At 42.7% G+C, this 121,649-nt stretch overlaps 1 protein-coding gene and 1 long non-coding RNA gene across 3 annotated transcripts; one reads left to right on the plus strand and one right to left on the minus strand.

Moving 5' to 3' along the window:
- Window positions 1-4,157: 4,157 nt before the first annotated feature.
- Window positions 4,158-104,337, minus strand: DPY19L3 (dpy-19 like C-mannosyltransferase 3). 2 transcript variants are annotated; one of them, XM_075536265.1, is made up of 19 exons: window positions 104,186-104,337; window positions 101,648-101,786; window positions 97,861-97,994; window positions 61,318-61,408; window positions 56,272-56,393; window positions 55,557-55,702; window positions 53,723-53,846; window positions 53,057-53,191; window positions 42,062-42,193; window positions 34,665-34,766; window positions 32,615-32,688; window positions 32,303-32,461; window positions 27,005-27,127; window positions 26,511-26,622; window positions 25,895-25,951; window positions 21,273-21,355; window positions 12,765-12,897; window positions 9,480-9,638; window positions 4,158-8,030 (listed from the first exon to the last, which is right to left on the minus strand). In XM_075536265.1, the coding sequence occupies exons 2-19, from the start codon at window positions 101,748-101,750 to the stop codon at window positions 7,869-7,871; spliced, it is 2,151 nt and encodes a 716-aa protein (XP_075392380.1). In that variant the 5' UTR covers window positions 101,751-101,786; window positions 104,186-104,337; the 3' UTR covers window positions 4,158-7,868. The 2 variants fall into 2 exon arrangements, with proteins under 2 accessions (XP_075392380.1, XP_075392381.1); XM_075536266.1 differs by lacking the exon at window positions 32,303-32,461.
- A 112-nt stretch (window positions 104,338-104,449) lies between these two features.
- On the plus strand, window positions 104,450-120,622 carry LOC142432499 (uncharacterized). Its single transcript, XR_012780900.1, has 3 exons — window positions 104,450-104,958; window positions 109,905-110,013; window positions 119,313-120,622. It is a non-coding gene; the product is annotated as an uncharacterized LOC142432499 (long non-coding RNA).
- Window positions 120,623-121,649: the final 1,027 nt, after the last annotated feature.

Raw genomic sequence — 121,649 nt, forward strand, 5'->3', positions numbered from 1 at the left:
AAGGAAGGTCAATACATGAGTAGGTGTGCTACGGAGGTGTTATATCTTATCCAGGTTATTGTCATGCCAATGACAGTCTTGAGCATTCTGGGAGGCAAGACGGATAGATGTGAGTCTTGGAGGACTTGTGGACAGCAAGTCCTTGTTGCGTGGGCTAGCTCTGGAGAACCAGCTGGTCATCTTTCAGAAAGGCAGTTGTCAGCACGCTGACTCCGCATTGCTAGCTCACGGCTTTGGTTTATGGGACAAAAATCTGATCCTCCTGCAGACAATGGCCTACCTCTCCTCCTGGCATCTGTCCATTCTGCTCTTGATTGTGAAATAAAGCCAGACGTCAGCCATCTTGCTCTTCTGCCACAGATCAGTATTCAACCCGATGCTTCCTGCAATGTCTGTTCTCAGCTTTTATATCAAAAAGCAAATATCAGATACTTTTTTGAGATGTGTGCTCTGTAATTAAATAGTCACTTGGAAAGTGCCTGTGGGGGAAATGTCAATGGTCCACCAGACAGTGTAATAAAGCTCATGCAATAAATCAGCCGCTTTGACTGTCGCTCTGATTTCTGTCTTGGTGAACACAGGAGTCATTTCAACAGCGACTCAGTTGAGTTCCGGCATGCCTGGTCCTAGAGGCACTGTTGGAACGTTAGTCTTGTGGCTCTTAAAAATAACTGCCTGCATCGCCACTCACAGCCCTGGTCCTGAAGGGGTCCTCCGCCCTGGTGGGAGGGTGGAGGGAGGGCAGGTGGGAGAGGGGGAATATATTACAAGGATCCACATGTGACCTCCTCCCTGCGAGACGGACAACAGACAAGGGGGTGAAGGGAGACGCCGGACAGGGCAAGATATGATGAAATAATAATTTATAAATTATCAAAGGCTCATGAGGGAGGGGCAGTGGGGAGGGGAAAAAAAGAGGACCTGATGCCAAGGGCTTAAGTGGAGAGCAAATGCTTTGAAAATGATGAGGGCAATGAATGTACAAATGTGCTTTACACAATTGATGTATGTATGGATTGTGATAAGAGTTGTATGAACCCCTAATAAAATGTTTTAAAAAAATGCCTGCAGGGCCGGTCCCATTCCCAGCCACTTGGACCCCCTCCCCAGAAGAATGCACTACAGAAGAAAGCACTGAAGCTGCAGCTCAGGGAGAGGGGCATGTCTGTTCAGAGTACACAGGAGCAAATGAACGGGGAGGTAGAGAGAAAGAGAGACTGGAACACACCCTGGCTCACAAAGCCCCAAGGACGATATTCCTGCTCAGAGCAGCCAATGCACAAAGAGGACCCATCTCTAACTTAACCACAGTACTACAGTGGACAACACGGGAGACACAGAGTGGGAAAAGTGCCCAAACTGACCCCACCACACCAGGGCAAAACACAAAGGGCATACAACAAAGCAGCAAGGGGAGCAAAGCAACGAAGACCCCGAGGAATCCCAAAAACAGACTTTGGGGACAGTGTGGCACACCATCAAACTTGACTGGGAAACATGCATAAATGTCAACAGACCTGAAAGTATTTATATGCTTTTATTTTGTTGTTGTTTTGATGTTTGTTATTTTTTTCGCATATCTATTTTGATAAGATAGGCAGGATAGACAACCTGAGGAGAAAATAACAGGACCGACTGTTCCGGGGGACATGGGAGAGGGAGACGGGGGAAAGGAAAAGGGAAGTCAACAAACCCAGGGACAAGGGAGCAAGTGATCTAAACTTGATGGGAAGGAGGACGCAGGATGCCTGGTGGGGCTTGATCAAGTGCAATGTAGTCAAGAGGAATTAGAGGCCAAACATGATGGTGGGACCAGAGGATAGTAAAAGGAAATAGAGGAAAGAACTAGGAGGCACGGGACATTTATAGAAGTCTAAATACAGGCATGTACATATGTTAAGTATTAAGGTAGCAGAGAGACATTGGGCCTCTACTCAAGTACTCCCTCAATGCAAGAACACTTTGTTCCAATAACCTGGCATTCTGTGATGCTCACCTTCCTAACATGATCACTGAAGACAAAATGGGTGCATAAGCAAATGTGGTGAAAAAAGCTGATGGTTCCCATCTATCAAAAGATATCGTATCTGGGGTTTTAAAGACTTGAGGATAAATAAGTGGCCATCTAACTGAGAAGCAAAAAGTCCACATGGGGCTACCTACACACCCTCACTCCAAACACTAACAACCTCACCCCACACATTAACACCAAACGAGGGGGGAGGGAGGGGAAGCCCACATGGAAGAAACACACCAGTTGGTGTGATTATGAGGTATCAATGGGATCAAGGTACCAGGCATCAGACTCAAAACAATCATATCAATGTGAACATGAGGGAGGGCAGGATGGAGACCCAAAGCCCATCTGTAGACAATTGGACATCCCTTCACAAAAGAGTCAACAAGGAAGAAACTAGCCAATCAGGATGCAGTATAGCACCAATTAAACATACAACTTTCCTCTAGTTCTTTAATGCTTCCTCACCTGATCATGATCCCAATTCTACCTTACAAATCCAGTTAGACCAGAGCATGTACACTGGTATAGATAAGAGCACAAAACACAGGGAATCCAAGACAGATAAACCCATCAGAGCCAATAATGAAAGTAGTGATACCAGGAGGGTTATTGAAAGGTGTGGGGAGAAGGGGAACCGATCACAATGATCGATGTATTAAACCCCACCCCCACACTCACATCAGGGGATGAACAACAGAAAAGTGGGTGAAGGGAGACAGTGGTCAGTGTGAGACATGGAAAAAATAATAATTTATAAATTATGAAGAGTTCGGGGAGGGAGGGGAAAAAAAGAGGACCTGATGCAAAGGGCTTAAGTGGAGAGCAAATGCTTTGAGAATGATTGGGGCAGGGAATGTACGGATGTGCTTCATACAATTGATGTACGTATATGTATGGATTGTGGTAAGAGTTGTATGAGCCCCTAATAAAATGTAAAAAAAAAAATCATCAAGAGTTCATGAGGGAGTATGGGAAAGGAAGGGAAAAATAAGAAGCTGATACCAAGTAGAAAGAAAGTGTTTCAAAAATGATGCTGGCAACATAATGTACAAATGTGCTTGACACAAGGGATGGATGGATGGATTGTGTAAGAGCCTCAAATAAAATGATTACTAAATAAAATAACTAAAAAAATCACAAAGGGAGAAACAGCAAACTCAATTTTAATCTTTGGAGACATGGATGGATGGATCCACAAGAACTAAAAGGTTTGGACGATGACAAAGTGGCAACAAAGTGGCCACGTGCAATCACATTCTTCTCCAGTACAGATGGGACCTTCGCTCAGATATACTACACACACACACACACACACACACACACACTTCACAAAGCAACACCTTCCTTCCTCTTCATCCCCACCCCTTTCTAGAAATGTGGCCTGCAACCACTACATTGATTTCACAACCCATTCCTTTTGCTGCATTTTGAAAATCAACCTTATAAACATTTAAATACCAAATTAACAGAAAAGAATTATGAATTGAATGTGATACTGCCTCAGAAAGGAAGGGCAGAGGGAAACAAACAGTTCATCTGCCAACAGTCTGGTGTCACATAACCAGCCGACCGTACATACAGTTCACTTACATCCCAAATCTCACTGTCCTACCCTGTGTTGCTAGGCGGCACCTGCCAGTCCCTAGCAGCTGGGACCTTGCCGTGGGGCTCCTTGACTTGGAAGTCTATCGGTCTCTCCAACCATGTCTGCCTGGCATTTCAAGAACCATGCACACTGGTTTCCTACACCCTGCTACCAACAAGAGGGGCTACCACCATCTTCCTGAATTACTAAGGTTTAAGAATAGAATTGAGAAAGTAGAAACTATTTCAAAGGTCAAAACACAAAGCATTGCTCTCTCCCAGGGTAAATTTGGCCGATAGCAGCCTTCTCTTCAGAAACAGAAAAGATATCCTTGAGGTGGAAAGGAAACTAGTAAAGCAGCATTTAAAGCAACATTCCTGTGATGAGCTCCACCCCCACGTTAACAAGCACAATCAAGACTTCGCCACATCCGCCACCGCCCATGACTCTTCATCTGTCTGTACTGCGTGCTCTTCCATAATCTGGCTTCTTGGTTTCCAACTTTCACGAACATGAAAGACACTTCTCATTTTATGATTTAAAAGAGTTTTATTTAGCATTTAATCTCCATAGATCTTGGTACAACAGATTATAACAGCTCTCTGTAAGATTTCCTCTACAGAAAGTTAAAAACAAAATCGATTGCCCAAGAAAGGAAACCACTCTCTTAAAGCCTTTTAAACGAACAGACAAGCACTCTCCTGCAGGCCCAAAGGGTGGCACGTATACAGCATTTGCAAGCAGATCCAATGAGACACATGATTTACGGACATCCTTATATCTTCCTATGAGGTTGCCGGGAGTCGGAACTGAACCCCAAAACACATTAATTCAAAGGTTTCAATTCCATTTTAAAAACAGTACTTCTATGTTAACTCAGGTAGGTTTTGGCCAAAGTGGGGCTAAAATTCCCACATCTCAAATTAACTGCAAAATGCAGCTGCAGACCCAATATCTACATATGCCTTTGCTACCAGCAGCACCCTCACCAAACACAAATACACGCCCCCCCTCAAAAAACAGTTTTGACCTCACAAAGGTCGGGGTCAACCCTCTGTAAATGGACAGCAAGTGGCCTAGAGGACACTGAGTCATATTCCCGCAAATCTCCTGGAAATGAATCCCGCCCTTTCTCAGTGCCTGATCTGGTGGGATTAGCCACTGTGACCAGTATCAGTAGTGGGTCAAGTGTGCAGTGAGGGTCCAAGTAAGGAATTGAAACTTAAAATACATAGCTCTACCTTCACTTCTAGTCACTTGATGTAAAGCCAATCGTTTCCTCTCCATAAGGGTCCATGCGGGAGTGGCTGTGGCACTGCTTCTGACATGAGTCACACAGGATGTTTGGGAACCAGCCCTCTGAGTTTAGAAACTTACAAAGTGGAATGAGTCCTTCAACCTCTGAAGCCGTTTCAGTTCACAACTTTGCTTGATTTTCTTCACTGTTTTAAAACTTGCCCAACCACACCTAATTGGAAGTAATTGATTACCAAATATATTGTTATCCAATCTTACCAAAGTATTCAACTGGATTTTCATTTAAATAAGACTTTCCACACCCATTTTCCTCCCCCCAAAGCCCACACTGCTGGTGAGGTGATCCTGACTCACAGCGACCCTAGAGGACAGAGTAGAGCTGCTCCCGTGGGTTTCTGAGACTGGAACTTTTTACGGGAGTAGAAAGCCTCCTCTTTTTTCCTATAGAGCGGCTGGTGGTTTTGAATCACTGACCTTGTAGTTAGCAAGACAACTCGTAACCACTACCAGGGCTCCCAGATCCCTTGGTTTATGCAAATCTGTACTTCACTTGTGTGCTTGCAATGTTCAGTACGACAATCACTGAGCACGTTGGTGTTGGCACATGGCTCAACCACAGGTGAGGGCGCAAGAGCACCTGAGGAGGGCAGGGTGTGGGCTCCCAGCTCTGCAGGGAGCTGTGACCAGCAGGAAGGAGCACTCCCAGTCTTCTGCTGAGTTCAGCAGAGGAGAGCTCGTCGCTGTCTTCAGAGGTTCTGACAGCTAAATCTGAGCGAAGTCAAGTGGCTTTGCTAACCACCAAACCTAGAGCCTTAATTTGCAGCAATTGCCAAATGTGAGCATAGTTGCAAAGGCGAGCGTGCACGAAATGCAAGCTGACACTCTCTTGGTACAGGGACTGGAAACCGGGCCGGGCCTCCGATGGTTTCTCATGGATTCTGTGCCTGCCCACAGCAGGGCCCTCAGAGACGGCCACGGAGCACTCAGCCTCTCACGGGTTTCCTGAGCGAGCGAGTGAGAGAGCTGGTCATCAGGAAATCAGAGCTTGGACTGTACGTGTTCACAGTGTCTTGGAAAGAGGATATGAATTTTGTCTTACAAGATTTTTGGCACTTTATATCTTTTTCACTAAAGACTACATGCTTTGGAGACAATGGCACCCAAACCACTGGGTGGGAGGGTGGGGGTGGGGGTGGCATCACTGAATGACCACAATAAAAGAGAAAAAAAATCTCCGTATGTCATCACAAAATTTAAGTACATTTCCATGTGATCAAGACTTCAAATACCCGAAGTGCTTAGGCTGACACACCCAGGAATATGCAAACCACAGTTCAAAATATCTGGAAGGTAACAGAGAATTTTAAAACGCAGCCGCACTGGTGGACACACCTTACATGTGCTGTGTCAACTAGAGAAAGGCACTCGGAGCGTGCTCGGACCCATGCTGTCAGCTGCAACAGGCAGGCATCGTTACAGGTTTACTCAGAGTTGCTAGACGGATTACATGCCTTATTTCTGTGTCATCCAAACCTGCAGTGGCCGCCCATCTGCTTAAGGAATATAAGAAAAATGTAACTCAGGTGTTTCGGCTGCATAATTTCATAATGCAGCTACTGTCGATTTCCTATTTAAACACATTTTGAGAGAAGCCAAATATGCTTGTGTTCAAAATGACCGCGTAGAAAACGTTTTGACAGCTGCTTAGGAAGTAGTAACTGGATAGAAAACGATCTGCACGTGTTACCTGGCTTCACTCAACGGCAAGGAGAAGCATTTGCATCTGGCAAGATCAAGGGCGGAAGTTCATCACACTTGCCATCGTGACTTAAGTCAATGCATGATATGGTTTTATCAGCAACTTCTACACGCCCCCATCATGAAAATTTAATTAGAAAAGCAATCATCAGAACTTTGGGGGCAGGTACCCTCCATCTGCTCAGAGTTTCTTCGTAGGCAGGACTTGGAGGCACTTTTGAGTCAGGAAAAGAGTCGCACTAGCAGGACCTCACAGTAGACTGGAGACACAAAGCCCACCTGGTATGAAAATGCTGTCTGCTAAAAATACCGCAGCAGCAAATTAGGCAAGCCCCCACGTTTTAAAAATATTCAGACTTTGCAAGGTTGTAGGCTGTAAAAAAATACAAAGGCTAAAAACACAAACAGTTTACAAAAGTTTGCAAACTCAGTCCATTTAAATGAGTAAGAAGTAAAGCAAAGCTCTCTTGTATGAAGGCGGGGTTCAATAGTTACCAACAGGTTTTAAAGTCAGAACACAAGTTCTACTGGCTACAGACAATATGGATCTAGAACACCTGTTAGCAATACTTTTCAGCATTAAAACACACACACACACACACACACAGAATACATTATACATATTACTGAAGTCCTACTACACACTACAATTCAGAGTTCAACCAAAAAGTTTCATATACATACAAAAACTTAACATGATTTTTTCCTAATTTTTTTTCATGAAAATTGAAATCAATAAAAATAAAAACAAACCAAAAATCTCCAAAATACAGGATACGGAATACTAAAGAGCTCTTTAAAAAGCTAAAGAATGATTGGTCTTCATAAGTGAAATAAAAGCAAGTAACTTAATCACACATCCCCTCAATTCAATCTAACCATCAATGTCTCAAGACAGCTGAAGACTACACGTATTTCAAATCCTGAACAGGCTCACGATTCCCAGCAGAGTGGGTGACTGACTGCTGAGGCTACCAGTGAACACAGGTTGATCTCCCCAACAACATGCTAGGCCATGCTGAGAAACATTTATGCTGAAGAACATTAATGGAAAAGAGACAAGATGAAAAGAGTTTGGACTTGCGTAAGATGCTTCCAAAGATGGCTAACACTTGTGTAAACATCTGTAGAACTTACTCATCACAGCTTTAGGGTGCAGGGTACCTAATTACATAGGAGGTGATCAATTGAGTTTCTTTATGGTGGAGTTTCACTGTATCAAAAATAGGGATTGAGGAGGACGCTGTGTTACTTGTTTCTGGTTAGCTTGTAAACGTGAAACGTCTTGTTCTGAAACACTCTGGTGAAGTGAGCCGTGTAAGGAGGCAGGTTCCTCTTGATCTCTTCACAGAAGCGAGGGTGGCCTGCAGCCTGCAGATCAGGTTCATTCTCTCCTGGGCCATCCATCATCTATAAGCAAAACAAACCCCCAAACAAGAAACTCATACTTAAAAGTGATAGCACATGTAAGAATAGGTATTGTGGAGGAGTAGTTATGTGGTTTCTTTAAGACTGGCTAAATCAAATCTAATCATTTTATTTAAATTTCAGTGGCAACTTGGAGAACATCTGGTACATCTCTTTCACCTTTCAGATGTCCAAATCAAGGCTGAGAAGGCAAGTTCAGGGTCACACAAGGATTAGCATCAATGGTAAAGGTTCTTGGTGAAGTACTGTATTGTCCCTTGGATGATAACAAACGGAAGAATTACAAGGACCAAAGAAAGTTCTTTTCAATAGTTATGTAGCCTAGTTAGAAAAAGTTATAGAGAAGGCAAAATTTAAGTGCACTTTTGTGGTCCTCTGAATATAACATAGCTCCGGGGCATTACTTTCCTTGGGTAAAAAATCTGAATCTACTGTAGAAAAATCTAATAAAAAGGGGAAAAAGTAAAACATAATTTCAAATTCTTATGGAATCTAGATTTCTGGAACCAAGGATACTGGACGAACTCCTGAACTTACTGGGCAAAGACAACTTTAAACCATAAATAGGTCTTCTTAAAACTAATCAGTTAGTTTAACCCTATCACAACTAGATTATTTTCTGCTTTCAATTTTTGTTGACACCACATGTTTTTTAAGTAATGAAATTGAGGGGAAAACTTTTTATGAGCCACTATGGATTTTGATACAATTGTGTAGAACACATATGTCCCAAGTGGATACTGGTAGAAGAATGGTTGAGATGAGGGTAATTTCTACAGATTCACACAGCTACACAGGTCATACATTTACAGACAATGTTGGGATAGGAGTGTCCCAAGAAACCTGAGAGGCTGAAAACATTGGTAGGTGAGATATGTCCCACAGGTCACAAAAACTGTAACTAGTAAAGATTGCATGCCTTAAGCTTTCTGTTCTTTTACGATCTATGTACATATGGCATCAAACTATCAAAAGCAACTTGACGGATTTAATAGCAATGTTACGGAGCAGTTGGGAAAAGGTTTGTACAACTAGGATATAGTCAATGTCACTGAGCCGCTGGGCTAACTGAACCTGTTTGAGTGCCGGCTCTAAACAAGCTTGGGTTGGCACGTTGCTGCTTTTAAGCAGTGACTATTAAGTAGATGTTATACCGACCTCCAGGGCACAAAAGAGCAAGCGGAGGAGCTGCTGGCTGCTGTGAAGCTGGGGATCCAGGGCCCGCCCTACCCTTGCCCCGGCTCCTGTGGCAGCCCCCAAGTATGGCGGTAGAGTTCTGCAGGATGCAAGAGAAGAGTGGATGTGTGCTGCCTCTTGCAAAATGTAACCTAATTTGCAGGACTTGGGATGCTTAGGCCTTGACTTGGACAAACTCCCCCCCACACCACACCACCCCGAGCCACGCCATCCATGAAACGGGAATATGCTCACATGTCCGTTGGCGACGTCCAGCAGGTCCCTCAGTCGGCAGCCCCGGCGGTGCCTGCGCTCGTAGCAGATGCTGTCCTCCAAGATGACGTAGTCGGTGCCAAAGGACCTGAGCAGCGCATGGACATCCTCCGGAGACCTCTTGGCATAAATCTGATAAACCTTTCAGAATGAGATTAAAACGGAGTGAGGACACCATCGCGCTCTACAGCCAGAGTCTGTGGAAGGCATGGATCTGAGGCCCGGCCCGGCCTCTTGCTCTCCATTTCCTCTCCCTTACCCGCCCAGGCCAGTCACCTGCAGTCCTGGAGTGTGTAGGAACAGTAATGTAGACTTGAGCCGAGGAACCTGAGTCTTGTGGAATACATCAAGATTTGGCATGCAAATTCACAGTGGATGCTATTTCGGAGACCATTTTACCAAAGTCTATAATGTGGTGGAGTAGATACGACCTTAAAGGGGGCCTACATACAAGAGTGTTGAAAAGCAGGGAGGTTACTTTGAGCACTAAGGTGCGCCTTATCCAAGCCATGGTATTTTCAGTTAATCTCATAAATGCACGTGAGAGTTGGACATTGCATAAGGAGGACTTTAGAACTGATACATTGATTAAGGTGCTGGCGAAGAATATTTAAAGTACCACAGACTTCTAAGAGAACAGACAAATCTGTCTCAGAAGAAGTTTGGCCAGAATGATACTTAGAGGCCGGGGGCTAAGACTTCATCTCATGTACTTTGGAGAGCAGTCCCTGGAGAAGGACATCCTGCTTGGTAGAGGGGCCGTGAAAGAGAGGAAGGCCCTCACAGAGATGGACGGACACACGGCTAGAGCAATGGGCTCAAACATAGCAGTGTTTCCTTGTGTTGTGCTTGGAGTCACAAGAGGTCGGAATCAACTCGATGGCACCTAACAATGGCACAGTGCCCGCTCGGTCTCTAGGGGCTTGCGGTCTGGTGATGGAAGCTGGGGGAAGGGCCCTGGCCAAAGGCACAGGCTTTACATCTGTGTTGCACCTCACTTGGTCACAATGAGACCAAGCCCATCTCCACACTGACGGGTGCTAGGCAGCACAGTGACTCGTAGCAGCCAGTGGGAGCTCGCGAGGGAGAGGTCTTCCCAGCCTTCCTGGGCGTCATCAGGCACGGGAAGGGAACACACCCAGCCCAGGTGGGGCTTCCATCCTAGGCGGTGGTGGATTGGGACAATTCGTGGGGGTGGGGCAGGAGAGGATGGAAAGGGGTACGGTTTCCTTGCTTGCCTTCCGTTACTAGGGTTCTGACTCCAGGGAGTGCATTCTGAAGGCCTAATTCACGGTGTCCGCCGACTGGATGTGATGAGAGGAGGCTACTGTGAAGCTGTCCTATAGTCCGGCCGGGCCTGAGACTAAAGGTGTCCAAGGATGAGAAGAACCTGGGGGCTTTCAGGACGCTAGGCTTTGCTACCAGGGCAGGAACTGGAACTTAGAGAAGGCAGGCCCCAGACTCCCCAGCACAGTCTGCTTGCCTTCTCCGCAGCACAGTGAGTCAGGCACCCCTGCTTGGGCTGTCTGGGATATTCCCACAGCTGGATCCGAGTCAAGGAAAAGGTACCCCTGTGGCACAGTGTTTAAGTGCCGGCTGCTAAGCAAAAGCTCAGGGTTCACACTGGCATCCTTGGAAATGCTACTCTGGTTAAGGAGACCCTACTTTGTCCTGTACCGTCACCCTGAGTTTGAATGGGCAATTGGTAAGTAAAGACAATTCTCATTTTAAAAAAGAGAGAAAATTTACTTTAAACTAGCCAAATATCACCCCAAGACAACAACAACAAACCCTTCTTTTTCTGAGTTTCAATTCAACCTAATTTATTTAATTACGTAGCTTTCACTGGGAGTTGGGTAAAGGTTTACAGAGATTCTGTTTTACATTCAACATTTCATGCACATTTTGTTTCAACTCATCCATTTCAATCCCCACATGGTAACATCGCTTATCCCACTTGCTCCCAGAATTTCCTGTTTCCATTCCACCTTCTTTCCTAGCCCTCTATCCTTGAGTAAATGCTGTCCTTTGGATCCTTAAATGGCTGTTTCTTTTAACAAGGTGGTGAGCTCCATTCTGGACCTGAAGCACCACTTGGGAGACTCCACTTGTCTCCAGCCAACCACTAAGCCTGGTCTCTTTCTGGACTTTAGTTGTGAAGGTGTTTTTCTCCTACTCTATCCAGGACTTTCCAAGGTGGTCTTTTCAGAGCTCTTGGTAGTGGTAGTGGGCACCATCTACTTCTTCAGATCTCAGGGATATGGAGACCGACAACTAATCCTTTGAACAACTTTCAAATACCAAGGTCAAGGAATGACCAACATGAAGCATCAGAACAGTGTGACACTGTACTGCCACAGTTTTGGGAATCAGGCACTTCCACCGCTGGTGCCCACTTTATCTGACCCCTCAATGCCAGGCCAGGGAATCTGAACTACAGATCTTCCACGACAGTATAGGGAATAACCAAATGGTTAAAAAAAGTTTGGTTATTTACATAAGGTAATATTATGGGGTTTTAAAACTATAAGGTGTTTATATACTGCTATGGAATGAGTTAAAAAATATAGAAAGTGCCCCAAAAAAGCATGACGTGGCAAAGGGAGAAAAGAATATGAATGTGTACATGTATGTTTGTATGTGCACACAATACACTGGAGGGGCTACATAAGAAACTGGTAACAGTACTGCCTCCTGGGAGGGGAACCAGTGGCTGAGAGAGAGGGGTAGGAGATCTGACACTACAGCCCTTTTATTTTTAAAATCGTTTTATTGGGGGCTCATACAACTTTACCAGAATCCATCCATCCATCGTGTCAAGCACATTTGTACATTGTTGCCTTCATCACTCTCAAACCATGTTCTTTCTATTTGAGCCCTTGGTATCAGCTCATTTTCCCCTCCCTGAGTCCCTTCTCTAGGTCTTGACTTTCTGACTCTGTGGCTATGCTATGTGTTGGAGATAAAGTGCCACGAAGCATAACAAATGGGCCACCCACACTAAGACCAGCACACCCTGCCCTCCTAGTCAGTGGTTCCGAGGCTTAGTTCCCCAATGCCATCTTCTCAGTTACTCTAGCCAAGATGAGCATGGGCTCAGCAGCAACATGGCTGGGACAGGCAGCAAGGGGGCTGAGGAGATGCATCTCGCGCCCTGTGGCTTTCCTCCGGATTACTGCTCCCTACCCACTAGCTGTAGGCGTGCATTGGGCACCACACATCTTATCTTGACCAGGAACAGGAAGCCCACACTGGCGGGGCCCTTACCGCTTTGGTCCGCTCCCTCAGGCTTTTGTCTTCGTAGTGTGGGTGGTTGGTCAGGATCCTCCCGGTGCACAGCTTGACTCCAGCCAGCAGCTGCATGCTTCCAGCAAACACAGCCTTCCTGGGCGTGTGTGAGCTGAAAGGGGTCAAAGTCTGAGTCAACCCAAAGTTAGATGTCCGAGAAGACAACAGACACTCAGACCACCAAGCCTTCTAAGGAAGTGCTAAGAGTTGGGAAAACAGAGGCGCCTGCTTGGGTTTCTGATTTGCATTCCAAATATTATAGGAAACTTTCCACACCTACTTATGGCGGTTGGCGAGTACACAAGTTCACTAGGAAGCTTGCAATGCCCTATTTTGATGGATTCACTATTATAAACCCATAAGCCTCTCTGACTGCTCCAGAGGGGCAGAGGCTAACAAGAATTCAAAAGATTGCTATTGCTTTTTGCTGAACATGTTACACATGTTAAATTTCCATTAAACTAAAGATACAATCAATTATCCATCAAGAAAACACAACTGATCATGAGGAAATGATAAGGTTTTTGCTTAAAATGAAACCAAGATTGCACACATTACCATAAATTATTTTTAAGAAAAGCAGAATTAATAAAAATGAAGGAACACATGAAGGAGAGTCCAAAGGAGCAAATGGTATCTTATTTCCATGGAAATGTACAAGGTGTCTAATGTAGATGCACAAGAATTATAGCTTTCCTTCTGTGCATTTCTTTCAGATGATGGAAAACTTAGAGGCATCTTAAAGAACGCAATACTAAACGAGGATCTCACTTTCTAATTACTGCAGGCTCTGATTCTGTCTTCCCGTTGGACGCGAGGGACGATGACAGAAGACCAAGGAGAGACATCCTGAAGGTCAACTCCTTGAAGTACTTGACTTCATTCTTCTCCACTTTGGCAAACCTAGCCCATCACTTGGTGATGTTGGGCGGGGTTCGGATCACCACCAAAACCCAACAGCTCTTCCCGGCATTCTTTCCCGCAGAGTCAGAGAAGCCACCAGAGGCCCAGGGGGAGTACCCTGAGACGCACACACCCACCTGTGCTGAGTAAGAGGAGTCTGCTCGACTGCGGTCAAACGGAGTCCATTTTAAGAAGAAAGGAGTCTCAGGAATTGACTGAAAGTGACCACCCTCGGCTCTCATTAGCCTGCAGAGAACCCACAGGGAAACTCGCTCTGGGGCTGGATTTCTAAGAGCTGCCCTGTCAGATTCACAGCTCTCTGAACGGTATCCTCTATCCCAACCCCACACTGAGATCATGGCACCCAGCAACGGGGTAAGAAGTGAGCAGGATGTGACTGTTTGCGCGGCGACATTTACTTTTGAAGCTTCTCTCTGCCCATCACCTTCGCATCCACTCCCATTCCAGGCATCGTCACTGACGGTGGAACCATGGGTGGGACAGAAGGATGGCCCACGAGCTGCGTCCTGCCGTACCCAGGCCACAGCCCAACACATAGGTCATGTCAACGTGGCTGGACTTGAAAATCAGGGACACAGGGACAAGTAAGTGCTTGTCATTCATGGGGAAGCTCAGACATCGTCCCACATGGTTAGAAGATGCTGGTTTCAATAAAAATATGTAAAGGTTCCTTTGTGAAGAGGTTTTACAGACGCTGTTTTATTCTAGTGACCACTTAAGTCAGTGCCTCATCTACTGACGACCTCATTTGTAAGGTGCCAAAATGGCTAACGAGATGGACAAACAGAAATTACAGAAGATCTTTACCGCCCCCTCCCCTCACCCCCCAAGCACGTGTTCTCTCTTGGTATAATGCCAGCTGGCTTGAACCTGTCCACTACAGGATGTGCCACAGGCCTGTCACACTGCGGCCGTCTTTGGGGCTGTGGATCTAGGATGCAGGAGCAGACGAGCCTGGGCTTCACGTCGCGCAGAGCAGGAGTGTGAGGTGAGAACTCACAGGGGTGAGTTACCTCAGTCTGCGGTGCTTTCCTGTAGCGTGGCTCACGGGTCTTTCTGCACCAGTGACAAACCCAGCAGCCGAGCCTGTCCTACTCATAAATATAACACATGCCAGACCATCTCAGCATCCCTGGTTTGAATATGTAACAGGAACCAGCACTGGGAGGCACACAGCGCTGTTTATGCTGCTTTATAATTATGGTCCCCGTTAGCATGTGATGTTTTTCTAAAGGGAAAAGCACATCTGGAAAAGAGGGCTGGCTGGTTTCATTATTCAGGCACGGCCCATCACCAACTCTTTGGCCAGTGTCCTGGGTTATCATTGTGAACGCTTCAATGACTTACGCGGTCCACAGAGGGGTAAGTCGAATGTCAAAAGCCCTGTCTGTTCACCAAGGGGTTACACAGTCACTCTCTTTATTCACGACACACTACTCAGGGCCTACAGTGTCCTGGGCTGGCAAACACAGACAGTACGCCTGACCTCACGAAGCTTATATGCTGACAGAGCTAGGCTCAGCTCCTGTTACAGGCAAACTCTTCAAGATAAATTAGTAATTCATCTATCACATATCCATAAAATGGAACCTTTTGCCCAGTGGGTTAAGTGTGGAGTTGCTAACTGCAAGGTCAGTTGTTCAAATCCACAAGTTGCTCTGAGGAGAAGGATGAGGCTGCCGGACCTTCGGGAGCCTGAAGGAGCAGTTCTACTCTGTTCCACAAGGTTGAAACGGACTCCATGTCGGTTGGGTTTACTTTGTTTCTCTCCTCAGAATGTTCTACAAGCATTTGCTTCACTCTCTTGCCCCATAGCCAGTGATGCTGAAGAAAACAACGCCCCCACTGGGAGGAGCCAGGCGAGGTGCCATGTAAGTGAGTGGGGGCTGAGGCAGTTCAGCTGGTTCCCGTGGCGCTCTGGCCTTCTTAGCAAAAGCGTGGCGGGTTTCTAGCGTGCTCTGTCGGACCTGCTGGAGAGGCACACTTGGGCCTGCTCCCTCCTTTCAACGCCACGGTTCTTCACCGCAGCAAAACGCAAACACTCGGACATCTGCGAAGTGAACCTGAGCTAGGATTCTGTACGAAGACTGACTTCTCATGGCAGGAGGTGCCCTTTCTTTATTCAAGCTCTTCTGTTTGACTTGGCCATGTAAGTACTACCCCCCCACCCCCCCACAGAAAACTTGGAAGATGGCCTTTCTATTTTAAGTATTTAATTTTCTCCTTAGAAAGTAAAAGCAGCATGGAAAATAGGGGAAAAAAGGAAAGTCCATCATCCGTTCCCTAAACGTGAGATAGCCACACTCATGCTTCTCTCTGCTTCCTGCGGTAGCGTGGCAGACGAAGGGGAGGGCCTCTTTGCCCTGCACTTGAGAGCTGCAGTAGGACAGAGAGCCCGATGGCAGTCTTCCCTCAGACATTCTGCCTGGCATAGTCTGTGGTCTGTATCTACAAGAGCTAATGTGCTTTTAACCACGGAAAGACACGTCTCCATTATAGAAAAACAAAGCAATTTTTACAAATGCTTGAATAAATGATGTATAAAATGAAAGGATAATTTATTTTTATAGCTCTCTGCCAAGCTCCATAGCAGGCTGTCCAACCTGCAAACAATTTACTCTGTAAAAAATGTCACTAAACAGTGACAAGGACTCACAGGTCAAATGGATTTACATCAAGTAATTTAAATGTCATTCCAGGAAGACCTGATGACATTTTGAACAAATCATCTCCTCTATTTTTCAAGCTCTAAGCTTCAACACGTTAATTACTTTTGAACTAATGGGTAAACTGAGCCTTACAATATAATGTGGGAGCATCTGAACTATCTACACTTCGGAAATTTATAGAATGGTGCAAATACTACAAAATGATTCATTAGATATAAGAGGTTTATAAGGCATTTAAGGACTGAATTCAACCCGTGTCTTATTTAAAATATGCAGTAAATTCCTTCTGCTTTGATTAAGTGTATAGGCAATCTGGTACCTTTTTTAAAGTTCCATTGAGAAAATACTGTACATGTAGGCTTCATTACTGGAAAGAGACTATTTCTAGTGAAATTCACCTAAAGCCAAGTAGTTAAAAGTCATGCCTCAGAATATTCACATCTCCTGAGTCATCCATCTTAATTGCACAACGTTCACAAGGAATTTTCAGGACTCAAAAATGAAACACTCAAGGACACAAGGGACTGAGGTACAAACAAACACTCACTCTGGCAAGCGGCCTGTGGGAAATAAGGGTACATTCTAATCACACAGTAAACCCATAACCATGCTGCCTGGGGTTTGCTGAAACAGATACCAGAACTGAAAAAGAACAGGACCCACCTGATCAGGAAAGAGAAGTACACATGATCTGAGTGACCACAGCGCATGCAGCCTCTCGGACTAGCATGGAGGCAGCCCGTCCGTCACAGGGCTTGGGGTGTGCGAGCAAAGGGCCAACCTGACTCCTGGTTCTCCCAGGAAAGGCGGGTGGGCCTTCACACCTTGGGAACTTGATTTCAACACAGCGTCCTTGTACATTAGCAAGAAATTTAACGTCTAAGCTTTGTATTTAAACCACTACTCCTCTAGAAGACTAAAGAAAATTATAAACTATGTTCTATTACTGAAAATAACAACTAGATTCTTCCAAAAACACTGGTGAAGTACAAGGGGTTACGCCCTCCCCCAAAAATAACACCACCAGAAAAAAGCTCCCCTGGCGGAACTTCCACTGCAGCAGCATCAAACAACTCGCTCTAAGTCAGAGCAGTAAGGGCCACCACCTTGGAAGGTTCTCTCTGGACAGCCGATTCTTTTGTGAAAGTTTCACTCGAACTTCATTTTTGGTGATGGCCAATTTAAGAGAACAGCATGCAACTGTGAAATTTTGTTTCCTGCTTGGGAAAAATGCCACCGAAACTGTTGTGATGTTGAACGCAGCGTACGACAGTGCTATGAGGAACATTCAAGTGTGCAAGTGTTTTAAAAAGGCAAAATGTTGACTGACAACAAATGTCCTTCTGGACATCCGTCAACATCCCAAAGGGGCAAACATGTGGACTCCTAGTGTATTTGGAGTTTGTTCCACCAAGTCAGGCTTTTACTCAAGCTTTCTAGTCAGAGGTTCTGAAAGACTGGGTAACAGTGTGCTACAAGAATGGCCTGATTTGTAGCAGATGGGGGACTGGCTTTACCACCATGACAATGCACCTGCTCATGCAGTCATCTCAGTGCCAGTTTTTGGCAAAAAAAAGCATGTCTCTCTTGCCCCACACATGACTCACTTGGCTTCACTTCGTGAGACTTCTTTTTGTTCTCGCAAATGAAGAGGAACAAGAAATGACAGCGATTTGATGACACAGAGGAAGATAAGAAAAAAAACGAGAGCGGTGCTGTCAGCCATCCAAACAGATGAGTTTGAAAAATGCTTCCAAGAATGGAATCGCAGATTTGACCAATGCATTAAGTGTCATGGAGAGCACTTAAGTGTCATGGAGAGCACTTTGAAGGTGCTAAAGTGGTTTTGTAAAAAAAAAAAAAAATTAAATACATAGGTTTGAAAAAAATCGCAGTGTTTGTTGGGGCCCCCCTTCTACATGTGAACATGTGAAACGAGAGTTGAGGTACGGATCGGAGTCCCTGGTGGTGCAAAGGGGCAACACTCCCGGCTGCTGGCCAGCACGCTATGCGGTTCCTGGGCTGGCCTAGCAACCGGCCTCTGCAGCACCCGGGGAGCGCGCCTCCACGCGTAGGTCCTCCAAGGTGGACCAATCCAGCACCAACTGGTTTGGGTTTTAAAGAAAAGGCCTGGAAGAAAATAATGAGGCTCCATGTTCCCCTGATGGAAGTGGCGATCATAAGGGACTGCTACCACAGCTCCACTGGATCGTATACATAGCCAGTGCCCGATACACACTTACTAAATTATATTAATAACCACAGACTTCATATATGAAATGCCCATGTATGAAAGCTTTAAATATACTCACAACCACCAGAATCATCTTTCTCATATTAATATCATCGTCAATGAATGCCCTTTCTTTTCCCTTTAGGCTATAAAAAGGATGCAGAGTCAACAAAATCACCTATAAAAGATCTGAGCCTCTCGCGATGTACAAGAAAAGAACTAACTTCTGCTAGGGGTGGTGGTGTAGGAGCTCTCAATTTCCCCACAAATAGAGAAGTCCTCAGCAGAGACTTGGAGAGATCTATGCCCCAAATGGAAGCCCAAATGCAAAGCCTGCTGCATCTGTGCTGACCACAACAGCATCAAGCACACGGAGTACTTTGATGGAGGTGATGGATAAGCTTCTTCCCAACCTTTTCAGAGAATGGCCCCCAAAGAAGGGTTGCATGGTGCTTCTGCAGATCATGGTTTCTTCACACCCAACCAGCCATGGCGGCTGCACCGTTCCTGTTCCTCCCAGGATAGATGGTGTCCTGATTGGACTGCGGAAGGACAGGCAGCAAATGGAGTGCTTCCACTGGACTGGTGAAGGACAGCCTGGCTTCTCTCCAGCACATTCATACCTCGAGCACATCAACCCTGTGTGACTCACTGCAGCAGCAGAGTGATGGTGGAAGGTCAAATTTTATGTTTCAGAAGCAAAAGAAATCACTTGTGCTTGGCATCTGAGCTTACAGACCAGAGCTGATTTAAATGTTGATATAAACAAACATACTTTGTGTCTAAATAGACTCTGTTTTGGCATACATTCATTCTCACTTCAGCTTATTCCACAAACATGCCTAGCAGCTCTTCTTTTCACAACTGATAACTTAGATTTGAGGGATTTTCAGGGAAACCAGGTGCTATTAGATCACAATGGAACCAGTTTTTGTGAACAATCTGAATCCTTCCGTTGTGCAGAATTAAATAAATAACAATAACAAGGCAAAGGAGGATGACGACAAAGGCACGACGCACCCAGGGAGAGGAGCTACTAGTGGGCGAATCAAAGGAACCCAGAGCACAGCCCTGAAGGAGAGAAGTCAGTAGCAAGAGACCACTATGCCGTCTTTGCCCAGAATTATCTCTTACCTACAGTTTTTCAGAGTCAGAGAAGTTACTTGGGTTTTAAGTAATTTCTGTGAGGAAAGGCATGAAAATAAAGGCACTACAAATAAATGCATCCAGGGTCAGACAGCCAAAGATACTCCAGGGCTCCGGTGGAATGAATTTTTAATGGCTCTGTGATGACTTCCTGCAAGGGGAGTGGAGGAGGGCCAAGGTCGGTCTAGGAGACCCAGTACCTTCAGGACAGGAGCGGGTGCCCTGTGGCTTCTGTTTCCACAGTGTCATTTTAAAAACAGAAACAGCAGCCTCACCTTCCTACATACAAGTCATATGCTTCCAGTTGACTCTAGTTAATATTAAATTAATTAGCTTTTCCTTATATGAATAATTCTCTTTCCCTATATACAATAAATACCAAAGGAAATGTTTACTCCATAATTATCTGCCATGACTTAAAATTAAATTAATAAACAAAGACAAAATATGGCTTAGCACTCTCAGCCCTAGAAGTATGTGAAAAATTACACTCATTGCATCTAGTCAAATCCGGACCGACTCTGGGACCAAAGGCACACAGATATTCCCGACATAAATCTCTACAAAATCCATGCATTGCACTCGAGAGACCCAAGCGATCAAACATTTACCATCGTTTGATACACAAGTGGTGCTAAATGTACTGGTTAGTCAGCATCAGTCACGACCAAGTGCCAATAAGGCTACTAACACGCTAAGTGATGGAGACCACACAGCCCGCGGTCCCGAGTGTATCACAGAAGATCTGCAACGTCCATTGATGCGTGCATCATCACGCTGCTGCTTTGGGGCTAGACTGCAGAGAAACAGCACCACAGGGCATCGGGATGCTGCTGGGGTGGGACAGTTTATTTTTGCTGGTGGGGGGAAAGGTTGCATTAACAAAGCGGGGAAACAGGTGGCTCTCGCTGAGAGGCTGAATGCGCTGGCAAAGTAAAGTGGAGGTAGACATAAGAGCCAAATATAATGCTCAAGCCTCATGATGCTCAAGACAGGAGAAGCTCTAGCATTTGTCTTTTACACTTTCTCGGACAATCTGCTTAGCAGTCATTGCTTGGGCAGGATGAGTGAAAACACAGTCTGAACTGTTCTGACTTGCATGCACTGTGCTTCATACTACAGGTTGACAAGCAAACACACGAATGTCAGCAGCAGCAATGAACATTCTGTATGGTAGTAAAGTGATTGCAGACAATGAGGACAGGCAAGCTTTATGTCTGAACTTAGATAAGTAGAAAGTTTTCCTTCCATTTCTATCAGTGGCTTGAGATGTATAGCGACCTGCCCCACCCCACCCGACCCATTTCCCTTTCCAGAGTACCTTCCCTTCTTCATGAGACCGTGGCTGGGAGAGAACAGTCCTTGAATGGAAAGAAATGATGTCCAACCACAGACTTTCAAGGGGAAAAAAGGTTTATGAAAAAACAACTAATGAGGTCTATAGTGACTCTTAAAAGACACTTGAAATTTTAAGAAGTTAAATTAAAAGCAACAACAACAAAAAACCCCTCTTACTTAATCCAGTTCATCAGCTCCACTGTATCTGGATCATAGAATTCTCTCAACTCGGAGAGTTCATCCATCATTCCTGGCCAGAACTGAAATTAAAAACAAAACAAAACAAAACTCCACCACAGCCCACAACCATGATGAAGAACAAATTAATAAAAACAGGGTCTGCATATAATTTAGGATCTACTTGTAAGAGTAAAAGGTAGTCTCCAAAATAAAAGGGCGCTGCCCGTGGATGTGGGGGAGCTACCCCCATCCCAGAGCTTCGGAATGGCTTTCACACACGGATCGCATGCCCTCCTCATGGAGCCCGAGCCAGGTATCTCCAGCCTTCCTCTGCAGTCTTCTTTCTACCAGCAAGGAGTTGGCAGTTCAGAGGCGGGACCTGCCTCCAAGCCCAATCCCCTCCTCACCGTGGGCCTTTTTTGAACTAGACATGTAGTCTCCATCTGGAAAGATGGTTCGATGCGTATTAACTACAGGTGCCATGGGAGAGAAGGACATCCGTCAGGAGGGCTTTCCCAGAGAAACTGGTCAATTGAATATTATAACTATACCTTGACAGTAGCTTCAGCTACATCACATTATACAAAACATGTAAAATTATACCTTGAATTTGCTGCTACTATAACTTTAATTTAACAATTAGTCCAAGTTTTACTATTTGATCAACTGATGGTTGGCCAAAAAGACTGGATCATTTATCTATAGATGAAGAGACTTCATAAAGTTTGTGGAAAAATAGAAAGGACAATGTTCCCATGAACTTATTTGAAGTCCACCCCTCCCCCGCCCCCGTCCCCCTTCCACCCGATACCTCCTTCTCTGGTTAAAAGTAGAATTAAATTGGAATCTGGTCCCAGAAGACCACGTGGATGTGTGTTTCAGTGATATGAAAAGCGCTAACTAGAACTAACGCAGCAGCTGGCTGGTCCACGCTCTTCTTTCCCTCTCACATTCTTAACCTGCCAGCTCATCCTTGGTCAGGCGCATCTTATCTCCTGTTTATGCTGTTCATCATTCACATCTTATTTCCTAAGTGGGTGAATCAGGAAAATTGCTGGAGCTGAGAAATCAGGTGTCAGCACTTCTGGTTCTAGTTTTTGGAAAAGATATAGTGAAAACTATAGATTAAATTAGATCCTTGTAATATTTCTACTATAAATTATCGATTTTGATAATTAACAGAATACATACTTTTAATCATATGCACTAAGGCAGTGTTTCTCAAAGTGAGTGATACTACTGTGTGTGTGTGTGTGTGCGCGCGCGCGCTGGGACGATCCAAGGGAGCGGCAAAAGCAGATACCTTCACTTGACCCTGGACTCTGGGTGGTAGGACTAAGTTGTTCATTGCCACTGGAGGGTACTGAGTAATAGATATATTTTTTCCTGGGGTTGGTAAACCAAATAAGTTTGGGAACCATTGCTCTAAATCATACTTTAAAATCTGTGAACGTACTGGACATGATTTGAAAGCTGGGAGCATTAATCCTGAGAACATAGAAAGCCTAAAACATATTCTCAAGGCAGGCTCCTTATGTGAAAACCCCAAAGAGCACCCTGTGAAGCTGATTCTGACTCCTGGCAACCCTATGGGTGGAGCTCAGCGGCCAGGGGTTGCCAAGGCTCCCTAGCCAACGGCCACATCTTGCTCCCATGGTTTGCAGTCAAGTGCTTTGGCCACTGCACCACTGTGAAGGTCCATGGTAAATTGTTTCAAGACTGCTTTGAGACCCTCGGCAATGGCTTATAGAAAATTACAGACATAAAACAGTCTACTGAGACTCCAGGCACCTAAGTCAGTTACTGAAGACTAGAGCAGAAATTGTACAGAAACTCTAGATTTCAATGTGGAGACAAGTACATGCTTCCCCTTAGCACTGTGTTCAAGCAATTCTGAACTCCCCTTTCAGATGGTTCTATAAAACTCAAATCCGGCTTTAGAAGACATATATTCACATTCCTTCAGAAAATCTGTTCACAGTAGTTGAAAAGCAGATTCAGATTCACAGTAGTCCTAATTAGATAGAACAGGAGTCCTAGCGGGCGGTGGTTAAGGAGCCAGCTGCTGACCGGCCGGACTGGGGTCTGAGGCCGCCAGCTGCTCTGCAAGACAGCGGTGTGGCCGTCCGTCTGCTTCCACACAGCTGGCGGCTTGGCAACCTACTCTGTCTTACAGGACTGCTGCCAGTCAGAATCCACTCAATGGCCGTGTTTAAATAGACATTTCTTTTTGTGGTTTCCTAGTTTAAATGGGAAGACACAGTTAGCTGACCCATCTGACATGAAGGAACCAGGCTGTGTCAGCAGTCCCCTGGCAAGGAGAGGCACTGGCCCCACGCTTTTGTGGAGGGTCTTTGGAATACCAACTCGCTTAGTCAGGAGAAATGGGCCATGACTAGTTGGAAATGATGGCTTTCCAGTGCGACCACTGTGTGCCAGAGCAGCAGTGGCTGTAACTGGGCATGGAGGGCTGGTTGGATTCCCGCCCCTTCCCCCGCCAGAAGGCACTTGTTAGTGCTCGGTAACATTTTTGATCATCACAGGGAAAGTGAGGTATTATGGCATCTAGTGGCTACGTATTGAGGCCAGGGATGCTGTTGAACATCTTAAACAGTGCCCAGGACAGCTCTAGATAACAAAGAACTACAGGCCCAAAAGTCTACAGCAATGCTTCTCACCCTGTGGGTCGCGACCCCTTTGGGGTTTGAACGACCCTTTCACAGGGGTTACCTGATTCATAACAATAGCAAAATTACAGTGATGAAGTAACAACAAACATAATTTTATGATTGGGGGGTCACCACAAAATGAGGAATGGAATGAGGGAGGTTGAGAACCACTATCTACAGTGTTGCTGCTCTCTGTACAGCCAGCAGCCACTTCTCCAGCCTGACAGTTCACACGCATCACCTGCAGAGCTGAGTGACACACACGAGGGGGCTTTCCAAAAGTTGATGGGCAAGTCCATTATATTTAATTCCACTTTTCCACAAACTTTCCAAAGCCCTCGCATAGTACACTTTCCAGAGTCCTGGCTCAGTCAGTAGGTCTGAGGTGAAACTTAGGAATCTGAATTTCTAACATGGATTTCTAATATGCTGTCTGGGGACCATACTGTGCAAGCCAAGTGCTCTGCAGCATTTCTTCTGCAATGCACTCCCTCATTTCAGCAGGACCAAGAGACCTCAGACAGCTTTTAAAATAACCAGTAAACATTTAAAAAAATAGCTGAGACGTCAGTGAACTCGGCCTCCATAAACAGAGGCCAGGGGAACCTGTCGCTTTTTGTGAAGAGGTTGTTTTACCCCAGGATTCAGGTGTAAAGGAAAATTTGCCTGATCAGCAATTTAACCTGTGTTGTAATTCCTTAGCTGTGACTTTCCAGAAGCTTTAAGTACATTTTCCTTCTTTACATGAAAGTAGTACAACTCCCAGGTGTATGTCTAGACGTCTCAGCACACTGCCCACAAGTAGTGAACATTTCTAAACAACAGAAAAGGCTAGAACACAATTTAAAAAATTGATGGTCAATTATCTAAGAGAATGAATAAAAAAACAAAGAGAGGGACTGAATGCCCACTTTTTCTTTCTAAGTGAAATCTCACTGGGAAACATAAGCAAGGAGACCCAAAGCTCGGCTGTGGTGGCAGATCCTCCCCACCCCCACCAAACAGTGGCCCAACAGCAAACTCACCACCAGCAAACGGATTCTGACTCGTGGTGAGCCTATAGGGCAGAGTAGAACTCCCTCTGGGTTTCCACGGCTGTGGATCTTTCTGAGAGTAGAAAGACTCATGCTGGTGGAGTGGCTGGAGGTTTCAAATTGCTGGACTGAAGGTCAGCAGCCCACGTGTAACCCACTGTGCACAATGCCAGGGATCCCTAGGGACTCCGTACAGGGCAGTGTAAAATCCAATGTTCTAACTTTACATAACAATTGGGGGCAACACAACAAACCAGAGGGGTTTTCTGAGAAGTGAGGGGAAGAGCACGGTTTGTGAGAACAATCTGTGCTCCCTCCTAGTCTCATCCCCATGACGTGACAGGCCTGACAACGCCGTCAGCATGGCCCACGCGTGACTCCTGGCCCTCACTGGCTGGAAGCACAGTCATGTGGTTTCAGAAAGTAGTACCTGAGACTAGGAAGAGCTGCATGATTTCCTATGGAAACCAGAGAACAGCCAGAAAGGCCGAGATGATTATTTATATGTGCTCCACAACCAAGATGATTTTCAGTATCTATGTACGGGAAAGTCAGATCCATTTAAAACTTTCAAAAAGCTTAGGCAACAGGGGAAACACCGTTCCGCTTAACCATCTCTGAGTAGATCTGTTTCGTAGTTGATGAAAACTTAAATACCCAAATTACCCCAGCAACTGACCTCGACTAGTGCTTGCTATGACTTGTTTTTCGTCTACTTGTTAAGAAACACTTGGAGACATCGATACCTTTTCCGGTCAATCTGAGTAACAATAAAAGTTCAGGAAACACTGACATCTCCCAACCCATGCTACCTTCCACAACTGGTCTACCGTGAAGTAATGCACACAGTATATGTTGAGTCAAAGCACTGACCTGCCTAAGGGACTGACGACAGAAAGAAGAAAGTCCGTCTTACCTTGTAGCCAAGATACAGCAGTATGAATGTGGGCACTGAATACCGAATCACACATATCTACGTAAGAAAGACACGATTTAGACGACAAGCATTTTGAATCCTTTTGCATTACGGTTCTGTAAACATATGGTTGCTTTTAAGCAGAGTAAACATAATTTAATGAAGCCTAAGTCTCCAAAATATGAACCAGCAGAGGTTCAGGGTACAGGTTCCACTCAAGAACATTGACAGCTCCTACCATATTGCCACCTAGTGAACTTACAGAACAGAAACAACTCATTATTATCACACTCTTCGTAATAATTATTTTTAGGAAAATATATTAGCATAATAATAGTGATAACTCTCCACCATAGGGCTATTGGGGGATTATTACTTCTCTTTTTTGTGCATTTTAATGCTTCCAAATGGACACAGAAAGGTACGCATGCCCTGAGGTAAACGATAAAAAAAACACTTAAAGTTTAATTCCTTATAAAAATCACATGGTACCAATTTCCTATATTTTAGCATCCATTTTTTCAGATTAAGGGATGGACCGAAAAAGAGTGAATTGATTTGAAAGAATTACTAAGAGTCTCTGAAATGAAGTGGGAAGAAAATGGAGAATACTGACCCTCTTTGAGTTACATAGATGGACCAATTTCAGAAGTAACTCCCATACTTCAGGGCTGCATAAGCCAAATGACGCAAATACACACATGTGTGACGTCCACAGGTACTTCATCCTGTAAGAACGTAAGGCGGCGGACGTCAACAAGCACTACGCGGCTGCGATTACACGTGCAGTCTGGGATACTTGCCGGGGCAGTGGGACAGCGGTGACAGTAGCGTCTTGCTGTCCTTATGCAGGCCCATGTGCTAAGGAGTTATTAGTTCCACTGCCCTTTGCGGGATGTGTTACATCGGTGCACTATAGGGGAGTGCTTGCAATGCGGAAATAAAGACTACTACCTTGTACTCTTGTACTGGAAAAGGCCATCAGGGAACAAACGTATTTTTATAGGAATCACATTTATTAATGAAGAGGATTGTCAGCTTCCAAATTATATTTCTAAATTAAGAGCGGCTTAATTTTAAAAAGTCAACCAAATTATTAGACAAAATTACCTCATTGTACTCAATGCCAGGAATCCAAATAGAATAGTATGCATTAAGTTATAGGCAGTTTCTGGTTTTAGTTCAATTGTGCATTTTCTCACTTTATCCATGGGATGTTGATTTGCTGAAACACTAAGTAAAATAACAAAGACATAAAATTAAGTAGAATATACGAGAAATTAATGCCAAGACTGACTGTTCATTGACATACAGTGGTGGTGACAATGGGTCAAATAATGAGAATTGTAATGATGATGCAGAATTGTAATGATGATGATGCAGGCAATGTTTCGTTTTGTTTTATGGAAGGTTGCTATGAGTCAGAACGCATTTGATGGCACCTAACACCATTACCTTCGTATGTTCAAAAATATACTGTTTTGCTAATATGAAACAAGTTAACATTAATCCATTTTGAATATGTTTATGAGGTTAAAAGTATAAATATGTTAATAGCTGGAATAACTAGAATTTTACAGTGGATTTCATTTTATGTAAAACTTTAAAGAGCTTATGTTATTTACATTATAAGAGAAGGAAAAACTCATTTGAAGCTTCAAGATTCCTTTGGTGACATTTTAAAATCATTATTATTTTGCAAGTTTTCACAAATAAGTACAAAGGGTCTTCAAAAAGTTCCTGGAACATATATTTTGTGCAACTATATTTGGGACCAGCTTTCCAAAAAATTTGCATCAAAATAAATTTGTATTAATGTACTTCACAGTATGTCTAAATAGGATCTAGACTGAGGCACTAAGAAGAATACAACGTAAGTCTGAAAAGAACACCTATCAGAGGAACATAAATTCTGCTCAAATGGAAGCAAGAATATACACTGAGTTTATACTGAAGCTCAAGTCGAAGAATAGTGCAATCATTTGTGCTTTACAAAAGTTTAAAGAGATAATATCACAAAGAAATCAGCACTTTACAAATGGATAACTGGTTTTAAGAAGGAATAAAGCAATATTGAAGATGAAGTTCAAAGCAGCAGACCAACTACATCAATTTGTAAGAAAACCATCTGGTTTAAGCCCTAGTTAAATTAATAGAAGCAATGGAGAATAACATAGATATCTCAATTAGTTCAGCTTGCGCAATTCTGACTGAAAAATTAAAGTTATGTAAACTTTCTGCTTGATGGGTATCAATACTGTTGTACCCAGATGAGCCGTAGATAATAACAGAACTTTCCATGGGAATTTTAAACAAGTGGGATCAAGATCCTGCAACATTTGTTGAAAGAATCGGAACAGATGAAGCGTGGCTTGGCCAGTGTGATACTTAAAGACAAAGCACCATCAAAAAAGTGGTGGAAGGAGCCTCATACAACAAAAGCAGACCAGTCAAGAGGAAAAGGTCGTGGCTACAGTTTTCTGGGGTGCTCAAGGAATTTGGATTATTGTCTTTCTGGATGGTCAAAAAAAAAAAGAAGAAGAAAATCTGTTTATTATTAAAGTATTTTGAAAAGTTAGCTAAAACTAGCAAAAAAAAAAAAAAAATCCAGTAAAGCTTAACCAAAGAGACCTTCTCCACCAGTACAATACTCTGGCTCATTCTTTACCTCAAACCCGGGCAATTTTACAAGAATTTCAAATGGTAAATCATTCAAATTCACTATTGTTGGTTCAATTCTGATTTATAGTGACTCTGTAGGGCAGAGTAGAACTGCCCTGTGGGTTTCCGAGACCGCCCGTCTTTGTAAGAGTAGAAAATCTCATCTGTCTCCCATGGGGGTGCTGGTAGTTTAGAACTGCTGACCTTGTGGTTAGCAGTACAAGGTGTAACCCACTGTGCTACCAGGGGTCCCAAGGAAATTAGGTATATCCACATGAAAGCCTTATTTTGGGTCCTTATGACAATTTTCTTCTTCTTTCTAATCTTTAAAAAAGGGAAAAAACTGGAGGGGGGACCGAGGAGGGAGGGGAAAAATGAGGACCCAATAATGCCAGGGGCTTGGGTGGAGAGCAGATGTTTTGAGAATGATGAGGGGAATAAATGTGCAAATGTGCGTTACACAATTGATGTATGTATGGATTGTGATAAGAGTTGTATGACCCCCTAATAAAATGATTTTAAAAAAAGAATGAAAAAAATCTTTAAAAGGCGTTTATTTTTCCATTAGTTAATTATTTAAAGTAAATACAATTTGGATTTTAAATTTTTATCCTTTTATTCTACCTTTTGAACACTCCTAAGAGCCAATGAGCCCTTTTTAACCTACAGACGGCTTTTATCAAGCACCACACCAAAAGTGCAACCCACTGCCATCAGGGGTTTTTTCTCACTGACGGGCCTGGGAGCACAGCAGCGTCCTCTCAGGTTTCCAGGGCTGGCCTGTCTTTGGAGAAGCAGACTGGCGTGTCTCTCGCCTGCTGAGTGGCGGGTGGGTTTGAACTAACTGACCTTTCTGATAATAACTGAGTGTGTAACTGAAATGCAACTTGGGCTCCTTTTATCAAATATCACTACATTACAGTTCTTACACAGCAGGAAATTGGCAGGAATTCCTTAACATCATCCAGCATTCAACATTCTATTTTCCCTTTTTAACACGGCTGCTTTTCTTAGGTGCTTTCCTGGATTCCAGATGCAAGGCCTGCACACTGCATTTCAGTGATGTGTCCATGAATATCCGAGTCTGTAACAGTACCACGTTCTTTTCTTGAAGGCTTTATTTGTTGAAGAAAACATATCACTTCTTCTATAACTCTTCCCACCTTCTGGATTTAGGTGGGCGCTTCCTGGTGGTGGTATTTAAAACATTTCTTGTGCCCTAGGTTTCTTTTAAACTTGTTATCAGATCTAGAGTTTAGTTAATTTTTCCCCCTACCCTAAAGAGAGACCATGACACGAGAAGCTTATGTACTTTCTATGCACAAAACAGGAAAGCACCCACTGTCTGGCTGTGTCCACTTGCATGATGTTAAGAAGGAGGAGTGGGTTCTGACATTGGATGATTTGTTGTTGAGAAGTAAACAAAAATGGCTGCCAGTTTCAGACAAAAACAGCACTTTGATAAAGGCCCCGGTGCTCCTCCACACAATCACACAGCTTTGGACAGGCATGATGCTTCTCTATGCAACTGCAAGCATTTACTGCAAAACCCTCTTTTCCCCTCCCCAGATTCAAATGTAAACTGGCATGATCTCCTAAGGCAGTTTGTACCATCGACAGGAATCTTTTACTTAAATGCTTTATCTCTTACGACCCAAACGGTTTTCTGTATTGATACTAAACGATTATTTCAGAGGAGTGGAGACCATATACCCTCATCTGCCTGTGGCCCATGGGAGAATTCTACAACCCTCTTCCACCTCCTCAACAGCTGAAAAGCTCTGATTAATCTCATGAGTACAGAACATAGTGTTTCTTTCCTTTGTATCTTTCATCCTAATGCAGACGTGTAGGGCAAATTCAAGAACTGAAAAAGTAGAAATACTTGAAGTACTTGGCATCAGTGAAATAGCCTTCATATTAAATAAAATCCCTATTACTAAATCAAAAAACCAAATCCATGACCACGGAGTCAACCCCAGTGCAGAGCAACCCTTAGGACAGAGCGGTACTGCCCCATGGCTTCCCAGGCCATCAGTCTTCACAAGAGCAGACTCCTACATCTCTCCCCCACAGAGCAGCTAGTGGGCTTCAAAGCCAACTTTTCAGTTAACAGATGTATGCTTAACCACTGCACCGCCAGGGCTCCTTAACAATTCAGGTTAAGACAGTATAATTCTTAATTAATTAATGTAGTACTTGCTCGCTAAAAGAAGTTCTATTATCCCTACCTGGGAGATGAAGAGGCTCTATACTCTGCTCTACAGTCATAAACCAGATCAGCTTCCAGAGACGGCTCCTAGATTCCCACCGAGCACGGCAGACTTTTCACTCAGGCACTGCGGGCCAACTGAGCTTGCTGATTTGTATGCAGTCTAGTGTCCTGCCGACACTTGGTGTGTCTGGCATAATATTAAATTACACTGTCTAGAATAATTTCCATCTCTTTTCACAGGGCCGAATTTTATCTTGGGCTAGGTATAAAAAAGAACACTTCTGAAAGATACTAACACAGTTTATAGTCAATGAAATATTTTCATGGTTCAGTGTTGCTTCATTCTTAATAACCATAAAACACCTCAACTGATCTGAGCTTATGTTAATGACTTTTCCCCAACATGACTCTCTCGAGGCTGTGAATCACAGCTCACCAGCACCCTAATTGGCAAGGTACCTATGCAGAGAGAGGCTGTCCTTGTTAGCTGCATTACCCTTCCACAAGGGACGGAAGCTTCAACTTCCTACACTTAATTTTCTCCCCATTTCACATGGGCAGTAAAAACAAAGGCTTCTCTTTCTTAGGATGATAGTCTGACCAGCTTTGTAAAAGCCTTATTAATCTTTGACTTTCTCTTTGAGTAAAGGAGTAGACAATGTTTTATAAAAACAGCGATTATTATTTAAGACCCGCCCCCAGCAAGACTTTGAGTAAATAGGAATAATTATGATGCACTCTAACTTCATGAGCCCTGAAACATGATGTAACAAATGAAGAGTATGTAACTCTTAACATTTCATTGGAAACTTAAAAAAAAAAAAAGCAACCAAAGAAACAGGAAGGAAAAGGGAAAAGATAAGTAATATTGGAACAAAATGAAGCCTTGCAAGTCAGTGACAGCAGCTAACGACAACATCTACAAAATGTTCTAGACTCAGCTATTATTCCAATTCACTTTCTGTTGCTTTGACTTTTCGTCACACAACTCTATAGAGCAGGGCTGTCAATCTGGTAGCCCGTGGCACCCAAGGTAATTTTTTGTGGCCCACGATGTTCTAAAATAAAATGTAATGAAGGAATTGTGTGTACAGTATTGCTTCGATCTCCCCTAAGCACTATTTCATTCCTAACAATTTTTTTCTATTTTCATTTTATTTCAGAGCATCATGGGCCCAAAAAAATTACCTCGGGGGTCACCAGTTTGACACCCCTGCTCTAGAGTAACTACTCTTAGTCTGGCCACTATACAGATCAGAACACGGAGATCCTGGAAGGGCTGATACCTGGGCTCAACGATCCTATCGACGCCAACGTCCAGAGCCAGAACTGACAGTCTGCTCAGTTCCTACTGAGATCCACGACTCAACTCAGGCCTCTGCGAGTGGAAGCCTGCTGCCCTGGAAATGTTCCTCCTCCATGCTCAATGGTTCTGCTCTGTTCTGACAGTCTTACTTTGAATGTAACAATGTTTGTACAACACAGGACACACTGATCAAAGCAGAGTGTCAGATGTCTGAAGTAGACCGTACCTGAGATTATGAAAGGCAACAGCTATAGCTGCAGTCACTGTGACGGACAGCACAAATATGTAGGCATGAAAGAGCAGCGTATCTGAGAGTCTTTCAAATGTGTTAAGGGGGAGGAGACCAAAAGCTTCTTCGCACAGGTATAGGTTTGCATCAAAATCTCTAGGGAACAACAGAAAGCAACAGGATCAAATTCAATACAAGGCAAGGAAATAGCATTCTGTTTTTCTTTACAAGGAACCTGCAGCTAAGTTGAAGGCGCAATCCTTGTAGATTTCAGATAAAAAGGCTGACAGATTGGCAATTCAGTCATACCTTGTTGCTCCAAACCCAAATTTCGCCTTCAGAAATTTAAATATGTGTTCATCTGACTTCAGGTTAAGATTTTTCTATTGGGGAACAAGAAAACATACATTGTTATCAGTATCTTAGTATGGTTTGCTGATAATTTCCCATCAAAAACACCCATAAAATATAATGAATATATATTTGTGACAATTCTTGCCACTGAGGCGAGGATGTCAAAAGCAGGAGATTTCAAAGTTTCTGCTCTCCGTCTCCAGTCTTTTTTTATACATAAATTCTACATGTAAAATAGATTTATAAACTAGACTGTTTTGGTTTGGGGGCAGGGAGGGGGAGTGTAGTTTTTTGGCCAGAAAGCCAATGGTACAGTGATCTGAAGCATCACCCTCAGTACTGGATGTACAGACCACTAGGCTGCACCTATGGATAGAATTGATGTGAGAAAGACTCATCAGCCAAAGACAAGTGAGACACCGCAGCGATCCCCAAGGAGTGAATGGAAAATGCCGCTGTGCTGCATACGTGATTACAATTCCAATTAACAGGATTTTATTTTTAATTAATATAATTTCAGTTTGATTTACAGCTTAGAAAGACCCACACAACACTAAAGGATGAAGGAATTAAATCAGTAGGGAAAGAAAGATAGAAAAAAGAAGATGAAGTCAGAACTATGGTTCATACCAAACACACATTCTTTAGAGATGAGCTGCAAGTCTGGATGTGAGCACTCTAGCACAAATGAAAAGAGGGAGGCAGAGCCTGATTTTAATCATAGGGCCGCAAGACTGACACGGCCGATAAGAAGAGATCCCGACAGTTTTAGGATTCAGATTCAAGGGAAATTTTCCCGCTGTGTGTAAGAGGAACAGCACAGAGTTTCATAGAGCTGCCTCTTCTAACTCCTCTCACTGGTAAATCAAGATGGACAAAGAAGTTACTCTTGGAGAAGAAAAAGTAGTGGTCCTGGCTCTTGACAGGTCTGACCTCACCCAAGAAGAGTGCACTGAGAATCCAGAGAGGGCAATGAATCGACTATTGCCGTTCTGCCAGTCTTCCAGAAACATGGACCATGAAGCTCAAGCACTGCACTACACGGTGTTTTGTGCAGAGTGCCAACCCCCTGGAGTGGACGTGTTAATGCGGCCTGTGGAGGGAAGACAGTCAGCAGACAGGAAGTGGGGTCACCAGCCACTTAGGAAGGAGAAGGAGCCTGCCATCACGTGTGCCTTGCATGTATCGCTTTCTAGGAGGGGCAAAATGTTCTCAAGAAATTCTTGTGGTTCTACTCTATCATACAAACACCTGGGGAAACAAGCCCCAGAGTTATATACCCTTACCCTGAAGTCAAGCCTGTCCACAAAATATTATTAGTCTGAAAAAGTTCAAAATATATGTTCAACTAAATAGCCTTAAAATATTGTAGAACATCTAGTGGCTATGAGATGAGCACTTGACTTATAAGGGAACTGCTTTGAGGCACAGGGCTAATTTTAGGTAAGCTGACTGGTGGATATGATCTACCAAAAGGGAGCCTTATTTTTCTTTCTGGCAAAAGTAAAAATTAACTCAGCCCAATAAGAATCACATTTTTTTCAAAGTATATATAAAAATTATCAAAAAATTCTTTAAAAATGAGATTTTTTAAGTACAGAAGTATTTAATGCTTTTAAAGTTTAGCTTTTAAAAAATTACATAACAAATAAATAAATAAATAAAAATTTCATAACTCTGTAAATCCCCAACTCCATCTAAATCAAAATTAAAAGCTTTTTAAAAAGTTTAATTACTCAAAAAGTTAGCATTGTAGACTATGTTGAAGAGTGAAAAGAAATCAGTGACAAAAATCAAGCAAGTAATCCTTGTCAATGAAATAGTTAATGTACGTCATAAAGTAAGAATTAAATTATTTGAAATAAAAAGTTTAGGAAATTCTCTCCCTCCCATGGAATTATTAGATAATTTGTTATATAAACTCTCACCGCAAACACAGTAAAATACGTATTAATAAAATAATACAAAAGTCAATTAGAAAATACATTAAATGTCATTTTCTTACCTTAATAACATTGTTGAGAAAGAGTGTCAAACATAAAACCATGAATAAATGTAACAGAAGTTTCCCAAGCCTATTAAAGAAGCTTCCAGTTTTCATATTTGTCTAGAAATTAAAAGAATTTAGTTTTAATTCTTAAATTTTAATGTGGCATGATAAACATTGTAGATGCGATTACTGAGGATTTAAAACATTGGCTTGTACAACATATAAGAATATATGAAAATGTATGTGGAATATTAAACCTATGAGTCTTTACGATCCACCTAACAGAGTGGCAGATAAAAGACCTGGGGATGAGTTTTTGTATAGATTTAAAAAAACTCAACAACCAATGAACCTGTTCCCAACAAGTTCAACTCATGGCAGCTTTGTTTTACACAGAATTTTTTTCACTATAATCTTTATGGAATAGATTGCTGGGCTTTCTTCCCACGGTGCCACTGGGCAGGTTTTCAAGGATCTTCCATAAAGATTAAAGCCATAAAATCCTATGGAGCAGTTCTGTTCTTTAATACATGAGACTGCCAGGAGACAGACTCAACTTCATAGGAATGATAGCTATGGCATTGCCTTGACATTTTTAATAACAAACAGATACCTTAATAATGAGCTTCACTAGATGAGAAAGTGTGTCCCGGTCACTATTTTTCTTACACCTTCATAATCTGAGCACAGAGTCTATACGTGGAAGGTACTCGGGGTTATGTTTACAAACCTACACATCGGTTATCTATTAATTCATATATCATAGACACAGCTAAAATGCAATTACGTAAAACTTCTAGCAATACAGTAAACTGCTTATTGATACATAGTAATTTTCTTACAATCCTTAGATAACTTTAGAGATTGACAAGTATATTAGTGCTTAAAGAGTTTAAATACGAGCAACACTTACTTATAATGAAAATTAAAAGGATAAATAAGTTATTATTTTCAGAAAGTCAACTCATTATTTTTGTGGCAGTTTTCCCATAGCATCTGCCTTAGACTGGGTTCTCAAATGACGTAAAACCCGTAAGTAGTTTATACACATATACAAACATTCATCTCAAGGAAATAGCTCATGCACTTGTAGAGGCTAACAAATCCTAAGCACATGGGTCAGATGTCAGGTTGTTAGTGTCTCCAGACTCATGTACCCACAGAGGGCAACAATCAAAAGTTTGGCAAGTCAGACAGCAGGCTGCTGGCTTGTAGGCTATGACAGCTAAGGAACTATCAGCTAATGAACTATCAGGAAAGATGGTTGGCTGCTGGCTCATGGGTGGTTGAGGATAACAAATTCCAAGTTCTGCAGGCTGTTGGTTCAAATCCCAAACCAAAGGTCTGATGATGAGTGTTGGCTGTAGAATGCAGAGAGAGCAAAAGCTAGGGAAGTTTGCCAGAACATCCAAGTATGTCCGACACAAGCCACGCCCTCAAGGAAATGCTTTCAACTGGTCTCCCCTTGGAAGTGATTGCATTCTATCAGATCTCATCATGGAGGATGATTGCTAAACCAAAGAATCATGACTCAGCTAAACTAACTACATCACAGACTACACGTGTACATGAATTCCTTAAACCATACATACTCTCTAAATAAAGATAATTATAAATTTGTACTTGTGCCAAGCAGGATACAACACACATGCAACCAGAAACACAGTAGCTCCACTGACATCTCATATCTCATAAGTGAAGGAATAAAAAAAAATTTCATGCATACATACGAGGTAGAATTACTCATAACGATTATAGTTCTATAACTGGTCACATGGTCATGGCTGGTGCTTGGAGTTACCCTTTCTACTACCCATTCCGTATTCCCTTTGCCCCTCAACAAGCACCTCAGCTTGGGGGGTAGGGGTAAGGTGGGACAGTGATGGTAGAGAGTGTGACCCAAACTTTCATTCCTGACCATCCGGCCAAACAACTGGATGTAGCCTACAATCACACAGCCGGCCATTTGTCCTTCCAAAGGCAGTGAGAACCACGGTGCTCTGAGTTCTCTCTCTTAATAGTTCATCTGAATTGGGCTGTTGTGGTTTTCCATTGACTTTCACTACAGGGCATGGCAGTATGAAGAGATGTCCCAAGGAATCTTCCGTATTCCAGACATCCTCTTACACGACTTCCATCATGGAACATCAATCTAGTTTCCCCTTGGTAACCAGGCTCACACCATCCAATAAAACTCATTTCTTAGCCTGTTCAACCAGAGGCCTGAGAGCCCAAATCTGCCAGTTCAGTGAAATCAGTATTGTGCCTCCAGGCTGGAGTATTCCTCCCTCTGAAATGAAGACCTTCAGACTGCAGAGCATAGAGCTGCAGGGTCAGGGAGCAAAATAATTGCAAGTGAGTCACTAGAGGTAATAGTGAATGGGGTCACTTCCATTTCCAATTTTGCTTCTTAAATTCATGGACGTTGTCTATTGGAGAAACAGTTCCATTATGGATATTGGATACTGGTTGTGAATTGAGTCCCCTAATCTGAGGCAAGGTTGTATGATATCACGATAATGGTGCTTGAGGAATTTTATGATGGTAGTTTTGGCAGAAGCATCATGCAGGAGAGGCAAATCTGTATCCACAGTGTCTCTTACAGTGAGAACAAAACACTACTCTTTTCCATGATGTAAGTGGACCAATATGATGACCACACCACTAGGCCGCTGGGTGATCACCCTGAAAAATGGTCCCATATAGAGGGGCCAATTTTAGTCTCTGCTGCGGACAGACTGGGCACCCATCAGTGGCTGTAGCCAAATCAGCCGTGGTGAGTGGCATTCTATGGTGCTGAGCCAATGCATAATAGTCTCCATCCTTGCCACTAAGGCTGTTCTGTTCATGAGCCATTAGGTAAGAACAGGAGTGGCTGGAGGAGAGCATGCCTGCTTCCCCAGAATGCGTCATCCTGTTCACCTGACTGTTAAAATCTCCCTCCGCTGAGATCACTCTTTGGTGAGCATCCACATGAATCACACCCGGTCTATCCTTATCTCTTGCCCAGAACTCCTTGTCACCAATTTTCCACTCCTATTTCTTTGTTGTCTCTGACCATCCAGCCAAACCACTGGCACAGCCCACAAATCAGTCTACAACCACTCTGCTTGCAGTTCTGTTCAATGAAAGACTTCCCTGCACCACTGCCCTTCGGGAGTCCCAGAAAGGGGCTGTCCACTTCTGAGGGTGCCTGGATACTGCACAGCAACATCTATAAATCAAGCAGGAGTTTCTTTCTCTCGGTCAATTGATTTAAGACCTCTCTGTGAGATCATAGGTGAAGAGTGAGAGCAGGAAGATAATATGACAGGAGCTGACACAATGGCCATCTGGGCCACATCTTTATTTGTAACTTATTTGTACATTCAAGTTCTGCTCAAGCCCGATCTTGTGCACACCACTTGCAATGCTGCGATGCTCAACCAAACTCATGACCCTATGTGCCAAAAACTCAGCTCAAGATGTGCAGCTCAGGCTGATGGTGACTTGGTGACCCTTGGTTAAGTGTGGAACCTCTGCATAAGACAGCACAGCTCTGCTCCAAAGATCTTAGGGTCTTTGCTGTTATACATCAACAGGGGCTGCCCAAACCTCCCACTGACAACTCAAGCCCCACTGGATCAGCCAGATCCTATGACCCAAGTGGCAGAGCACCTTGCACGGCAGCCTGAACTTGAGTCAGTGTCTTCTCTTGTTCTGGGACCCACTCAAAAGTAACAGATTTTGGAATCACTTGATAAAAGAGATTGAAGTACACAAAGAAATGAGGAATATCCAAGCCCAAACTCCCTGATATTGAGTTGATTCCAACTCATAGCTACCCTATAGGGCAGAGCAGAATTGCCCCTTTGGGATTCTAAAACTTTAAAACTTTATGGGAGCAGATAGCTTCTTGCTTCTCCTGAGGAGTTGATTGGTGGATTCAAACCACTGACTCTCTGATTAGCAGCTCAGTGCAGTTATGCCATCTGGGCTTTTAATGAGGGATACGCTGTCTGCAAAATCCAAAGCATTACCTTTTGGTTGTAGAAAGGGGCCAATATTATAACAATATATTTTCCACTTTGAAAGAATATCATGACATGTTCCACGCTATTGGACTCCTAGAAATTTCATTAAAGTGGAAGGCCCTTAATTTTTGTTGGGTTTAACCTCTCATCTTCTACATACAAATGTCTTATCAAAGTCTAGAGTCATTGATATTTCTTCTTTACTAGGTCCAGTCAGTACAATGTCATCAATGGACTGTGAAAGGAAAAGGAATCAAAGTCCTTGTGGAATCAATTAGGACACTGTGGAGGATAGCTGATACAGCTGAGGAAGTAGATATGCCCATCAAGTGGGACAATCAGGGCCTACTCTGGGCCGTGCCGGCTGAGGGCCTTTTGGTCATCCTCAGACTCCAATACTGAGAACAAGGCAACGGCCAGACCATGATGTGCATCTCAGGGACCAGAAGATGTGTAATTTGTTCACGCACTGAAATCATTCTGAATAGTAACAGTAGTAACTGCAGTGACTACTTGGATACATTTACAGTAATCTGTCATTCTCCAAGGACCCTCTGCTTTTGTTTTGTCAAATAGGCAGGTTTGATAGAGATGTTGGGGATCATCACCTCTGCATCTGCCAGTCCCTGATTATTATCGTGGGTCCCAGAGTTGATTCCAATTCATAGGGACTTTATGTACAGCAGGACAAACACTACCCATTGTTCTTATGCTTGCTACCGTCACGGTGTCCATCCAGTGTGTGGAGGGCCTTCCTCTTTGTCACTGCCCTTCGACCTCACCAAGCAGGACATGCTTCTCCAGGGGCTGGTCTTTCCTGGCAACATGTCCAAAGCCTGGGAAACAAAGTCTTTCCATCCTTGCCTCCAAGGAGCATTCTTACTGTACTTCCAACACAGGCTCTTTTGGCAATTCATGGTACTTCCAATGTTCTTTAGACAGCACCAAAATTCAAATACATCAATTCTTCTTCGGTCTTCCTTGTTTAGTGTCCACCTTTTACATGTATATAAGATGACTGAAAATATCATGGATATATTTGAATCAAGCATACTTTGTTCTCCAAGTAACATCCTTGCATTTCAACAGTTTAAAGAGGTCTTATGCAGCAGATTTATCCAATGCAATGCATCTTTTGATGTCTTCTAGATGGCTGTTCCCGTGAGCACTGATTGTGGACAAAATCTTGACAATTTCAACCTTTGCTCCACTTACCTATTACGTGTTGGTCCAACTGGAGAATTTTGGTTCTTTTGAATTGAATTATAATGAATACTGAAGGTTGCAGCCCTTGATCTTCAACAGCAAGTGCTTCAAGTTCTCCTCACTTTCAGGTGGCAAGATTGTATCATGTGTATATCACAGGTCACTAATAAGCCCTCCTCCAAGCCTGATGCCACATTCTTCTTCATATTCACAATATTCTTATAGTGACTCTATAGTCTTCATATTCACTATCTTCTTGATAGTAGTATTCATCTCTGTAAGCCCTCCAGGAATGTGGTATTGCTTTTGGTTTACTATTTTCTTAGGGGAATGACCACCCCCCATTTCCTAATAATCTGCTCATATGTTCCCACCGCAAGTGTCAGGATTCCATTTCTTTTTAAAATTTATTTCCATTTCTTTCTAATCAGTGCCCTCACTTTAACATCAACATAATTTAATTGGTGTTGTGGTTCAGATACAAGACCTGGGTTTGGTTTTGGCAATATAAGCTCAGTTGCTTTAAGAAATACGACTCTCGGGGCATAAATGGAAACTTCAAGGTCTTTTATGTAGCTTTTAACTATAACTCCAACACCTTGAGCAAATCTCTCTCTTTTTTAAACCACTTTGTCTAGTTTAAGTAGGACCAATCAATTAACTTCCCTATGCTTCTGATCCAGATTAAATTTCAAAATAGTATCAAGCATGTGATCACTCAGAGCCCCAATTCTTACCAAGAACCCATATAGACAACTCATCCTTATGACTTTGTCTCCCTAGGACCTCTCCTAATACCAAATGTCTTAGGCTGGTTTTCAAGAGAGGCAAAACTAGTGAAGCTTACATATGCTTTATATATGTGTGTGTATGAATATATATTTTTTAATCTCAAGGAAATGGCTCACATGGTTGAAGAGGCTGACAAGTCCCAAGTCCATGGGCCTGATGGAAGGCTGGAAACTTCTCCTGACTCATGTAACTGTCAGGCTTGTCAACCCCTCAGATCAGCAGATCAGACAGCAGGCTTATGGGTTGTAGAGGCTGATAAATCCAAGACTGGCAGGTAAAATGGTAGACGGCTAGCTCACAGGCTGTAGAAAGTAAGGAATCCCAACACTGTCAGAGAATGTGGCAAGTTGCTGGCTAAAGTCTCAAAAAGCGATGGTTAGATAATGAGAGTAAGATGTAGGATCCAGAGTGAACAAAAGGCTAGAGCATTTTGTCAGAATGTCCACACATAATGGATGCAAGTCACATCCTGGAGGAAGTTTCCTTACAACTAATTGGCTGCTCCTAGTAGATAACAGCATGAAGGTAATTCTATTTTGCCAGATTGGTGAGGATTGCCACACTAAAATCGTAGCCCAGCCAAGTTGACACACAACCTTCAGTATGACAACATTTTTATCCAAAAGACTATTATGAAAAGGGTTTTTCTTTCAACAGCAGAGAACAAAATGATTTCTTGATCTAGAAATATTAACAAAATGATTTCTTGATCTAGAAATATTAATATGAGAAAGGAAACATCTGTGTCACAATTAAAGACATATAGTGACTCTTAAATCTCTTGTACATTTAACAAACTTTAATTATATAAAAATGCCAAAGATTAGTTCAATGTTTCAAACACAATATTACTCTGCCTTTGGGAATAGCTCTTCATTATATCTAAAGGAATTTATTTAGATCCTCAAAAACTGACCAAAATAGAGTTAATTTTAGTTAACTTAAAAATCAGTATTATGGTATGACAGCATAAGGAGAAGGGTAGTATTACTACATCAAACACCAAAGAATCTGTGAACTTGAATGAAGTATACATTGACAATAACAACAAACTGTAATCTTGAGTTCTGACACATACACATGAAGTTAAAACATATTTTCTTTTATTTCAATTTTAATTCTCAATAACATTTAACAAAGTATCTCTGGTTAATCCCCAAATGAATAAGACTTCAATTCTCTAGAAATTAGTAAGTATCAAAACAAAAGAAGTGTACATGATCATACAAGTACTGGAAACAGAGATGCCACACCATGCACTTCACTAAAAGGAATACCACCAGTGTGCTTTTATGGGAACCTGGTCATAAATTCTCCTTTGTATGCTGTACAAAATAAGGTTTAGCCAATCAAGCCATTTACAAAGAAAGTTTAGTTAAGGGCAGAAAAAAAAAATCCTACCTGAATTTTTCTCGCAATTAATACTGAAAGGTTAAAACTTATAAGCAGTGATCCAAGAATCATGGAATTAAAAAACTGAAGAATGCAGACCAGGAATAAACTTGCTATCTGTATCACATACAGCCACGTCACCTGCAATAATCAAAGATAGGCAGTTAAATAGGTTTTATTGAGGGACAACTATGTGCTAATATTCTGGTCATTCACTGGATGTACCTCAGCTCGTAAATCATGCCATCATATACCTAGCTTCAAGAAGTACAATCTGAAAATGGAAACTAAATCATACACTTACCAACTGTTTCTTTACCAGTGAAATCCAGACTATTTTCAATAATAAAAAGATTAATTAAAGAGAAAATAAATGGGATTAATATAGAGGAAACAATGATGTACACACATTCAGAATCAGCAAACACAGTTTGTAATCTTTAGTTCTCTTGATTTTTTAATAGTTGTGCTGTTTTAATTTTTAAGTAATTCACGTACCATACAATTCAATGGTTTCAATATATTAAAAAGACTAGTGTAGTCATCACCACAATCAATTTTGGAACTTTTTTTCATTCCTATACCTATTTCACTTCAATCTATCTTGGCATAACCCAAAGAAACTATCTAGTTACTGTCTCTATCCTGGATTTCATATAAAGAAAATCATACCCAAATCAAAACCAACAACAAAAGAAAACAGAAAAAACTCAATCCAAAAGCAAGCAGGAAATAATAACAACCAGAAAAAATCAGAAGCACTGTAGGCATAGTGGTTACACACTGGGTGCTAACTGCAATGTCAGCAGTTCAAAACCACCAACCATGTCAAGGCTCGAAAGAGGAGGCTTTCTACTCCCTTAAAGAGTGACAATGTTGGCACCTCACAGGGGCAATGCTACCAGGTCCTGTAGGATTGTATGAGTCAGAATAGACTGGATGGCAGTGAGTGCAGTGAGGGAAGGACAAATTAAAAATGGGTCAAAAGGGAAAACAAATGAGATGTTGTATTTTCAACTAACTATATTTGTGGTCTGAGCTGTGGTAGCATAGTGGCACTGGACTGCCAACCGCAGGGAGCTCCTTATGAGAAAGATCCACAATCGTGAAATTCAAAGGGACAGCTCAACTCTGCCCTACAGAGTTGCCAGAATCAACTTGATGGTAGTAAGTAATCCACTTTCCAATGCACTTTGAGGGCAAGACTATTCAAATCCCTTGTCAATGGTCTAAGGCAGTGGTTCTTAACCCTGGTGCCACAACCCTTTAATACAGTTCCTCATGTTGTGATGACCTCCAACCATAAAATTATTTTCGTTGCTACTTTATAACTATAATTTTTCTAGTTATGAATCATAATGTAAATATCTGATACGTAGATATATTTTCATTGTTAGAAATTGAACATAATAAAAGCATAGTGATTAATCACAAAACAATATATAATTCTATATGGTGAAATATTTATTTCTGATTACAAGTAAATGAAGTTTTGTCTTGAAGCATGGTGCAGCATGGGTAACAGGGTACACGTCGGGTACTGGTATGTGGGTGTATCTGCATGTGGGCGGACCCGCCTGGAGATGGATAGAGGAGCAGTGTCTCAGTTCCTAAGACCATCAGAAATATGTGTTTTCTGATGGTCTTAGGCGACTCCTGTGAAAGGGTCTTTCTACGCCCCCAAAGGGGTCATGACCCACAGGTTGAGAACCACTGGTCGAAGGGAATTCAAAGGAGACTTAATCTACAAATGGATTTTGGGCTTTAATGGTCATTCAGTCTTCTGCAAACTGGGTGCTCAGAATTCTCTCTTTAATTCCTGTACTCTTACTGTGTAAAGTAAAACACCAGCAGATGAAACTTAAATTTTTATACTATATGCTTTAAATCTGACAGGTGGGGAAAATATTGAAGTTATCAAGGATCTCCTCTTGCTTGGATGCACAATCCAGCAGCAGTCAAGAAATCAAATGATGTTCTGCACCGGGCAAATCTGCTGCACAAGATTTCTTTACAGTGCTGAAGAGCAAGGATGTCACTTTGCGGACTAAGGTGTGTCTGACCCAAACCATGGTATTTTCCATGGTCTCATATGCATGTGAAAGCTGGACAAGGAATGAAGTAGACTGAAGAAGACTGGATGCATCTGAATTATCAGGCTGGCGAAGACTGTTGAACAAACAAATCTGTCTTGGAAGAAGTATAGCCAAAGTGCTCCTTAAAGTAAGGACGGTGAGGCGGCTTTGTCTCATGTACTTTGGACATGTTTTCAGTCCCTGGAAAAGGGCATCAAGCTTGGTAAAGCACAAGGGCATACAAGTAAAGGAAGACCCTAGAGAAGAGGGATTAATGCAGTGACTGAAGCAATAGGCTCAAACACAGCAATCATTGAGAGAGTGGCGCAGGGCTGGGCAAGGTTTTGTTCTGTTGTACACCAGGTCGCCACGGGTCAGAACTGGCTGGATGACACCCAACAACGGCACACACTTTATGGCTCCATATGATGGTATGTGTGCCTGATTACTGTGATGAGACGGAAAACTCCTAGTACGAGGCCTTTTATTCTTTCATCTCCTAGGCTAATAGCAGACAGTAGTGCGTGATTACGAATATGGGCAGGGAGTCCACAACAGAGATGATTATGCTTTTGCACAGGGTAAGACTGAGAGAAACTGAATGTACTAAAGACAACTTTAGTCTTTAGTTGACAGTTTAAAGCTGAAAGGAACAGAATCAATCCACTTGAATATATATATATACACACACGCACACATTATATACACACATATTATATATATACATACACATATATACTGTATATACTCAAGTATAACTGACCAGAATATCAACCAAGGCACCTAATTTTACCACAAAAACTGCATGAAAAATGTGCTAGAAAACTCACTATATAAAGTATAAACTCGTGTATAAGCCAAGAAAAAGTCAGTTCCCAATGAAGAGTTGATAGTTTGTTACATTACTTCTTTCAAAATACCCAATTACATATTCATATTGGCATATAAAAATAATTTTTATTAAACAGAATATCAGATTTCCCCATAACTTTGTTTTCTGAATCTCAAAGGAAACAAATGATCTTGAGCATTTAAAAGTGAGGAGACGCAAGGGAATGGAAGCTAGTAATTCTTATGGTTCTAAAAGTATGCCCCACTGTGTAAGATTTAGAAAATTTATAAAAGATAAAAAGAAACAGTGATTAGGAAAAAAGTGGGCTCTAAACTCAAACTTAACACCACTGCCTATAGAAATAAAGGCGATGAAATTTGGTCTTCAAATTTTCATTATAACATTTATTTCGCATGCTATCACTCTCGCATCACTGCCTATTCTATGAAAGTTTAATTTTAAATGGCTAGTGAAAATACGGGTAGCCTGCTAGCTGAAAGGTTGCTCTGGGCTCATCCTGAGGCCCCTGGAAGAAAGACCACTGAAAACTCTATGGAGAAGAGTTCTGCTCTTCTAAGCCAAAACTGACTGAAAGGTTGGTACATTCCACTCTATGGACATGCTATCATCTATGTGCTGTTGGAGCAGGTAGGTAATTTCTGATTTTAAAAATAATTATTGAAATTAATATCATTGTGAAAAAATTTTGAAAAGTTTTATTAAAAAAATCTTCATGTAGATCCCTGAGATCGGTTCCCCCTTTTTGCACCCCCTTCCCTCCCAGTGTCGCCACTCTCACCGCTGGTCCGGAGGGGTTCATCCGTCCTAGATTCCCTCTGTTTCCAGATCCCTACTGCACCACTGTGCATACTCTGGTCTAACCCGGTTTGCAAGGTAGAATTGGGGTCATGATAATTGGGGGGAAGAAGCGTTCAAGAACTAGAGGAAGGTTTTGAGTTTCATTGTTGCTACACTGAACCCTGAGTGACTCATCTCCTCCCAACTACCCCTCTGCAAGGGATGTCCAGCTGTCTACAGATGGGCATTGGGTCCCCATCATGCGCTCCCCTCATTCACGGTGATGTGATTCCCCCGGCCCCCGTTGTTTGAAACCTGGTCCCCTCGGTGTAGAAAGGGGGGGACCGATCTCGGGGATCTACATGTAACCTCCTCTCTGGGGGATGGGCAACAGGAAAGTGGGTGAGGGGAGACGCCAGGCAGTGTAAGATAGGATAGAGTAATAATTTATAAGTTATTAAGGGTTTGTGAGGGAGGGAGGAGTGGGGAGGAAGGGGGAGGGGGAAAAAGGAAAATGAGCTGATTCCAGGAACCCAAGTGGAAGGCGAATTTCGAGAATGATGAGGGCAACAAGTGTATAAGAGTGCTTTACTCAATTGATAATATGGTATGTATGGAATGTGATAAGAGTTGTATGAGCCCCAATAAAATGATTTATTTAAAAAAAATCTTCAGGTCAATTTACCTAATTAGTTTCTTATTTTGTTCATTGCTGTATCCTCAGCACCTGAAACACTACACACTAGAAAATAATATTCATTCAATAAGGAAGGTATAAATGAGTACTTTTTCTAATGCCTGTGTACATGCACATTATAAGATATACAATAAATATGATATACAATTATTTTCTCGTATTCTGTGAGCTTTCATTTCTAACTTTGATGATTTTACTTTCCATATTTTTGTCTGATTTATTATGAGTGAATTTCTAACTTATGGTGTGAGGAAGGGGTCCAACTTTATTGGTTTTCATATGGGCCACACCATATGCTAAAAATTCACTCAAACTACAGATATAGATATTATTACAATTCATAAGCACAATTGTACAATTGCTGCCATCATCATTTTCAATACAGTCTCTTTTCTTCTTGAACTCCTTGATATCAGATCCCCCTCACATGCCCCAGCCCTACCACCCCCCCTGAACCCTCATTATATATTACTGTTTCTTTTCCTTTTGCCATAACTTCCGCCATCCCATGTATCCAATCACTGAAAATGCTGATGTCTGTCCCCTTTGAGTGGGGTTATACAGTCATCACACTACCAGTTCCACCTTTCTCCCATCAGTTCCTCCATCCTCAGGAAGTCCTTACTTTTCTTACTGTTTCTGAGGGGCTTGTCTATTTTGACTTTCATGCACTGAAAGCTCTCGATTGTACCAATGTACACACACAGGTCTAGCAAGATTAGTGAGGTAAAACTAAGGTCCTAATAGTGGGAGGAGGAAATTTTAAAGAACTAGAGGATAGTTGTGTGTTTCATCAGTGCTCTACTGCACCCTTGATATATCGTCCCTTCCGTATGGCCCTTCTGTGAGGAACTTATTTTACTGGAGGGCTTTGGGTGTCCACCTTGCCGATGTTCCTTCATGACAGTTTGATTACGTACTTGTTTTGGAACTTCTGATACCTGATCCTGTCAACATCTTGTGATCACACAGGCTGGCATACTTCTTTCATGTGGGCCTTGTTGCTTCCCTGCTAGATGACTGCTTATTTAATTTCAAGCCTTTAAGACCCCAGATGCTCAAAAAAAAAAAAAATACCCCAGATGCTCTATCTTTTAATAGCCAGGCAGGCACCATCAGCTTTCTTCACCACATTTGCTTATGCGCCCATTTTTGTCTTCAGTGGCCATGTCAGGAAAATGAGTACCAAACGTTGCCATATTATTAGAACAAACCATTCTCGTACTGAGGTAGGATTTAGGTAGAGGCCAAGTCTGTCTGCTTCCTTATTGTATTTACTTATATATACATACATAGATAAATACACCTATTTTTACATAGATACCAATCTTTATTTATACCTATATACATAATTTTTACTCCCTAGTTGTTTCCTCTTTTTTTCTTTCCTCCTGGTCCCACTGTTATGTTTACCCATCATTCGCTTCTCAGTAATTCCTCTCGGGTTCATCTCAACTGATCAGACATCACCAGGAACACTATACCCTCCTTGCTGTCAGTTGAAGGTCGCTTGCTAGCCCCTGTCGTCCTCTGGTGTACTAGTCACCTCTCCCCTCCCATCCCACGCCCCCTCCCAGGAACAGTTTGCCTAGATGTTGTCTCCAGATTGCTTGCTCTGTCTATCTTATATAGATAGATTTCCTATCACCCATGAAAAGGTGATATGCACCAAATAAGATATTGCTTCTTTTTATCACACTGTGCTGTGGATTGGGAATATTTTTCTCTACCAATTATTTTGACTCTTTCTCATTTGACATGATTAGAGATCAGTGACTAACAGATAAACCAGGCTTAGAAAAGTTAAACGACTTGCCAAAGTTTTAAGAACTACCGTATATAATCGTGTATAAGCTGAGATTTTAGCATAAAAATGTGCTGAAAAACTGGGGTTCGCCTTATACACAGGTCAGTGGCACCCCACTGAGGTGTAACATCTCGTTGCCTTCCCCCCCACCCCAAGGTAACAGGACAAGCGCCCATTATCTAGTGGGTGATTGCTGTTTCTCCGGTGTTCATTTAAAGCCGCGCTGACACTGCAGGGCTTTGATTGTTTACTCACATCTAACCAATCAGAGCCGTCCTATGACGTGTATCTTTGAATAAGCCTTTTAAAGACCATGTGCGAAGGATGTGGCATGAATGGATGTCATCTGGTCAAGCCCAACTAACAAAAGGAGGAAATCTCATGAAGCCTGACATAGAGTTAATAGCAAAGTGGGTTCGAGATGCATGGGAAGACATTCCAGAAGACATGGTGCGACGTGCCTTCCAGAAATGTAGTATTAGTAATGCTATGGATGGCAGTGAAGACTGCGCTTTGTATGAAAATGACAGCAGTGATGGTGATGACGGCGATCTCAGTGAGGACAGCGTCTATGATAACCTCACACCAGCTGAAGCTCTGCACTGGGATACGGATGATGATGAGGAATCCAGTTTTGCAGGATTTTAACTCTTTACATTTTAGCTTGGTTGCTGATTGTGCTCAGGGAATAGTACTCTTAAGGTATCATTGTTGATACATTATTGTTTTTGTTGAACCTATTTTCCACTTACTGTGCTGGTTTACTAATGTTAAATGACTTGTTGTCCTTTTATTTTATGTTTTTTATTTAAAATAAATATTTAAATACATTACCCCACTGAGGTCTGAATTTTAGTAATTTTATTTTTATTGGTTTTGATTATTGCAACTCACCAATAGCTCCTGCATTTTCTACCCTCGGCTTATCCTCGAGTCAATCAGTTTTTCTGGTTTCCCAGGTGATAATTAGGTGCCTCGGCTTATACTCAGGTCGGCTTATATTCGAGTATATGCGGTAGTTATTTTCAGAGCTGATTTTAGCAAAATGCTTTTGTGACTCAAGAGCCTTTCATTATTTGGTTTCTTCTTAAATTGTAACACTTAAAACTAGCACGAGCATAGTCTAACAGTCTAACACTAGCATAGTCTCCAATATGATTTAGAATTTATTCTAATTCTAGAATGAAGTTTAAAAATCTTAGGATTGAATAAGAAATAAATTAGCTGCACTACACCTTAATTTGTATACCAAAAGAGTTAACTTTTTTTAATAATTTAAAAATTCAAGAGATCTAAAGAACAAAAACAATAGCCGACTATTAACACCACGATGCACATTTCCCTAAAACCTTTCCTCACTTTTTAGTATACACTTCACTTAAAAAGAGAAGGTCCAGTGGACTGGTTAATGAACCACATAAACACCAGTCTCCACAACTGAGACCAGAAGAATTAGATGGTGCCCTGCTACCACTATCAACTGATCTGAGAAGGATCCCACTAGAAGGTCATGGATAGAATGATAGAAAATGTGGAACAGAACTCAAAATAAGAAAAGAGATAAAGCTTATTGATCTGTTAGATACTGGTGGGACCTCCTAGCCTCCATAAGTCTATGGTCCCTTGTCACTCTCAAGTTCTGAAACCGAACTCACCTGATGTTAGACTAATCAACTGTTTAAGATCTCAGAAGGGTAGCATTTACCCAAGGACAGAGTTAGGAAAAAAAGAGGAATGAAACATGGATAAAGCAGGATAAGTGATGGTACACAGAGGATACGGAAATGGATGACTTGAAAGAAAAGGAATATAAATGGCTGAATATAAAACTGATGGGGCAGGGGAAAGAAAGGTGGGGTGCCAACAAACCCAGGGACAAGGGAACAACAATGATCTAAAATAGATGGTGAGGAGGGCGTAGGATGCCTGGCCGGGCTTGATCAAGGGCATTGTAGCTGAGAGCAATTACTGAAACGCGAATAAAGGCCGAACATGATAGCGGGGACAAGAGGAAAGTAAAAGGAAATAGAGGAAAGAACTTGGAGGCACAGGACATTGATAGAGGTCTAAATACAGGCATGAACATCTGTAAATATATTTATATATAATGATAGGGAAATAGATTTATGTACATATATTTATATGCTAAGTGTTAAGGTAGCAGATGGATATTAGGCTTCTTCTCAAGCACTCCCTCAACCCAAGAACACTTTGTTTTAATAGCCCGGCATTCTGTGATGCTCACCTTCCCAATACGATAACTGAAGACAAAACTAGCATAAGCAAATGTGATGAAAACACATAAGCAAATCACTGAAGGGAAAATCACTGAAGACATAAGCAAATCACTGAAGACAAAATAAGCATAAGCAAATGTAATGAAGAGGCATAAGCAAATGTGATAAAGAAAGCTGATGGTGTCCGGCTATCAAAAGATATAGCGTCTGAGGTCTTATCAAAGCTTGAAGATAAACAAGCGGCCATCTAGTGGAGAAGCAACAAAGGAAGAAGCACACCAGCCTGTGTGATCAAGGGGTATCGATGGGATCAGGTATTAGGCATCAAAGACCCAGAACAAAAATCATATCTATGTGAATGAGGGGGAGGGTGTAGTGGAGACCCAAAGCCCATCTGTAGACAATTGGAGATCCCAGCACAGAGGTGTCACAAGGAAGACACAAGCCAGTCAGGGTGCAATATAGCATCAATGAAACATACAAATTTCCTCTAGTTCTTTAATGCTTCCTCCACTCCCCCTCATATCATGACCCCAATTCTACCTTACAAATCCAGAGATAGACCAGAGCATGTACACGGGTACTGGAAAGAGTTGGCAACACAGGGAATCCAGGGCAGATAAACCCCTCAGGACTAAAAATGAGAGTAGGGGAGGGGAAGGGGAAGATGGGGGTAGAAAGGGGGGGGAACCAATCACAATGATCGACATATAGCCCCCTCCCAGGGGGATAACAACAGAACAGTGGGTGAAAGGAGACAGAGGCCAGTTTAAGACATGAAAAATATAATAATTTATAAATTATCAAGGGTCTATGAGTGGGGGGGAACGAAAATGAGCTGATACCAAGGGTTCAAGTAGAAAATGTTTTGAGAATGATGGCAACATATATACAAATACACTTGACACAATGGATGGATCCCCAATAAAATGATTAAAAAAAACCCTGATGATCTTTTCTGTAAACCTAAATTACAATAAGTTTTAAAAGGGTAGGGGGAGGCAGGAGAGGAGGAACCAATGGTTACACTTTACTTCATTACATAGCTATTCTGTGGTAGCCATATCCTATTGCTAGTGATTTAAGTTAGTCACTTTTTTTATAATACGATTAATCCCTTAGTATATACTTTTCCAAGTTGAACGACTGGTGAGAGGGCAGATAGCTGTTTAGATACTGCAGAGAGGCTGTAAGGACCTAACATCTTCCCAGCAGTGTGTGGATGCACACTGCTTAACACCTATTTAAACCCTACATATTTGATAGCTTCTCACATGGCCAATTTTTCTACTTGCTCCCCTTAATGTATTCTGCCTTCTCAGTCTGTTCCATCTAAACTCCACCCAAATCCTACTGTCATCTTTTGTGGTCCAGCACAAGCCTCCCATTTCTGTGAAATCTTTCCAGTCTAAAAAGACATTGGTTTTCTTTTTGTAGAATTTTAGTGCTGTCATCACACTACAATTTGACATCTAACATTTCTCTGGTTGGTCAATTTTTCTATACTCTTTAATTTTCAGGCCAGAGGGCGGGCTCCCTGAAAGGGGCAACATCGGACGCCAGCTCCTGTTGGCTCAGCCGACAACTCATTCCTTCAGTGTTTCCTGTGTGTTGGAATCAATTGGATGGCAGTGTGTTACTTCCGATCCACTAATGTCCAGACTCTCTTTTGGAGAGGAGTAAGGATGTGCTGCTCTTCCGGACTGGGCTGGGGACACACCACTGCCACGGATCTGGAGACATTTTTTAGTCATTGTTGTTATCTGCTGTCAAATCAGTCCTGACTCATGATGACCCTATGAAGGAGGGAACAAGATGCCGCCCTGTCCTATGCTCTCCCCGTGATCAGACTACCTGACTCATGCAGTTATCATTGGTTCATTAAAAAAAAACAAAATAGATGACCAGGCTTTTCTTCCGAGTCAAAAGTCCCATTGAAACTTGTTCAGATCCAGGAGCACACAAATCTCTATTGACAGATGGAGAGGGGCTGCCTGGGGCGCACTGGCTGGGGATCTAGGTCGGGTCTCCTACGTGTAAAGGCAGGAATTCTAACTTCTTGGCTACCCATGCCCCACAGGTTTGCACTACACTTGGGAAATACTTCCATTATTTTAGAATAGTTAACTAGGAGCAAATTAAAAAACGTCCACGATTCATTTAAACTTCTCCGTACATTAAAAAAGGATGCTACTAAGTGGTAGTAGCACTGACTGGGAGACAGAACATGGGTGTCTTTTTAAATGTGCTTTATTTCATATGTGACCTCTGACCCAGCCAAAGGTTCACATCCTAGGTAGGTTAAATCATGTTCTGAAAATTTTATAAGGTACAACAGAAAATGTGTTTCATACTCTTTAAGATATATTAGCCAAGCATGATAAGGTATTTTCAAATGCCTATCTTATATTTGTGAATCAGGCTGCATACGTCTTATAAATTCAGAGTGAAGAAGCAGCACCAAGTTGTTCCTGAGCACGTGAATGAGAGGGGCTTGTTTTAGAAAATAAATTACTAAACGATGAAAACCTCAATGAAGAAGAGCCGGCCAAGCCTACCTTCAGTGCCGGCAGCATGTCCAAGGAGTCCAGCGTGAACAGTACCAATGCCTGCATCAGCATCATGAACTGATTAAACTGCCATGCCAGGCTAAAGAGAAGAGTTGACACGAAGATGGCAACAAGTGTCAGCCTCTGCAAAAAGGAAATTTTGCATAATTTACATGTCTCTCATAATAAGAAGCCTTGCCGACAAGTTTTCTCAAGAGCAGCCAATATCTCTATAAACCACTCAGGAAAACGATAATCTGCTGCTCTGAAAACCCTTGCATTTGTTACTTAAGCTCTAAATATCCTAAAGTGACACTCTGCATATAAATATTCACATACGGTATGTGTATTCCACACTATTATGGAGGTGATAATGCACCAAATCACATCTTGAGCGCAATGGTTTAAAAATCCTGACAGTTTTGCACAAAATGTGTGTGTGGGTTTGCTGCAACTATTTAGGGGTAGATTGTGGAGAGAATATTTTTAGCATCAAAAATGAAAACATTTTCTTTGCAAAGTAGGAAAAAGCTCAGGCAAAGCAAACTTCATTTAACTGCAGTTAAATAAGTGGTTAAGGAAGAGGAAGTAGTCACAGGCACTTTATACATATCACATTTCCTGAAGAGAAGTCAATATGATTGTGAAATTAAAAACACACTGGTAGTTACTTACTTCAGAAAGAGGCTGCAATTTTGGTTTCAAGAAATATGTAATTGCTGCTATCTGAATTGCAAAGAATGGCAGTGCCCAGTTTTCCCTCAACGGAACAGTGAACTCCACTCTTGTGGTATCCATTCTGCACAAAAGAAACCGCAATTGGCCCAAGTCAGAACATTTACAATCCTCTCCTCAAAATGCTCGAAAAATGAAAAATGGTTTTCACCAAGTCCAGACACTGATTTTCAATAATACTAATTGCTGCCATCATCATTTTGCAACATAAGCTTGGCCTTGAGAAAATGTATGGCGCTGGTCTAGGCTATGCTAGGTGGTGGAGTTGGGCTTCAAGCTCATGTTAGTCTGACTTCAACCTACACACTGCATGAACGCATGAGGCCAAATTGCCTAACTTTAATTTTAACTTTAGTGCCAAGATTCAATGCTTTACGTTCTCCATCTTTGTATTTCTTTAGTGCTGTACACTTGAGTCTTGCATTTGGCAGTGATAATGACTTTTTAAAAATCGCCTCTAAAATGTGAACTCCCAGAGTGCAAAGGAAGGCCAGTTTGTAATGTCCAGTATCAAGAACTAACACCGCACATACAAGCCATTCAATAAACACTTTTTACCTACTCCTAGTAGCAGCAATGTATTTGGCTTCAATTTACTCTTAGCAGGAATAATATGAAGTTCTATATTAAAAAGGTAAGAGCCAGGACACCATAGTGGTCTCACATCGCATGTCAGAATTCTAACCAAGGCTCAACTCTGAACCTACACAGACTACTTAATTTTAACCTCAATTTCCTCATTTCTAAAATGAGAATGATACTTTAAAGGGTTGTTAAAGTAATAACACATAATGATCATTTGCAAAATGTTTTGCATATAATAAATGTACATCAAAATAATAACAGAACGTAATTTGTTTAGGATTACAAAGTAAGATTAGAGTTAGTAAAATGTAAGTTGTAAGATCTACCCTGAGCCTATGGCTCTTTGTTACCATCAGGCCTGGAAATGAACACACCCCATGAACCACTTTTCAGCCAAACAAGACAGGTATATTAGGGGAACAATAACATCAGTGAAGTATGCACTCCTCAACATAATCAACCATTTGAGATCATAAGGATAACATTTACCCAAGGAAAGGAAGTAGACTAGAAATGGGAAACAGAGAGAAGTGGGACGAGGGCTGTTACATTATGAGGATTGCGAACAAGGCCATGAAACAATGTGTATAAACCGTTCAAGGGAAAACTGATTAGCCCTACAAACCTCCACTCAAGTCACACACACACAAAAGTGTGGCGGCAAGTTGTAAGACCCTTACTTAACTGAATGTAGGTGCTACTACTGCAGGTCAGGCAACAGTGCACACAAGACTCTAATATCTGGAAACTAATAATATATATTATATAGGTGATATTAGATCTTCTTAGCATTTGTGCTGATCCTTTGTGCTTTGCTAATTTTGAGTCTCACACAACCCAATTAAGGTTGATAGTGAAGCCATTATTAAACTTCTTTTAAAAAATGAGCTTATGTGGCTAGAGAAATAGTGATATTTAGAAAATTGGTAATAGAATTGGGATTAATACAGATAAATCTCTTGACTTATAATTAAATATCCTACTAATTACATGGAAATATAAATAAGCAAGGTTTTCGTACTGATTAAGAAAGATAAATACAAACATGCAAAACAAAGAGAAAGTGTTCCCTTCCACAAAAATGTGGCTCCACTAAGTTCTCTGAGTTAGAGGAAATGAAGTGCCTTCACGCTCACATCGTGGAAAGGGAGAGCGGTGTATCACGAGCGGTGTATCACTTTTAACTCACCTGTTGGTAACATACCAGAAAGCTGCTAATAGCCCCGAGAGCCAGGTGCCACTAAGGAGCCAGCTGGTTGCATAAAGGGCTGTGACATAGATCGCCTGGAGCCCAAATAATGTATAAATATAAAAATAAATCGGCTCTAAATACTTCTGTAAAAGGGAACAATAAGACAATGCTTGTTAATGAAGCCACAGGTGGTCCATCAACAGTCAAGAAGCGCAGTACAGGAAATGCACGTGCAGGAAGACTACTGTCAATGCTACGCAATACGTCCAGGTTACCCGGCTTCACCAAGAGCCTGCCAGCAGCTTTCCTTCCCACCTCCCAGAGCAGAGGGACAGAAGCCATGTGGGGCCTGGCTTCATTTTTGACTCCATGCACATTTTACATCTAATTTTCCCTCATTTGCATATGACATGGACATTGTGGTTGGCTCATTTCCCAAAATTTAAAATGTCAGCGATAAAATCAAGAGTGATAACAAGTTTCCAAATGAGAATATATACGATTTCTAGACCACACACAGACATTATGCTATAAGCCAAGGTGTATTTATGTTAAAGAATAAGTAAGCAACAAGGAAAGATCATGATACATATGTGGAAAATTAGGATAATACTATTTTAATACCATGTCAGCTAAAACTTTCCATTAAAATGGGCAGATTTCGACTATCTTCCAGTTCAAATTCAATTCAATATCACAAAACACAACATACCTGTATGGGTAGGATTCTATATAAAATACTGAGAAAAACTTCTTGGTAAATATTCATTCGTTCAAGGAGGTTAATTGTCCTCATTGATTCAGTTTTATTATCGTATATTAAGCCATATAAACCTAGGATTGGTATTTGAAAAATGAGGAAAATATATTTATACTTTTAGTTATAATCATTCATATTCATTCAAAATTACTCATAGTTTTTTAGCATGTATCAGACACTTGTGCTTGATATTGGCAATAAGAGCAAAAAACATAGTTCTACACTCATATGACTAAATGTAAAGAAAACACCACTCCTCAGACTGGACCAATAGGTAGCATCATGCCAGACAGAGAGAAGGCCGGAGTTGCCAAGAATTTCATCTTCCTTGGATCCACACTCAATACTCATGGAAGGCAGCAGTCAAGAAATCAGATGACACATGGCATTGGGTAAATTTGCAGCACAAGTCATCTTTAAAGTGTTGAAGAGCAAGGCTGTCACTTGGAGGCCCAAGATGTGCCTGACTCAAGCCGTGGTGTTTTCAATCCCCTCACAGTCATGTGAAAGTTAGTGAAGAACTTCTACTTTGTTGGATGATTCCTAGACCAAAGGAGAAAGTCAATGCCGTGAATTTTGCTGGTGAACAATACCAATGCTGGAGGAGAATCAGAAACGTACCACGGACGGCCAAAAGAGCAAACAGATCTGTCTTGGAGGAAGCACAGCCAGAGGACTCCCTGGAAGTGAGGATGGTGACACTTCATTTCACAAACTTTGGACATGTTACCAAGAGAGACCAGACGCTAGAAAAGGACACCGTGTCTGGTAAAGGCGGAGGGCCGTGACAAAGAGGAAGGCCTTGGTGAGAAGGACTGACTGATGAGGTAGAGTGGCTGCAACAACAGGCCCACGACTGGGCTGCATTCATTTCCTTCTGCTATCCACAGGGTCACTGTGAGGCCAAACTGATGCCGAAGGAGCCTTGGCGCGGCAGTGGTTAAGCATTCAGTTGGTCGCAGTGCACCGGCCGCTGTACTAGAGAAAGATGGGAGAGTGTTTCTGTGAGGAACGCAGCCTTGGGAATCCGGTGGGGTAATTCTGTCCTCTAAGGCTGTTGGGAGTCAGAATCTGCTCTGTGGAAGTGGTTGTTACTGAGCTAATCACTCCTTTGATAGGCATTGTTAAATATTCATACCAGCATGAGAGTTTGGGATTAAACTGTACTCCAAAAAATATGCATTGTGAATTTTAACACTCTTTGCCTATGGTTGTAATCCCATTTGGGAATGGGTTTATTGTTATGTTAATGAGACAGGATCAGTGGAGGGTGGGGTGCGCTTTATAAAAAGAGCCAAATGAGACAATGGGATAATTAGACCAGCAGAGATGGGTAAAGATTGATGACAAGCCACATGCTGGCCCACAACAGACAAGCAATGAGAACAAGAAATAAACCTGCTAAAGAAACTCACTGCGATTTTGCTGCCAATTGCTACCACAAGTGGGTTGATTAATGAGAACAGGTATGAGGGGACAATGCACAGAGGAAAACATGCAAACAGTACTTACACATATGGAAAAACACTCAGGGCGGCTCCCACCCAGAGGAGCACAGATTCCACTATACTGAGGGTGCCTGCAAGCACATTAATGCAACTGGGACCACGATGCTGAAAAAATGTTGAACTGGCAAAAGATGCACCCCCATCCCTCCCCCACGTGTACACACACACACACACACACACACACACACAGAAAACTACACTGTGACATTGTTTTGCACCTGTCACCTGGCAGAAGTGAAGGAAGTGAAGCAGGCTGTTAGGAAGCACTCTCCCAGACTGCAGCTGGGAGAGGCGTGGGGAACACCCATCAAATGACACATGTATTTGCCCTTAGATCTAGGAAGCCCATGTCCAGTAATCACGCCAACATGAGACTCACGGAAGTACAAGCTGATGTGGGTGGGCAGTACTAAGAGATCAGAAATGAGCCAAATGCTCATCAAGAGCAGACGACGTGAGTAAACTATGGTTATCCTTGCAAAGGAGTATTAGCCATTTGCAAATAAGGGATAAGGAATATTTTTATATCTAAGATTTTTGTTAAGTGAAGGAAAGCACAGTATTTTTGCTAAGTACAAGAAAGCATGACATATATATGATGCAGATTTGTATGTAAAAATGGGGCAATGAGAACATATCGAGAAGTGTATTAGCAGTGGAAGAATAAACCCCCAAACTAACACAAAGGGTTACCTCACTGCCAGGGAGAGAGCCTGGCTGGCATCACAGTGAGTTAAGAGCTGGGCTGCTGGCCCCAAGGTCAGCAACTTGACTCCACCAGCCGCTGTCCAGGAGAAAGAGAAGGCTGCCTTCCCATCAAGGTTTACAGCCCAGAAAACACACAGGGGTGGACCTTCTCTGTCCATGGGGCCACTATTGGTGGGAAAGGACTTGATGGGAGTGGGTTTTGTGAGGCACGGGTGGGCACAGGCTTCCCTGAGTGCTCCATGGTTCAGCTTCAATGCTGGAACTGGGCATTCTTTAAAAATAAAAGTTAAAAAAATTATAAATTATCAAGGGTCCATGAGGGAGGGTGGGGGAGGGAGGGAAAAAATGAGGAGCTGACACCAAGAGCTCAAGTAATAAGAAAATGTCTTGAAAATGAAGATGGCAACATAAGTACGAAGTGTTTGACACAATGGATGGATGGATGGATTGTTATAAGCTCTATAAAAGCCCCCAATAAAATGATTTTTTAAGAAGAAAATAAACGAATATGTTTGTTAAAAAAATTTTAAGTGCCAAAAGTAAAATAAACCTACAGAGTTGATGACTTAGCTACACAAAGACCTGAGTGGCTGCCCATTGCTGGGGGATGTATCAAAGAACCCAAGGACAACCTAAGCTGCCTCAGGCGGCCCTGGGGTTAGCAGCATTATCAGTGCTAGATTCCATCTACAGCAGGAAACAAGTAAGTGCTAATGCTAATATCAAGGTTTTAAGAAAAAGATACAAATATAAAGCAAACAAGTTAAAAGCATCCTATCCTAACTTTAAATGGAAAACAGCTATATGCATAATGTATTTTCTCTTATGGAAAAAACTCTAAGCCTGTCCTCCCTTTGCCCACTTTAAAAGGCCTGAAAACAATGCAATAAATGTTTTTAGTTCCAAGACCGTCCCTGGATGGTACAAATGGTTCACAAGCTCGGCGGCTTACTAGGAGGAACCTGGAGGTTAGATATACCATAGGTGCCCAGGAAGAAAGGCCTGGAGATCTAATTCTTTAAAAAGCCTAGTCATTGGAGCAGAGTTCTACACAAGGGGTGACCACGAGTCAGATTCAACTCTGTGGAACCTGTTTTTCAAACTTTTTAATTAAATGTTTTAATACCCAGATTGTGGTCCCTAAACGGCACTAAAATGAAATAGGGCACCTGGAGAAATGGCTGGTTCCAAGTCAGGGGTAAGAAATATCAATGGGCATGCAACAGCTTCTCATGCACCACGCCAAGGGCATTTTCAAACGTCACTAGGGTCATGGCAAAGACAAGACAGTAGGAACCAAAGTTTTCAAAATAAGGAAAAGTGAGATGCAACTATAAACAAGTAAAAACCCTGTCATCTTAGCTTTAAACAGAAAATAGCTATATTCACCATGGATTTGCGGACTTCAGCCTGAAGGTGATGCCATGGCCGAAGAGAAAAACCTGAATCTAATTCAATGGAATGAACGTGAAGGACTGAAGCACGGTCTTTTCTGCCTTTCCTTAATGAATTAAACCTATGGACTACCCATTAGTAGACAAGAAAATACTACTTTGGACCGAATTCCATCTACTCTTCATGGAAGGAAAATGAAATAAAATCCCACTATTTGTCAGTCTTACGGACATTGTGGGCTAGGAGTTGGGCAGCAACCCACAAGGTTCACACACAACAATCACACCTTTGAAGAAAGATGGGGTTATCTGCTTCCCCAAGGACTTATCCTTCAGAAACCCTATATAGGGCCCTGTAAGACTGTAAGCTAGCATTGACTCGATGCCAAGTGGTTTTATTATGGAGCTAATAGTTCGAGATAACCATCAGGAATTGTGCCTTATCATCAGTCAAAAAGCATTTGCAAAGAAAATAGTGGATTAGTTTATCTTAACTCAGAAACAGACAGCTACAAATTATATGAGGGAGTTTGAAAATTAAACGGAAGATAATGAACATTTCCCATGAATTTTTTGAAGCCCTGTTTGTATATTTAGATAGGAATCCTGAATTTGAGCAAGCCTGGATCTAACAACCAATTAATGGGAAATACACTCGGGGGATGGGGCCGAGCTGGGAGGCAAGGAGAGGAGCATTACATAAAGCATAAAAGGGGTTATCCCACCCTAAGTGAGTTTTTTTCAAAGCTATGTGTTTAAATTTTTTTATAAAACTATATCACTTTCAAAGCACTCTCTACTACATTCTTTGAAACATTTTTCAGACTCAACTGCTTGGATGGCTGACAGCACCTCCCTTGCTTTTTCTTCACCTCTTTTATGTTAAATTGCTGTCTTCATTGTCCCTCTTCATTCTTGGAAACAAAATGAAGTCACATAGTGCTAGGTCAGGTGAGCAAGGTAGGTGGGACTGAGAGAGACATGCTGTTTTTTGGCAAAAACTGGTGCACTGAGATGGCTGCATGAGCAGGTGCATCGTCATGGTGGCAAAACCAGTCTCCTGTCTACCACAAATCAGGCCTTTTTTTGTCTCACAGTTACACAATCTTTCCAGATCTTCTAGGTGACGCCACTGGGTGCACTAACTCAGAGCGAGTTGCTCGATGCTCACCTACTACGAAATCTCTGCTCTGTCCAGTGCAATTCCGGTTTTGGGGTGTACCCCCTAATATAGAACTTCCAGAGCATAGTATTTTCATAAACCAATTAGATACTCACAAGGAAAGAGATATACAAGTTCCCAAAACAAAACAAGTTTTGCATAATGTCTTGCCTGAAATACTGTAAAGAACCAAAAGGCCCCAGGTGGCGATATTAGCTGTCATTACCTTGCTTGAGAGTTGGTGCCTCCAACATTTGCTTGTAGTAGGAATAGTACAGTCCACATTCCGTCCTGAAGGAGATTTCTCGCTCCACTTCCTGAAATAAAGCTAGGCTTTGGTTATCTATCGTCACTGCAGAAATAAGAAACAGAAACAAATTCGAAGAGAAAAAACTCTGAAACAAGAGTTTCAAAAAGCGTGCCACACAAGAACAGAAGGCTGGTAATTGAAGTGGAGTGGTGAGTAAAAAAAAGAAAACATATCCTTTGTTGTTAAGCCAATTCTGACACATGGTGACCCGAAAGGCCAGACCAGAATTCTCCAGACTTCTAACTATATAATCTTTGTAGCAGTGGGCTACTATATCTTTCTCCCAAGGAGTGGCTGGTGGGTTTGAACTGTCCACCTTTCAGCTATCAGCTGAATGTCTGACCATTAAACCACCAGGCTCCTTTTCTCCTGGTAAAATGGAAAAATTAAAAACGAATCTTCCTAGGATTGTCCTGAGGCTTCGAGATAATCCAGTTCTAGAGATCACAGTTCTCCATCAGTGTCAACTGCTACCTAACTGCACCATCTACCACCTTGACCCTGCCCAGGAAGGTCCCCTCCCTTTGGCAGTCCATGAGAACTTCAATTCAAAGGCACTTGGTGAATGTGGGTGGTTTAGTCTGAAAGCTGAATTTTAACTCCATTTTTACATCCTGACATGAACGTCTAGAATCCATGCTGAGTTTTAAAAGCAGCTTATCTAACAGCAGTTCCTTAAGCTTGTCCTGACCTAACCTTATTCAAACAGGAAATATGCTTTTCCCAGAAGGTCTTGGCTATGTTCGAGCAGATACAAGGTGTGATAGCTGATGCACAGCCACACCAACAAATCTTTACAATGCAGCCTGAGAAACAGCCAGGATTGCGTGGGGCGAACATTAGAAAACCCAGGCAACGGCAAATCTGAAATGAAGGGCTTCAGCCCTAATTTGACAATTGCATCTTGAACTGAATAAAGATTTTCGGTTTGGTTTTCTAAAGAACCCAAACCAATTGCTGTCAGGTTGATTCTGCCTCACAGTGCCCCGATGTTTCCAAAGTCTGCAGTTTCACAGAGACCCAGGGCCTCACCGTCCTCCCTTCGACTTGCTAATTGGTTCTTGAAATATCCTCAGCGAGTTTTACTTGTACGTAGCCTTGTTACTTAATCTCCACATTCTGTGGGGTCATCTTTGGAATGTGCACAAATAGGAATCTTTTCCAGTTGGTTGGCCAAGTAGTCATCAGCTTGTGGTAATATTTCAATTGATAACCTATTAATTCTAGGAACCTTATTCTTTGCTAATAATTTCACTGTAGCCTTTTCCTTCAATATCATTGGTTCTTGATCTGATCATATACTACCTCTTGAAATGATTGAACACTGGCCGATATGGTTTCCTACATGACTGCTTATTCCTTCTAGCTTCATAGATCTCAGTAAGTAGCAAGGTGGGATTCCGTGACTCATGTTAAGATGAGCCAATAGTTCATTTCCTACTGTTCTCCCTCCTCATGTAACTAGGTTACTTACCTCACGCTATTTTCTCTTTTTTTAAAAGAAGAATTAGAAATAGTCCCTCTACACTCATGTAATACTCAGAATAAACTTACATTTTTATTTCTTGGAGTTTTGATTATTTTTAACACTACTTTTATAGGTGTTTAAATTTTATAGATGTTAAAATAATTCTTTTAAAAGTAAAACAAGTAGAGGGGTCAGACTTCAACTCGGTACTCCAATACATGAATGCAACATACCAGTATGAAGCACAATAGAGAGGTCTAAGGGGCCGACCCCAATCCCTGGACTGCTCCCCTCCCCACAGAAGAATTTACTTTAGAGGACAGCACTGAAGCTACAGCTCAGAGAGGACATCTCTGATCAGAGAACACATGAGCAAATGACGGGGGAGGAAGAGAGAGTGAAGCACATCCTGGTCCACCAAACCCTGAGGATGATATTCCTGCTCAGAGCAGCCAATGCACAGAGAAGGCCATAGGCCCGGCCCCACTATGAGACACGAAATACCTCACTGACTCATAGCACTGCAGGGGACAATACTAGAGACAGAGTGCAGGAACTGTGTCCGATCTGACACCACCACACCAAGGAAAAACACTAAAGGTGTGCAACAGAACAGCAAGGGGAGCAGAGCAACGAAGTTCCCAGGGAATATCAAAATTAGATTTTGGGACCAGGGTGTGGCACCCTGTCAGACTCAACTGGAAAACACCCCTAAAGGTCAACAAACAGACCTGGAACTATTTATAGGCTTTTCTTTTTGTTATAGCTGTTTTGTTTTCTTTTGTTAACTTTGTTTTCCTCTGTCTGTTTTTTGTGCTTATTATTGTCTCTGCCTGTCTGTCTAGATAAGATAGGCAGAATAAACAATCTGGAGGAGAAAATAATGGGACCAGCAGTTGAGGAGGGTGGGGCACGGGAAAGGGGAAGGTGGGGGAAAGAAAGTGGGTGTTAACAAATCCAGGAACAAGGGAACAATAGGTAATCTAAAATCAACGGCGAGGAGGGAGTAGGATGCCTGGTAGGACTTAATCAAGGGTAGCAATGTAACCAAGAGAAATTAATGAAAGCCAAAAGAAGGCCGAACATGATGGTGGGACAAGAGGAAAGTAAAAGGAAATAGAGGAAAGAACTAGGAGGCTAAGGGCATTTATAGAGGTCTAAATACAGGCATGTGCATATGTAAATATATTTATATATGATGATAGGGAAGAGATCTGTGTACATATATCTGTAGGTTTAGTATTAAGGTAGCAGATGGACATTGGGCCTCTACTCAAGTACTCCCTCAACGCAGGAACACTTTTATTAACCTGGCATTCTATGATGCTCGCCTTTCCAACCAAATCACCGAAGACAAAGCAGGCACATATGCAAATGTGGTGAAGAAAGCTAATGGTGCCCGGCTATCAACAGATATAGTGTCCGGGGTCTTAAAGGCTTGAAGATAAACAAGCGGCCATCTAGCTGAGAAGCAAAAAAGCCCACATGGAATAAGCACACCAGCTTGTGTGATCACGAGATCAATAGGATCAGGAATCAGGCATCAAAGAACAAAATATCCTATCAATGTGAATGAGGGGGAGGTTGTAGTGGACCCAAAGCCCATCTGCAGGCAACTGGACATCCCCTTACAGAATGGTTGCAGGGAGGAGATGAGCCATTGAGGATGCAGTATAGCACTGATGAAACATACAATTCTCCTCTAGTTCTTTAATGCTTCCTCCCCCCAACTCTCATGAACCCAATTCTACTTTACAAATCCGGCTAGACCAGAGGATGGTTGTACACTGGTACAGATGGGAGCTAGAAACACAGGGAATCCAGGACAGATCAACCCCTCAGGACCAATAGTGAGAGTATCTTCCCTTACCAGGAGGGGAAGGGGAAGGTGTGGGGAGAAAGGGAGAACCCATCACAATGAGCTACATATAACCCCCCTCCCAGAGGAACGGACAACACAAAAGTGGGTGAAGGGAGACATCGGACAGTGTAAAACATGACAAAATAATAATAATTAAAAAAACTATCGAAGGTTCGTGAGGGAGGGAGGATGGGGGAAAAATGAGGAGCTGATACCAAGGGCTCAAGTAGAAAGAAAATGTTTTAAAAATGATGATTGCAACAAATGTACAAATGTTCTTGACACATGGATGTATGTATGGATTGTGATAAAAGTTGTATGAGCCCCCAATAAAATGATTTATTAAAAGATAAAAAACTGGTTTCAAAAGTAAAAATAAATGAGTAAGATAAAATAAAACTTTAAAAAAGCATTACCTTATCATTTTATGGGATAATAGGGAAGTGTAAAAATATTCCCAAAATAAATAATTATAATTGTGTATATATTATACACTAGCCTAAAATTAACAGTATTATATGAGATCAATATGTTTTGCCTTTTTATTCTAAAGACTATATGGTCTTTTTTTGTAAGATAAGAAAGATCCTTTATATGAATTTTATTGAGACAAGTATAACCTTGGTGGAAAGATGTTCATATAGGCAAACAAATAGATGGACTATTAAGTTACTTTTAGAAAAATAGCCAATCTCACAGACTTGAAAATGTAAAGTAATATTTATTAGTCAATTTTGTTACAAAATGCTTTTTATTAAATTTAAACCCTAACTCAACATGGAGGCAATTACTAATTAGGCCTATCACTATTCTTAGATCCTGTACTTGATATATATACCCTCTCCTCAGTTATTACATGGTGAGATTCCCAAGACCAGGTAATTATGCCAAAATGGAGGATAAGCACATTGATATTCAAAATGTAATGATTACATCAATGCATACTTACCAACTTACATCATTAAACAACTTCCAAATCACTGAAAATCATAATCTAGACAAGTTGACAAATAACCGTAATCATCTTATCTTGGCATTACTCTTGCCTTGTATAGCAGCCTTTATTACTGTCAACTGTAGACCATTTTTTAAAAAACATTTTATTAGGGCTCATATAACTCTTATCACAATCCATACATACACATACATCAATTGTATAAAGCTCATCCCTACATTCTTTGCCTTAATCATTTTCAAAGCATTTGCTCTCCACTTAAGCCCTTTGCATCAGGTCCCCCTCCCACTCCCCCCTCCCTCATGAGCCCTTGATAATTTATAGATTATTATTTTGTCTTATCTTGCCCTATCCAACGTCTCCCTTCATCCCTTCTCTGTTGTCTGTCCCCCAAGGAGGTCACATGTAGATTCTTGTAATCAGTTCCCCCTTTCCAAACCCCTCATCCCCTGGTTCTGAAGGTATCATCCACCCTGGATTCCCTGTGCCTCCAGCTTCTATATGCACCAGTGTACAACCTCTGCTCTATCCAGTCTTGAAAGGTAGAATTCAGATCATGGTAGTTTGGCGGGGGGGGGGGGGGGGGGGGGGGAAGAAAGCATCCAGGATATGGGGGAAAGCTGTATTCTTCATCGGTGCTCCATTGCACCCTTACTGACTCATCTCCTCCCTTAGACCCCTCTGTGAGGGGGTCTCCAGTGGCTGACAAATGGGCTTTGGGTCTCTACTCTGTACTTCCCCCTTCATTCACTATGGTAAGATTTTTGTTTTTGATGATGCCTTATCCCTGATCCCTTTGGCACCTCGTGATCGCACAGGCTGGTGTGCTTCTTCCATGTGGGCTTTGTTGCTTCTGAGTTAGATGGCCGCTTGTTCACCTTCAAGCCTTTAAGACCCCAGACACTATCTCTTTTGATAGCCAGGCACCATGAGCTTTTTTCACCACATTTGCTTATGCACCCCTTTAGTCCTCGGCGATTGTATCATGGAGGTGTGCAGCCAATGAGATGATTTTTTGTTCTTTGATGCCTGATAACTGATCCCTTCGGGACCACGTAATCACACAGGCTGGTGTGTTCTTCCATGTGGGCTTTGTTGCTTCTGAGCTAGATGGCCGCTTGTTTATCTTCAAGTCTTTAAGACCCCAAACACTATCTCTTTTGATAGCCGAGTACCATCAGCTTTCTTCACCACATTTACTTGTTCACCCGTTTTGGCTTCAGCAGTTGTGTCAGGAGGGTGAGCATCATAGAATGCCAATTTAATAGAAGAAAGTATTCATGCGTTGAGGGAGTGCTTGAGTAGAGGCCCAAGGTCCTTTCGCCACCTTAACACTAAACCTCTAACTATAGACACATAGATCTATTTCCATATATATATATATTTGCATGTACATGTCTTTGTCTAGACCTCTATAAATGCCCTTTGTCTCCTAGCTCTTTCATCTATTTCCCTTGACTTTCCTCCTGCCTCACTATCATGCTCTGTGCCCACCTGGGTTACAGCTATACCTCTTCTTTACGTAACCTTACCCTTGATCATTCCCTACCAACTGTACATCATTAAGAGAGGAATCATCAGATACTTTTTTTCCTGTCATGAAGGTGAAATCTCAGATGTAAGAGGGTGTACATGGAACTGAAGCAAAAGTTATAAACCACATCCTTACAGAGCCTTACACGTCAGTGTTCAATAAACAATATCTTAGTGTCTATAACATATTGTCCTAAAATGTAATTCCACTAATGTTATATTATACCACTTGCATCTATCACAAACCCAACTTTATTGGGGGAAGATGATAATCACAGAGCATCTTACTTACTAGCCAATTAATGTATCTGTTAATTGTTTCTCTTACTTCAGATAGTAATAAAAATCACATTAAAAACCAAACCAAACCACTCTTGTTAGTTAGCTTCAAACCTGGAAATTACTTAATATTATTTCTCTTACGCTTTACCACACAGTGGCTTATGTGTTGCTGTGATGTGGCAAGGTATGCCACTGGTGTTTCATACACCAGGTGTCACCCGGGGTGGGCAGATTTCAGTAGAGCCTCCAGATTATGAAGAAGGACCTTGTGAGGTATTTCTGAAAAAAGTTCTACCACTGAGAAGCTTACGGGTAATACCAGAATGCTGTCTGACATAGTACCTCAGATGAGCCCCACACGTTGAAGGGACTCAAAATATGTCCGGGGAAGAGCTGCCTCATCAAAACATAGCCAACTTTAATGACGTGCAGGATCTTTGCTTGCTACTAACCTAACATGGCACCACATGAGATGGCACAGCTGCACACATCCATGAGTAACTGGAATATGATATGTACCAAGAATGAAGGAAAATTGTCAAAAATGAAACAGAACCTATACTCAATCAAGGGCTTTGAAATTCTAGAATAGAGTGACTTCAGTTTGTTCTTATGTCACCAAGAGCAACAGAGCAGTTTTTCTCAAAGATTGAAATGACAACTAATGACTACTGTTACTGCTATGAAAGATACCACATCAGCAGCAACTATAGACACTAAAACAATATTAAAAGCATTTCAACAATACAACGCAGCACTGGAGGCTCTGTGGCAAGAAGGTACCAGGCCAACAGACTGGACAAAATCCATATTCATGCCCATGTCAAAGAATCACCATCTAACGTAAGATGGACTTAATCAAACAATATCATTTATATCACAAGGAGGTAAAATTTTGGTGGAGAAAAATTCTAAATGGTTGCATTGCTTCTTGGCCAAGCTCAAAGGTGAAAAAAAGCCGCAGCAGCAAATCAACAGGAATTCAAGCCAGATTCAGCGGAGGAAGCGGATCAAGGGATATCACTTATGACAGATGGATTTTGGCCTAGAACAGAATACCAGAAAGATGTTTATCTGTGCTTTAATGACAGTGGAAAGGCACTGGATTGTGTGGATCATATTGTGAATGCCTACAAAGAGCGAGAATTTCAGAACACCTACACGTGCTTATGCAGAACCCACCCACAGATCCAGAGGCAGCTGTTCAAACACAAGGGCATACTAGGCTATATACTTTTTACCAGATGGAGAGGCTTCAAAAATGCATGGAAAAATAGAAATTAGAGACAATGGATATTTCCCACACACTTTCTAAAGCCCCTGTTGTTTAGTCAATCAGCATGCTGAGCGAATAATATGGGCAGCTGAAGTGCGTCAGGACTGGAGGAATATGCAGATGACATAAACTTGCTTGCTGCAAGGTGAGCGCTTAAAGGACTGACTGATGGAAAAGCAGGGATTACACTTAAAACGGAGAACAAAACCCTTCATAGCCACGTCATGATCCAACATCACGATGTGGGATGAAAGAGAGCTTATAGAAACACCTCAGGAACAAAAATGGGAGTAGCAATACCAGGAGAAAGGTGCGGAGGGAAGGGGAGGAAGGGGGATGAACAACAGAAACCGTGGAGGGAGACAGCGGTCAGTGTAAAATGTATCAAGGGGTCACAAGGGTGGGGAAAAAAGAAGAGCTGATACCAAGGGTTCAAATACAAAGTAAGTGTTTAGATAATAATGATGGCAACACATGAACAAATATATCTGATACAATTGATGTGTGAATTGTTACAAGAGCTGTAAGAGCCCTAATAAAATGATCTTTTAAAAAAATGTTTCCTAGAAAGAAAAAACCCAGTCACTTAAGTTGTGAAGGATTTAGATTTGCTTGGGCCCACAATCAACACCCGGGGGAGCCACAGTCAGGAAACGGGTGACACACAGCACTGGACGAATCGGTTGCAGAACCTCTCTGAAGTGTTAGAAGGCAAAGATGCCACTCTGAAGACTAAGGCGCATTTCAACCACCTCATAGGCATGAGACCACTGGACAATGAATAAGGAAAGCTGAAGGATTGGTGCCTTAGAGACAATAACTGAGGGACGGGCGGGTGCATGGAGGGGATTTCAGGTGCAGACCACGAAGGCGGGGCTAGGAGGGAGCGCTAGAATGGCCCGTCAGCACAGCACATTTTACAGCTGGTCTGACCATCAGGGGAAAATGTTCTAAACTCGATGGTGGTAATGATCAGACAATGCTTCTTGATATGACTGAACAATTGAACTACTGAGTTGTATGATAGGTGAATTAAGTGCCAATAAAAATGTTTTGGGTTTTTTTTAGCCAATAAAATGTTTTAAAAAAAGAAGCAAGAGATAGATCTTGAGTAACAGTTTTACTGTTTTTTTGTAAAGTATTTTTTCATATTTTCATTAATATACTAAAACTTATAATCTGGTTTTGTATACTTTTTGTTGTTCTAATTTAAGTATTAACTATGAAATAATACACTTCCTTTTGATAAAAAACATAAAATAATTGATGTCTTTGAATGATGGTGCTGATGAATATTAAATATAACACGTACAGCCAGAAGAACGAACGAATAAATCTGTCTTGGAGGAAAATACAACCAAAGTGATCCTTAGCAGCAAGGGTGGCAAGACCTCATCTCATATGCTCATAGGCTTTTGGACATGGACGCAGGGAATAATACTATTGAAAAACAGGAAGGCTCTCAACAACGGCCTCCAACACAGGAGAGACTGTGCGGATGGCGCACGACTGAGCAGTGGACACAAGGTCACTATGAGTTGACACTGACTCAAGAGCCCCTGACAATAACGAGGTCCAATAACCGGAACCTGTGAATTGAAGATAGTTAGAATTGTTAGCCCTTTTTCATACAGAGGAGGTGGGGGACAAAATCCATTAAACTTTTTTTTCTTCAGCTATCTTCAAGCGTTCAAGGACCAAATGCAGGCTCTTCAGTAGGAATATCTTGACATTAAATTTACACCACCAAGTTCAACTGGAGAGCCAAATCAGTCCTCAACATGCATAAGCTTCATTTGTTGTAAGAATAAATGATGACTTACTTTATAAAGATAAAAGGTGGCGTCCTGGAGGGGAGGGAAAGTCACTCAAAGTCTTAAAAGTAGAAAGCTTTTGTGGCCTATTCCTTTCTCAATTTTATTTCTTTACTACTTTAAATCATTTTACAGGGGGCTTGTACAACTTTTATCACAATCCATCCATCCATTGTGTGAAGCACATTTGAACATTTGTTGCCCTCATCATTCTCAAAACATTCTATTTCTACTTGAGCCCTTGGTGTCAGCTCCTTATTTTTCCCCCTGCCTCCCCGCTCCCCCTTCCTTCATGAACCCTTGATAATTTATAAATTACTATTATTTTGTCATATCTTACCTATTCCTTTCTTTAATAAACCCAAAATGTTCAGAAAACAGAGGGGGACCTAATTAGTAAAAATGCATTCCTATATGATTAATTGGGAATCTTGGCACCAGCTGTATAGACCCAAATGCTATCCTTTATTAGTTAGACACTTGCGAGTTTGGCATCTGCTTCATGCTAAGAGAACATCTGCCTTGCTCATGCAAACACTGTTCTAGTTTTACAGCAATTTATACTTTGCCTAGTAGATCATGCCAATGAAAATATACACTAATAGGAGTTATCCTCGGAAGAATGTACAACAAATATCTGTGTTTTAATTTTCTCAGGTTCCACAGGGACAGCACGTTTGTGGGGAGAATGCAAACCACCCTGACAATGGCAGAAAAAGGTACCAATTCAGAAGAACTGGATTTCTGACGAGCTGTACAGCTAAAACCATTCACAATGGGAGTTTAATAGCAATTTAACCTGCGTACTAAAAAGAGAAAAAGAAAACCCAGAGGGGAGAAAAATGTTCACAATCAATGATTTGTAAGCACCAGATTTTAGGGCTCATTGCCGGCTGGGCACAAACACAAAAGGCAGAGAAACCTTCTGGGCAAGAAACACGGAACCTGGAAAGGCAACATATTAAAAAAAATTTTAATCTCATGCAAATAGCACACATTTATCAAACTGTGCCCCCAAATAACGAGGCTGCTAGGAGAGGGACAGCCAGTGAAAGATTAACATTATAAATGTAATTTGTTTAAATAAATAAATAAATGTAATTTATTTCTGAGTTAGGTGAACAAATCATGTCCCCCAGAACCAGCAGCTCATGGTAAGACAGCTGCTCCTAAATTCTGTCCCAGGAACCATGCCCTCAGCACACATGTGGTGACGCTGCACACCCCAGTCCACGGTCTGCGTTCGTTCCTGTCTCACTGCCGGAATGCATGAGTAGCCCTGCAGTTGACCAGAGCTTTGACACAAGACGGTTGCTGGGCAGAGTGTTTCAGAGCAGACTGGACTTCAGGGCTGGAGTGAAGGTGTTTCTAGGCTGCCGCACGGGGGCAATCGTGGGTCTTGCCAGATGCACTTTGTGGATTCATCCTATGAGAATTACATTTTTTCTAGAGCAGTGGTTCTCAACCTTCCTCATGCCATGACCCTTTCATATAGTTCTTGTGTGACCCCCCCACCATTTTTAACATTATTTTTGTTGCTACTTCATAACTAATTTTGCTGTTATTAATCATAATGTAAATATCTGACATGTAGGATATATTTTCATTGTTACAAATTGAACATAATTAAAGTCTAGTGATTAATCACAAAAACAATGTTGTGAAATATTTATTTCTAATTACAAGTAAATGAATTTTTTTTTGGAAGCATGCTATAGCATGGGTAACAGGCAACATGCCAGGTACTCGTAAGTGGGCGTATCTACATGTGGGCAGACCCACCTGGAGTCAGACAGAGGATGGGTGTCACGGTTCCTAAGACCATCAGAAATCTGTGTTTTCTGATTGTCTTAGGCAACCCCTGTGAAAGGTTCGTTCGCCCACAAAAGGGGTCAAGACCCACAGGTTGAGAACCGCTGGTCTAAAGACTCCTTGTTGTGCAGGAGTATTCAATGTACAGACATGCAAAAAAGAACAAGAGAACAACACAAAGCAAAAAGACCAGAAAAAGGAAAAAATGTGGCTGGAATCTTTTTTACTTAAATAAGAATTCTCCTTCCTTGGGGGGGGGCAGGGAATGGGGAGGGAGGAGGAAAAATGAGGAGCTCATACCAAGGGCTCAAGTAGAAAGACAATGTTTTGAGAAAGATGATGGCAACAAATGTGCTTGATACAATGGATGGATGAATGGATTATGATAAGAATTGTACAAGCCCCCAATAAAATGATTAAAAACAAAAAATGAATTCTCCTTCCTCATCACTCAACATGTATTTGCTGGGAACACAAAAATGTATAAAAATAGAGGAGCTGGTACCAAGGGCTCAAGTAGAAAGAAAATGATTTGAGAATGATGATGGCAACAAAATGGGCAAATGTTGCTTGACACAAGTATGGATTGTGATGAGATGTACGAGCCCCCAGTAAAATGATTTTAAAAGAATTTAGTCCTCAATTCCAAAAAGATTATGTTTCACATCAAAAACAAAAACAGTGCATTTCTAAAAAAAGGAAAACGGAGATCCAAAGAAAAAACAGGCTCAAAGGGAAGGAATGAATAGGTTTTTGCCTCAACTGCTCTAGGTTCAGGGCTCCTAATTAATCTCTTTTTCCTCCAATCTGTTGTCCTCATTCATTCAATCAATACTGTGGGGCACCAACAGGGACAAGTCTTCTAGGTGCAGCAGGGAAAAAACCCAGACAAATATTCTTGCCTGCATGGAATTTATGATTGAGAGTTCAGGGGGAAGGGAATAAACGGGTAGAATACATCATTATTTTAGACCGATGTAAGTGCTACGGCAAAGTTGGAGGGGGGAGTGGAGGGGGGCCAAGAGCTGTTGCTAAGGTGGGAAGAGGTCTCACTGAGGGAGTGACAAGTGACCCGAGGCTTGGAGAGGAGGGGGAGGGAGGACTCTGGGCTTGTACTCTGAGGAAGAGAGGGCTCTGAGCAGAGGCAGAAGCTGATGCCCATTTTAAAGCATCACACTGGTCGCTGCGCTCTGAGCAGGCTGTCGGGAAAGAGACACAGGGAAACCGGCGGTGAGGAAGCTGCTGCAATAATACGGGGGAGCACACAACATCAGATTCTCGACATACACTGCCCACAGGTTTAGACAGTGTCCAACTACAGAAGCCATGGTCCCACAAGGTGGTTTTGTTTTTTAAAGGGAAAGTAGTTCTTTTTCTCAGTATTTCCCCTGGATGGTTTTAAAGACCTCAAGCCCCAGAGTGAACAAGCAGTAGGATCCAGGGTGCATTCCAACCCCTGAAGTACCTCCTCTAATGCCTGCTCCTTCTTCTCCAGGCTCATCCCACCCCCACAGCAAGGCTCGCTGCGGCACCTCTGCAGCCCAGCTCTTCCGAGCTCCCTGCTGCACACAGGCAGCCTCATTATCTAAAGGGTAGCAGTCAGGCTGCCTCCTCTGGCTGTGCTGCAACACCTGCCTTCTGGGTCGCTGTGACCACCGCTCCCAGGATGCCCCACTGGCCTGCACCTGGATGTGTGCTAGATGCCCGCCTGGCCCAGTCAGGCTGCCCCCAGGTATCCAGGGGATACATCTCTTGGGCTCTGTCTGGCAGGTTTGGTCACAGCAGGTTTCAGGGGATTTAACTACGTATCGCATAGGAACTGCCTGTATTCAATAGTGTCCACACAAGGTCCAAACTGAAGAACATTCTATTTTACAGAACGTCTAGTGGATGTTAAGCGACATATAATTGTCTGCATTGTAAATGTAAAGCCGATAGGATTTGCTCACCAACTGAATGTGGGATCTGAGAGAACTCGAATTCTTCAAAGTTTCTGGCCTGAGCCCCTGAACAATAAAGTTGCAATTTATAGAGAGGGAAAAGTTATGAAAATACTCTAGGGCAGGCCAAAGCAAGTGTTTGATTCTAGATCTGCTTGTTGGACAACGAAGGGTGCTAGGAGTTGAAATAAACTGGTGGCAGTGGGTTTGGTTTTGGGTTTCTTGAACAACCCCAAAAAAGTGGTCAGGTAGGCAACTGGACAAACAATTCCAGAGAATTCTGAACAGGAGATACGCATTTGGGAATCATAAAGACAGTATTTAAAACGACATACTACAAAACTACATACAAGATTCTAGAGTATAGACAAATCCTACCAAAAGCGCAATTATAAAACTAAGTGTGTTATTTCTGTGAGAGTGAAACATGAACTTTCAGGATCTGGAAATTGATATAATACATATTATATTGGTATGATAGACGCAATTTTTATGCCATTTGATATTTGTACTTTGAGCAAGCATTAAATTTCTGTGTAAATTCATAATCTATTTTCAATTAAGACCCAACTTAATAATTCATTAGAATATGTATGATATGAATATTTACTTTGGTTCAACAAAACCAGTACAGTAATTAAATTTGTAAAAAATCAAAGAATGTGGACAAATGAGAGTTGAATCCTGGGATTGGTTCTCTGGCACAAAGAAGACATGCGGCTAATGAGTAACCTGTAAAGCAGCCCAAGAGGTGGACATCAATAAGAGCTGATAAATGGTCACATCCATTCAGCGAGTTGAAGTGTGACTTTTAACAAGAACATCTGTAGAAGAACGTCAAGAATCAGAGCCGGGTTAGAGTCAATTCTATACAGACAGACACAGGGACTACAGAGGAGTAGAGACTACAGGACAGTAGTAGACTTTCGTGGAGGCTTGGGGTTAAGATGGGGCCAAAAAAATGGGACAGTAGTTGAAAGACAAACTAAGGGCAAGTCTAGTTTTTCTCCGCTAGACTGAGCAAGGAGTAGAAATTTCCCTTCCAAGTGGGAGGCTTGGGTTCAATTCCCAGGCAATGCATCACTACTCCTCCGTGTTGCTCTAATGCTGCATGGGCATTAGAGATGCCTCCAAGCTAAAACAGACTAGGAAGAAAGGCCTGGCAATCTACTTCTGAAAAATGGTCAGTGAACGCTATGGATCATCATGGTCTAATCCTGTTGTGTTTGGATCACCATGAGTCCAGAGATCAGCTAACAAGCAGCAGCATGGGAGAAAGAAGAGCATGGCTGCTGGAGCAACGAGCTTCAGCATAAGACAGGGGGCAGACTCTTGTACAGAAGTGGCCAGGAAGGTCAGCCTACACAGGCGATACGGTGTGGACAGTCTCCTCAGTTATTCCTCCTTTTGCAGTGCATGGAAATACTGCCAGCAGCCGAAAGTAAAGATTGGGGAAGGGCTTCTAAAGGTTTGCAAAAGAAATGGGCACGGGGGAAAAAAAGCTACTGTATACTTAACATTCCTGGAGTGAGATCCAGGTACTGTGGCAGGGGCAGCCCCAATCCAGGAATATACATGGCAACCAACTAAAGAGGGGGAAAGAAAGAATTAAAAAAAAAAGACATGGGTAGGAGGGGAATAGGGCACTAAACCATCCTAGGGGAGGGTGTTGTTTATATCTCCACAGGAGAGGGGGAGAGAGGAGACTTCAACCCGGTGCACCAAGACATGGATGCAACATACTGGCATGAAGCAGTGAACCAACAGAGAGGTCTGGGGGGGGCTAACCCCAATCCCAAATACGTGGACACACACCCCTCCCGAGAAGAATTCATTTCAGAGGAGAGCACTGAAGCACAGCTCAGGGAGAGGAGCGTGTCTGACCACAGCACACAGGAGCAATCAGAGGGAAGGAGAGAGTGGAACACATCCTGGCCCACCAAGCCCAAAGGATGATATTCCTGTTCACAGCAGCCAAATGTACAGAGGACCATAGGGGTGGCCCCACCAGGAGACAAGACGTCCCTCACTGACCCATAATGCTGCAGTGGGCAACACTGTAGGGACAGTGTGGGAATTGCGTCCCATCTGACCCCATCGCACTGGGGTGAAATGCTAAGGGCTTGCAACAGATCAGCAAGGGGAGCAAAGCAATGAAGGCCTCAACTATACTAAAAACAGACTTTGAAGCCAGGGTGTGACATTCCAACAGACTCTACCAGAAAATATTCCTCAAGGTCAACAAACAGACCTGGAACTATTTATAGGCTTTTCTCTTTTTTTTGTCATGGCTGTTTCATTTTCTTTTGTTACTTTGTTTTCCTCTGCCCTGTTTTTGTGCTTATTATTGTCTCTGCCTATCTAGATAAGATAGGCAGAATAAACAATCTGGAGGAGAAAACAATGGGAGCAGCGGTTGTGGGAGGGCATGGGAGAGGGGAAGGTGGGGGAAAGGAAGTGGGTGTTAAACTCAGGGACAAAGGAACAACAGGTAATCTAAAATCAATGGCGAGGAGGAGGGAGTAGGATGTCTGGTAAGGCTTAATCAAGGGCAAAGTAGTCAAGAGGAATTAATGAAAGCCAAATGAAGGCGGAACATGACGGTGGGACAAGAGGAAAGTAAAAGGAAATAGAGGAATGAACTAGGAGTCAAAGGACATTTATAGAGGTCTAAATACAGGCATGTACATATGTAAATATATTTCTATATGATGATGGGGGAATAGATCTATGTACATATATCTGTAGGTTTAGTATTATGGTAGCACGCAGATGGACATAGGGCCTCTACTCAAGTACTCCCTCAACACAAGAACACTTTATTCTATTAACCTGGCATTCTATGATGCTCACCTTTCCAACACAATCGCCAAAGGCAAAGCACGTGCATAAGCAAGTATGGTGAAGAAAACTGATGGTGCCTGGCTATCAAAATATACAGTGTCTGGGGTCTTAAAGGCTTAGAGATGTAAACAAGTGGCCATCTAGCTGAGAAGCAAAAAGTCCATATGGAAGAAGTCTGTGTGATTATGAAGCATCAATGGGATCAGGTATCAGGCATCAAAGACCCAGAACAAAAAAACCTATCAATGTGAATGAGGGGGAAGGCGGAGTGGAGACCCAAAGACCATCTGTAGACAATTGGAAATCCTCTTTTAGAAGAGTCACAAGGAAGAGACTAACCAGTCAGGGTGCAGTATAGCACTAAGGAAACAGACAACTTGTCTCTAGTTCTTTAACGTTCCCCCTCCCCACCCGTTAACATGATCCTAATTCTACCTTACAAATTAGCCTAGACCAGAGCATGTGCCTGGGTACAAATAAGAGCTGAAATACAGGCAATCCAGGACAGATAAACCCCTCAGGGCCAATAATGAAAGCAGTGATACCAGGAGGGGAATGGGAAGATTGGAGGGGTGGGGGGGAGGAAAACTGATCACAATGAACTACATATAACCCCCTCCCAGCAGATGGACAACACAAAAGTGGGTGAAGGGAGACATCAGTCAGTGTAAGACATGAAAAAGAATGATTAATTATCAAGGGTTCAGGAAGGAGGGGAAAAAATGAGCTGATACCAAGGGCTCAAGTAGAAAGAAAATCTCTTGAAAATGATGATGGCAACATATGCACAAATATGCTTGACACAATGGATATACGTACGGTGATAAGAATTGTATGAGCCCCCCCCCCAATGATATAAAAATTAAAAAGTTTATGCAGGAAGACCTTACAATAGTAGAGCTGGATAGCAGATGAAGGCAATGTGGAAAGCGGCATGTAGGGCACATGTACAGCCCTGGTGGCACAGGTGACATACTGGGTTGCTAACTGCATGATTAGCAGTTCAGCCCATCCATGACGCATACCATCCACCTCTGTGGGAGAAAAACAAAGCTGTTGGCTCACGTAAAGAATTAAAGCCCCAGAAACTGCCAAGGGCAGTGCTATTCTGCTTTTAAGGTTGCTATGTGTCAGACTTCATTCAATGGTTGAGTTGGACTTTGGAGTTTTTCATATTAATTTCAACTTGACAAGTTTTAAATAAAATGTTGGTTCTATATACTTAATGCTGTACTGTGTTACCTTAGAATGTTTTGATTGCTTACAATGCTTTTTCTGATCATGCCCTTGGGAATTCCAGGTATATAATCACACTGATTACAAATTACAAGTTTACCTACTTCTTCCCAATTGCTAATACTTTTTCTTATGTTTCATTGTTTGCTGGTACCTCCAAAGCAATGTTAAATAATAATAGCAAGGATGGGTAGCTTTGCCTTGGAGTTTTGCTTCCAGCACTGTGGTGTCCAATTTGGTAGCTTCTGGTCACATGTGCTTAATAAAATCCAACGAAGAATTCAGTCGCTTGGGTCCTGAGCATGTTTGGGCAATGACTAAGCTTCACATTGGATAGTGCAGCAGAGCACAAATAAAGAACTTTTCATTAACACAGGAAATTCTATTGGCTAGTGCTGCTTAAATGCTTCCTTAAAGGGTAGGATCTTTATATTTAGTCTGTAGGTTATGCATGCTGCACTGATTTAAAAAGAGGGAATAGATGCACACTGCAGCTTACTGAGAATACCCATACCATAAAATCTTCCCATTTAAAGCGTACAATTCATTGAATACATCCCATATATTCAGAGTTGTACATGCCTTGCTCCAATCAACTCCAAAATGTTTTGTCACATACACAAAAAATACCCCACCCACTTAGCTTCAGCCCTGTTAGCTGCCTCAGAGTCCGCTCTGGGTCACGGCAACCTTATGAGTGAGAGTGCACCGCTGCCAGGTCCTGCAGCAGCTTCATCATCGGAGTCGGAGTCTCTTCTTCTAGCACTCACGCCGACAGGACTCTGTGGGACCCACAAGGTTTGCATTGGCCATCTTTTAGTGGTTCTCAACCTGTGGGTTGCGACCCTGGTGGGGCTCAAAGGACCCTTTCACAGGAGTGGCCTAAGGCCATCAGAAAACACTATTTCCGATGGTTTTAGGAACCAAGAAACTGCTCCTCTGTCCATCTCCAGGCGGACCCGCCCACATGCAGATATGCCCACATAAGAGTAGTACCCAGCGTGATGACAAACCTAAGTGTATGGGACAGGGTTGGTGCCATAATGTACTTACGCGGAACAGTCACACATATGTAGGGAGCAGTTACTGTGCAGAAAGCAGCTGCTGTGTTGAAAGCAGCAGTATTAGAGGAAAACAACACTTCATTAATTATAACTACTGGGAAAATGTAAAATCATGGGCTGTAAAATCAACTACTGCAAAATATATATCTGTACCATGGGAACTTACTCTGGATGCTGAGCAGTCTTTTTATATCCAGCTGTGGCTATGTTCAATTTGTAACATGAAAATACATCCTGCATGTCAGTTATTTACATTATGATTCATAACAGTACCAAAATTAGTTATGAAGTAGCAATGGAAACAATTTTATGGTTGGGGTCACCACAACATGAGGAACTGTATGAAAGGGTCGCGGCATAAAGAAGGCTACAAACCACTGTTTTAGAAGTAGTTTAGTAGGGTCGAATATTCAAAACTCAAAAGCTCACCGACAAAACACATAATTATGGGGATTATTAAGAAAGCGAACAGGTCTCAGAGCAGTCAAGATGAGAAAACATTGAGGATAGTTCTTTGGTCCACAGCAGCGCCTCTTCTCAGCCTTGCCAAACAGGCATGTCTCGCTGTCCTTGGCCTCAGTCACAAGAGCCAAAACAAGCAATGCCATTTCAGCCACTGGCCCTGCTCAGACAGTGTTACAACACTCCTTTCATGCTCCTAAATGCTCAAGGGGCACTACACCGTGCAAACCAGCCTCCTGCCACTCAGTTTTACTCAATACACGAACGAGCTTGCTCCATCTCATGGTGTCAGTGCTGCCAGCTCTGGTGCCCTAATACTGCAACCACTTCACAAGGGAATCTCGGATGCACTCCACTGATGGCTCTTCTTTCTTGATGGCTGTGGAGTCTCGCTCCTTGTGCTTCTGAGATGGCCCACTTTATACCCAGAGGAATGGCAAGCTTGCTAAGAGTTACAGACTATGAATAGAAGAGCCAAAACAAGTAATATCACTTCACCACAATGTTCTTCACCAATAATTGAAGGGCATCCATTCTTCTTTATCTCCCTTATTCATTGTCCAGATTTCTCATGCATTGAGGCAAGTGACAATGCCATGATCTGAGCCACCTGTGCGTTAGTTCTCAATGTGCTGTCTTTGTTTTAAAATGATTTTAAAAAATATTTTGGGGGGATAACAGATTTGCCGCTGCATTACATCATTTTATTTTTTTAACATCATTTTATGGGGGGTTCATACAACTCATCACAGTCCATCCATCTATTGTGTCAAGCACATTTGTACATTTGCTTTCAACTTGAGCCCTTGTATCAACTTATTTTTACCCTCCCTCCTCCCTCATGAAGCCTTAATTTATAAATTATTATTTTATTGTATCTTACACTGTCCAGTGTCTCCCTTCACCCACTTTTCTGCTGTCTATCCCCCAGGGAAGAGCTTATATGTAGATCCTTGTAATCGGTTCCCCCTTTCCACCCCGCCTTCACTGCACCCCCCCCCCCCCATCCCGGTATCGCCACTCTTTTTTTTTTATACTAAAGCTTCTACAGACACTGACTGTAGGTTCAAGGAAAGTGAAATCCTTGACAACTTCAAATTTCCTTCCCTCCAGGTCTCATGATGTTGCCTGTGAGTCCAGCTGTGAGGATTTTTGTTTTACAGTGAAGTGTAATATGCACCTTTGTATTATTTTTATCAGGTGCTTCAAGTCATCTTCACTTTCAGAACGCAAGGTGTAATTTGTATATCCCACAGTTTCCCCTAATCCTGAGGCCATTTTTACTCACATTGTCCATCTTATGAGTATTTGCTCAACAGATTGAATCAAAGTATTTGCTCAATAGACTGAATAAGTATGATGAAAAGATACAACCTTCACACACTTTCCTTGCTTTCCGTTGTGCTTTGGATGATTGCTTCTTGGTCTAAGTACAGGTTCCATGTGAGCACAATTAAGTGCTCTGGAATTCCCATTCTTTGAAATGTGTCACTGTGTTGTGTATTAAGTAGCTTTTCATTGTGGTTTTGGTTTGCGTTTCTTTGATAACTAATGACTGGCATCTTTTGATGCACTTAGTTGCCGCTCGATTATCTTCTTTGGAGAAGAGGCTATCCTGATCTATGACTGTTGGGTTTTCTGTGCCAACAGGGTTCCTGTAGGAACATGTGGGCAGAGTTTAGTCTGTCAATCAGGTTGCAACTTGACTAGAGGGCTACTGAGGTAAATGGCTTCCCCTCTCTGGAGGCTGCCACGCTCTCTCGACTGTACCTTCCTGTTGACAAAGCCCTTGGAGCCATGCTGAGCCCCGCGTAAGCCCTAGAGATGCTTCCACTGCCAATGGATCATGACTTGACACCCACTGGCCTGTCTGAAGAGGGTTTTATGGACCAGTATCAAGACTTAGGGGTTAATATTGGATTTAGGGACTTCATCTGGACTAGGCTGGGATGTTTCCTTAAGACAATTACTTTTTTGATACAAGAGCTTCCTTATATATACATATCACTAGATTTGTCTCTCTACTTAACCTGGTCTAATACAAGATCCTTTGCCCATTTCTTAAATTAAGTTGCTCAATTTTATTTATTGCCTTATAACTGAGCTCTTTACATGTTCTAGACACATGCTTCTTGCTATAACTTATGATTTTCAAACACACTCCCCCATTCTAAGCACAAATTTCAAATTTTAATGAAGCCCGTGTTTTTCTTTTTCTTGTCTTTCTTTGGGCACTTGAGTTCTTGGTATGGCATCTGAGAAGGCTTTACTTAACCCAGTATCATTATGATGTATTTCTGTGCTTTCTTCTAAAGTTTTAGTTATGGCTCTTACATTTAGGTCTACGATCTACTTTACTTTTCATCTAGACCAGCGGTTCTCAACCTTCCTCATGTCATGGTCCTTTAATATAGTTCATGTTGTGGTGAGCCCCAACCATAACATTACTTTAATTGCTACTTCATAACTGTAAATTTGATACTGTTATGAATCAGGCGACCTGTGAAAGGGTCTTTCAACCATCAAAGGGGTCATGACTCGCAGGTTGAGAACCGCTGATCTATAGTGCGAAGAAGGGATTCAACTTCATTCTTCTGCATGTGAACATCCACTCATCTGAGTGAATATTTGTCGAAAATTGTGATTTATTTCTCACGGCACTTTACTGAAAATCAACTGATCATTTCTGCACCCTCTATTCCATCTACATGTATGCCTATAAACTATGCCAGCACCACACCACCTTGATTATGCTAACTGTAATAAATTTTGGTATCGGTAAGTACAGTCCTCTAATTTTGCTCCTGTGAAAATTGTTCAGGTATTCTGGATCCTCTGAGCGTCCATGTGAATTTTAAGATCACTTTGTCAATTTCAGCCTCAAAATTTAGCAGGATTGCATTGAATCTATAGACCAACTTAGTTTTCAATCTCATGAATAAGACATACATTTTACATATTTTGTTAAGCTTATTCACATAGTATTTTCTTTGTTGCTATTGTAAATGAAGTGGTCTTTACTCACTGTGGTAGAGTGGTACCTGACTCATAGTAACCCTCTACAACAAAGAACTGCCCTACGGAGTTTGAGGTTGTAAATATGGAAGTAGAGGGTGTTACCTTCACCCCATGGAGAGGACAACTCTTAATTCACTGCACAACCAAGGCTTCTTAACATTGGAGTCATTTTTAAAATTTTCTTTTTGGCTGGTTCACTGCTGCTACATACACAATCCTTTTTGTATGTTAATCTTTCGTCCTACAACCTTTTTTGAGTCGATTAGTTCTAATGCTTTTGTCTTTTCTAAGTGGGCTGCTTAGAACTTCCCACATACAAGATCTTATCAATTACAAATATAATTTTACTTCTTTCCAATTTGAATACCTTTTATTTTCTTGTCTAATGGTTCTGATGAGAACACGGAGTACAATGTTGGATAGAAGTGGTGAGACTGGAAATTGTTCTTTTTCTTGATTTTAGGGGAAAACTTTTAGTCTTTCATCATGAAGTATAATATTGGCTATGAGTTTTTTCTAGATAACCTTAATAAGGTTAAGGAAGTTCTCTTCCATTCCTAGTAGAATAATTTATCATAAGCTTGCTGCTATCAAGCAGATTCTGACTCATAGAAGCCTATAGGACAGGGCAGAATGGCCACTTTGGGTTTCCAACACTTGAAAAAAAGTTTAGGTAGCTTTAAAAGCCTCATTTTTCTCTAGTGGAGTGGCTGGTGGATTTGAACTGTGTTAGTCTGGGTACTTTAGAGAAACAAATCCACAGAAACTCGTGTATAAGAGAGAGTTTTATATAAAGGGTAAGTACACATCAAGAAAACATCCCAACCCAGTGCTACCCAAGCCCACGAGTCCAAGATTAATCCATATGTCGACACCAATCCAAAGTCCTCCTCCACCTCACAAAATACGCGCAATAACACCGACTTCAGGAGGAAAGCCAAAACAGTGAGCATGTGAGCATCTCAGAGCTGGCAACAGTCTCCACACGGCTGCTCCAGTACCCAGGGCTGCATGGGGTAAGTCCATGTGGCTTCTCCTCAGGGATGTCTTGCAGGAAGTGAGCCTTGCCAACTGAAGCAGGGAACTGGCTAAGGCAGCTGCACCCTGGTCCGACCATCAGAAAGCAAGAGACCCGAGAACTAGAAAGGCGAGGCTCACCGAGCCATTTATCAATCCGCCCTTCAGTCAACCCCATGTGTTTATTGGCAAGGTTGACACAATAAACTAACTACCTCATGAACCTTGGGTCCTGTGGTTCACAGCTCAGTGTGTATAGCCCACTGGGTAGCCTCTCTCAATGTGTAGGCTCGGACTTATTCCTGGAAATCTTTTAATTCCCATAACCTCCTTTTATTCTTTTGGTGGCTTCCTTATAGGACACAAATGTGAATGTTTGCTGTTGTTTTCCTATTACTGTTTAATTTATCCATTTCCATTGAATTTACCTATGTCTTCCTTAAGAAGGAATGTACTTTCTTAAACCACTGCTCTGAATCAGCTTTTACAACAAATGTTTTGTTACATTTGTTTTTCTATATAATAGTGACAGGTTTGGCCACAAGTTTCACATCTCTGCTGCTCATATGTCATTTTTCTTGTTTTACACTTCTTTTTTTTCCTGGTACCTCATTGCATTGACCTTGTGCTAGTTGCTTTCAGCTCGGTAGTTGTTTTTAAATGTGGCAAGTTCTCATTAAACCAGCTATTTTCAGAAAGTTTAGTAGATAAGAGGTCACAGCCATAACTCAGGCCACCAAATTTCCCTTTTGTTCTTGTTAGCATGATCAGACTCATAGCAACCCGATACACAACAGAACGAAGCGCTACACCCGTCCTGCACCATCCACAGAACTGTTATGTTTGTGTCCATTGTTGTTGTTGCCATCGTGTCATAATCCATATGGAGAATATTCTTTTTTTCCGGTTGTTAACTTTGCCAAGCACTGACGTCCTTTTCCAGAGACTGGCCTCTCCTGATGACATGCCGAGTACATGAAATGAACACTTGCCAGCCTGAGGTTCCGGTTGTATTTACATCACAGATGTGATCACTCTTCCGGCAGTCTATGCCACATTTAATATTCTTTACCAAAAGTTGTCACTCAGAGGTATCAATCTGTTTCTCAGTGTTCCTTATTCATTGTTCAGCTTTCACATACATATGAGGCAACTGAAAATTACTAAAAATAATTGGGTTATGTGCTCCTTAGTCTTCAAAGTAACCCTTGTGCTTTTCAACACTTTAAAGAGCTCTTTTGCAGATTTATACAGTGCATTACATGGCTCCATTTCTTGACTGTTGGTTCTACGGGTGTAGATTTTAGTCAAAAAAATAAAAAAAACCTATTGTGCAATTCTACCCTGTAACACACAGCATCTTGTAAGTCACAAACCAACAACAAAACAAAAACAGTTTTAACAGAGATTTGCTTTTACTACAGGATCTAGTCCACCCCTTACTTTAGTGTGCCATACAACGTGGGTGCTGTGTGGCTCTGATGCTGGACGCTGTGCCATGGGCATTTCAATACCAGCAGGGTCGCTCAAAGTGGCTTCAGCAAAGCCTCCAGACAGACTACAGGCCAAAGAAGAAACAGGCTGCCCATTTCAGAGGAATTAGCCAATGAAAGCCTTGTGGGTAACATCAAAAGATAATCAGATACCAAAAAATGTCCTCAATAGTAGCAGAACATTGTCAGATATGGTGCCGGAAGATGAAGTCCTAGATTGGAAGCATCAAAATATGACTGAAGAGCTCCACCCACCCTCAAAGGAGAGTCCAGTGTAATGATGCGGACTTAGCAGTCTTCCAGGCCTTCATTTGGGGAGGGGGGACGGCTCAAAGTGAGAAGCAAAAGCTTCAAACATCTAATTCATCACCGGAAACTGAAACGCATGCAGGAGAAATCGAGGAAAACTGGAGGCACTGAAACTGAAATGGAATGCAGAGGTCCGTGTTCTAGGCATTAGTGAGCTGAAATTGACTGGCAAAGGCTACTCTGAATTGGAAAAGTATATAGGTTACCATGTTGGGAAGGATAAATGTGGGGGGAGGTCAGATGCTCACAGCCATCCTCCCAGCTGCCAGACTGCAGTGGGCCCCACTCCCTGCTGTTAAAGACAATGGACGCCTGCAGTCATCTATTTGGTCCCAGAAGGTGGGGTTTACACCCTACTGATAATGGTTCCTAAGGAGATCTAGGGAGTAGGTCAAAGTTAAACCGCCATCCTAAACCTAGGATCTGCCCATCTTGTCACATGTATAACCCCAATCCCTCCTCTTCCTATTGCGTGTATATCCCTAGACCACCTCCCTCTCATTACTGTATTACCTATAGGACAGCCCCTTCCAGTGACGTATGTCCTCACCTGTAATTAGGGGGCTTGCACGTCTCCAGAGAATATAAAAGGCTTGGGCTAGCATTAAATCTCTCTCTCCCTCCACATGGACCATTGAGTGGAGCTGAGGTGAGCATGCTACATGAAACTTGTCTGACTCCATTTATTTTAATTCTTCACTTCTATCTCTCATGCTCTCTATAACTTTACTATGATCTTTACTTATTATCGCTGTACAATTGCGCCTAATGGACCCGTAATGATGTGTTAGGGGCTGGCTTCCCCTGACAGATAAATTCAAGAGGAATGGTGTACCATTCATTGTCAAAAGGACATTTCAAGGTCTGTTGGTGATAGGATGATGTCTATCCACATACAAGAAAACTGAGTCAATACAATTGTTATTCCCCACTAAAGTCAGTGATGAACAAGAACACTTTGTTCTAATAACTTAGCATTCTTTGATACCTTTCCCAACACAATAGATGAAGACAAATGGGTGCATTAGCAAATGTGATGAAGAAAGTGGATGGTGCCCACCTATTAAAAGATAGAGCATCTGGGGTCTTAGAGACTTGAAGTTAAACAAGCGGCCAATCTAGCAGGTAAGCAAATAAGACCACATGGAAGAAGCACACTAGCCTGTGTGATCATGAGGTATCGACAGGATCAGGTATCAAAAGATCCAAAACAAACAATTATATCAATGCAAACAAGGAGGGTTGGAATGGAGACCCAAAGTCCATCTGTAGACAACTGGACATCCTCTTGCAGAAGAGTCACAAGGGAAGGATGATTCAATCAAGGTGCAGTACAGCATAGAGGAAGCACATATTCCTCTAATTCCTGATGCTCCACACCCCCCCCCCCCACGCCGACACACACACCCCCACACACACACACTACCATGACCTGTTCTCCCTTACAAATCTGGCTAGGGCTTAGTACATTCATTGGTACAGATACGAGCTCTCAACAAATGGAATTCAGGGCAGATAAAACCCTCAGGAACAGTAGTGGGAGTAGCAATATCATGAGGGTAGGGGGTTGAGGGTTGTAATGGGGGAAGGGGCAGGAAGGGGGAGCCCATCATAAGGTTGCATATATAGCTTCTCCCACCTCAAGGGGGTCAAATAACAGAAATGTGGGTGAAGGGAGATAACGGACAGTGCAAAATATGAAATAATAATAACATATAATTGATCAAGTACTCACAAGAATGGGAGGGTGGGGGAAAAAGAGCTGATACATAGGGCTCAAGTAGAAAGAAAATGTTTTGGAAATATCGATGGCAATATTATGTACAAGTGTGTTTAGTACAATTGAATGATGGATTGTTATAAGATTTGTAAGAGCCCCAATAAAATGATTAGTAAAAATAAGTAGTTATTGATGAAAAAAATTGAAGAATTTTGCCAACACCTTGGGTCTGATTTGATAAAAAACTCAATCAAGATGCATTGAAAATTATTAAAAATTGAATACAAAAGTTGGAAACAGAATAGCTGAAAAATATGGTCTTGGTGATAGAAACAAAACTGGAGATTATATTTTTGCAAGACCAATGACTTGTTCATTACAAATACCTTTTTTCAATAACAAAATAACAAAAGGTGACTATGAAAGTCCTTCTCCATGCAGAGTGGAGACCCAAGGCCCAAGTGTCAGCCAATGGAGATCCCCTCATAGAGGAGATGGTTTAATTAGAGTGCGAGGTAGTACTGATGAAGAACACAGCTTTCCCCCAGATCCTGGATGCTTCCTCCCCCCAACTACCATGATCCGAATTCTACCTTGCAGGGCTGGATAGGGCAGAGGCTGTACAAGGATCCACATGTGACCTCTTCCCTGGGAGAGGGACAGCAGAGAAAGGGGGGAGGGGAGACTCCGGTTAGGGCAAGATATGACAAAATAACGTATAAATTACCAAGGGCACATGAGGGGGGAAGGGGAGGGAGGGGAAAAAAAAAAGGACCTGATGCAAAGGGCTTAAGTGGAGAGCAAATGCCTTGAGAATGATTGGGGCAGGGAATGTATGGATGTGCTTTATACAATTGATGTATGTATATGTATGAATTGTGATAAGAGTTCTATGAGTCCCTAATAAAATGTAAAAAAAAAAGTCCTTCTCCAGATGGAATACACAGAAATCAAACTAACACCATTTGTGAGAAGAGTCGATGGAGAACTCAATTATCAAGCGTTAAATCGAGGCCAGGGGCTGATTGAGGAACAGACAATCAGTTGTTCATCTGTAAGGTCAGGTTGAAGCTGAAGAAAATTAAAACAAGCCCACAAGAGGCAAAATCTAGCCTCGAGTCTACATCCCACTGAAATTTCAAGTACAGATTTGATGCAGTAATGACAGAAGCGCGGAGGAGCTGTGGGAGGACATGAGAACAGCACACATGAACAAAGCTCAAGGTCACTAAAGGCAAGAAAGAAACAATGTATCGCAGTGGATGTCAGAGGAGCCTCTGAATCTGATCTTGGTTACAGAGTAGCTAAAGCAAAGGGAGGAAGTGATGAAAAGAGTAGAAGAGAAAATTCCAAAGGGTGGCTGTAAAAGACAAAGTAAACTATTAGAATGAAATGTGCCAAGACCTAGAGTTAGGAAACCAAAAAGAACATGGTCAGCAGATCTGACACTGAAAGAACCAAAGGAAAAATTCAGACCTCAAGTTGAAATGCTGAAAGATTCTATGTGCAAAATACTGGATCATGCAGGACACATCAAAAAGAGGGAAAATACACAGAATCACTGCACCCCCAAAACAACACCTAGTCAGCATTCAAGCATTTCAGGAAGTAGCAAATGAGTAAGAACTAATGGAAGAAACCCAGACTGAAATGAAGGCATTACCCAAAAACAAGGCTCTAGGCACCGATGGACTCCCAACTGAAACGTTTAACAAGGTGCTGAGAGTGCTGGAAGCAGAGTCGTCTGCCAGGAATTTGGAAAACAAACTGGCCCAACTGACTGGAAAAGATCCATATACAGAATATCATTAATGTCACATACAAGTAAAATGAGTAAGAATCATTCAAAAACAGTCAATGATAGGGAGCTGTCAGAGGCTCAGGACTCAGAAGAGGACATGGAAAAAGCGCTGTCCTTGCTGATGGCAAAGGTATTCAATTGTGTGGGCCATCTCAAACTATGGATAGCCTTTATGGGAATCCTACAACACTTAGTTGTGCACAGGCAGAATCTATACATGGATCCAGAAGCCGTTGTGCAAACTTAACAAGGGAATACTGCATGATTTAAAACATGCATTATATGCTCACCATACTTACTCAATCTGCATGGTGAGTCAGAATTATATGAATAACAATGGGGCATCAGGATTAGAGGTAGGTTTATTAACGTCCTATGATCCGCAGACGACACAGCCTTGCTTGCTGACAGTGAGGAAGACTTGAAGCACCTGCTGATGAAGAGCAAGAACTGCAGCCTTCAGTATGGATCACAGCGCACCGTAAAGAAACAAAAACCTTTACAACTAAGACAAATAGGTAACATCATGATAGACGGAGAAGAGACTGAAGTTGGCGAGGATTCATCTTGCTTGAAACCAGTCCATACTCATGGGAGCAGCAGTAAAGAGAATGTATGGCACACCGCAATGGTACAGCTGCCGCATAAGACCTCCTTAAAGTGTTGAAGAGGGTGTTACGTGGAGGAGTGCAGTGCATGTGACCCAAACAATGGTGCTTTCAATTGCTTCGTAAGCACGCCAAGTTGGACACTGAATAAAGAAGACTGAAGAACAAGCTTTGCGTTCGAATGATGGTGACAGTGAAAAACCTGAAATTACCATGAACTGCCAAAACAACAAACGAATCTGTTTGGAAGAAGTATAGCCACAAGGCTCCAAGTCGAGGATGGTTTGTTTGTCTCTGACTTTGGTTATGTTATCAAGGGACCAGCCCCCCGAGGAGGATCTCATGCTCGGTAAGAAAAGAGGCTGTGACAAAGACCCTGCCAAGATGGACGGCACAGTGGCTGCAGCAACGGGCTCCACACAGGACCCACCGAGAGGATGGCGCAGGACCACGTGTTGTTCCACTGCTGCACATGGGCTCACTGTGAACCAGAGAGGACACCAGCAGCATTTACTCGTACTAGTTAGAGTGAACATACATGCACAAACCACGAAGAATACAGGATTTGTTCCCTTCACCAACACGGACTATAATCCAGCCCTGAACATAAGCTCCCTAAATTACAGCCTGCTATAGTTCCAACCACAATCTCCTAGACCAGCCAGTCGCCCCTCCCTCCACCCGTTCCTACACAATCTCTCCTCTGGTACCCAGAGGTTTAGTCTACTACAGAGTGACCTTTATTTACTCACCACAAAAGAGGAGCATAGCAAATAAAAAAGCAGTTTTTACCCCATTTGTTTATTTATCATCAAGGATGGCAAAACAGAATGTTGGATTTAAAGTGTTTATGCTTTAGAGACAGATTAAATATGTACCCGTATCCAGAACATAACAGACACACAAAAACGGTATTTTAAAAAACCTCTAATACTTTCAATATCCCAAGGGAAAATCTTATAGTGGGTTAGACAGCAAAAAACCTTTTTAATTAAGAAACTAGGCTGAGAATGGATACTACATACAAATTTTCTATTATTGTTAATTTCATGTTGCTGTTTCAGGGTTCTACTTTTCCAATCCTACTACATAGAATGAATATTTAGAAAATGGTTTGGAGTGTATAAGCCCAATATATGGAATGTTAGCTTTAAGAATGATGTGTACTCTGAATAATTCAAAGAACTCAATAGAAAATTTATTTTCACCAAAACTAATCCGCAATTTTGATAAAAATAGGTGAACAAGTAAATGTGGTGAAGAAAGCTGATGGTACTCGGCTATCAAAAGAGATAGTGACTGGGGTCTTAAAGGCTTGAAGATAAACAAGCGGCCATCTAGCTCAGAAGCAACAAAGCCCACCAGCCTGTGTGATCACGTGGTCCCGAAGGGATCAGTTATCAGGCATCAAAGAACAAAAAAATCATATCATTGGCTGCACACCTCCATGATATGATTGCCGAAGACCAATGGGTGCATAAGCAAATGTGGTGAAGAAAGCTGATGCTGCCTGGCTATCAAAAGAGATAGTGTCTGGGGTCTTAAAGGCTTGAAGGTGAACAAGCGGCCATCAAGCTCAGAAGCAACAAAGCCCACATGGAAGAAGCACACCAGCCTGTGCGATCACGAGGTGCCAAGGGACCAGGTATAAGGCATCATGCAAAAAAAAATATATATATATATATATATAGCATATTGAATGAGGGGGGAAGTGCAGAGTGGAGACCCAAGGCCCAAGTGTCGGCCAATGGAGATCCCCTCATAGAGAGGTTTAGGAGAGGAGATGGGTCAGTCAGGGTGCGATGTAGTACCAATGAAGAACACAGCTTTCCCCCAGATCCTGGATGCTTCCTCCCCGCAACCACCATGATCCGAATTCTACCTTGCAGGAATGGATGGGGCAGAGATTGTACACTGGTGCATATGGGAGCTGGAGGTACAGGGAATCCAGGGTGGATGATAACTTCAGGACCAGGGGTGTGAGGGGCGATGCTGGGAGAGTGGAGGGTGAGTGGGTTGGAAAGGGGGAACTGATTACAAGGATCCACATGTGACCTCCTCCCTGGGAGAGGGACAGCAGAGAAGTAGGGGAAGGGAAACTCCGGATAGGGCAAGGTATGACAAAATAATGAGGTATAAATTACCAAGGGCACATGAGGGAGGGGGGAGCAGGGAGGGAGGGGAAAAAAAAGAGGACCTGATGCAAAGGGCTTAAGTGGAGATCAAATGCTTTGAAAATGATTAGGGCAAAGAATATACGGATGTGCTTTATACAATTGATGTATGTATATGTATGGATTGGGATAAGAGTTGTATGAGCCCCTAATAAAATGTAAAAAAAATTTGATAAAAATAAGTTACAATACCCTGGCAACAGTCTTCAGCAAACAGGAGGACGAGCAGGGTGTGTGACCAGTTACTTGGGGAAAACATTTCTTCCAGCATGATAAAAAACCAAGCTATTTATGCTAGGTGAATCATTAAAGGTTCTTGAATTAAAATAACTTCACTGGTGATCAAGAAGCAATTTTTGAATAGTAGACTGCAGGTTCCTCTGCCTTAGCTTTCTGTGTTCACCTGTTTTAGATCCTTCTTGGTGAGGGACTATCCACTGCACATACTCGCTTTTCAATAGAAACATATTCCAAAAAATAACGCTGCTCCCTTCTGGAGAATAAGTTTAGAATTGCTTCAAATTTTACTGAGATAATAAAAAGTTTTATATACTTAAAAAAAGTCACAATATAACCCACTATGATAGTTAGTTTTTGTGTCCACTCGGTGGGCCAGGATTCTCAGTGATTTGGCAGTGAGGCCTAGTGACCCACGTGTGTGTGACTTAACAGACATAGTCAACTTCAGAGTGGGATCCGCTATGAGCAATCAGTTCTCACCAGAATAGGATACAATGTAACCCCTTTACTCAGATCACAGCCCTAATGGAATTTTAAAAAGGTTCTTCAGGGATGTGCTCTACTTTCCATGTAAGTGGTTGCTGTGGATGCTGTATCTTGCTTGTTCTGGATCCTATCTGGCTCATCAACCTCTGATTCTTTGGACTCAAGCTTGCCCTATTGCCTGCCAACCCCAAGTCATCACTAGCCTGCATTTGACCTGCTGACCTTAGATTCACTCACCTCTCCAATCACAAGACTGACCTGCTGACATTGAATTCATCTGCCTCTGCTGCCACCAACCAGTCGTGTTCCTGTCCATTCTGGGCTTAACAGACTCAGAAACTATGTAAATAAGAAGCCTTAACATCTGACTTGGAACCTACCTGGACTTGACTCTGCAACTGTGTGAGCCATTTTTAAAATATAAATTTCTCCTCGCCCTCCCTGCCTCCCACATACACATCACTTCTTTTGCTTTTCTAGAGAACCAAACCTAAGACATGCACAAATATAAAAGATACATAGATTCACTCTTCTCACATATTATAATTCTTTGCATCAGAAAAGGTCACCCGGAGGGTAAAATTTCTGAAGACATGTAAATTTTGAAAACAAGGTTTTTTTTGTCTAAGGAAGGTCTCTGATCAGTCATTTCAATTGCTCACTCACAGAAAGTGGTGTGTGTGCTTAGATAATATGCAAAATAGAAATTAAGTAAATTTTGAAATCCAGCCTTTAATTACACATTTCAAGCGACAGCACAGCTGGTGGGTGACACACGGGACAGTGCCGATAGAGTATTTCCTTCACTGTAGAAGACAGCACTGGTCTCCATCATCGCAGCTGAAATTAAGGTGAATGCTGTTACAGAATTAACATGAGATTTGAGAAATGCTTACTGCACCAGGAGTTTCTCTTTGGTGGAAATCATTTAGAAAGTGTATGCTAACGCTCACTGCTTGATTAAAGAGGGAAAAAAATGCAGTAAGACACTGAGAAGTTTCCGGGTGCAGAGGTGGTGGGTGAGGCAAAACTTGATAGAGGATGTGTGTTTCTTTCTTTCTGGATGTATGTTTCATAGCTTCTCCCAGATGGCATGAGGCACAGAAAGAAACTGACTTGGGCTCTTCCTCTTCTCACTTTACCTGGTGTTGAAACCACCTCACCCACTGGACACCCCCAAGCTGGTAACAGGAGAATGTCCATTTCCAACATTCTCCTGTACATAGGGTCGCATGAGTTGGAACCAACTCAATCGCACCTAACAATGATCTTGTAGCAGTATTTTCTGACTTACCCCTGGTACCTCCTTGGACTGTTTCACGACTTTCAACACACCACACTTGTACTAGTCACTCCCTGTCTCGCTCCTCCCATTGTGTGTATTATCACAGTGAGTGGCATGCCCACCCATCCATGCCCCTTCTACACAAACAGTGAATCAGTGTGTCATTTCAGGGCTCCCTCCTCAGAATGCTTTCACAGAACCAGTCAACTCGGCATGGATAGCAAAATTTTAAAAAATCAGATGACAAATCTGGTGAGGGTGTGGACAGACTGAAACCCTCATACACTGCTGGTGGGGCTGTAAACCGGGGCAAATACTGTGGAAATTGGTATGGTGCATCCTCCAAAAATTGGGAACAGAAAGAGTATATGACCCAGCAATCCCCCTGGAGACCTAAGAGTCATGACATGAATAGATACAGGCACACTCATGTCCATCACAGCCCTAGTCATAACAGCAAAACAATGGGAATAACCCAAATGTCCAACAGTGGGAGAATGGGTAAACATACTTTGGTACAAACACACAGTGCAGAACTAAGGAGCATTAAGTAATGATGAATCTGTGTGACGTTTCATTGCACAGAAGAACCTGGAAGGCACTACACTGAGTGAAATTAGTTAACCACAAAGAGGCAAACATTTTATGAGACCACTCTTGTAAAAAGTGAAGAGAAGGCTCCCACACTGAAAGAAACATTCTTTGATGATTACCAGGATGTGAGGAGGAAGGGAAGTCACCGGCTCTGGGTAGACGAGTGCTAACGTGGACGAAAGGGAAGGCAATACACAAGGAGGTTGGGGAAAACATGAGGAGGTTTAAGGAGTTAAAGGCAACAGAGGCACACACTGCTATATATGAAATGCTGCAACAGTGGGCAGCTCTCAGTAGGTGCTTGGATGGCCATGCAGGCTGAACAGGTGGGAGAGTGGGAGTATATCCATGAATAGATATAGGTTCCACAGATGATATTTTATATGGACATTTACTGCAAACATATCCATGAATGTGATGGAGTGTTCAGTAGGCAAAGTTATGAAAACTTTGTAGACATAGCCAGATACCTACCTTAAGGGAATGAGTTACTGAGGTGGGGGAATCAGGACCAGTCTTAGGAGACAATAAGGTCAAATGGCCTAATGTAGTTCACAATGCTCTACATCCTACTTTGAGCAGTGATGAGACCCTATAGGCTCACAAGCAGTGATCTAAAGTGCAACCATTGGTTCTCCCCATCCAGAGGAAAAAGTAACAACCCAAATCAAGTCACATGAAAAGAACTAATCTAATAATTAATCTATGCAAACATCAGTCTTCACAACCCTGAGACCCGAAGAACTAGATGGTGCTCAGCGCAATTATCATTAGCAACTGCTCTGAAAAGGATTACATTAAAAGGCACTGAATTGAGTGGGAGAAAAATGTGGAATTGAACTTACTGGTTGGAAACAGAATGGTAGGACACCCTAAACTACTCTTATCTTTTCTATCTAAAACTATACTTACCTCTCTCTGCATTACAACAATTAAGCATTTAACAGCAAAAGGGCAGCATTTACTGAAGGCCAAGTTCAGAGTGCTGGGAAAAGAGGAGGAATAGAAAGCCACACAGGAAAGAAGTGGTATACATGATGTTACATTGAGGGGATTGCAGTGGATGAGTTGAGTCAAAATATGTATGAATTATTAAATACAAAACTACGATCTGTTGTGTAAACCTTCACAACACACACACATACACACCTGAAAAGAGAATGTTCTCACCAATCATAGCTTGGCTGGTTCTTTCTCACCTTTTGTATTTAATTTATGTCTTGAATTTATAAAGCGATTTTGGTAATATAAATGTTTTCTTGCTAAAAAAAAGTCTAACTTCACTGAAATATAAGAATGATCTTTCCTTGGTACCACAATAATCTGTATCAGGGTATATACACAGATGTAATCATACCTATGAAGTAACACTAAAATGCCAGAAAACCAGCCCCCATCAAGTCAGTCTGATCCCTGCCGGCCCGTGAGCGTGAAGAACAGAACTGCGCTCCGTGAGGCTGGGGAGAGCTGAGCTTTCATCAGTGACGGCACAGACTTGGTCAGCAGTGAGTGTGCTAACTGTACCACCCAAGAGCTCCACGAAGGAATACTACTGAGTTTTCAAACGAACACACCAAGTTAGTTATATACATTCAATTTGTTGGCTTTTAAAAGTTGTCTCCTTGATGACTCCTTTCAATAATAGAACCAAAGTGCAAAAAGTTTTTGAAGACTTTTGGGAACTGCCCTTAGATAATGCAGTAATTCATCTCAATGTTCTCCTAGATTCTGAAGCTTTGGTCTTTGCAGTGAATTTGGGTTAGAAAGTAATGTTAAACACCAAGACACTCTTGAAGAAGCATATATTGCAACACTGGCAGCAAACAAGTCCTCCTGTTTTAGTGAGATACTTACTAGTTGTGAAAATGGAAATAAAGCCCAGGGGGATTCCAGAAACGTAAGAAAGATAGAGGAACTCACAGACACACAAACTTACAGACGGGGGGGAAAGAATGAAAATCAGGAATCTAGGTCATGAGTCACCAGCCCTTCTGAGAATGCGATGAAAGTTATGACTCCTTTCCTCATGAAAAGGTAGGGGCGCACGCACGCACACACCAATTTGCATAAGAGTATTAGGAAGTCATGGACTGATACTACAAGACTTGTCTTTGGAGCCTGATGAAGATTCCATGGTTCAGAGCAGCAGGGTTTCCTTTGTCTGGCCTACTGCAACCCGCAGTAAGGTACACTGCACACAGTGACCAGACTGCACAAACCTATGGTTGGTTATGTGCCCTCAAACTGATTCCTACTCTTAAGGAACGGCACAAAAATAAGCCAAAGCCCATTGCTGCAAGTCAATTCTGACTCAGTCACGCTTTAGCAGGGGTTCTCAACCTGTGGGTCGCCTGATTCACAACAGTAGCAAGATTAGTTAAGAAGTAGCAATGAAAATACTTTTATGGCTGGGGGGTCACCACAACATGAGGAACTATGAAAGGGCCACGGCATTAGAACCACTGCTCTACAGGATGGGGTAGGACTGCCCCACAGGGTTTTCTAATAGCCCTGGCGGTGCCGTGTTTGAGTGCTCAACTGTTAGCCCAAGAATTGGCCGTCTGAGATCTCTAGCTGCTCCACTGGAGAAGATGAGGCAGTCCGCACCCAAATAGATAGATGCACACCCTTGGGAGCCCTACGAGTTCTATTCTGCTCCACAGGGTGACGGTGAGTCAAGTGACCTTGAGGGCAATGCGCTATGGTTTCCATCTTCCTTCACGGATCGGACTGTCTGGCCTTCCTGCCCACAATGCAGCTAGAGGGCTGGAAGCCCTGAAATCTCAGTTGGTTGACAAGTGCTTAATTATTGGTGCCACCAGGGCTCATTTCACAAAACAGTCTCAACTCTGCTATAAATGGTGTACTGTCTGGCGTATTTCTCTTCTTTATGACTTCAGCAAAAACAAATGCTAACCTGTGACCCCTGTGACTGACTGGACCACCTAATTTCACAACCCAGAGGTTGACAATTACTATGCTGTAGAGTAAAAGCTGCATAATTGCAATACATTAATGAAATACAGAAGGTGCACTTGATTATTAAAATTCTAATGTGCTGTTTTAAAATAAGATTGGATTATTTGTGGCAAGATTGCATTTATTTATATGACTTGCAATGGAAAGCACTGATAAGCAAATTATACAGCAGTCATAAAACCCCATACCTTAATGTTAGAAAACCATAAATCATTTTCATGTAAAGTGGCAAGGTAGACAGATGTAAGCAGTCCAACGAGAAGGGCAATGGTCCCACCAATGGAAAACGACAGAATCTTCCATAATCTTCGACTGGTACAACCTTTTGTGAAATTGGAACAGAGACTCGAGTCAGTAAAGGGTGCAGAATTCAAGAATCCAACTTCAGATGAGCGGATACGCTAAGTTCCAATCGCTGGCGAAGCTTTCCCTGCCCCCAGCAGAGGGACTCCTTTTGAATCCACAGATGTTTTGTCTCACTTTGCGCTTTGCCCCAAAGTTTGCCTCGCTGTGGGGCTGCCCATTTTGCCAACCAGAAGTGAGAAGTCCTGTATAGTATTTATCATTAATACTGAAGGCCTACGTTAGTTTAGTCAAACAATTAGAGCTTACCTTGAAGTTTGTTAAATGCAGGAGTGCATGAATTACATGTGTAGGATGTAAATTGTCTTTTGGAGCATCTATTTATAATCTTCAGTTTATTCATAAAAGGTACCCAAAACATTTTATTACTTAAGGGAAAAAAACATATAGCAAAGACAATACATAACGAAAGGAAGAAGTAAACTGGAAAAAGTATTTTTAACATATACATAAATAAAGCACTAGTAATCCTTGACACATGATCAGTATTTTCATGACAATAAAAAGACTAATATTCCAATGGAAAATAATTAAGGACACGAATAAGCAATGCACTAAAGAAAAATGTCCAATGAGCAGGATAGACAGAATATTCAAGTAATTCATTGGTGTTAAGGAAAGGCAATTCAAAACAAAGAGGCATAATTTTATCAGTGGCTGCTGATCGATTTTAAGGAGGGCTGGTGGTACAGTAGTTAAAGCATTCTGTTGCTAAACAAAAGGTTGCCAGTTCAAACCCAACTACCACTACATGCAAGAAAGATGTGGCAGTATCGTTGCACAAACATTTAATCTTAGAAACCTTATGGGCCATTTCAGGTCTCTATGACTTAGAATCAACTCAATAGCAGTGGGTTTTACTTTGGGGGGGGGCAATTTGATAGCTAAAAATGCTAAAAAACCTATTTTTGTAACAGTTAAAAAAATGAAGATCTTTCAAATGCTGCAAGTAGAATAAGAAACTATGCCTTTCTGGAAGGCAACGTGTTAACAGAGAATAAAACCCACTAAAATGAACACACAACAGGAGCAGTAATTTCAAGTCTAGGCATATACTCCTAGGAAACCATTAAAATTTTAACAAGCACTTGGCCTCAGGATAGTTACCACAATGAAGGAGCCCAGTGGTAGAGTGATGATGAGTTTGCCTGCTAACCCAAAGGTCAGCAGCTTGAACTCAGCAGCCACTTCAAGGGAGAAAAATGAGGCTTTCTGGCTCCTGTCAAGATTTACAGCCTTGGAAACCCACTGGGGAGGTTCTACTCTGTCCGATAGGGTTACTCTGAATGGACTTTGTGGCAGGGAGTTTAAATAGGAGTCAGTTAAATCAATCATGCTGAAGCCATAGGTATTAAGAATCACAGCTACAGCTCCTCTGTCAGTTTATTGAACTGTGGGGTTGACATTGCTGCGATGCCAGAAGTTAAGCCACCAGTACCTCAAGTACCTGTAGAGTCATCCTGCCGGACAGGTGCAGTGGAACTTCCAGCCTAAGACTAGTAAGAAAGGTCTGGCAAGCCTTTTCTGAAAATGAACCATTGGAAACCAAAAATAACAACACAACATCATCCAACTTGTTTGTAAGAAAATTTACAGCCTTGAAAGCTACAGAAACGTTGGTGAAATGGAGAGTCAAGGAGAGAAGGGAGCCTTCAGTGAGATGGATCAGAGGAGCCACACAGTGGACCTGGCCATGCTGGCCATCCTCAGGCTGATACACAAGGAGATGCTTCATCCTGCTGTATACAAGGCCACCATGGGTTGGGGTCAACTCAATGGCAACTACCTGTCTATCTAGTGAGTGACAATATTTTATTTTACTAATAAATCATTTTATTGGGGCTCATACAACTCTTCTCATAATCCATACATACATCAATTGAGTAAAGTGTGACAATATTTTAAATATGCATTTACTGAATTAGTTACACACACACAAATACTGAATAACCCCACTTGTATGAAATATCTAGAATTGACAAATGTAATCCAAACTTACTGCTACTGCATCAATTCCATCTTGCAGTGACCAGACAGGGGTTTCAGTGAGTAAATTTTTATGGCAGCAAGCCGCCTTCTTTTTCTCCCAAGCACTGACACTGGTGGGTTGGCACCTCAATGGCTAACCCATCATGTCATCAGGATTTCTTGGCAAAGGTAGAGACCAACATGAATTAGTGATTATTAAGCGTGAAAGAGGGGGACCGAGTTTCTGTTAAGGGGAAGAGAGAAATTTCAACTAGCATAGTAGTGTTGGCTGCACAATATGATAAATAATTACCATCGGTGAATTACGCATACAAAAGTGTTAAATGGAAAATGCTTTGCTATCTCTATTTGTGCCACAATTTAAAAGTCTTAATGGGTCTACTAACTTAGGGTGTGTTTGCGTTACAGGAGGAAAGGATCTCAAGCGTACAGATGAAGGCTTGTGGCACGGTGTGCAGAGAACAAACCACATTTGGAGGGAAAATCATGTGGCTGCCTCGCGATGGGCGGGTTAAACGGTGGGACTTCTTTTGCCTTCACGCTTTCCCTCACTCAGTTTCCAGAATGAATACTGATTTCAGCAATCCCTAAATTATGGTCTACTTAAAAGGAGAACACACTTGAGTTTACATTGTGCATATTTTCCAGAAAGTACTGTATGTGCCTAAAGTGCATCACGGCTAATAGCCAGGTTGGATGGCATGATGATCCCACCCACAGGTTTCCTTTTACCCAATGTTTCTCCAAATTACTAATGCAGACAAGAATGAACATGGCTACAATCCAAACAAATTCTATCAGGTATCCAAAAGGGCTTGCAAATGGACATACAAATCTTCGGGCTTACCCTTAACACTTCTGACGGACTCAAACTCAAATGCCGCTGAGTCAATTCTGACTGACAGCTACCTAGGAGGTGGAGCAGAGCCTGTGGGTTTCTGAGACTGTAAATTGCTAAGGGAGCAGAGAGCCTCACCTTTTTCCAGCAAACAGCTGGTGGTTTTGAACAGCGCACCTTGGGGTTAGCAGCATAATTTATAATACACTATCCCACTAGGGCTCCTTTAGATCCTGATCAGGCTTCAGAAAGCTACTCAGGAAATGGTACTCAGTGCCATTTGAGGAAAACTTAGCAAGACTTTTCAGTATTATATAAACAATTTACCAAATTCTGGCTATTTTTTTCACCAAAATAAAGCAAAGGTGAAGCTTCCAGAATTTGAATGAAAATAATAAAAACATTTTGATTCATGTTTGAATACTTTAATGAAATCAAAAACTCATCTAATGTAAGGCTAATATGCACGGTGTATATAAACAAGAAAAAATTAGAAATAGACTAAAAGCTGGATTGAAGGGCAAAGCATTAATGTAGACAGTCAAAAGTTCAGAGGAGTGTGACCATCACTAATGGCCAGACTAAGGAGAAGCTAATCAAAGCCTTTTATTAATTGTACCTTTAAAGCCAAAATAATCTAAGTGATTGTAAAAACCCAACATCTGGACACAGGAACAGTTTCCTCAGCTGTCAGCTTCCCAACGTCTGTGTCCCATTGGCATGTGAGATTTTACTGTGCGGAGATACAAGCAATCCCAAATGCTGCTTTCCTTTCAATCACGTACCAGATGGCAGTTTACTTTCCAACTTCACATCTTCTTCTTGTGCAGGAGCGTCCTCACAGACATCTGTGGTTTTTATTCCTTTTCTTTGCCGGACGGACATCATGTCAAAGACTTACATGCATTGTCCTTCCAAGCCCTCCTGCAGCAACAGAGGAATCAAAGGCCCACCCACATGTCAGTACCCACTCCCCACCCCCAAGCCACACGGACTAAATTCAAGCTGTTTTCTTGAAGAACAAGAAAACCACTAAATCAACTCTGACTCATAGCAACCCTATAGGAAGACATGCATAACACTCTCTCTTTTTCGCAGTCATTTCAGACTCATGGTGACCCAACAGGACAGGGCAGAACTGCCCCCGTGGGTCTGAACTACTCACCTTGTGGTAAGCAGCACATTGTGTAACCTATACGCCACCAGGGCTCCTTAAACTCAAGATATTAGATCAATCTTCCACAAGAGCATGTTTACAAGTGTCTGCAAGGTGGCAGGCATGACCAGGAGGTGGAAAGAACCTTGGTGAGTGTTGTAGTGGGGTAGAGTTGAGTTGCTCACCAAAACGTCAGTAGTTTAAACCCACCAGTCACTATGTGGGAGAGAGACTGGGCTTTCTGCTCCAGTTAAAACCGGCAGTCTCTGAAACCCCCCCAAGGCAGTTCTTCTTGGTCCTACAGGGTCACTGTGAGAGGAGGCAGAGTGAGTGACTGGCACGGGGGACCAGGAGTTGGGAAAGCCTATTATAGAGCAACAGGTTCACAGCTGGCCCTCCCTGGATGCTCTGGGGTCTTCTTCTCCCGACCACGGCGGTCTTTATGCAATTGTCCACATCATGTCATTTAGAGTTTGATGGAGCTTCCATCCCAAACTCAGCACCATTAAATCAATTCCAACTCATAGCAACCCCATAGGACAGTGGTTCTCAACCTTCCTAATGCAGCAGCGACCCTTTAATACAGGTCTTCATGTTGTGGTGACCCCAACCGGAAAGTTATTTTCGTTGCTACTTCATAACTGTAATTTTGCTACTGTTACGAATCGGGCGGCCCCTATGAAGGGGTCGTGACCCACAGGTTGAGAACTGCTACTATAGGCCATGGCAGAACTGCCCCCCACCAGCCCCGTGGGTTTCGGAAGCTGTACATTTTTAAGGGGGCAGAAAGCCTCATCTTTCTCCCACAGAGCAGCTGGTGGGTTTGAACTGCTGACTTCTCTGCTACCAGCCCAATGCATAACCTGCTATGCCACCCAGGCTTCTTTTCTATAGGCAGTGGGTTTTTTCTTTATTCTGCATCTCCCACACACTGGATTCTGTGGGAAGAATTCAATAGCAAATTTCCCAGCCGCCTGATTTTGAAGGACAGTAACTATCACTTGGTCTCAGCTAGCTAAATGTTCGTAACTGTTCCTTAAAACAATTACCACCTGAAAAAAAAAAAGCCTCAGTGGTGATGGGGTGGGCCGCGGGGCCGGAGCAGGGAGTGGGTGCCATCAGGCTGCGGGGGCGCCACAGTGGGAGTAACCACAGGGAGCAGGAGCCTTGTTTGGAAGCAGCAAGTGGGAGGCCGCTGAGCGGTGGTGGTGACTTGGCTGGGTACAGTCCCCCACTGCAAGCTGCTTCCCTCGAATAATGAACAGTATTTTTGCCCGAGTTTGGCCCACCCAGCCCCACAGCCTGACACCATTGTTTGGACACTATGGAATTAGGGAAGGGAAAGCCTTCGTGCTAGGGAAAGGCACAAACCAACCTGAGATCATTCATTCATTCGTGCCCAAAATAAACGTGGGGAGGCAAACAGACTTCAGCACAAGATGCTGAGTCTTCAAAAGCGTCCAATGGAGGAAAAGGCAAGGAAAACGAGCGTGAGCCCAGGGGCCCTGCGGGCGATGATGGGGTAGTCCCCGAAGGGCCTGCTTCGTGAAGGGGGAGAGGAGTTGCACAAACGCGCACTTCAGTCTTGCTAGCGGCCCAAGGCCGAGAAAGTCCAGGAATTCGTGCGTGCCACTTCCGACAAGCCCACGAACAAGGGGACAAAAAGTTCCTGCTTCAGAGGCAGCCGGAGCGCGAGCTAACAGGTCAGAACGCAGCGTGGCAGGCACGGCGCCCCAGCCCGGGGCCTCTCCTGCCGCCGCCCCACACCTGCGGCCTCGGCAGCGCCCGCGCGCGGGAGGCGGCACCGAGCAAGTTCGTCACGCGGCCGCCCAGCCTCCCCCGGCCCCGCCGAGGTCCCGGGCCGGGCTCGCCACGCCGACCGCCCGGCAATGCAATTCTGCAAACTTCCCGACTCACGCGTTCGAGCCCGGGGCCGCCGAGGGCGTTCCTGCGCTCGGGCCACAGCGGACGCCCCGACGGCTCCCGGGAGCCCGCGAAACGCCACCGGGCAGGCAGCCCAGAGGGGACGCCCGCCGGGGGGCGCCCTCGCGCCCCAGCGCCCGCTCCCGCCGCCCCGGCCCGCCGTGCCGCGGCAGACCCGCGGTCCTCTCGGCGGCCCGCGGGCGCAGACGGAGGCCGGGCGGCGGGGAAGCGAGAGCGCACTGACCTTCGTTCCCGCGCCGCACGGCGGCCAGTAAGCCACGGAGGAAGAGCACCGGAGCGGCTCAGCGCGACACCGTGGAAATGAGGGGGTTCAGGGCCTTCAGCAGCCCCGAGGAAGGGGCGCGCCAGAGAGGCCGGGCCGCCGCGTCCGCGCCATTGGCCCTGGGAGCCGTCCATCAAGGACGGGCCCCGCCCCCTCTCGCGGCGCCCCGCCCCGTCTCGTGCGGCGCCAGCCGGAAGGAAGCAGCGCACTTCCGCTGATGGAAGGCTGGTCCTCGTTCTCGCGTCCTGGGCCCGCGGGGTACCCCGACCTGGGTTTCCCCCGCAGCTGCAGCCGTAGTCCCCCGAGACGCGGAGGCTTTCTCGCCCCGGCAGATGGTGGGGCCCGGGGAGAAGGGGTGCTGTTGCTCCAGTGAATGGCGGGTTGCCGTGGGTCGACGGCGGGGAGCCCGAGTCACAGCGCGGCCCTGAGGCTGGAGGAGATGAGGGCTTAGCTTAGGAGCCACGGGAGGTCTCGGGCCGCGGGGCGGTCTGTTCTTTAAAATGAAAAGCCTTTCCTGTCCGCCCGCCCCCGCCCCGCATACATCTGCGCTGTTTGATGCGGGGTTCGCTGAGCACACCCTGGAGGGAAGTTTCTGAACTTTAGGGCCTGAGGACCCTCTCCTGGGTCCTGGCAAACACACCTCGCGACGCCTCCTGAACCTGACTTGTAATTCGTTCGGCGACGGCCTGTGTGAGGGCCCTACTGTGTACCCACAGAGAGAACTCCACACTTAGGTGAGACTGGGCACAAAAGTGCTATTTTCTTCTTAAAGAACGTGTAGTTTTGAATGCTAGTCTGTCTCAAAACCAAACTAAAGGCGAAAACTTGAATTAAACACACAACTTTTCCTCTAGTTCTTTAATGCTTCTTCCCACCCCCCGCTATCATGACCACAATTCTACCTTACAAATCTGGCTAGACCAGAGGATGTACACGGTTACAGATAAGAGCTGGAAACAGGGGATCCAGGACAGATAAACCCCCTCAGGACCAATAATGAGAATAGAGATACCAGAGGGGAAGGGGGGAGAAAAGGGGAACCGATCGCAATGATGGACATATAACCCACTCCCATGGAGACAAACAACAGATAAGTGGGTGAAGGGAGACATCGGTCAGTGTAAGACATGACAAAATATAAATTATCAAGGGTTCATGAGGGAGGGAGGGGAAAATTAGCTGATACCAAGGACTCAAGTAGAAAGAAAATGTTTTGAAAATGATAACAACATATGTATAAATGTCCTTGATACAATGTATGTAAGGATTGTGGTAAGAGTCCCCAATAAAATGATTTTTTAATGTAAAAAAAAAAAAGAATTACATTCGTGGAAATTCACAGGGGCAAGTTCTACCTTTAGGACTGGCTTGAGCTGGCACTGCCAGCGAGTTGGGTAATCGGAATTAACGTCAAGGCAGGTTCGAGATCTTGTGATACTTTTAAACAGAGTTTTCATTCTCCACTCTGTCTTTGACTAAATGTTTGCTTAGCCAAATCAAAGCAAATTTGGATGAGCACCTGTAGCTGGCTGTGTTAATTGCGCAAAAAGCAAACCAAACTCACCACCATTGAGTGGATGACACATATAGGTATTTTGAAACATGTATGTTGGTGTAATAAGGCCTTTCATGTTTAGAATTTAGGAACAAATTTCATTAAGAAATGTAGGACCCCCCCCCCCCAAAAAAAAAGAAAGAAATGTAGGACCTTCAATGCTTAAATTTTTCAAATGACCAAAATTTCACTTAAGCACAGCATTGTCTAAAGGAGCCTTAGAGTTGTTTTGTTTTTAACCACCAAACTATTAAGTAGTTTACTAAGACATTTTTATAACCTGTTCTGAAGGTACATTGTAAGCATTCTGCTGTTATGGCTGTAAATTACGTAGCACAAGGAAACCTATCTAAGCATTGGTGTCCACTGGAGGCCTTTTGCTGTTCTTCAGCCCTCCCTTTTGGGATCTCAGGAGTCCTGAATGTATAAATGGGTCCTTCTGAGCTGCCAACCACTAGGTCTGTGGTTCGAACTTACCAGCGGCTTGATAAAACAGTGAGGCTGGCTGTTCCCATAAAGATGTAAATTCTCAGAAACCCAAAAGGGGAACCCCAAAGGCTTTGCCCTGCCCTATAGGATCACTATGCGTTGGAATCAACTGGGTGGCAAATGTTGTCTTTTGTTCTCAATCAAAAACCAAGTGAGCAATGATTTTATTGTAATTTCTTTGTTTTTTATCCTTTCTCTGTTCCACATCAGGACCAATTTTCTGAAATTTGAAGTTTTCACTTATACAAACTGATGATCTTCCCTTTGGGTATCTCTCTAATGCCTAATAAATCCTGGTGTTGATCCCTTAGAGCATATTGTAGGATCCCTGTTGGCATAGTGCTTATGAATTGGGCTGTCATCCTCCAGGTTAGCAGATCAAAACTGCCAGATGCTCCTCTGGAGAAAGATGTGGCTTTCTACTCCCAGAAACTCACAGGGGCAGTTCTAACCTGTAGGGTCACTATGAGCCATCATCAACTCGAGGGCATTGAGTTGAGTTGAAGCCATATGATTGGCCTTTTTGAAGGGAGGGACTATGCTGTTCATAGGTAGGCCTCAGAAAGTTGGTAGTTCAGTTACAGACCTCTGCAACAAAGTATCACAATATAGCGAGTCACACACCATGTTTCCCAGTACATATAAAACACCCGTCTACTTATGTTTACAGGGTAAGTGCAATAGCATTGTGAAAACATTTGAAATATTTTGAGAATTGACCCAAATGTGACACAGAGACCTATGTTTTTGAGCACATGCTATAGGAAAAATAGCACCCTATAAACTTGCCCAAGCAGTCCTGGTAACATAGTAGGCTGTGATCGAACCCACCAAGCCCTCTAGGAGAAAGATGGGGCTGCCTGCTCCTGTATTCTACTCTATCCTATAGTGCTATGCTGAGTCTGAATCTACTTGATGACAGTGAATTTTTGTTTTTGTTTCAAGACTAGCTCTAGGCAAATGTGTGAGAGATGGGTTAGCTTCTCTAGAGAAGCAAAACCAGTAATGCTTATATATACATATGTCTATAGAAAGCTGTCAAGAAAAGACACAGTTCTAGAAGTGTGCACGTTCAGTCCAAATCCGAGGATCAGACAGTAGGTTGAAGTTTCTCCTGACTCATGTAGCTGTGGGAGTGGAGTAAGCAGGAAGACCATAGCCTAGTAGATGCAAAGGAGGATGAATCCAACATCAGAAGTTCACTAATGGCTCCTGGGATTGGCAGGCAATGTGGCAGGAGGACAACAAACCAGATACAGGATCTAGATCTAACAGAATTGAAATTTTCCCACAGTATCTGCTTAAAAAAGAGCAGGCCACAGAGCCCCAGTCGTTCTTCCAAATGTATCACAAGCCTGTGACACGATCAAGGGGGCTGCGCCCTACCACAGCTGCTGGCTGCTCATAATGTCATAGAGTTGATTGCATTGTGTTAGATCCCATCATGGAGAATTACTGGCAAAATACTGTGAACCTTGGCCCAGCCAAGTTGACACAAACCTAACCATATCAGAATCACGAAGAACCTTCAATTTGGAAAGCAGAGTAAAGCAATACAAGGAGGTATGTGAATTCTTTACCCACTGCCCTTGAGTCTATGCCTACAGGACTGGATAAAACTGTCCCTGTGAGTTTCTGAGGCTGTAACTATGTACAGGAATAAAAAGCCCCATTTTTCTCCTGCTGGTAATTCATTAGTCACACTGAAAAGCAGAGCGAAAGAAAACCTTTCATTCCTAAGCAGACCCTGCTAATCATGGTAACCGAGTCCCAGTCCCAATAAGGAACCATCTTCCCAGTGACAATCTTGCTCACTGAGGTAGGGCAGATCCCACGGACTTCGTCCAGGAACTCATTTCTGGTCACCTAAGTCGGGAGTTTCTTCCTTGGTATGTCTTGCTTTTAACCACAAGCACAGACATTTTCTGAAAACAGACTGGGCCATCTGCTGGTGGTTTGAATAACGCCAAGGTCAGCTGTTTGCTCAGGTGTTGTCATGTTACACAGCATGTTTGTTGGTGTCTGATCCTTTTCATATTACGGACTTGGGGGCAGGGATTATGTAGTCTTTTTTATTTTAATGCTGAGGTGCCTTATATAAACTGAGTCCTTAATACATATGTGAATTGATCCTTAAGATTTTTTTCCCTAGGTGCTAGAGGGGTTTTTCCTTAAGAAATTGTCTCACTCTGGGGAAACTGATGGCATATCCTCAAAATATTGGGTCTCAAATGACCATCTCAAAGCTCACTGCGATCGAGTCTATCCCCACTCTCAGCCACCCTCTAGGCCAGGGTCGACTGTAACTCTTTATGGGAACAGGAAGATGTGTCTTTCTCACACAGTGCAGCTCGTGGTTTCAAACTGCAGACTTTATGGTTACAGCCCAACTCATAACCACTCTGCCACCAGGCCTCCTAGAAATACCATATGACACAGGAATTCCTCTACATGGTATACATCTAGATATTATCAATAGATAAATGCAGCCGTGTGCAGTACAACACTGACAAGAGATATAACATTCACAAAAGAGAGAAACACCCTAAAGTGCTCATCAGTGGAAGAATGAGCAAACAAGCTGACAACACAATTCGATGATCATGAACCGGTGAGATACCTCATCGTAACATGGATGAACCTGGAGGGTAGTGAGTGCATTAGCCCATCATAAAAGAACAAAGGTTGTATGAAACCACTATGGTAAAAAGTAAAGAAAAGGTTTTCTAACCAAATGAGTCTGGTGGTTACCAAGAGTGGGAGAGGAAGGCAGGGTGAGTCACTGGCCAGAGGGGAGCTGCATGTGAACTTGGCTGAAAAAAAAATGTGATGTACATGAGAGCTGGCAAAACAGATTGGCAGTTTTGGCCAGCCTGTCGAGCACTTTTACTTGTGGGGTTGGAATCCATTAGATAGCAATGGAGTTTTTTTAGGGGGCGGGGCTTCCTCTAACAAATCAATGATTATCTGGTTCACTGACACAACGATGTCTACGTTTTTAGGTCCAGGTATGTCTTCTTGCCTCCATGTCCCATATGCCCACTGCCTACTGGACGTTTCCTTGTTAAAAATGAAACTTCTGCCAATTCCCAAGCTGGCTTTTCCTAGTTGCTTCCTTTACCTGATCACGCTAATCAAAAAGCTTAGTCTTGATTCCTCCCTGTGGTGTCATTCATTCATTCATTCAGCCAGGCAGCGCTGTCTTTGGCATCTGCCTTCATATTGTGCAGTCATTCATTCATTCAGCCAGCCAGCCAGCTCTCTCTTTGGCACCTGCCTCCATATTGTGCAGTCATTCATTCATTCAGCCAGGCAGTGCTCTCTGTGGCACCTGCCTCCATATTGTGCAGCTTTCTCAGCTTCCTACAGTTCTGTTGCTCCCATCCTGATCCAAGTACCACTTTGCTGGTGGATCATTTCAGTAACCAAACAGATTTCTTTACACTCCCTCCCCACGTCTGCTCAACTCGCCCTTCATGCAGTGACCAGTGATCGTGCCAGGATACAAACCCTTCTGTGGCTTCCCCATGAGAATCCGATTCCTGAACAGAGTTTGCTAGGCCTACTGCGTTGACCTTTCTAGCCTCATCTCTGCTTCCTATTAATACTCATTTTCTTTCAAATTCTTGCCCCAAGATGAACCGCTCTGCAGCCTTTACATCTCAGCTGACACAATCCTGTCTGCCCACCTTTCTCTTCACACTGCAGCCTGGGGGTTCTGGTGTGACCAGTAGATACTGTGGAGGTGAGTGTGTGGCAGTTGAGTATGAAAGGCATTCCAGTTTGAGTTGTAGCCTCATTTGGATTTTGCCTATGTCGAGGGAAGCCAGTCATATTATGTATAAGGCCACTCAATCAACCTGTGGAGAAACCCACGTGGGGGAGGGGAGAGGGCCTCCTCTCACCATCAACCTCTGCAGCCAGGTGGATGAGCCACCTTGGCTTAGATCCACCTGCTCCAAGCCAGCCTGCAGATGACTTGGCATGTGCGAGCCTGAGCCCAGACTGCCCACCCCGGCCATTTGCTAGTACTTGATGCAAGGAAACTCCGAGGATAATAAATGCGGGATGTTTTAAGCTAGCAAATTTGAGGCAGTTTCATCTTAAGATACTTAATACAGTAATAGCACCACACACGAACATTTCAGCTCCCACGGGCTTCACTACACAAATAGAGGGGGGGACAAGAAAGATTAACTTTAGGCTTCAGTATGAAACAGGTAGGGCTGCTGCAACCTCAAAAAACTAGTGTCAACAACATAATCTGGAAGAGGCTTCAAGAAGTTCACAAAAAAATGAATATTTTGGAATCAATGTGTATTTTCTACAAGCTGGTAAAACAATCTGTTGACACCGGGAATGGAAGAATTAGCCTACATGGGTCTTCTAAATAGTGTACTCAAATTCAGAGAAGTACAATGCTGATTAATATTTATATAGTATGTTAAGCATGCTTTATCACAATATTATTTTTAAATGACTCAGTGCTGCTGTGGAATCTCAATACTATAAAATACACCTGGAAATAAACTTAATGTTGATAAAGGTAACACTGGTAAAACTTAAGTCACATAAAATTTACACCTCATTCACAAAATACTAGAAATATAAAGTGTGCTATCATACCTGATAGATCAGCGCATGGAGGCAAATCCCATAACTGTGAGGTTGATTCCGACTCCTAGCACCCTAGGTGGAAGCAGAAGTGCCCATGAGGTTGCCGAGGCTGCATTTCTGTGTGGAAGCTGACTGCCACCGCTCCCTGCCTTCTTATCCCCCAAGAAGTGATGGTTGGCTTTGAATCCCAGACCTTTTGATTGGTAGCAGAATGCTTTAACCACTGTGTCACCAGGGCTCCTTACATAAAAGCAATGCAAAATAAAATATTCCACCCCAGTTCTACACTGAAGAATTCCCATAACATGACTCAAACACTTCATTATACACAGGTTTGATTCATATACAATTACACAGTTCATTAAGAAAACATCATAGTAATAAACCATACTTACACCTAATTAAGAGAAAGCCCCCTAATAAGTTGTCATTTAAGATTTAAGGCATCCCTGTTGCCTCCCAAGATGCAACTCAAACCCGAGGAAGCTCCCTCAACCCCAGCCTGCATAGCTGGTGCACCCAGAACAAGCTCAATTCCCTGGGAGTGGGGGATGGTGAGCAGTTTCCTCCCCCGAACTCAAGAACGAGTTATTCTCCACTTTTTGTCCACCATCAAAACTTGTTCACAGTGAGTCAGGCATAACAGTAGAGGTGATTTCAATGTAACGCTTGCACTGGGGCAGATACTTTGATTTCATCAACATCATTTGAAGCCAGCAGTTGCTGAGGATCGGCTCCCCTGTGTCTGTTATACTTTCACCATTGCCCCTTTCCAGATTCCTTATTTCTACAAATGGTTTCACAATGTAATATGGTTGTCACTTCTAAGCGCAAACGCATTCGAATCTGATAAAGAGGAGCTAGATAAATTGCTTTTGACACACTATCATTTTCAATCACTGTCCCTGACATTTTTTAATTAAAAGATTATTTTACTGGGGCTCTTATAACAATCCATACATCAATTATATCATGCATCATTTTACATATGTTGGCATCATTCTTTTCTAGACATTTACTTTCTCTTGAGCCCTTGGGATCAGCTCCTCTTTTATCCTCCCCTCCCTCCCCCATATTTTTCCTGAAAATTTTCAGTCAAGGTATTTTCAACTGTACAATCAAGTGTTTGTTCTTAATTGTAGATGAATTACCACCCACCTAGAGAAAACATCATTCATGGTTAATTGTTCACTTTTCCATCTTTAAAAAAATAATTTTTAATCATTTTACTGGGGGCTTGTACAACTCTTATCACAATCCACACATACACTTTTGTACACTTGTTTCCCTGATCAATCTCAAAACATTTGCTTTCTCCTTGAGCTCCTCATTTTCCCCCTTCCTCCCCCACTCCCCCGTCCTTCATGAACACTTGATAATTTAGAAATTATTATCTTGTCATATCTTACACCGTCTGATGTCTCCCTTCACCCAGTTCGCTGTCTGTCCACCAGGGAGGAGGTTACATGTAGATCCTTGTAATCTGTTCTCCATTTCTCCCTCACCGTCCCAACATCCTCCCAACACTTTGTCATCTTTTAAGGTTTCCAAAATTAACTTGAAAGTTTGCTCATCTGCCACTGTACCAGTACCATTGATATTACGCTGAGGTAGTACATTGCAGAGAAGGTTGCTTGCATGCTAGGAAGGTTTCTAACAGGTGTCGACATGGACCCATCTTGTTGTACAATCCAGTGCGAGCTTCCTTCTATTCTTTTCTGAGAATTTGGTAGACAATGTTAGAATGTGAAGTAGCCAAATAAATCCATGGCTTTCTCCTAAACATTTTCCCAGTTCAGCCTGCTTTATTACATCTTATTACAAATTGAAGTGTATTCAGAACATTTTATACTAGTCACTCTGTTCTAGAAAACTTGCCAGGAGTCAGAGTGAAGGTAGCAAGATGGGGTCTCTCAAGTTAGTTTGCCAGCATTTGTCATTCAATTCCATTTTCATTTCTGAGCTAATAAGCACAAACATATTAGAGCCATTACATATGATTACACAATAAATGGAAATCAATACTGTACTTCTCTGGATTTGAGTACACAGTATTTCTAAGAGCTCTGGTTTCTAATTCTTTAATTTCCAGTGTCGACAGATGTATCTTACCAGCTTATAGACATTGCCCGTTAATTCCTAGAATTGACTGATTCAGTCTACTGGCAACATCTACTTTGAAAGATATTTTTCTTTTCTCTAGATTACTACTAATTTTGGAGCTGAGTTTTAAGGGCACATGAGGTGACACTTCACTGAAGTATTGAAAAACTGACCAATTGAAGCAGCAATAGTTGGGTTCCCTGCCTTCTTGGTTGAGTTTGCACTGCCCTCATCTGTGTGCTGGCACTTCAGGGACTTTCAGAGTTTGCTGCAAGTTCTTTGACTGTATCTGTTACAGATTTCACATGTGCTTCTTATTTTCCATCTTTTCATGTTTCAGAAATGTTCAACATGAATTGTCTCCTGATTTGTCCTATCCCTGAATTCAAGGGATAAGAAGTCATATTAACATGAGGGCATATTTAATATTTACTGTGTTACAGTATGGTTACAAATACTTCCAGTACTTCAATGTGTTAGATTTGGATAACAGAAAACGAATGCATAAATACATTTGTCAGAATGAATAACAACCAGTCAAACAAATCAACTGCCATCCAGTGGATTCTGATGCAGAACGACGCTGAGGGCTTCTGAAATGTACATCTTTACAGAAATAGACAACTTCAACTTTCTCCCAAGCAGCTGGTGAATTTGAAGTGCTGACCTTATGTTTAGCAGCCCATTGCTTAACCCATTGCACTACCCAGACCAAGTTCAATGCTATGGAATCGATTCTGACTCATAGCGAGCCAGAATAGGGCAGGATAGAAATGCCTCTTGGGGTTTCTGAGGCTTTAAATCTCTCCAGTAGAAGCCTCATCTTTTCTCTTCAAGTGCCGGCTGGTTCGAAATATGGTGTGAGTCTGGGAATTTTAGAGAAACAAACCCACAGAAACTCGTGTATAAGAGAGAGTTTTAAATGAAGGCTAAGTGTGCATCAAGAAAACATCCCAACCCAGTGCTGCCCAAGCCCACAAGTAACAACATGAACCCATATGTCCAACACCAATCCACAAAGTCCTCCTCCATCTCACAAAACACACACTATGACACCGTGAACGTGTAAGCATCTTGGCATTGGCAGGAGTCTCTGCATAGCTGCTCCAGCACCCGGGGCTGCATCAGGGTAGGTCCATACGGCTTCTGCTTAGGGATGTCTTGCAGGAAGTGAGTCTTGCCAGCTGAAGCAGGGAACTGGCTAAGGCAGTTGCACCCTGTTGTGACCATCACAAAGCAAGAGACCCAAGAACTAGAAAGGCGAGGCTGACCAAGCCATTTATCCCTCGGCCCGTCCATTAACCCCACATGTGTTTATCGTCCAGGTTGGCACCATAAACTCCCTCAATGGTTCTTGTGGTTAGCAGCTCTGCATAGCCCGCTGTGCCTCCAGGGCTCCTGAGAGCCAGTACGTATATGAAAATGCTTCTAGCCATGTACCATTAGGATGGCAGAAAACCCAAAATTACTTCGACTTACATTCGCTGGGGTTTCTGATTCCTTCCACTCCTAGTCGCACTTTACATTCTCATATACTTATTATCTAGCTCCTTTTGAAGGGAAATCTCACTTCATATATGATGCCATCCCATTGCTTTCAGTGCAATAACGAACTGTCACAATGGCAAAAGTCGTTTCTATTCCCGCTACATGCTGGTGCATGTTAGCATTTCGATTGTGAGATAACACGTTTAAGACATAGTACAAACAATGCGTGACAGTACATTGCAAGCAAAGCTGAATGGGAGCATCCGAAAACAATCAGACACGCTTTTTCAATTCTTGAGTTGAAATGTGACACTTCTAACAGGTGCATGGATGCTGACAACCTTTACACTCACCTGACAAACTTTGGTGCACGCGACTCGTGTTCAGCACCCAGTGGCATCGAGCCAGCTCCGGGTTCTGCCCACGCGGTTTCTCCGTGCTGAGCGTGACTCAGCGCGGCAGGCAGAGCTTGTGATGACGAGAAGAGGCCGAGCATTGAGAGGAACAGCCAACTCTGACTGACCATGGGGCTGCGGCATGTCCGTTACCAAAACAGTGAACTACCCTGACCAACCACGTGCCCAAGGAGCAGTCGGCCTGCATGGTCGCCAGATAAAAACCAACCATCAGTGGTTCCCTGGTTGAGTACAACTGAAAATGACCTTTGAGCCAAAAAGTGATGTGAAAGTTAAGTGTTCAGTTCAGCTTCTGATTTCACTGTGTCAAATATACATGTATGTTTCCCCAAAATCATTTTATTGGGAGTTAATACAGATAGATCAAGCAGGATTGTAACAATTGCGACCACAAGCAGTTTCAGAATCAAAACATCCTTTTCCTTCTTGAACTCCTTGACATCAGTTCCCTTTTTACCAACCCCATTCTCCACCCCTACCCCCTGATCGCCCCCAGAAACCCTTATTCTACTTGCTGGTACTGTAGACTCATCAATCCTGGGTTTCATCTACTGGAAGACAGAAAAACAAAAATTCAAGAGGGCTACCCCAATGACAAAACACATCTGAATAAACCCCAATATAAGCAAACAAAAAAATACCAAAAATGAGGTAGGTAGGTTTGGGTTCCATTCTGGCTTGAAGCCCTGTTATTTGCAAAAAGGAAGCCTTATGGCTTTTTTTTTTTTCTCCAAGTTGTTCACTTTGGGCTGGTAGTGTCAGGTCTGCAGTTTGAAACTACCAGACCGGTTCAAGGAAGAAATAAGGCTTTCTACTTATGTAAGGAAATAGCCTCAGAAACCCACAGGGGCAGCTCAAACTGGAACAAACAAACAGAACTCAAACCTACTGCTATCAGGTTGATTCCGACTCATAGCAACCCTATATTGGGTTTCCGAGATACAAATCTTTCCGGGGGCAGCCAGTCTTATATCACTGCCCGCTACCCCCCCATCAAACCAGTGTTGACTGGGGGTCTGAACTGTTGACCATGAGGTTAACAACCCAACTCATAATCACTGCAGAGTGTGATACCAGGTATGGCAGTTACATAACCTCCTGTCAACTTGAGTGAAGGAGTGGAATCTAGACAGTCAATCAGGTCATAGCCAATGAGGCTTCGGTGTGGGCATGGCCTTCTCCTGAGGATTCTGGGAGCTCCTGTCTTCCTCTTTGGAGGCAGGACACACTCTCCCTATGAGGCATTCCTATTGACAAGACACATTGAGCCATGCTGATCCCAGCCAGAGCGCTGGAGCTGGAGGAGCCACGTGAAAATCCACACCAATACTGAGGTGCTTCCACTGCCACTGGATCCACAAGATTTTCCACCTACAGGCCTGTGATCTTCCTGCATTTGGTATCACTGCATGTGTTGCATGAGTCTGAAGAGGAGTTTATAGACTGGTATTGGACATATGGGCTAATATCAGACTTATGGACTTGATCTGGACTGGGCTGTTTTAATATACAATTACGCTTTGATATAAAGCTCTTTCTTATACACAAGTGTCTAATGAATTTGTTTCTCCAGTCAACCCAGACACACAACACCAGGGCTCCTTCAAACTAGACTAGCAACCATCTGGTTCCTACATGGCTAGACCCTTAATCTACATGCACACTAATTTACAGCAACCCTGGGGCGGGGGCGGGGGACGAAGAAACGGCGGTGCAGAAAGAAAAGGTTGATTGCCTTGCTCAAGGCCGCGTGGCTTACGAAGGTTTAGAACCCAGCACTGTGCAGGACTGAGTCAGAAACATGGATACTTTATGTTGTGAGGAACCAGAGCCAGTCCCAACCTATAGCGACGCTGTGTAGTGTGTCCTGAGCCATAGCACCATTGTTATGTTGGAGCCCATTGTTGCAGCCAATGGGCCAACTCGTCTCCCTGAGGGTCTCCCCTTTTCTCACGGACCCTATACTTTACCCAATCTCATGGCTGGTCTCTCCGAAGAACACATTCAAAGTATAGTAAGTCGAGTGTCATCACCTCTTAGGAGCCCTGGAGGCATAGTCGTCACACATTGGGTTGCTAACCACAAGGTCGATAGTTCAAAATTACCAGTGGTTCCAAGGGAGAAAGATGGGGCAGTCTGTTCCCACAGACTAGCTAGTTTCAGGAACCCACAGGGGCAGTTCTACCCTGTCCTCTAGGGTTGCTATGAGTTGGCATTGACTCAATGGTATCCCCTTGCCTTTAAGGAGCATTTGGCTGTACTTCGAGACAGATGTTTGTTCTTTCAGCAGTACTTTGCATATTCCTCGCCAGTACTGTAATTCAAGTGTATCAGTTCTTTCAGTCTTTTTTATTCATTGTCCAGTTTTCATATGCATATGAGGTGAATGGAAATTCCATGGTTTGGGTCAGGCACACCTTAGTCCTCCAAATGAGTTCCTTGTTTAACACTGCACATTCACCCAATGCAATATGTGCTTTGATTTCTTGACAGCCATATCCATGAGCATTGATTGTGGATCCAAGTAAAGTGAAATCTTTGACAATTTCAGTCTGTAATTCATTTACCATGATATTGTCTATTGCTGTGAGGATTTTAGTTTTCTCTACACCAAATTGCAGTCTCTACTGAAGGCTGCAGTCTTCCAATTTGACAAGGGCTTCAAGTCCTCACTTTCAGCAAGCAAAGTTGTGCCATCCACATCCTGCTGCTTGTTAATAAGTGTTAGTTCGGGTTGACTAGAGAAATAAACTCATGGCCATTCGTATATGTGTAAGAGACATAAACCAGAGTAACTGTATATTAAAACATTCCTGCCCAGTCCAGATCAAGATTATAAGTCCAATAATAAACCGTATGTCCCATACTATAGATTCTTCAGACTCACACAACACATGCAATGACGCCAAATGCAGGAAGATCACAGGCCAGTGGGTGGAGTCTGTGGAGCCAGTGGCAGTGGAAGCATCGCCAGAGTTCTGGCTGCCATCAGCGTGGCTCCTTGTGGCTTGTCCAGCTGAAAGACCAAGGCAGAGAGTCTGGCCAACTCCAGGGGTAAAGAGGAAGTTCCCAGAATCCTCATGAGAAGGTCACGCTCACACAGAGGCATTATTGGCTAAGACCTGATTGACAGGCTGGACACCACCCCTTTACTCATAATACTCTCAAATTGATTGAGAATATGTCGCTACTACAATAAGCCTTATTCTAATCCCAGTGTTGCATCCTTTTTCATGTCGTACAGCTTCTCAAGATGATCAGCTCCGCATACTGACTGAGCAGTATGGTGACAGCATACAACCCTATTGCACACCTTCCTTTTTAACCTTGTTCTGTTTGAGTCACAGCCTCTTGCTCTAAGTTCTGCATGCACACGGTGAAATGTTTGGGAATTGCCATTCTTTGCAAAATTATCCAGCTTATTAAGTACACAGTCAAATGATTTTGCAGGGAAATACAAGTAAACATCTTTTTGGTGTGTCCTCTTCTGAATCCATCTTAGATTTCTGGCAGCTTGTGTCCGTACTACTTCAATGGTTTTTGAATTCTCTTCAAGTGTTACTTGCATGTCATGTTGATATTGTTAGGTAATTCCCACAGTTTTCTCTATTTCATTTAATCGTCTGTTTTATATCACTATTTTACATTTAACAAATGGAGGTTATAAGAGTGCTCCAATAGGTTACAAAAAGGGAGAGCCAAACTCTGTCCCGATCAGTGGAGGTCATGAGCATAAACCCCTGCACCTGTACACTAGGCACCTACTGTGGTACCATTTTTCTGTTGCAATTACAAAGTGATTTTTAAGATATGGCTACAGAACACAGGAGCCTGTGTACTAGTCTATGAAGATGGAGCACAGGGTCAATCCAGCAGGGCACTGAGACAAGGAGCCTGGCTTAGGGAGGGAGTTTTTAAGCGACAGTGATATTCTTCATGGACTCCAGTAGCGCCATCAGAGGCAATGCTGCTTACCAAGGTGCTCCCACTCCAGGCACTTCATGAGCAAAGACTAAGGCAAAACCACTGGGTCCCATAGCGGTTCAATTATTTCAGCCAGTTTTTTTAAGAATGTTAGCTGTGGAAGAAAAAACACAGCTTGGTATTTGAACATCGTTCTGTTGTACTCTTTTCTCAGACGCTCGAAATAGAACTAACACCTTTTATGGTTGGAACTATGGAATTTAAAAATAAACGCTACAGATGTAAATGAAGAGCAAGAAATGTGAACTGATGTGCTTATTTTGGTAAAATGTTGCCACATTGTGTCTGAAATATGGATACTAAAATTATTAAAATGGTAGGTAGAAAAACACCCCCACCCTGGAGATGTGTACTGAAGTGACAAGAAGCTTTCAAGTAAGTGTCAAGGGCTAAGAAAAGACCTGAAAAACAAGTAACATGTTCTGTTTCGTTGAAGGTCTCTCTAGGTCAGTTTCCCATTGTGCCTGCATTCAAGATAACACACTTCACCTTGAGAAGCATGTTGGATGTCTCCTGATACCAGCAAAGAAATTTCTTTAAACCAAGGACAAAGCTGAGAAATCTGAAAGATGAAAAAGTTGGGTCTGAGCTTATGGCCAAAGATTATTTACTGATGTGTGTAAATAAAACTCCATCTAGTGTGTAAAGTCTTTTAAAAAGTCTTGGTACCTTCCAAGTATTACTGTAGAAGCACCTGCTTTATTAGAAATACCATGGTGTGAGTCAGGCACACCTTAGCCCCCAATGTCGTATTTTTGCTTGACAACACTAAGTAGGCAATATGCAGATTTACCTAACGCAATGCATCATTTGATCTTCTGACTGCTGCTTCCACGAGCATTAATTATGGATCCAAGCAAGCAAGATGAAATCCTTTGACAACTCCAGTCTTTTCTGTTTATCATGTGACCTACTAGTCCATTTGCTAGGATTTGGGTCTTCTTTACATCGAGTTGTAAACCGTACAGAAGGCTGCGATCCGTGACCAGCATTGACAAAGGCTTCAAGTCCTCATTTTCAGCAGCCGAGGAATCGGCAGCGCCTCATTTGGTCACTGTGAGTCAGAACCAACTCGAAGGCGTCCAACAGCCCGCGCCCGCTTCCTGCCCGGTTCTGCAGGTTGGCGTACATGTGACCTAAGCGTGGAACACACAGAGTAAGTAAAACGGCGTGAATTCGGCTGACTGAGGCAGTACCCCAGGCAACGTCGACAAGCTCTGCTACATTTTTCATATATGTATGAATATGTATACATACACACACACACACACTGAACTATATATTTTACGTAAAACAAATATACAAATTACATTTAAAAGCATTTTCAAAGCTAAAGATTTGCTATCTTCTACTTTTGTGAGGAAAATATTTAAAGATTGACTGTTCACTATTAGAGGGGTGGGGAAATCAAGATTACAGTTAGAATCTTACAAATAATTTATGATTCAAATGATTAACCCAAATAAAAACCAAACCAAACACATTGCTATCCAACTGATTCTGACCCACAGCAGCCTGATATAGTTTCCAAGGCTATAAATCTTCATGGGAAGAGAGACTCACCTTTCACCTGCAAAGCAGCTGGTGGGTTTGAACCTTGTGAGTAGCAGTCCAGTGCTTCAACAGTGCTACAATGATTAAACTAAACAATGCATTTATTAGACTACTACCAGAGATATGAAGTCCATCCTCTGCCAACACAGCACACCAACTGCATGTTGATAAACATGGAGGGCTCTTCATTGGTTCAGTCACTTGACTTCTCTAATGTAAACAACACACTAAGTACATCTTGTCACATGACACCAGTCAAAACCAGAAACTTCTCTACATTTCTGTAAGGCCAGACTTTTCTCATTTTACATTTTCACTTATCAGTTTAGAAGAAATCTATGTAGTATCTAAATATTAGATGCTGTTAGGTCAGTTGATTCATAGTGACCCTATGTACACCAGAACCAAACCCTGCTCAGTCATGTGTGATCTGACCAGACATTCCTGTTGGAGCTCAGTGTCCTGACCCATCTTGCTGCGGTCTTTCTCGTTTTTACCAATCTACAGTTTCCAAGCATGGTGGCCGAATATGGGAGGGGAAGCCCTGCCACTCTTGCTTCTAAGAAGCATCCTGGCGTACTTCTGCAGAGCACTCTGGGCACTCTGGGAAGGAGAACTGTGACTTTTTCTTTGCTCTGTTAAATGGAGTCAACAGCTATACCCTGACTGTTTCGCCTCACAAATTTGGCTTTGGCCCCACACATGCATTCACTGTAAAGAGATGCACCTAAGAACGCTTTCCTGACAACCAGTCTGTTGAGGGATCAGTTTCCATTTCCCTGTGACGTATGTGGGTGCTCTGACCACACCATCAGGTAACAGCACGGAAAGGGTGGGACAATAGGGGTGCCACCAGCACATTCAGATTGTCGGGAAAAGAGATGCCTGTTTTCTAGCAGCAGTGTTTATTAGCTGTTTGTTAGCTTAAACACGGTGTGTTTGGCTTTACGAATCGGGAACGATCCAACGGCAAATTAGGTTAAAATGATTTAAGCATTGAGGACCATAGAAGTTCAAATCGTCTTTATAAGAATTACAGAGGAAGAAACACTATAATTATAAAAATCTTTCTTACAAAAGTTTTATTTACAAAGACGTTTTATTGAAAGCTTAAATTTGACCCGTGTTGTAGTCCAGAAGAGCAGCAGATTTTCCTGTAGAGGACATACAGCAGCTAATTTGGACCATACGGCGTCTGTCTGGCACACCTCAGTACTGC

This window comes from Tenrec ecaudatus, chromosome 18 (genome assembly GCF_050624435.1).
Source record: "Tenrec ecaudatus isolate mTenEca1 chromosome 18, mTenEca1.hap1, whole genome shotgun sequence".
Lineage (NCBI taxonomy): Eukaryota > Metazoa > Chordata > Mammalia > Afrosoricida > Tenrecidae > Tenrec > Tenrec ecaudatus.

What these genes read in the sequence shown, in the direction of transcription:
- DPY19L3 (XM_075536265.1), bottom strand. Translation starts at nt 101,750, where the DNA reads ATGATGTCCGTCCGGCAAAGAAAAGGAATAAAAACCACAGATGTCTGT. An exon ending in TATGGTTTTCTAACATTAAG is followed by an intron (nt 61,409 to 97,860) that starts GTATGGGGTTTT and finishes GCTTTATTTCAG; the next exon opens with GAAGTGGAGCGAGAAATCTC. An exon ending in GGCACCAACTCTCAAGCAAG is followed by an intron (nt 56,394 to 61,317) that starts GTAATGACAGCT and finishes TACCAATCCTAG; the next exon opens with GTTTATATGGCTTAATATAC.